This window comes from Pollicipes pollicipes, unplaced genomic scaffold (genome assembly GCF_011947565.3).
Source record: "Pollicipes pollicipes isolate AB1234 unplaced genomic scaffold, Ppol_2.1 Scaffold_7261;HRSCAF=8764_pilon_pilon_pilon, whole genome shotgun sequence".
NCBI classification, from domain to species: Eukaryota; Metazoa; Arthropoda; class Thecostraca; order Pollicipedomorpha; family Pollicipedidae; genus Pollicipes; species Pollicipes pollicipes.
In genome coordinates, this window is record NW_023597054.1 from 50,343,198 (window position 1) to 50,469,064 (window position 125,867).

The 125,867-nt window shown below is 48.5% G+C and overlaps 1 protein-coding gene and 1 long non-coding RNA gene across 2 annotated transcripts; both read left to right on the plus strand.

Annotated features, from left to right (window-relative positions):
- The first annotated feature begins 36,881 nt into the window (after positions 1 to 36,881).
- Positions 36,882 to 108,516, plus strand: LOC119111585 (hairy/enhancer-of-split related with YRPW motif protein 1). Its single transcript, XM_037235395.1, has 7 exons — positions 36,882 to 37,025; positions 85,540 to 85,729; positions 98,634 to 98,819; positions 98,982 to 99,152; positions 100,974 to 101,116; positions 108,011 to 108,169; positions 108,253 to 108,516. The coding sequence occupies exons 1-7, from the start codon at positions 36,963 to 36,965 to the stop codon at positions 108,514 to 108,516; spliced, it is 1,176 nt and encodes a 391-aa protein (XP_037091290.1). The 5' UTR covers positions 36,882 to 36,962.
- Positions 108,517 to 113,660: 5,144 nt separating this feature from the next.
- On the plus strand, positions 113,661 to 120,887 carry LOC119112782 (uncharacterized). Its single transcript, XR_005095781.1, has 3 exons — positions 113,661 to 113,749; positions 119,118 to 119,152; positions 120,791 to 120,887. It is a non-coding gene; the product is annotated as an uncharacterized LOC119112782 (long non-coding RNA).
- Positions 120,888 to 125,867: the final 4,980 nt, after the last annotated feature.

Genomic DNA, 125,867 nt, shown 5'->3' on the forward strand with positions numbered 1-125,867 from the left:
GAAATTTCCTATGACAAATAAGTGTGATCCGCAACTTTTGGGCAAAAGACCACCGATGTCACCTTGGAAAATGGCCATAGGTCATGAACTGTCGCGACCAGAAATTTCAACTTTTCACTTTTCTATAGACTAACGTCAACTGAGCGGCCAAGAATGCTAGCGCCATGCTCAAAACCTTTTCGAAGCCATTTCGAAACAGACATTAACGCCTCCCCCCCCCCCCCCTGATAGGGGGAGGGGTGTATGCGACGGCTCCTAAGGTTGTTTGAAAATACCTCTCCGGTATGCTGTGCAATCGCGCCCAAATTTTCAGCAGCCTATAAGACATTCATTGCACATGTTTTGACACTTAAATGTGTCCCCAGCGTTCCTGGTTTCGGAGTAGCAGCGGTTTTTGAGGAACACTGCATGGCGAACACGGCTTGGCGCGGCGGCGGGCGGAAACAGACGAATGGGCGGAACGCACGCGGTGGGCCGATCTTGTTACATTGAAGGCAGTGTTCCACATTTTTTACGGGGTTTTGAACTGAAATAGCCGTCTTGGAGATCATGTGGTGCAGTTTACTGCCCTGCCATTTTAAACCCGCGTCCGACCGGAGGGGAGTTAACTTTTCCCTACGGTTTTTCGAGTACAGGTCAAAAACGAACGCTTGCAGCGAGACGACATTTTCTGCACCTGTTCATCCATCAATTTCATATCCTTGGTGCCAATGTCAAGCCTTGATCTACCGAGATCCTTGACCTAGGTCAGGTCGAAAAGGTGGACCTCTAAAAACTTCGACCACGCATAACGCTTTTTGAGGGTCATTTGCCACTCCGTAAAGTTGTCATAATGATGAAACATGACAGTAACTAAAGGTTGTGTTTTCACATTTGTCGGAAAATACGAGATCAGTAACCTGAAGTCGGGACAAATGTTGCTATTTTCGTGCATAATGCAATTTTGTATCCACTTTTGTGCAGTCCTGGTCTTTCGCATCTGAGGAAATAAGTACTAACTTACATGCATAACCACAATATGACCATAGAGCACATGGCTTTGGCCCAGGTCATGACCTATTCCTATGGGTACTTTTCTGCAAAACACCTGCTAAGCTAAAAATAGGCAGGTGTATTTGATAATTTTACAAGCAGATTCCGAAAGCTCCGATGAAAGCATGTTTTTATGTTATTGTAACGCATGATCAGGTTATTAGGTCACAACAGGTCATATGAGATCGTCCAAAGTCAATGACCTATGTTGCCAATACCGGAGAGACTAGATGAACCGGAGGTGCAACGCATGTACCCCGTCGTTATCGTGTTTGTGAAGCTGATGACGTCTGATGTTATGAACCAACGTAACTGTTCTCGGCTTGTCACAAATACATTGCCAAGCGTCGAAAGGACCTTACGTAATGTAGACAACAGCTATGGGATCTTGAGTATCTGCATATGTACAATATCTTTTTTCTGACCACAGACAACCACTATGCCGGTTACATAGACCCGGTTAGCACTTCAGCTTTGTCATTTTGATAGCTTATAAACTTGACCTAAGCTGCCCCACATGACTTCCAGATCACATTGAAAAGGCATCTTGGTGTCTGGAGTACTTTTGGCCCACAGCTGCATCCCATGAAATAAACTTTCTCAGAGGCACATTGTGAAGAAAAGCATCTCTCTTGTAGGCTTCTAGTACAGCAATTGTGAACGGTGACCTGATCTGCCCTGATCGATGTGGGGGAACAGAAATAGTCGGAAGAGACGCCCACAACCTGAACGCCTATATACAGGCCCTAAATATCCATCTCGACATCTTAACCTAGGTTTTAAATGCATCTATCGGACCGTTTTTTATCTTTCGTGATCTCTGGTGACCTCACATTTAACCTAACGTCAAACATTTAGTGTCTATTCTTCATGTTTTGGCCAGACGTTCAAAACCGTATTTTTTCTCACACGGCGTCTTGAAGTTCGAGATCCCAGGTATACGGTGACATGATAATGCAATGATACAATAACACATTGCGGAACATACTTACTATAAAGAGAAACTGTGTTGTCTATAGCAATACTTCCCACCTAAAAGTATGCCTGGAAGTGCACCTATTTCGTCAAACTGATGCATGCCCCACTATCTTCAAACGTGGAGCATTCGCTTTAAAGGACAGGCTGACTATCCGACAACATCGACGTTTAGCAGTCAGCTCCGATCCGATGTGGGCAGCCGACAACGTTGCATTTCAAGGCCGAGAGGGAAATGCTGCTTCAGAAGCAACGCGATATCGCAGCCGTCCATGCAGCAGGCAAAGCAGTACTTCGATGTAAAATAACTACACTGTTTAAAAATATCAGATGCTTTCGCCGGTTCGTCTTCTTTTCAAGTGATGTAGCGCCGCAATATCTTAAGTAGGCTCGCTTATGCTATAAGTTGAATGGATTCAATTTGTCTGCATCCATGGGCCCTGCGGAAGTGGAAACATGGTCCGGTCCTGATTCTTTGTTTTGCCGCGGTTTTTTTAATCAAGCACGTTTCCTGATTGCAGTCGTAATCAACAACATTCCGAACTGCAGCGCACGGTAATGAAAATGGGGGCAATTTGATGTGTGAAATTATATCAATGCATCACTTTCAGCAAGTGTTTCCAACGCAACTGGCGATATCTTAAGATTAGCCGGAAGGAAGCGTTGATCCGATCACCGCGCGCACTTCCGGCCGATGTGCTACGCCCGCAGTTGTGTACGCAGCCCACCCGGCGATGGCCAACTCCGTGTTTGGCGTGTGGCGGCGGCGCGGCCGGCAGACACGTGCTCCGCGCGCGCCGTACACGTGAGCCGGCTCAAATCGATGTCACGTCACGTGTCGAACGGCGTGCCAGCAAGGAGCCACGCGTTGCTCGCCTGTACCGACCGCCGGACGTGAAGGGAGAGGCGCGGACGGCGGGCGGCTTCTGCAGGAGAACGAGGAAGAAAAGCCGGCGGTGGGCTACAGCACGACAGCACTGGCAGCGAGCCGAGCCTCGGGAGCGCGGCTGGCCGGCGTGGGGATCTGCTGACGTTCTCCCCGGTGCCGACTGGCACTGAGCAGCTCGAGCGGTCCCGCCCGGCCGACCGTCGGGCCTCCAATGCAGCAGTGGACGGACGGGCATGGCCAGCAGCGGCCGCCCAGGTGAGTTGTGACGAGCGAGCCGGACACGGCTGGGGGGCACCTTGTGCCGTGATATTGAGGTCCTCCAATCGGTCAGGATCAACTGTCTGGCGCGTTGTTGGGCACAAAACATTAAACGGAATCGCTGGAGGATTTTTAGATTCGGACCTTAGGTTGGCAACCACAGCACGTTTTCACGCTAGATTGTTCTGGTATACTAAGGTTTTCACATCACTGGGCTTTAATCTTTCTTTGTTGGGCTTTTGTATCATGCAATCCCAGCGGAACGATCGTAAGGGCGCAGCTGTAGGCATGTCGTGCACGTTGAGTGCCTGGTCCGAGCATTGAATCCAGCTCCGCCCACTTATTGATGGCCAGTTAAATTCAGAATACCTTGTCGTCATCACGTCATGACGTGATGTGATGTCATCACGTGTAGCGAAGTCATCGGTTGGTGGGCCACTTACCACACTGCAGGCGCCAAGGCAAGCCGCGGAACTTAAAGCGGGTGCGTCCAGTCTTATTTCTTTTTCCAAAACGATTGGACGTGTCTTTTGACGCAAGTTTTTGTTATCAAAATCGCTTATGAGGTTGGTGTATATTATGTTTTTCGTACGATATACTACCCACAACAAAAATGCCCTTTCCCCTGCGTTTTCGTGCGAGGAAGCTACACGCACGCGACTAAACAATCGAACGCAATGCCTATATTTTCATAAGCACAATGTACGTGTTCGCTTGGTTTATGTTAAGTGCTTATTCTGATGATAGGGTTTCGATTTTTTTAAAGCAGCGCTCCGGCTGCTGGGCCATTTCGCACGATGACAAGTTTTCTACAGTTGCTTACTAAGAGATTGTTCAGCTCCTGCAATACTTTACCGCTTTCCACCGGAGTGCAAGCATTAACCATGTTAGTGGAATGGGATGTTCTCTTTTGACTTCCACTGCAAAAGAACATGTGGAAGGATTGAGTGAAGTGAGATAAAGTGCATCAGGACCGGAGCCCGTCAAGTGAAGTGCATCAGAACGGGAGCCTGTCAAGTGAAGCTCTTCAGGACGGGAGCCGGTGATGCTTGCGGCATGATTTGCAAACCTACGTCGTATGTGTCTCTCCTATTTCATCTACTAATTTTTACGATTTAACAAGTTTCATACAAAGATTCAGTGCATATTGTGAGGTTGCCAGGTGAGGCCCGTTTCTGCCTCCTCCCGGTACTGGGCGTTGCCAGCCTGGTGCCCGGTTCAGTGCTGCCAGTGCACGTTGGAAAACTACGCTAACGTATCTATCAATGTATTCCCCCCCCCCCCCCCCCCCCCCCCACCCATCTAATCAGAAGGCGGCAGACAGCTGTGTGGCTGTTGCCACATCTGAGCCAAGTATTGCATGAACGGGGAGTATGCCACCTTTTGTACTTTTCACACATTGTGACGTCAGACGGGTGATTGCATGACGTCAGATTGCATCTGCAGCGCTCGTTTTCTAGAATTTCTTTCAAATAGCTCAGAATTCATTCTCGGAGCAGTTGCTCCGACGGGAGAAATGACTCCGCTCACCACCATGCAAGTAATTTTCATTGGCTTTGCTTTTGCACGATATATCAATAGGTGTGTTTTGCATGAAATGCTAATGTGTATGTTTGCAATACACGCATTGGTCAAAACGTCTGTGTGATAAATGCTACGAAAACTTAAAAATAGCTTTCCATATTTTAGGCGGTTTTGAACCGAAATAGCCATCTTAAAAACCATCTGGTGCCGGTCACAGCCCTGATCTTCTTAAGACCTAAACCTCTAGCTTCTGAGCCACACACATGCGAATATGTGCTATTTCGGGCAGACTATTTCAAGGTCACCCATGCGTCTATGACGTCATAAAAACGTAATTTAGATCTTGTCATTCCATTAGTCATGCAGCGATCAAGCCCGATACAAATACCATTGCCAGGTTGTTCAAATCTGGCGTCCGTGAACACTTTTTCTAAACATGACGGTCATTGGTTGGATCTAAAACCATGGTTTTTCATGGTACAATGGCGTGATCAAATAATGGCATATTGAGGAGCATATTTGCTAAATTGAAAAATTGTGTTGTCTAAGACAGCCTTTTCCCTTTCAAAGTATACCAATAGATAGAGAGCTTATTTAAGCATAGATGATAAGTACTTTAGTTTATCCAAATGTGGAACATACTTTATCATGCAAGGAATGTTGATCCGGTGGCCGAGGCCATCGGATCAACGCCAGCACTCGGTAAACCTTAAAATATCGCTGGCGGCCTTGCAGACACTTGCTGTAAGTGATGCATCGATATAATTCAACACATTAAATTGTTCCCATTCTCATTACAATGTGCAGCAGCTTACCATGTTGTTGAATATGATTACAATCAGAACATCTGCTGGATTATAAAACTGCAAATTTACGAATCAGGACTGGATCATATGCAGACAAATCGACGCCCCTCAACCTATACCATAAGAGAGCCTGACAAAAATATTTTGGTACTACATCTCTTGAAAAGAAAACGACTTAGCTGTGTCCCTGTTAAGAGCCACAGCATGCAAATATGAGGCAACTATAACGCAAATTAAACCAAGCGTCTTAGTTTGCCTTTGGTTCCTCTCCCATGCAGGGCGTCTCTTTTCGATGCAAACGTTGGTTTTTGGAAGCAGGCATATCAAATGGTCTAGTGACCTTTTGGTTAATAGCTTACGCCACCGGTAGTGCCAGTCACAAACATTCATTTCCACTGACGCCACTCCCGTTAATATGCCAATTTTAAGCCCCCACGTCCGCAGTGCCTGCGGACAAATGTTAAAACAACTCAAAAGTGGTACTTTAAAGTGAATGTTCCATATCTGAAGATACTGAGATAAGCATCAGTTATTTTGGAAAAAGCTTACACGTGACTATCGGTAAGCTATCAAGGGTTAGAAACGACCCTAAGTAGCAAAATTTCGAAGTTGGTAAAAATGCGCCCCATCACGTCATTGTTTGATGGCCTCATGGAATCGTTTGGTGACGACAGCAATACCTGGCAGCATCTGGCAGCCAGACCTAAAGGATACCTCGAAAAGAACGAAAGCTGACGTCAACCGGCCATTCACGTCGCGGGCGCTGTGTTAGGTGGCGGATTAGTGAATGGCTTGTTCGTGCATTTTTTGTCTTGGACTGGTCGTAACAGAAGCTGCTGTGGGCTTTTTGACATACGCAGCGTGGCGATCGCCAGCTTTCAGGGCAGATTAGTACTATCAAAGCACGACATGCTGTCAAGACTGGCATATAGCGTCATGAAACCTGCCGAAACCTGCCAAGGACAGTTCAAGACGTTCAATACTGTATTGTCGACTTATCCATGCCAGTAGTGCTGTATCCCTGACATTGTTATCATGTGATGTGCACAGCAGTTATTTTCTTCATAAATTGTGGCAGGAAATAAAGTGGCATGCAGAAAGTAATAAATGGGTAACATTGCTATGAAATAGTTGCCACAGCATTGTTATTTGTATGGCAAAGATGACAACGGTGGATGGTAAAGACGGTGTCTCTAGCTCTCATAGTTCTTGAGATCTCAGAGGGAGTCAAATTACCTCCCCCCCCCCTCCCCCACCCGAGCGAGGGTTATGCAGCCTGCCACCCGTGCGTGTGTTAATAGTCAACCCTGATATAACCGCTAATTTCATGATCAATTTCATCACGAAAATATGGGTCGCGCGTTCATTTTTGTATTAACTCCGCATCTGACATATGACTGACCAAAACACATGGAACCACATACAAATCACTTTCAGCAAAACACACAACCAATAAGTGACATCACTTGCTCAACCTGTTTTGGGAATCCACAAAACACAGGTGACAGATGCAAACACGTCTTCTGCTTCCACAGCCATGCAACATGCTGCAGCCATCAGGCCGCTTCACTCAAAAATATTGTTCACACAAGTAATAGCACACGTATAATAAAAGAAAATATTGCATGCAGTAAAATGACACTGCAAACCTGCTGACCTTGCACAACGCTGGAGACGTGGCAAGTGCATATAGGTATGGTTAGATGGGCGAAATGCAAGGATGTGATGAAGCTACCGGTACACACAAGGCTTATGATAAAAATATTATGAAGTGCCATCCAGGAAACCAACAGCAATACTTCTCCACCTTTCCCCGCACCCATCATCTCATACAAGTTGCGGTGACCATGACAATGATGACTCACAATATCAATATTTCCCAACTGCGTAGCATTCCCTTTAAAACAAATAGTCCCGACAGGAGTGACGAGTCCTAGGCAGACGAGATCACAGGGAATATGCGTAGGCTAATGAAGAGAACCACTGAGCATCAAGTGCCTCAGTGCGTCAACTGATGCGGGCCCCAGTAACAGCGCAGGGCCATCCGAGCAAGAGGAAAGAGCCCGAAACCATTGAGAAGGGCGCCTGAGCAACCGACAGTGCCGCAGCGGGTTAACATATGGATAACATGCATAACCCGGCTATAACGTTTGGGCTCTTTTGGGCGAATATAAATAATCTGTGGAGGGCCCCCGATCGACAAGTGTCCCAGCATGCTGGTAGACAGGGTTCTGAAAGCAGAGTAGGGCCCTCAGAGAAAATGCAAAGAGATCAAGGGCAATGCGGAAGGCTCCTTAGTATCAGATTGACCCGACAAGCGGACATGTATAGCCCTCGGCAACAGCGAAGGTTGAAGCTGGCAATTGCTGGCAAATTGAAACTTCTACCCCTTTTAAAATGATGAAATCTGCATTTCAAGCAAGACGTGAGCAGAGTGGTAGCTTTTTATGCAGCAGGTTCAAAATAAATTTCCTTAACCTGCCCATGGCTAATGAATGCCCTTCAAATGTCAGAGTAAGTTGTAACAAACAACAGGTTTTGATCCCTTCTTGCCCTGAGATGACCCGATGCAAGATTAAAAGTGATTTTTTTGATTTCTGTGGGATAAACAATCCGGTAACATGCATGACACGGCTAGCATACTGCGTGTCATGTTGGCCTCGCATGACCTCATCTTTACATCCTACCTTCATCTTGACTACGTAATGACCAGCAAAAAAAATTGTAGTTGACGGTTAAGCTGTTTAATGCGATCCAACTGCTCCTGAAAATACTTTGAATCACGCGTCACATAAATACAGCAAATTATCACGCTAACCTATTGAATGACCTCGACCTGACCCCATTGTGGCATCTACATGTTCGCGACACAGCATTCTCATTTAGCCAAAGAGCATACACTTTTCGAGGAAATGGAACGCCTCAATTAACCCAGCCCCTGCAAACATGTAATGGAGTTCTGTAGTCAATTGCCCTGACCTTGACCTGCCATGTCAGCATAATTTATAATTGTTGTTTCTTTAGGATGCGCCCATTGGCTCTTTCCGTTTGCATATATATTTCCAACTCAGGCAATGAATTTCCGAAAAAAACTTTGTGAGAGCTTTGTCTCCCGGCTTTCCGGTCCGAGGCACTCGGCTGGGACGCCAGCCAATTAATGATTGATAAACCTTGTAGCTGATATTGTAGGCTATTTGGAGAAGAAATAGACTTGTTATGATCCAACCAAAGATATTTAACGGCGCCCAGTCTTAGAACCGTTTCAAAAAGCCAAATAACCTGCGGTAGGCATGTATCTGCCGTTGACCGTTGCATCCCCATAACACTTGTGACGTCATCAGTCGAAGCAGCGGAATTTGGCCGGACGGCTAAACCCAATGTCCTAGAATTGCTGACTTTGGGTTTAAAGCAACACCCTATGAGGAGGAATTTTTTACTCCTTTCTCCCATATTTTATGTGAATTTTTTCACTCCCGCCTGACATTGTCTAATCATACATGCCAAACCCCTATTTCCCTTCCTGAGGTTTTCAGATGTCATCCGAAACCGAGCTCATTTCAAACCACCAAGCATAAACGAGGCTCCACAGAACCTGGACACCTATGGCTATGTCCTGCCTCACCTGCACCTGAATCGGGTCTATGTATGCACAGAGCAAGAGCGCCAGGTACCTCCAAGCCCAAGAACTCCAGCGACTCCAGACGCTTGCACGCATTAAGTTTAGTTTGTTTACAAAATGCATTACAATCGGCAGCTGTGTGCCAAATGCAAGGTTTTCACGCATCCCCTATTTTTGGTCTCACTACCACACCACGAAAGCAGAGCCTGGTGCAAACACCAGCAAGGCCTGGTAGATAATTGTACTCCACGCATTTATTTTTCCCCGAGGAAACTTGACCACTAAATTGCATCACTTCCGAAATGCAGGGGTAAAGGATTCAAGAAATGTTTTCCAAATTAAAGTTACAAGATGAATATCACCATTTGAGCACTTATTTTAACGGATTTTAAGTCAGATCAGCTGATTACAAAATTTTGCCAGAAAAGTATCAGTCTTTATATTTTTTTAACTACTTTTATTTTTCTTGGTATCATACGAGTGTGATACCACTTTGTCCTTCCTTTCCCTTGGATTGCCTTAAGAGGTACCATCTGTTGCTTAAAATGTTGATTGTTGGTGAAATGCACGGTTTGCTGGCTGGTACACGACTGTACTGTATGTATGCACTATATTCTTAACACGGGGTTACTCTAAGCTGCATAGCAATTATAATATGAGTTAAATATTAGTATGTGACAAATATTCAGGCCATTCCATTTAAAATGTGAAGCCAACATGTCAAACTTTGTGATTAAATAGGAAAAGACAAGCCTAAATAGATGCCTTTGCTGCAGCTGAAAAGGCAAGGAGTAATACTGGCATGGCCATCTAAAGGTTATGTTACTTTTGGAGAAGAGAGATTATTTTGTGGAGCATACCCATTATTGGCCTTGAGATAGGTTAACCCTGGCAATCAAATAAGTTGTTCAAAGTGATTTCAAGTATTTTGATTTGGGTGTTGTCAGCTTTGTCTGATGTCAACAAGCATACACAAATGAACTGAATAAAAATGCAAGTTGAAACCAGCCAAAAATTAGCTATACCATGTTTTTATCACAAGTACTGATGTCAACAGATAGGTGAGTTGAGATGATGTACGACATATGGGCTACTCTAAGTTAGGTTGAGTTGGTTAAGTGCATGGCAAGTGGCAATAGGAATTGCGCAAGAATCAGTAACTCACAACTGCTGCTGTGATACAAACAGGCTAGACAGGATGAGATGAAGTAAGGCCTTTTTACGTTAGGCATGGTTAGGCTACTTTCATGGAATAAGCATTGACATTTTGTAAGAAACAGTGACAAAATGTTTGCTTTCCCTGACCCTATCCTAACAAAAGCCAGAGGTATGTCTATTGCATTTGACTTAGTGATGGGCTGATGTGTAGAAGTCCAAGGATTTTTTTTTTTTGGTTTGACTGTTTTATGCTTGTTGAATTTTATGTTACTTTGTTATTGAATTCTCCTGCTTTTTTGTGATAAAGTGCTGTGGAAGGGAAGTGCAAAGTACAGCATCAAATTATTGGTGTTACTAATTGCTTATGCTTATTACACTGTCATGAAATTACTATGCTTCGATGTATTCCGTTTCACTTTAACGGCTTAAGATGTTAAAAGCCGAGAAGTTTTGTCAGGTTTATGATATTGCGTCCATGCTAACTTGAAATAGATGTCTTTGTTTGCTGAAGCATCAGTCACGAGCTCATAAATTCCATCTTTTGTGATTATTTTTTTAACTCCCGCACGGTCTTTTTGCAATGGAATTTTTCCTCCCTCCCATCCTAGTTCAAAAGCAGTTCTAGCTCCCTGGTTAAACCTTCTGTTCTAGGGCTTTGGGCGGGCGGGTAGTCCGCAGGAACGATCTCGGATCAGGCATGGCGATCGGTGGTGCGTTGTGCGTTGCGGTCGCCTTGCGCGTACAAGCGCGGATTTTGTTTCCCAACGTTCGCAATTGACGTGGGTACACTTTCAGTTGCATCGTGAGTTTGTGCAACGCATCGCTGCGCTGCATATTGCAGGACAAATTGCAAGATGCTAAGTTTTAATAATTGAAATGGTACGGTGACACGTGGACAGGGGATCACGGATGGATTTTGCTCTCTCCCACAGATTTGCACCTTTTGTGCCACATTTCGGCACATATGGCACTAAAACACGTGGAATTGGCGTGCTTCAGTGATGAATGGTATGAGTGAGATGATAATGTTTGGTGACCAGCGCCACATGTCATGGCGCCCAAGTGTTCAGCTATGGATTTACACGATTTTGCTCTTTTGTGGAGCTTAAAGTTTTCGTGATATCTCCAGAAACCAGGGTATAAAGTACGTAGAGATTGGCATGCTTCGATGGGCGATCTAACGGGCAATCACCCAAACGTGTACGATGTCATGCTGCACGTGTCATGTGACACGTATAGATTAGCTACGTAGCTCTATTTTTCCGATTTCGTTTATGTTCACGATGTACGCGGGATTTCAGCTCGTATGGCACATATGAACACGAGACTGGCCAGCTGCGATAGGCTATTGGACGGGAAATTCCATGGTGTCACAAATGCGGGGTGGCACGATACACGTGTCGGGCACACACCAGCCAGGAAGTTGGCTTTTGCTCCGTTCCACGGGTTTACACGCTTTGCGCCACATCTCGGTGCCCAGTTCACGGAACCACCGGGTACTGGCATGCATTGATGAGAAATTGAGCAGACAATAACGTCGCATGAATTGTCGTGTCGCACGCGCTGTGTGTAGGGCGTGGACGAGCCAGCAATATAGATTTGGCCGCTACCGGCCGGCTTTCACGCTTCCATACAATACAATGCCGTCTAATACGACGGCGGTGCGTACCGCCATCATTCACAGGCCGACAGCAAAAATCACCAGTCACGTCCCGCGATCAATCGTCAATCGTATGGAATAGGTTTGCCTGTGTTGCAGAGAGCGCAGGCGAAATGCGCGCGCTCCCGCCGGCGGCCGCCAGAGACCGCCAGTACCCCGCGCGGCCCGCGGCCGAGTGTTTTTAACACTTAACGCGACATCTCAGCAACTAGGGCACCTAGAACCGTTATTCCAACTGCAAAAGATAATAATGAAAGTACAAATTTTACATCAGCGCAGCGGAGCAAGCGCGCAAGCGCTTGCATTTACTATTTATCTCAAGATTTAATGACCGGAATGCAAGGATATTTTTTGGAGGGGCCCCAAACTCTCGGGGCCCCACAACGTTGCGTGCCCTCTACCCCCTTGATGTAATCCTGGGTCGGGCCACCATGACGTAAGCCCCGAATTTTCGAGTCCCTGTTGGCGGCCCGACGCCACCTACTGTATCGAGGGTAAACGAAAGCTGATTGCTACAGCACGAGACGGCGTTGTCCGCTGCGGCGTGGCTCTGCGTCGCACGTGTCACATTTGGGACAGCATGGAGACAATGTGAGCATAAGCGTAATAGTAATGATGCAGATACGTTTTTTCCGGCCAGCGACACAAACCTTCGAGTTATTTGCAATGTTTATGCAATTATTCCAGTCTAACCGGCTTCACCGATATGATTGGAGGGCTGAAATGATCATCCTTACCAATGGTATCCGACGTTTCATGCGGAGTTTCCACGCCTGTACAAACTTCATCTAGAAGTGTTTTGAGACCTATTAAACGCGTTGGTCGGCATGGACTGTCTCCATGCTAGTTGCTTTCAACGTCATAACAGACCAATTCGCGGGGCGGCACGGCTTGACAGCTGTACGGGCCGACAGGTGATCTTAAGTGAACATGCTGTCCTTGACTGAGTAAGCCGGGAACCGAGTACAAATCATTTAACACGCGCTCGGGTGACCGGTTGAATAGCCTTCGCTCGGGTGGGGGGCGTCAATTTGGCCCACCGAGGTCTCAGAAACTAAGAGCTAGAGACACCAAATTCGCAGGGTGTCTTGACCTGTACGTGAACTCACTTAGATCAAATTTTGAGTATCCTAGGTGATGACCTTCGGGTCAAATAAGGTCAAACAACGTCATACTACTATTTGGTCTTCAAAGTGTCGCTAGAGCTTAGATACCTGCTCCAAGCAAAAGGTCACATGTTCATTTAAGGTCGGTGACCTTGTTTGACATTTGAAGGCCATGGTGACAAAGATTACCATAGGCTGCATAGTCCTAAAAGCCAAATGTTCACCTGGGTCATTTGAGGTCAGTGACCTTTTTTGACCATTAGGAAGTCCATGGAAGATGTTTTGTCCGGTTCCTGTCATCAATAGATTCGAAATGAGCACCAGAAGCTACCCCATACAGTAAACCCTAGAATAATAAAAAGAGGTTGGTTTTGACCTTGGTCTGACCTTTAAGCCTGATCCTATGTCAATTGAGTTTCGTTACTCAATTGTTGTGTTTTCTAAGAAAGTGTCTCAGAAATGTATGGCCTTGCCTAACACTCCTTCGTTGTACGAGACTAAACGATTCCCTGGAAATTTACTTCTTTGAATCCATGGCCTGTCTTTGACTTGCCGTAGGTCAGAGACCTTACAAGGTGCGCCTAAGTTTTTGATACCACACGATCCGCTATTAAATTGTCTACAGCTATGCAACATTTCGCGCGGGTACGCCGCGCCGTTCGGAAACAAATTTGGAAAACTCTCGGGGCTCAATCTGACCCCCACCCGAGCGCGTGTCAAACGATGGTATCGGCTCTGTTGCAAGTGGAGAGGGGACAAGAAAACACGACCTTCCAGTCACGATGATCAAACTTTCAAGTTCTATTCAAGCGCCATGTTTGTCGTGGATAACCCGCGGTTTTGTCGAGTGTGGCTCACTACGCCGCGGACCTGTGTGTATACTACTGATCTGTCTGGCGCGTGACGCTTCACCCCATTGACTTCCGACCTGGCTGCCGCCCCACGCCAGGCCTCCGACTGGGTGGAGAGGGATTGCCTGTCCCCGTCTCGGGGCGCGCACCCTCGAACAAAGCGAAAGACTGGCTGAACCTCCGATCGGCAAGCAGATGGTTGGCCCGGACGCAGCGGGTCCCAGCCTTCCAGCCACGACGTCATTTCGGGCTGTGCGGGCTAGCGGTGCCTGCAACGGAGGTGCGGAGACCTGGCGCTGCAGTGGCATTAGTATATTTTCAGAACGTCTTTTTTGCACTACACTGCTTCCCGCTTAAGATTGCGGCAATTTGAGAGTGCATGTTCACCTATCAATCTGGTTCAGTCAGATACTCTGCACCTTCGTAAATGAGCGTCGAGAGACGAGGGCACGTGCATACTTCATCAGTCTAGCAGCGGTTGCAAGCCACGGAAGTGCTTGCAGTTATCTATATATTAAACCAATGGGTCTGACAACCAACACACGAATGCTGTTTGTTGATAATTTCAAGAAAACGTTTCATATTTTATGCTATTGAAGCAAGCATCAGATATGATGAAACAAGCTCACTTACAACTATTCGTATGCTTCTTAAGGCTACTGCTATATACAGCACAATTCTCGGTTTAGTAAATACGCTCCTTGATGCGTCGTGGTTTGATCACGTCATTGTACCTTGCGTAGGATTGATCTGAGAGCCAATTGACGGCCGTTATATCTGGAAATCGCGCTACAAACGCCAGATGTGAACCATCAACAGAGGTTTATATATTCAAAGGCTACATCGACGGAGCCTTGCATCATAAATATATGCTCAAAACACAATGACTTCCGACAATAACATGCTGGATATGATATCTCTAGTAGCATCTCTACATCACTGCTTCGTCGCTGGTACGGATGTGCCCTCAACCATCAGAGGTAGTTTCGGTTACTGGATCTAAGGTTATAACCTAGTAACCAGTGACGTACTCGTGGGGAACAGATTTTATATATACTGGATACGGCGTCTTAGTCAGCTAGATCGCTGGGCGCTGCATGACCTATAGCAGTCGATGCGCCCTGAAACCCCAAATCATCATCATCATCATCATCATCAGCTAGATCGCTGGGCTAACGTAGTTTCTCTCAATAGTATGGGGCCCCTATATGTATGGAAAATTGAACCTATGTGTATGAATAATGATATAGGCCCCCTGTATGTATGAATGACAGCGTGGAAAATTGATCCAATACAATCCCAAAAACTTGGTGTATGCTGTAAAATCTTGATGACTTTTCCTGTCTTGAATATATAGGAAGGTTGACTGGAACAATTTAATAGACATTTCTGATGCATGCCAAACATTTCTGGAGTGCTAAACTTGATGCCGCTACAAAATCCATTGTTGTTGCTGTCGTTGTCATGGTTACGGGCACAGGTTCCACAATCTTACAGCACGGCATAAGTTCGCGGCATAACGTTTAACGCGTAAAGTGTTGTTTTTGTGCACAGTGCACAGGTCATCTTTAGCTGATTCACATCGCTAAAGATGACCTGTGCAGAATTGTGTTGCGGTGCACCGTGAACCGAGAATGCGGCGGTCACCGCCCCATTATTAATTTTTAATGAAATCAGGACAAGGTGCACAGTACGGCATGGTTTCCTGCTTGCCGACATAAAGTGCCTGCTCAAGATTTTAGGAGCCAGGGTTTTGCTCGAAGCATTTTATTGCAAGAGGGTTCTGAACGCGATTTGAGGTTTCAACTACTCGTTCAAGCGAAGGACCCCGCGCACAAGCGCAACGAAAACAACGCAAAAGAAAGCAATTCCAGTGGCGGTGCCAGCCCTTTAGGCGTTAAAGCGGGAGCTGGCAATCCAGGAAGGTGCATAGGTACAGCTTACGCATGCTTTTCTTTTCACGTGCTCTGAAAATAATTAAGCCTCTCCTGATACGAAGGTCTATAAGGTGGTGAATACCGTCGAGGCGCCATCGCGCTCTGTAAGGTTTTTCGGGGATATCTTTCCGGCACGTTGTGCAATCGTGCTCAAGTTTTTGTGTCATTTGAGTGGGACATTCATTACGCGTGCTTTGACATAGAAATGTGTCCATAACATCTAGCTTCTGAAAAGTGACTTTTTAGGGACAGTGCATGATAATATTGGGCCGGCGCGGGCGGCGGCGGCGATCAACAAGACCGCCGTCCGCGGTGGTGGGGACGTCAACCGTTACAGTAGTAGAGCCATACATTATGAATGTGGGCTCAAAACACAAAACTGGATGTCATGTGCTAAGAATGAAACCGTTGACACGTTTGTGTAGTTTTTATGGCGGAGTGAGTTGAGTTGACTCCCCCCCCCCCCCCCTCCTCCGTCATTTTGGGTTATGAAAGCTAAGTTGGACGTGTACGCGAGATATTATATGCCCAAACTCAACGTTTTGAAAAGCTTGGGCACTGGGTCGCCGAGTACACATTTTGAGTTTCATCAAAACAGCTCGTTCGGATTAACCTTGAGCTTCAACCTAAAATGTTTCAGGCAGTTGTGAATACCTAACCCGCATTTCCGAGTTTTGAAAAGCGTAAGCTCAAGCAATATTAGCTTGCTATTTTTTAGCCAGATTGAAAAGTCCTGAATAACGATGTACAGCTTGATATAAAACTGCTGCCAGTTTAACAGGCGTCCCAAATCTCGGGTTAGGCTGGGTCTGGCACGCCATAGTGTCAAAGTTCCTAGTGCTCTGCCAGATCATGCTTCTAATGGGGTAGATCAGAGTAAAATGCTACCCAACTGTTATTGTGGATATGCACGCTATCATCAGAAACTCAGCGCAAATTTCCACGGCTACATGGTTGAGTATTGGTCTAAATAAGTGCAGGCTATTACATCCGTTGAAAATGTATGGTGTGAAACGACTTTTGATCGCCATCTGAATTTTTTTGTTGAAAGGATGCTGCATTGGGGTCTAAAATATGGTAAGATGGTGTTTAAAATGCCTTCAAAGAAGCGCCGCCACTGATTTATTAATGTGTACACATTTGGCTAGCAGTGGCGGTCTCGGGCCAACCAAACTAACTCCTCACTGTTCCGCTGGTTGGATGGAGGCGGGGGGGGGGGGGGGCAGATTCCACATCCGGCACGTTTCCTGGAGCTAATGAGAGCGTTTCTGGGACGCGCAGTTCTGATGCGTAGAAAGCAGGCGACGCCTCCCCGACTTCATCGTGCTCTTAGTTGGTCTGGACGCAAAGGCTCCAGTGCATCTCTGTCCGTCTCGATGCGGACAGCTTGCCGCCTTGCTTGTACACTGCTATGACCCTTTTGGTATTATTGCTGCTTTCCTCGCCTCCGGCATTCTGAAAATATGCCATTATCTGGTATCGAGCTGTATATGTGTGTTGCACGTCTTTTTTCATATGCTTTACAACCTGTACATCGCAACATATGCACTGAAATTACCAGTTTGCTCAGGCTTTTAATCTTTCTGCATATGGCCTGCATCTCAGACATGGGAGAATTGTCGTTTTTCGGGGATGAGTTATTCTGCCGCCAACGTATTCACCTAATGTTGATGGTGAGTTCGGAATGTCGCATGTCGATGTCATGTGTCCAATATTTAGCCAATTTAGGAGGGTTAAAGGCTTAAATCATGCCGAGGCAACTCAAGTTTTTAATTCAACACCAAACTTCGCAGGTTGATACATGCAAGTCACCGAAGAGTGACCGAACATCATGTGACGTTTAGACTAGAATGGCAGGCAGTTGAGCCAAGAACATGCCTTGGTGACTGAACAAAATAAAAGAAAGGCATTTTGCATGCAAGGTGTTGAGCACAGCTTGCATTCAAACACGCAGAACGCTTCGACAAGCAGAATGTAAGCATCTAGGAAAACTGAACGAGTATCATCAGCCCACGAGCAACACTGACGCCATCTAAAAGCCAGGTGTTGGTACCAGTGGCGTCACCTAGGTTGGCGTTGCAACGCCTGTATAAAATGAGTTGCAATTCAAAGCTAAAGCACTCAGTTTCAAAAGTACACCTAACGTACGAAAAAAAAACACACGTTTAACCTAATGCTGAAAGCGTTTCTGCCGTTTCCACCCTTTTAATCTGCTCGAAGGCTGCCTCCAAAAAAGGCTCAATCCTACCGGCTTGCAATGCTGTGGCCTGTCTGGGCGCTCCGCGATGACGTCACGGCGGGGTTGCCAGGTTTAAAGGGACTCTTTGTGATATACTAGGCGGAAAATTTTGGCACGTTTCCGATTCACTTGGTATCTCCTTTTTGCGGAGTTTGCTGTGTTTCAGTAATCCGCCAGCTCTGATCTCGACACTGGCCAAATGAGAGGTGAGTGCCACATCGCGGTACATTCGTTGTGCAACCTTTTTGGAAAAGATGATACGCATAATTCGACATGTCATGAGTACACGATTTATTGTGGTTCAAAAACACCCATTGCATGCATCTCACAAGAAAAGCTGTTAACAGGCCCAGACCTAGCTTTCTTCAACTCCCTGTCACGTATTTGCTGTAAAAATTAAGTGCCTGCAATGTCTGCTGACTGTCGACGTACCGAGTATACTTGGGTACCCGTAGGCTGAGAGAAGTTCCTAACAATCACTCGGCATCTAAGATTTATTTTCTACCAATTCAGATAACACAAGCAGGGCTTACCATTATCTGTGTGCCCCTCACACTATGAAAAAGTGTTGTCTTCAGTGGACAGTGGATGCTGAAGAATTATGGAATTAGGAGCTAGTTGTATTTTGACAGAATACCATACCAGCGGGACGGTGATCAGGGCCGGAAAAAGAGGAAGGAATAGAGAACGTTTCCTGATCAGTCAAAGGTGATATGCTCCGACCCATTTTCTGTGACGTTGAACATGTCGGCAATGATATAATGCTTTGGCCTCCCCGCAAAGAGTGACATCACTCCTTCGCCCAAGTGGAAAGCAATTTCAGGACATTGAACGGCTCCAGCTTGGCTTTGATGAGTTAACGTCGATGTCGCAGAACAAATGAGACAGAATGGTACCAACGCGAATGAGTGCTTCGAAGTCTTGAAATAAAAAACTAGACTTTTTAATTGAACAGCGGTTTTGAATACGACCTGGCACATTGTGCACTCCTCCAACAGGCCCACACTGCAAAATACAAAATCGGGCCGGCGCCGAATCGCTCAATCGCCGAGTAAATGCAGGGGATTGAACACATGATCTAGATCGAAAGGTACACGCTCTGTCATAGTCATTAATGGAGGTGATATTGGTAAGATTCAGTTACCTGCATTTCGTTTATAAAAGGAATATTCGCAAGAATATGAATAGATCTGGGTGGCATTGAGGATGGCTTATTGAGCCACATGTATGCCTTTTTTGTAATGCAGTCTCTTTGTTTTTTCGTTGTTTCTCATAGCCAGCATTCAATAACAATTTTTTAAGGATTATTTTACCGGTTCCTGCGTGATTAATTTCGAACCAATGTACCAGACAGCGCAGCGTAAGCTGAGTCGAACGTGGGCGGCGTATATGCGTACACTGCAGTTGTTTCAAGTCTCTATCTGATTTACCGGCACAAATCTGACCTCAACCTCAACCCGCGCCTGACCGGGGGTCTGAGATAATCGCGCTCGTCGAGGTATAGTTCAGTCCACCTGGGATCTCCAATTTCTAGGCTCCTTATGAGAAAAACAAAGGTACCGTTCTGAAGGTCTCTTCAAATCATGAAGAATGTGCATAAAATGTTTTAACTTAGGTCAATTGTGAAGACACCATTGATCACGAAAACTAAAAAGTGGTCGTTCTGATGACTTCAGTTAAGCGGCAAGACCTTGGGAAGTTTATTCCGACCATTTCTGGTCCCTTACGTAAGTCAGGTGAGATCAGGTCACCATTCAAAATTGGTCTACCAGTAGCTTACAAGGACGATGATTTGCTTCACATTATGCTGCTGTCGACGTTTATTTTATTAAGTGCAGCTGTGGGACTAAAGTATTTTAGTAACAAAAATACCATTTTAGGGTGACGTAGGTGTAATCTGAGGTCAACTTAGGTCAAAGTTACAGACCATACCAATGAAAAAATGAAGTGCTATCCGGGTCTATGTGACCAAAGCAATTTGGTCACAATGACCTTTCTGTGGTCAGAAATAGTGTCGTACATCTATAGGCGCTCACCACTGCATAGTTGTTGTGTACATTACTAATTGTCCCTTCGATGCTTGGCAATACATCTGTAACAAACTGAGAACATGTACCTCGGTGCATGACAATAGGCGTCATCGGCTTCGCAAACACGGTGAAAAGGTTGCATTCATTGTTTTAGCCTTTCCGCTACTGGCAAAATCGGTCACTGATTTTGGTCTACGCTGCATGACATTGCATGTCCTCCCATGAGCTATTGTGACCTCATTGTGCATTTTCATTTTACCACATGTTTCCAGTGGAGTATGTCAATTAAACGTCCCAAATTACCTAATAAGACCGCCTATTTTAGCTTAGTTTGTGCTTTGCAGAAGATACCCACGGAAATTGGTCATGACCTGAGGGAAAGTCATGTGCTTTGTAGCCATGTATGTTTGTGCATGTATGCGAACACTCTTTTACTCATATACAGACGACACAATTACACAAAATGCTTAACAATTTGCATGGTTTAAGAACAAAAGGCAAAAATGGACTTGACTTCATGTCAGTGACCTCGCATTTCTCAAAGAAATGTAAGATACCAACTGTAGGCACTGTCATGCCTCGTTATTATTACAAGTTTGAAAATGACAAATGACCTACAATAAGGTTACGTGTGGCCAATTTTTTATACCTTGACCTCTTTGATCTGATATAGATCACTGTCCTTGGTAGGCCAAAACTTTACATTTTCACAAAGGATTTTAAATTGATGGGTAAACAAGTTCCGGCAGTTTTATGTTCCTCCGAGAATTCGTCTTTAACCTTTGTTTGAAAACCGTATTGCAAGTCAACTCCCTCCCACCTGCACGGGCGCGGGTTAAAACGCCCAAGAACTAATGATGTACGGGTTGCGCTGGATTCCGTGTGACGCTGCAAACTGTGTAGCGACCGTGTAACAGTGGAAAACACATGTGACAGCACGCAGTGATACATATTCGTGCAAGTATGACGTCTTGTCTCGTCTGGTTAAAACTGTCGTATTCCTGTGTCGCTGTAGCTCTTGGGTTTTAGGATCCGGTGCAGGTCTCACCCTTGTCTTGGTTTAGATATTTTGCTTTGCTTTCATATTGGTAGATATTTTGTTACCGGCAAATTTTAACCTTTTTATATTTATTTAACGGGAATGTGAATTTTCGTGACAATGCGCGGATACGGGAAAATCGCGCCCCTCCGAAAAGCTGGCATTGGAATACCTGGAGAATACTGCAGCACCGTTCGAAAATAACTGATGCCTGTTTCTTGAGCAGCGATTTATGGCGCCACGATCACTGGCTGCAAATAGAAGGTTGTCGTCGTGACTGAGAGTGTCAGGCCGGGCTAGTCCACTCAGACTGAACCTTTGATCCGTTGACGCTGAGACATGCTCAGTCTGTGGATGCGGCCACCGGGGGCCAGGAGGACATGTCCTCACCTCGATTTTCACAACATGGAGTTTTTCCACCAATAGTCCTCGTGGAGTGTGTAATGCACGTTTTTTCATGTTTTTTTCAAGCATATGATTTTTATGTCAGGTGGTCCACCCGGATTCCAGTTTGACCAGCCAATGCTGATTTGTCTCCACGACATCATAGATGTAGGCACATACATGGTTTGGGCAATGTCTGTGCAATGTCTATATATATATATATATATATATATATATATATATATATATATATATATATATATATGTATGTATATATGTACATGTATACATATGGAAGTTTTGTTAGACGCAAGGATAAATGTAGATTTAATCAGTTTCTTCTGAGTTTGCTCGATTGCTCGAATTAAATCCTTCGTTGTTTTCGGTAAACCATAAATCAGCTCGGCTATTTCTACCACATATAAACATACATACAAACATACCTACTACACACAATACGACTCGGCTAGCTAACGTTTCAAGGACATTCATTCGTCATTCTTGAAACAATGTAAGACGGTTGGACGGAAAATATTTGAATATGGCAAAATACGAGGCTTGCTCTACGAGACGTAATCAGTGGTCAACCATCAGTTAACAGCTTATGCATCCGGAGATGTAGGCAACTTACAACACAGATACAGACCCCTATCACTTTTTCAGTCAGTTGAACACCATAGAAAGGTGAAGGCATCGAATCACCCTTCTGTCCAAAGTAGTGCATGACTTAAGATTTCTGTTAAGTCAGGCATCCTTTCTCTGACGAGGTTGGCTTCCAGAGCTTGTAGACGACGTTTGTTGAGACATGATTTTTGAATCAGCGTGTTTTCAGTCAGGTCAGAGCGTAGGAGCTTGTAGTCGTGGGTCTTGCGCTTATGTTGGTCTGACGCTCCCTCCCGCAAGGGCATAGTCATGCGTCGTGATAGGAATGTTGTGATCATACCAATGTAGGTAGAGTTGCGGAGCCGGCAGCCTCGGTAAGGGGATTCAAGCTCGTACACTGTATTGGTGCGTTGTAGTTGGTTTTGGTCCGTTGCCAGGCTGTTTTTCATTATAAGGCTTCTAGTTGTTATGCTCTCGTGATATGTGGTGAGTCTTATTTCAGTGTTTTCTTCAGTCGGGTTGATATTTGTCTTGACCGTGTTTCGCAAAATTTTACATCCAACTTTTGACATTTGGACATTTGATTTGATTTCGACATTTGATTTCGATGACAAAAAGTTGATGGGGCTGTTTCAGGTCGAGTGGTTTCTGTTTTCGTCGACTGAAGGTGGACTTAATTTTTTCGTCAATGGCTCTGTTCAAATAGCCGTTATAAACGACTAGTTGCTTACATCGTCCAAGTTCGTGGTGCGGGGTGGACCAGCTGGAGCAATGTTTCAGGGTACGTCGCACAAACGAACGAATGACGACCATGCGGTAACGCCCTGGGCATTCGGTGGCCGCATTCATTCATTTGCCAGCACCAGTGGGTTTACGGTGCACTTTTGTGACGAAAGATCCGTCGCTCGTATCCACGTTGATGTCAAAAAGTTAAATAGTTGTCGACATTCAGGTTTAACAGGCCGACACTTAGGTTATGAATCGTAACGACGATTGCCGATGCGTGGCAGTCTGAGGCTGGTGGAGGTGGGCCTCGTCTCTGACAGCAACAAACGTGTGATTGACTTATCTGCAGCACATGTGCGGTTTAAGGTTAAGGTTTTTGAGGCACGGTTCTCCAGCCAGCACACGCACATATTTACAAACAGGCATCCGAGCGGTGACCCCATTGTGACACCATCTACTTGGTGGTAGAGTTTCCCGTTTGGACAGAGGAAGGATGACTCTGTTGTGGAACATCAGGCATTTTGGGGGGATGAATCGCGCCAGTTTCAATGGTGGCAAGGTTGGTTGGCTGTAGACGCAGTCAAGTATAATTGGAATTGGGTCATCAATAGGCACGTTGGTGAACATACTGTCTACGTAAAACGAAGCAAATAAACCACTGGGATCGCAAGACTAGATGATGTCAAGGAACTCTTGTGTTGATTTCAGGCTATACTCTGCTGTGGTGTATGACTCAAACATACCATTTAAAGTTTTTGCCAGCTGATAGGTGGGCGTGGAGACTTGAAATATGATTGGTCTCGCGGGTGTTGTCCGTTTTGTGAGTTTTTCGTTGCCGTAAGCATAACCAGCTCAACATTCACCTGTGACCTTTGTGAAGTGCTACCCGCCCACTACGGCGTTTGCCGCAGTGATAAGACCGTTGACTTTCGTTGTCAGCCTTTTGGTTGAATCCTTCGTAACGCGGGTGAACTTGGAGATGTCAAAGAGGAGATGGTCCAGTTTACTCAGATAACAAGTTTTGTCCATAATGACGAATATACTGGATCTATCTGCCCTTCTTACGACGACCTGTTCGTTATTTCTCAGTTCTTGAGCTGCTAAACGCAGGTCCGCATTCAACAACTTGCTCTTGCGATAGTTCCTGGTTGTTTGTTCTTTTAACGACTAGCTGGTCCTTCAGGTTTTAACTAACAGTTATCTTGTCTTCGTTTTTAAGCTTCAGGATATCTTAATATAATCGTTTTAACTCGGCTTTCTTGTCAACATGATCGATGATTTGCCCTTGTGTATAACGGCATTTGCATTTATGAAAGCATACTGCCTAAGCACACGAATATATATATATATATATATATATATATATACATATATATCCACTGGGCTCTCACATCGGCCGAAGATCACCCCATTGCCTTACTTTCGGATCGCCGGGGCGATCACCCTCGCCTGCCCCTCACCCTCTCTGCGCCGCGAGCTGCTGACGCGCTGCGCTGGCGCCGCCTGCCGTCGGCTGCGGACCGCGCGCCATCTGTCACCGACTCGCCGGGGTCTCGGATGGAGCCCGCCGTCTTTTTTGTCGGCTCCGTCGCGCCGTGCGCGATAGAAATGCCGAAACGTTTTGTTGACCCGTACCGATTGTTAAGGCAGAAGGAAACCTGCCGTAGGGTGTCCATTTCAAGGAATATATCATTATTTCTAGGCATAAAGTACCCACACAACGTTGTTAAAACCATGTCACCAGGCGACATGTGTAGCTAAGAACGGAGACAAATGTGCAACATTCGCAACACCAGCACGTTTTATCAAGCTGCTGCTTAAATTTCCATAAAGTTATGGTTGGTTGATTTGGTGCGCTGTGCTCCACAGTTGAAAATAAGAGCACCATACGCTGCCCCAGCGGTGTACACGTCCGCTCTCCGCAAACTTTTGTCTGCTGCATGTTCATGAAATCTCTCTAAACCCCTTCATTTTATTTCTCCTACATAAAGTACTATGGGATACGAGCCACACTTAATTTTATATGCTACTTTTCCCCCATCAATTTTCCTTTCAGCGGATTAACCCATGTCTGGCAAATGCTACCCCCAGCTGGTGTCCCTGGAGTTTCCAGGCCTAACCAAACTAACATGCATCTTAAACTAGGGCCTCTGGCCTGCGCTACCCTAAGGTAGTCCTTTGGCACAGCTCGAAATATTGAGAACCGTCAATGTGATCGTTGTTTGGCACTATATCGTAGTTTAACTAGTTTAACCGGTACCTCTTGGTATATCGAAGGTCGTTAATTCAACATAAAAACTGAAACTCAAAGTCGTCAAAGTTAGACCGGCTTCTGGTATCATTCTTTAGATACTCAAAGCATCTGGGCACCGAGCAGAGGCTTAACTCAAAAATACCCAGTGATTTGAATTTGGCACTGAATGTTCAACTTTATATATAAATGCATTTAACATTTACCTCAAACATGCATCCCACACCTTCCCGTTCAACACATCTCCACGCTCTTTCTGCCATGGCTACAGCCGGTGAACCCGCAACGAAATTGCCTGTGGATGACATTACCTGTTGGTTTCCATTCACGTCAGTGAAGCCTGAGCTGGCGCACAGTGGCATTGGTCACATTGGTGATTGGTCACCCTCTGCTGCCGAAAGCAGAGGGTGACCAGAGATGACCATGTATCATGGATTAGTTCTCGGCTCAATTCTTTTCATTATGTACGTAAGTCACTTGCCTAAATTAGGCAGTAACACGATTTGCCTCTCTTACGCTGATAATGCTGCGATTATTTTCGAAAATAAAGGTATTGGAGAAATTCAAAACAGTGTCAATGCACTTTTCCTTCTTAGGACTTTCTGGTTTGATGCCAGCTTTCTTTCACTCAACGTATCAAACGAATTTGGATAAAATTATGCCTCCCTTTCTTTGCATTTCCAACTATATGTACAAATCAACAATTCACCTATTGAAGAGAAAAATAAATTGAATACCTTGGTGTGTTGATAGAAATATCTGTCAAACTTGCGGTTCGCATTAATTTCGTTGCAAGAATATTAAGTAGAAAATTGGAATTATAAGTGGGATTAGGGGCATAATTCACACAACAACGTCAAATCTACCCTATACCACTTTACTTATTTCTTAGTTAAATTACTGCTGTTCGATTTGGGGTGTTATTATGATTCTCAACTAGTCCGGTCAGCAGTTTTGCAGAAAAGGCTGTGCGTCTGATAGAGAACGTGTACTCTCCACAAAGCTCCGAGCCAATCTTTAAACTGTACAAAGATTTAAAATTATTGGATATCGTTAAATTCCTAATGTTAATTGTGATGCAAAAATTTATAACTTCACAGCTTCCTGCATCATTCGATTAAATATACAAGGTCTACAAAGCAAACGGAATGGGTATGAGACGAGTAAAACATTTAGGCCACTCTTTGTCTAATCGTAGTTATAGACTATTTACAGCATCTTGCCTTGGCATGATTTCATTTTTTCCAAGAATTACTGAGGTCTCTAGATCAAAAGCCATCGTTAATATCATCATCCACAAGCATTTCGTGAATGCATATTAACGTAACCAGCAAACTTGAAAACACTGTATTTTTTGCCCTGCAAGTATGTAACTCAGTCCATGCTTAACTTCTCTCATGCTTGATAATCACGTTCTGGTACAGCTATATTCATACACCTGTACCCAAATGCATGGCGCTGGTTCCGGGAGTTCTTACCGGCAACAAGCTTCGCTTAGCTGGGCGAACTTTCTGGACATCCGGCTCAAAACCCAGCACAAAAATGACCAGTTAATTGTCCCTCGACTTGCGTGACTGCAAACCTTACTAACACTGCGTGAGTGGTAGTAGCTTATTGGGTGGCTCCAGCGGGCTGTCATTGGCTGACTTTGGCTATGGCTGCTTTAGGCCTTCTCATGAATAAATTGTTATTGCCTTTTGCATAACACAATTCCTGTCGGGTCTGCACCACCTCTTCGCCTGCTTCTTTATGTTTGTTTCCTCTTCCTTGCTGAGAGTGCCGGGACTTGAACTTATCTTTTCTGGTGTTAACGTGCGGTTCATTGCGTTGCTGGTATAAAGAGGGGGGGGGGGGGGGCTCCTGGCTACCTGTTCTTAGGTAACGGTATGGAAAAACGCAATTTGTCCCAGAGTGGATGAACACACCATGAACAGTATACGCGCTGCCACCACCCAACGCCACGCAACAGCTGACCACGTGACGGAGAGCCAGACCGACTCTGATGATGATATGCCCCAAGAGAAGTCCTTTTGGAGAGTTCCCTCGGAATGCATCTGGGGGAATGTCACCGTTCGTCTGTGGCGCCGGAGACGCGAGTTCAAACGCACACATTGGCTTTAATGTGCTCATGTGTTTTGCTGTTGCAGGTGCGTGTACTTTGAAGACGATTACAACATGGAGTTTGCTGATTACTCGTTGTGTCCTAAACGAAACGTCGAAGAGAGCGACAACCACGCCAGCTACGGTGACATTTCACGCGCGGCATCTCGGGTAAGCAGGGGACCGGTGTTACATCTAGACGCTAACGTACTGTGTCGCAGCGTGTTAAGATGGCTAGTGCTGGTGGTATCGAGGTTGCGGATCCTCCTGGATTCTGAACACATCGCATCCGCCCTCTTACTCGTCTTGGATATTAGGCCCCAAGTAGTCGTGAGCCCTTCTCCCTTCGAGGTACATTTGCAGCCGAACAGTGTTCTTATGGGCATTTTCAGGCCTATGCATGATGGAGATAGGTGTGTAAGGCGTCGGTCCAAAGACGTAACGTTTGCTCCAAATTTCCTTTCTCCTCGGTTCTCTCATACTGTATTTTGGTATAATAGAAATGGACTTCGTAGATTCTTACATGCGTGAGCTCAAGTTCCCTCAATAGCTGGTGGAGTAGTGTAACCATTCCACAGGGGTTTCAGACGTTCAATGCTGATTGTGGGAGACGGAATGTAGGAAGATGCTAACAACGAACATCATATCTACGCATAACACATTCACTTTTAGATGATGCTTAACTGACATTCATTAGGGGCGTTTCTTGCTATTCGTGTCCCATATGTATATATGTGTACAGCTGCGTGCATATATGTATATATGTGTGTATATATAGACATCTAGGTGCATATATTTGTATACATTTGTATGCATATAGTTCCCTCAAAAGCTGGTAGAGTAGTGTAACCATTCCACAGGGGTTTCAGACGTTCAATGCTGATTGTGGGAGACGGAATGTAGGAAGATGCTAACAACGAACATGATATCTACGCATAACACATTCACTTTTAGATGATGCTTAACTGACATTCATTAGCAGCCCCTGGACGTTTCTTGCTATTCGTGTCCCATATGTATATATGTGTACAGCTGCGTGCATATATGTATATATGTGTGTATATATAGACATCTAGGTGCATATATTTGTATACATACATATATATATATATATATATATATATATATATATATATATATATCGGCATTTCCAACCATGTGTTGGCACGCACAGACCAATCCGACGAAGTAAATATTCAATGTGAAAACCACGTGATGTCATCAAATGTGATAATGTTATCAAGACAAAACAAAACGCTTGGACTGCCAATCATTATGGCTGGTTCTCCTCATTCTCATCGTTATCATAACTTCAGAGGAATGGTACAATGCAGCAAGACCTGAACAACGACAGGGTTGTTATCTAGAAGAGGCAGGGCAAATGTGAAGAAAAGCTTATACAAATCCAACGCGGGAAACTGACATTGTTCACTACATACAATGTGCAAACACGTTGAGAGCGGTAATGAACAGGCAATATCATGGACCATGCATAGTAAAGATCGATAAGTACATATATGTACAGATATGTGGGGTTTGCACTAAAATGTACTAAATAGTTTTTCATGGCATTGGTAATTATAACCTACACTTTTCTAAGGCTTGATGAGTGCAGAGGACCTCAAGTCAGCACCATGAACACCAAATCACCGCCAGCGCAGTGTAGTGCGGTTGTGGTAACGTTTAATGTGTGGACGCCATAAATGAAGCGTCGCCCACTCTCACCGAATACGACGGTGCTCGGCGCATTCTCAGCATTTCGACGCTGTTCTGGTGCTGGATCAAATGAGAGCCGCGGACTCGTCGTCTTCGGCTGTACATGGCCCATAATGTGGTCGGTTGGGCCCATGGTGTGGTTGGTTGGACCGCACTTTAACAGGCCAGGTCCATACAGTATCGTGTTCGGTCTGTGCTGACATGACAGGCTTGATGACGTCGGCGGCCAGAAAGTTCGGCTTTTGGTGTTACACGCTGTTACAAGGCCGTCGGGGCCAGCAGAGTCAGCTGGACGCGTTGCTCCGGCCCCGGAGCTCATAGCAGTGCGCGTACCCCCGCGAGGAAATGCCGCAGACCCGGATCTATGACGTCACAAAGTGCGTTACAGCATCTCCTACGGCCTGGAGTACCTTCACTTGTGTGCGACGTAGACATTTGTGGCATCATGAATAGCACATCGGCACTTTGTCACTGGTCTCCAACGCAAACGAGGCAGCGGCCCAGCTCGACGCCCGACCCAGCTCGTCGCCGGCTGACAGCAGGCGTACAGCGCGCCACAGACGCGGCCGCCCCCCCCCCCCCCCACCCCCCCCCCCCCCCCCCACCCAACCGCGCTCGTCGGGGACGCAACCAGCCGGGGTCAGCAGACAGTCAAACGAATGGCACTGTAGTCCACAGGGTCAGATTACAATCCTCGTAACCATTTTCTTGTCGGCTGGCAGATCACTTTTTTCTACGGGGTTTTCGACATATGTGACATTTCAGACCCTTGACCTGGACAATAATCGATCTTTGTGCTGATACCAAATGTAGACTGATCCCATGCAGTACGATTGAATGGAGCGTGCCACATTGTTTGTATTCCTCACCTATGGTTAGATCAGACGCATTTAATTTGATCAGTAATACCAGATTTCTCGAAATATTTTTCAAAAGCTTAGAATTTCAAGTCGAACTAGCCGCCCCTGCGAAAGACATCTTATTAGACTCCCTGCTCACCACTATGAAAGTGACACATTTTGATTGTCTTGCTTTTCCAACGTGTGTGTTCTGTGACGTTTCAGCACATTTATTGTTCCAAATGTTCGACTGAGAATGCTACGAAAACTTGAAGCGCTGCTCAGACAAAAAGATGTATGAGCATGAAGCTTATTTATTTACTTTAATTTATTTTCTATTATTTGTCATAAAATTATATTTTCATTGATGTCTTCATTATTTTTTAAAATAATCATACTATAATTATATTTTTATTTCTTTATTTTTTGCTACAATTATAACTATAATATTATATATATATATATATATATATATATATATATATATATATATATGTATATATATACATCTTTATATCTATTATATTCATATGAATGTTTGTATTTTTTTATTTTATGTACTCACTTAGTTATGTATTATTATTTGATTTATTTCATTTTTTATAATTTATTGATTTATGTATATATTTATTGTTCTATTTATTTCTTTGACGATTTAATGTAACTATATATATTTTCATTTATTTTTATTATTAAGTTAATTCATCCCGCGTATTTAACTCAACGCTATAACATAGCTTTGATTTCTCCTCTATCGCGTTTACCACAGTAGCTATTTTCGAGGCGCACTTTGGCTTTGGAAACGGGAGCATCGCATCGTGTATACATTTACACTTACATTTATTCTATTGAACGCGTACCCACGTGGTCGTTGTTCTGCTCCTAGACACACAAGAAGTGGAACCACACAAACAGTGCTCATAGACACACATAAGCGCTCAGATAAAGCAGTTTCGATCAATGAGTCAGCGATTTAAGCGGTCAAGAATGCCAGGGACGAAGTGGGCGCGGACGGCCGTCGCAGGCAGCCGGTTCCACGCGGCGGCGGCGCAGTGTGGAAAATGTCGCTGGGTGGCATTCGGTCGGACGCGCGGCAGATGTCGCCTGCCGACACCTTCCGAGACAGCCCGAGTTTGACGTTGGGAAGACTCGGCACGAACACAAGAATCAGAATGCATGCATATTGTTTATTTATAACGCATGTCACGAACAAAGCACATGGTACACGGGGGGGGGGGGGGAGGTCGGGGACGCACAGCGCTGTGTGCATATTCAGGCAGTCCCGATGGTGCACAAGATTCGCGACGCTTCGCCAGCCGAGTGTTTCCAAAACGGGTGAACTGTGGTCGCTTCGGCGGACACCACTCACCAGCCTGGCTGTGAAGTGCATCACCCTTGCACGCTGTCTAAGTGACTATCAGTCGCTGCACCCCAGATGGACAGGCTGAACAGGATGTGGGGAAGCATGAATTTGGACAAGAAGCTTCAGAGCCTCAGGAGTGAAGTGTTGTCGGATTTTGAACAGGCATATGAGGAGTTCATTTCAGCGCCGAACGGATGAGAAGATCTGGGGTTCCCAGGTGAGGTAGTGGCCGAGGATTACACCCAGAACCTTCTCCCAGGTCTGGAGGGCGCAGTCGCTCTCCTCCGCGACTGTAAAGACTTCGATACCTCCACACAGCCACGGACAGCCGGGCCGGCGTGACGCCACGGTGATGGTCGGGCAGTCCGAGACGAGCATGGCGACTCCACCTCAGCGCGGCTGGGTCTGCTGGGCTGCTGGCATATTCCTTTTTCCTACATGCATTTCCAAGCAACCAACGTAAACAACGTGCGCAATAGTGCTGACGGATTTCGGTTGATTCGTCATGTTTCACCACATTTGCGGCGCACAAGCGACGCATTAAAAAACACGTTTCTGTACCTTTGGTTTGGCTTGGGCATCACGGCATTACTATGGGGTCTCGGTGTTGTCCGCTTCAGACGTGGGTCCTCCCTTGGTGATGGTTGTGTTCGTATTGACTTATCATCTCTGCGTCGGGCAAGCATTGCGGTCTGGTCATGCTGGCGGAGGTAAGTTTTGGTGTTGGCTAGATTGGGTCTGTTTTGTACATGATTATTGTGTTTAATTACACCTTTGTAAAAGCAATGTGTATAGCCATAACGAAACTATAAGCTCATATGCTGTCGTTTATTTATATTCGAAAACAAAGCCAGGGGACTGTAAGGGCAATGATGAATGGATCGCCTAACGCGCTGAAATATTTTTCGTATGCCAAATAGCATTGCAGGGTATGATGGAATATGCTGGCATTTGGGTGAATAGGTGATTGTTTTGATTTATGTGGTACTGAGTTTAGTAATGAAGTGGACAAAGATCAGCGATGGAAGATGATGCATAGGTCTATTGTCTTAGGCCGTTATAACTCAAAATGTTTACACTCAGGCTGCAAAAAACATTCAATGCACTGAACACCTACAAGATATCTGTTTGCTGGTCCCCACGCTCATGTGTGTGAAACTCTGGCTAGGCGGAATTACGCTAAATTTTTAAAGCATTCGTGGAAAAAGACATGTTGTGGGCGTATGTTTGCCTGAAATATCTCGGTGACATCATAATTCCTTGGAATATTGGTCCCCTAAGCACTGAAATTTGTGGCACTTGTGTGCCAAGCTATCAGCTCTTGGATTTACAAACCACGTGCTGAAATTGTTCCCATGAGATGACTGCTACGCCATACATATTCTACCCCTATTCTAGTCATATTGACAGAAGCGTGCACTTTGTCTGGCAATCTGGGTCTGCATTAATGACATTGTCTGTTCCATTTAAAATAGTTTGCTCTCACAAAACAATTTTAATACATGTGCAATAAGATAGAACATGTTAGGATTATTTTCCATCATCTATATTTTTAAAGAGCACGATACATTAAATTTCTGCCTATCATATTTCTGAGCACAAGCAATGATGACATTACAATTTCACAATAACGACATGTGTGCTCGGAATACCAAATATATTTCAATGCTAGGATGTAGTTTGCTGTGTCTTGGCTTCCAAAAAGTCAGTTTTTAACACGGTCTAACATGCTTTTAACGTATTTTCCAAGGAGCTATTGTCATCTCACATGCCTGTTTATGATTAAAACCTAGCCACGCACTGGTAGACAGAAAAATATAAAAGATTTAAAAGTTGTGCAGACCCTGGCAATGGGGTGATACCAAAATAAACAATTAGTCCAGCTCATACACTCTAGCACCCGATACCTGATGCGAAAAGCTCATGGTTACGTGGGATACCGACGGCTATGCCTAAATGTCTCGATGACCATAACCGAGCATGTGGTTAGAAGTACACGTCCCAAGAGCCTCAGTGTAGTCTATCGGGCTCCTACATTCCAACACCCGATACCCGGTGCGTGCAAAAGGCTGCCATAGTTGATTAAGCACAAGTCAGTGGTCTCCGTAGATTGCACAGAATTTCGAGAGTACGCACATTACCTTCTTGCAATGAAATCTGCGATTTTCAATTGATAATTGGGGCGTTTTTTTCTTGGCAGGACGACGTGATACGTCATCTAGATGAATTGTGACCCTGAGAGCGGAGGCCAGCGCCGTGATTGCGCCGACACCAGGGCCGTCCGGGGAGGCCACCGAGACGTCAGCTCTTCAGTCCGTCACAGAGAAGGCACGAGACCGAGTCGACGACGACCGTGATGACGATGACTTCGTGGATCTCCTGTTGCGTCAGGCCGTCAGACCTGTCGGCTCCCGCGGTGGTCTACAGCCCCCCCCCCCCCCCCCCGCCTGTGGCTGCCCCAACGCCCGGTGCATGCAATATCCTGTTGGATCTCCTGAGTACGATTCAGGAGTCCGTCCTTCAGGATCTGGACGATCACACCGAGCAAGACCCGACATGAGACAAGACGCTGTCGGCATTCATGATGGACTGGTACGCCGCCACGTCGCCTGTCGTCTGCCAAAGCCAGCTCTACGCGCAGCATCAACTAAGCCGGCGAAAAATGTGGCCGCCATCCCTCTACTCCGACCGGAGAGGTGGAAGAGCTGTCCACGTCGTGGACGGTGGCGAGAGTTCGCCGGTCCTTCTCCGAAGGCCGGAAGGGTGACCACCCGTGCCAGCGCGATCTGGGGCAGCGTCGTGCCGTAGCGCTGCACGGCCTGCAGGACTGCACCGAGCAAAACTGAGCGCTGGGTCGCTGAACATGCCATGTCAAGTTTATATCAAACGGCAAGTTTGGTAGTTACTACGTGCCCGGGTGCCGTTTGGATACCCTTCGCCCGAGTGGGAGGTCATTCAGACCCCCTCTGAAATCTCAGGAACTAAGAAAGCTGGAGACACAAAATTCACAGAGTTTGTTGACCTGTACGTGAAATTCCTTAGGCCAAAGTTTCAGGTTACTAGGTCATCACCTTCAGGTTAAATAAGGTCAAACAAGGTCAAATTCCAGGTTGCTGTCCAAAGTGTCCCCAGAATCTATAAATGTTATCTGATCAAAAGGTCACATACTAGTGAAATGTAAGTGACCTTGTTTGGCCTTTTGAAGGTCATTGTGACCAAATTCATGCTGGACTGTGTTGGGTTGTGCCTTTGAGTAAGCAACAAAGATTACGCTAGGCAGTTTGCTCCTAAAACCGGAATGTTGACCTGGATCATTTTGGGTCATTGACCTTTTCTGACCTTTCAGAGGTCCATGGAAGATGTATAGTGTGGTTCCTGTTGCCAAAAATTGGAAGTGATCGCTAGAAATTATCCATACAGCAAGCCCTAGAGCAATAAAGCAGTTTGGCTTGACCTTGTTCTGACCTTTACACCTGAACCTAGGTCAATGAAATTTGTTAATGCAATTGTTGTGTTGCCTAAGAAAGCATTTCAGAGATGCATGACTCTGTCTAACCCTCCGTTGTTTTGTCAGATTGAACGATTCCCTAGAAATTGACTTGGGGGAATATATGGCCCGACTTTGACCTGTCAAATGTAAGCGACCTTACAAGTTGCAAATGCAATTTTCATACCAAATGTTCCACTATTCAATTGTCTACAGCTATGCAAAATTTGGCGCGGCTACGCCGCGCCATTCCGAAACCATTCCGGAGAAAACCTTCGGGTGGGTCAAATTGGCCCCCCGAGTGCGTGTTAAACAAACAAGCAACGCGAAGTGGAAATGTTCTTATTCAGATCGTTTTTTTCTCATTTCAGTAGTTTGATCATTGCACCTACATCGGGTGACTTCTTGTGGAATTATTCGGGTCTTTCTGTTATAGGTCTGGCCACAGGCTAATGGGCTTCGCCGTGTGAGGCATTTCTAGCTGTTCCAAGTACAGCGTCTGAGATGATGGCATGCATTTAATGTCCATTTGGTTTTGTGGGGAAGTGTGCAAGATATCTGGTGTCTGCATGGTATTGAAGACTAGAGGTGGTGCATACAAAAAGGCTTGTCTTGGAGGACTCAGTCGCTCGCTAAATGCCGCTGCCGGACGCCGGCTCGGCTCCGGCTGCTGCTGTGCTGGGGAGAAGTTCGGTTTGACGTTGCGCAGTCTTTGTCTTGTTTAGAGCCGCGGAGGCGGGGAAGGCCTGGTGCAATGATGTGTGATGATGGTGTTCGATGATGTATTTGATGGTTTGATGATTATGCATTTGCCTGAGGACGGGAAGCTGTACGCCGTGCTTGGTGCAGTCTCCCGTGTCGCTGCATGAATCACTTGTACAACATTGACATGTTGTCTTATTGTCTTTGTGAGAAGTGCTTTGGACGAGATGAATATGTTTGATCTGGACGGAATGTGCTGTGCCTGGTAAGGTATGTTCTGCCGCTCTGAATATACATGCATGACATGTTAAAGCCGATGATCTCGCTCATATCACCGTCCACGATCTGCACGTCTTCGAATGTTTAGTTCACGCGCGCCACTGGACCATCGCAATGAAAAAGAACGTCCGGTAGTGCTCCATCTCATTTAACGGCGAGGTCTAAAATAGTACAGCCGACGGGGTTCCAAGAAATGGGAAGCTATCAGCTGACATAGCGAGGCCTATCTACTCGAGTCCGGATCCCGTGCAGTAGGTATACCTGTGGAATCACGTCGGTCTTTACGCTAGTACCAGCATGAAGTATGTCGGGCATAAAGGGAGTTTGTACAATAAACATGGTTCAGATTCGGTTCCTATGAGAACGGCCATCTAGGCAGGTGTGCAATGGCTAGTAGCTTTTAGAGGGCATAGATTCTCATCAAATAGGTAGTTTTACGAAATCTGTTTGGGGAAGTAGTGAGCGGAATTGATCGACCTGGTGTACCGCGAACATTAATGAAGTAGATGTGCCAAGTGAATGTCCTTGGGCCTAAATCTAAATGTGAAAGTAAAAACGTCAATTTTCGCCTTATGCGGGCCTTGTCGACCTGCCATGTCAAAAAGTAGGGTACTTTTAGGTTACTATGCCTTCATGTTTTCCTTTCGTATCCGAGTGCTGTGCGGCTAAAGGGAGCCAGCAATTTGAAATAAGTCTTAAGATAATGTGGTGCCGTAGCGGTCGTTACGGTGACGGCGATCGCGATGCATATATATATATATATATATATATATATATATATATATATATATATATATATATAACACCCCAGTCATTACTTGGCACCCGGAGGCCAAACTGGCGCTCGAGGGGCAGGGAAGGAGTACAAGCTGATGATCAGCTGACCAACTAGTGGCCCATTATGAATTGGTAATGATATATCATTATATATAGATAATAAAAACATGAATCAGTAAGATAGTGCTGCCACCAGATGGGATGCGCGCGAGGTTCCGCACCGCATACCCCTTCCCCCTCTCCTCCCTCTATTGGAGGCATCCCCGTCCACGAGGCAAAGCATCACCGGAGCGACTCGATCCGACTCGACCCACCACGACTCGACGCATTCCCCCGAGCGCTGCGTAAGTGCCGAGCAGACTGGCGGCGGCGGCGGCACGTGCGCCGACACGTGCGGCGCGGCCCACGTGACCGTCCCGACACGTGAGCGGCCGGCCTCGAGCGGCCGTCGGCGGTGCGCAGCCGCGCGGTCGGCGGCGCTGAGTGGCACCGGGTCGGCTGCGGATCCGGGCGCTGGCGGCCGGCACGGCATTCACTCACCGGTAACCGGCGGCGATCGAGGTAGTGCGCCCATGACCTGGTGGTGTGGTCGACCCGTGCTCGAGACGGGACATGAACTGCGACAGTGGCCACAGCATGGAGCAGGCCGGCCAGGACTCGCCAGCTGCTAGCGTCGTGAGTAGAGCACCGAGTGGCTGGGCACCCACGCATCGCCTGTCGTCTTTGGCTGCCCCTCCCCCCCCCCCCCCCGCCCTGGCCGTAAGACGGGTACCGGCTGGGCATCGACGCGCCGCCTGTCGTCTGTGGCTGCCCCTCCCACCCCTGGCCGTCAGACGGGGGACCGGTTGGGCATAGACGCACCGCCTCTCGTCTGTGGCTGCCCCTCCCACCCCTGGCCCTCAGAGGGGGGACCGGTTGGGCAGAGACGCACTGCCTGTCGTCTGTGGCTGCCCCTCCCACCCCTGGCCCTCAGAGGGGGGACCGGTTGGGCAGAGACGCACTGCCTGTCGTCTGTGGCTGCCCCTCCCACCCCTGGCCGTCAGACGGGGGACCGGTTGGGCATAGACGCACTGCCTGTCGTCTGTGGCTGCCCCTCCCACCCCTGGCCCTCAGACGGGGGACCGGCTGGGCGGCCAGCTGGCGTTCTCAGGTCCTTGACGAGCAGCACCTCCCGGCAGCTGGCTCTCTGCTGTTTGGGGTCCAATTTTCCGGCGTTCGGTGCACGTGGCTGCGTTCTGGAAACCTTAGGTCCGCATTTTTAATGTTTGATACATGTCTTCCGACAGAAGATTAAACCCAGTATCATGCATGGTCACCGAGCTCTGCCCTCCTCATTGAAAAATCATTGCTGCTTCCTTGCCTGCGGAAGATGTAGACCTCGATCTGTATGGTGTACATTGCTTGTGATAAAGACACAACTATTTCCAAGACGACAGCCTGCAAACCGCAGCCTGCCGCGGCCAGCTGAGGATCTAGGTCGCACAAGTCCGCTGTTGCAATGTTGTGTAAATTAAGACTTAGCATGAAATCTGCATCAAGTATTCTTCGGTATCGTCTTATGCACACTTATGCTTGATTCATACAAGCGGTTGGGTTCAGGCACCAGGGATAAGGCACCTGGGCAAGGGAATTTCTTGACACGCGCTCGGGTGAGGGTCAATTTGACTACTCCGCCCCTCCGGGATGTTTTTCCAAAGCTGTTTCCGAACGGCGCGGCATAGCCGCGGCCAAAGCCGGCATAGCTGTAGACAACTGAATCGCAGATCGTTTGGTACATCAAAAATTTTGGTGTACCTCGGTCGCTGACCTACGGCAGGCCAAGGTCAGGCCATGTATTCAGCGGAGACCATTTGAAGGGAATCGGTCAATCTGATGTAGCAGCGGACTGTTAAACTAAGCCATACGTTCCTGAGATACTTTCTTAGGTAACACAGCAATTTAATAAACAAATTCCATTGACCTAAGGTCAGGTACAAATGTCAGACCAAGGTCAAAACCAGCTTTTTTATTTCTCCAGCGCTTGTAGCATGGGCTAGATTCTGGTGGTCATTTCGAATTTATTGACGACAGGAACCGCATTTTACATCTTCCATGGACTTCTTAAAGCTCAGAATAGGCCACTGACATAAAATAGTCCAGGTTAATATCTTGTGTTCAGGAGCATACTGCTCAGCGTAATCTTTGTCGCACATTCAAGTGTAAAACTCAAAGCAGTCTTCTATGATTTTGGTCACTATGACCTTTGAAAGGTCAAGCAAGGTAACTGACTTGAATGCTCATTTAACCTTTTGCTCTGAGCAGGTATGTAGGTTCTGGAGGCACTTCGAAGACCATCATGAAGTGACCTTATTTGACACGACAGTCATGACCTAGTAATCTCAAATGTTGATTTATGTGAGTTGACGTACAGGCAAACACACCCTGTAAATTTGAGGCCTCTAGCTCTCTTAATTCCTGAGATCTCAGTTGGTTCATAATGGCCCCCACCCGAGCGAAGGGTATCCAGCCGGCCACCCGGCCGCGTCTTAACTACCAAATTACATCTTAAACGATGTAATATCGCTTGCCAATTGAATGTGAGAAGAAAGGGGGTAGAATCCCAATCAGACCCCTCAACGCCATGTGTCAAAAATTTCAACCCCGCCTTGCCATATGTCAGCAAACGATAGGTTAGGTCTGCTACTTGCATTGATTGCTGGCTTAATATTAACAAAGAGATAAGAGATGCTGGATGTTTCAAATGGCAGGAAGCCTCCTCAGTTTATTGCACTTCACACGACCACAAATCATACACATAACTGTGAAAGTGGAGGCATTTTTAAGCGACGCTGCCGCTGATATTGAACACCCTCAGTCTGCCTTTTTCACAGAGGGCAAATGCGTCTGACAACGACCACAATGTGACTCAATACCTGAATTTAAGAAAGAGATTCAAACTCTCGCATGCTGTTTGCCTTCCATAAAAACCTGAAGGCCTTTAGGGCTTAGGGTTAATGGATCTTAGGGCTAGGGCTTAGATTAAGGGTGTGCTGTCCTTGAGGACCACTACGCGACAAAAAGAAAGGGTGCCTCAATTCATTTAAGGAAGAAGCGTATTGCAAGTCCCCTCCGCTTAACTGGAACGGACCTGTTGACCTGCTTTGGCTCCGTCCTGGGCGCCACCCTGGCTACGCTACTTCACACTGTTATTGGAATAAACTGTGCTTGTGTATGCACTTCATGCCACGATGCATCCAAACACTGGACATGCGCAGGGTGTCAATGAATCCATTGATCGAAGACGATCGCAACGCCACTAGCTGCGCGCGGTCAATGAGCACGTGAGCCCGACCGGGTTCACGTGCTCATTGACTGCGCGCGATCGACGAATCATGATAAAGGCCGACAGCACTAGGGAAACAAGTGCAGGTCAATACAGCCATGCCTTGTTTGTTTGATGAATTTCGCTGCCTGGCTGTCAGCAGCTTCTGACAGCTGGGAAATGTGTCCCGTGGCAAGGGAAATACTAACTCGAACGCACTAAGGTACGAATGGCCCTGCATGCTTTATTGAAATGTTGTTAAGTACTAGCAGACACTTTATCCAATCACGCTCTGTAAAAACTACTAATAATTCAGCTTTGCAATTCAATTTTGCCAACCAATTGCATTGTGTACCGGTGAGTTGCCATGAGATAGTGATTAAGCTATGCTCAAGAAAGTACCTTGTATTCGTGAAAGAGCTGTCATATTTGATGCTCAAAACAGGCCAGTGTAGTCTATCACAGGCACGCCATAATAAGGTGCGGATAAATCATATAGAAGATTGAGGTCCACTAACTTAATCAGCACCTAAGGACTGACAGCAAGTTGCATTCAGTTGTATACTGATGCCCCATTCCATCGGAAATATGGATGATCTTACACAAGAGATTCCATTATTGATTTACAACACGTATTTATCATTCGTTACAAGTCTTACTTCCGTAATAACAACTAGGTAAAGTAACCGGGCCCAACTTCTTATCCTATGTAGCACAAAACGTGCTTCATCCGACCCTTTTATCCTCTTCTTTGCTTCATCTTGCATCCTCGCGATGCCCCGCTTGTCTGGGGCAGGCTGCAAGCACCAGCCGCAAGTGGGCCGGGAGGCTCCATGGAGGGAGACCCATCCGGGCGCCCAGCGCATGCTCCGGAGTGTCCCTGCTCGAGCTAAGGCATGATGGATGGTTCCTCATGTGCATGTACTCCTGCCGCACCGTTGTTCATGCTCTTTTATCCCATAGCCCCGTAATGATCATTTCTGGTCGAAAGGGCTTCAATCCATTTAACCATACCCATGTTAACATGTTCATGATTGAAGTTTGCACAGCTTGCTCAACATGGAGTAAAAGCCAACTGACTACATTATGCTGAGAAGTCACGCTCTCAGGTGCCAGATCCGAACGGCTGGCCGATAATATTCTTCCTGGCCTTGAACACCGCATGACACATGGGCCCATGGAATGACATGATTTGAATTACATTGAATTACAATTGAATGATTAGTTCCATGCATCGAACGAACGCCTTGCACTGACAAATGCCGGATGTTTCCAGTCATGGTAGGTCTCCTCAGTTCATTGCTCTGTGCATAAGCACAAACACCATTCCAGTGAGTCACGATCGCAACAGTGCCATAACTCGCATTTAAAGACCATAGGCAGCCTTTTATATGGTATTTACTGCCCTAAAGCGGACACATCATGGAACAACGCCAAATAGCACATAGTAGCTTTGAAGTTACCCACGTTTTCCTCTTACCACTATCCATGTCACAACCCGCAACCATTTGCGCGTTGTTTACGTAATCCTGCATGACGAAATGATAACAATAATATGCCGTCCACAAATATCTGCCCTTCCAGTGGCTTTATTGATGCTGAGCAATGCCGCACCGTTGTTGTGGCGTTGCTCACATTGACTTTGTGTGACAGACTGCGGCAAATAGTTATGACAACAACAAAAAAGCAAACGAAGATGATGTTTAGAAATTATTTCTGTATTGGACATAGCCTGGGACCGCAATTGTCTATCCATATCGAATGTTTTGTTGACGTCTGTGTTGAGATGATTTTTTCACACGGAGCTGCACACAGATTCAGGTGTTGGAGGAAATGGACAAATCAGACAAAAGAAAATCATTAATCGGACATATGTCTATAAACAATAATAATGACACCAAGAGCGAACCGTATTATAGGCAAGACCTTGTGGTCGTGGTCACAAACCGCATGTTTTTCAGACTTAAATGGACAAACTCTGTGTCATAACTATTTTTCGTTTCTGCCACTTTTGCGCATTTGATACACCAGAAACTTCGGGCTCTATTATTGACAAGTGAGTGAGGCGAAGGCAAAAAAAAAACTCAATGTTTCCCATGCGTTTCATTGAGCATTGATACTGAATGCGATTTGTGAGGCCTGGTTTGGTGTAAACCAGGAAGTTTGGGTGTACAATAACAATACACCCTAATAACACCCTAACAATAACATCTCAGTTCACTGCGTACCTGTGTTTATATCAAGGGCCCACGTGACTTCCGCTTAATGAAAATGGGCCGTAACTTTGAACAGTTGTGTTGTTGTTCCTCAGTTTCAGTACCATGTCTGCTTAAAACTGTTCAATTTGTGCAACCTTGTTTACTGATGCGTCATTTCTGTCGTGGGTTTTCTGTACCTGGTGTTGTTGTAAAAATAAACTTGATTTTGTAATAATTACTTTGTGTTTGACGTTGCACTTTGGACTTGGTTGGTTTTAAAACTTAAGGAATAGTGCAAAAATATATTATTTTGCTTGTTTATAGTATTGACCCGCATAGGCCCACCAAGTCTAGCCCACAACCTAGCCAAAATCCCGCGGGTTCCTGCAAGCTAGATATTGGCGGCTTGGCGGGCTGAAAAGTTGAATCTACTCCAAACCCAATGTAGGTTCGTGTTCTATGGTCAGTGACCTGTCGTGATAAAAGTCGCGTTTGGGTGAGAGAATGTCACTATCTAGCCCGGAGATGTACAAAAATACTTAACTTGCCCTGTTCTCGCGAACTTGATAAAATTCACGATAAAGCCAACTTGGGTCGACGACCTATGGCGATCTACTTAACTCAATATCAATCACGCCAAAAGGCGGCGCTGTCAAGCTTACAAACAACACTATGCATTAAGGGAGAGCAAAGTGGGCAACTGTGGATCGGAAGTGAAGGCGAACTGGGGTCAGTTTTATGTCGACACAAGGGTGCAATTTAGAGATCAGGAATTGAAAGGGTTATGTAGAGAAGTGAACCAAAATAGAACGCCACCGCACTAGAACGCATTACTAACGGATGTGATATCCAACAACGGTTTGATCCAGCAAAGCCTCGATTAAATTGTCGAGGTCGTCACCCTGAAATTATCAGCAGCTTTTGACGCATGTGAAATTAATTCTTGGATTACACAATGGAATCATCAGGGAGATATTACGACCCTCTGGAGTTAATCTGAAGATTTTAAAAGTAGCGGGGTTAGCAGCTGCATTACTGTGAGAATCTCTGCCTTGACCACCCAGAAACATCAGTTTGGAAACTCAAGCAAAGATGACCACTCTTCCATGCAAAGATGGTCAGTCTTTTGTTTCCTTACCGTGTATCATAGAGGCTGGGGCGTGGGATGCAAGAGGCACACAGTTTCTCCTATTTGGGACGTTCGTAACCGCACGATACCACACATGATATGACTATGTCGTTCTGGTGATGGTGGACTGGAGAGTCTTAGCATGCCTTCTTGCCTGGCCATTTGCTAGCTTACTTGTCACTTGGCATTGACTGGGGTGAAGGCTATGAAATGACCACCAAAGTTCAACCTCCTGGATCTATGCGTTCCGGAGTTGTTTCAAAAGTAATAGTGGGGCATTGAACGCCCCCCCCCCCCCTCCTCCTTTCCTCAGATCATTACGGGTCAAGGAACAGATCCATTCCAAGCTAAGAGATATCGCAGTGAACGGTATGCCAAAACAAAGTGTATCCAGTGACTGTTTACAGCATTCACATCTCGTTCCGAACGCAGCGATGCCGGCCAGTAGGAAGCTGACCCTGCTGCCATAAGCAGACTGTGGAGCCATATCCGGCGGACCCGCCCTGACTCGCCCCAATAACCTGACGGTCACAGGAGTTCACGAATTGGCTGGTGGGCTGCTTTCGTTGTCGCGAAAGTCTGGAAATCTCAGCTGTTTTTGGTTTGGCGCCTTCAGATGCTTCTTCTGGCAACTACCTTGCTGAAGGGGTTGTGACAAGAAAATGATGGGGCGTCGCTGATGGGAAGAAGAGAGTGGAGTCCATGATCCCTGAGACCTTGTGTGGTCCCCGCAGCATCGACCACCCTACTGTTTCAATGCTTTGGCCTGGCAGTCAATCATTTCGGTCCAAATGTAACGTGGAAATTGTTTATATTTTGTGTATTAGAGGACGTTTATTGTCAGAATAGGATATGTCAACTCTCAATCCAAAAACCATAAGTTTTCACGATTCCCGCTCCCGCATGTCAAGAATCAGCTTAAACTTTATATTGATAAATCGCATCGCTTGCATGAAAATCTTATTCGTTTCACCAGCGCTGCTGCAGACGCGTGCTCCAGCTGGCGGCTTTCCCGTGCCGGCACGCTACCGCGGTGCGAGCGTACCTGGCCTCGCTGGCGGCCCGGGCCTGCCGCCCGGTCGGCCGCCCGGCCGCGTGCAGTGGTTCACTCCTGGCCGCTTACGTAACAACCTGCCACTGCAGGTGGCTTGCACGGACGTGGCGATGCCTGCGACGCACCTGTGCATGAGAAGCGCCGGCAACTGTTATATAACTGCCATCTTGCTGCGGAGGCCGCGGTGGTTCGCTGTGGGCCGGCGGTTCTCTGCTTTTTCCGAAAGGGAGAGACAGATCCACGCGCGGTCCCATCCGGCGACGTTCTCGAGTTACGTACCAGGCACGTGCACTGTCCGCGCCAGCCCGATGCCGGCAGACCGCGATCGTTGTCGCCGTCGGCTAAAGCGGCGTCAATCTCGGCAATTCATAGGGGGTAAACTACCTGGGATAGCGATCGCGTTGTCATGGTAATATGGGAAGACACGTGACACAGATGAGTACATTGTGCCATTTCAGCGCGCTGCACCATTTGACGTGAGATCGTAGTGATCTTCCCATCACGACTGCCGCAGCTCCGTACCTCAGTCGCCATGCGTTTCGTTGAGCAGCTTCGTGTTTTGAACTGCTGCATTCCACAACTCATGGCGCATCAATTACGGATCGGTGGGAAAGAAGGATCTAGTTTGTCACGGAGCACTTTTTATTCGGTTGATGAGATCTGTCAAGTCGTTTTGCGACGGCTGTGGGGCAATGTTTTACTTGAAGTGCGGCGCAGTGAGAGCTCGATGTGCCTATTCAGCTGATCATTATCAAAACAGGCGTCGAGGAGGCCTCGGGCAACAGTGGTGCCCGAGATTACAACAATGCCTGTAGACTACAATTAGATTCAGATTTAGATGTTTTCCTTTTCGTCAAGGATCCACCAAGTATCCAATCCAAGATCCAAGGAACCAATGGGGAGGTAAATATAGCTATGTTGACTCTTCACCTGACATGTCACTGCAAGTAAAAAGTTCGACATACAAATACGAACACAAAAACAAATACGACGCAAATGTACTGAAGAAGTAAAAGGCGTCTTAAATAACAGGCGAACCTTGGCCGACTGCGCTGATGTTCATCAAGTGTGCTGCGATGTGAGCGGATTGTTGGAGACGACATGCCAGGTTCTGCCTCGCCCGGGGTCAGCAACGTCAGTCCTATTATAATGCACCTGGAAGTGACTGTTGTGATTGCTGCAGCGGGAGATCCAAAGACTGTGGGGCCCATCTACGCACAGATTCTCGAAGCAGAACAGCTAGTTACCTGTACCTGACGCGTAACACACGTCACCTTCCTGCTCTCGTCTGTCCCGAGCGCGGCGCTGCTACGTGCCCGGCTCTCGCGTGTTGTCAGGATCAATCTCCCTGGTCTCGCTTGCGCGTAACGCATATTGACATGCGCATATAACGCATATTGGCGGTTATTAATATTTCGAGCGTACTCGAGAACTCATCTCCTGAGGATGAGCAAGGGACAGCAGATGGACATTTGTATTCTAGTAATGTTTCCTCATAGACGTCTCGCAGCTTCCGAAAATGCACTCAAACACTCAATTCCAGGGGACACCACAATGGGTCCCAAAATCTTCGTTTTCAAGAAAGAGATAAATCATTTTAGGTGCACGACAATGTCGGTACCTCCCCATGAAAGAAATCCGGAAGCTGCCCATCCGGCAATGGATCAACAAAACTTGTAGTTTAAGGCACCATAACCCATTTTAACAGGCACCAAATCCAAACGGGTCATTCAAAAGACCCCATCATCTCGATTTTCAAAGGGCACCAAAATTAGGGGCAATACAACTTCCGTGCCTTCTATCCTGACAAAATCCTAATTCGGGCTGCTCGTCGAAGAGCTACCCGATGCCTTCATTTCGGACAATACGATTCGTATTTTGAAGAAGCATTCCACTTTTAGGGAGACACCACGAAGGCCTCTAAGTCATTTGATTTCAAGTGGCGTCACACACGGTGTTTGACACCGAGTTCGTCTGCTTGACACATCAAACTCGTCGTCAAACAAGCGATGTTTTTAGGTCCCGGAGAGTCCACGGGAGTCTTCTGGGCCCAAGGGAACGACGACCAAGGGTCCAAGGGCAGGCCAAGTCGGGGCAAGGCCGAGCCTGCAAATGTGAATCCGCAAGATTGTGCATTGGTCGAGGCCATGTGCTGTTCAGGGGCTGAGTGCCAAACAAAGGGCCCCGTGTCGGCTATAAGCCCAAAGATGGCCGCAGGCACATTTGCTGAACGGGGACGGGAGCGGGAACTGGAATACCAACAAGGCTCATGCGTTGGTCAGGACCCTCTTGACAATGACAGAATACATAAGAAATGATGATGCAACGGTTTGGAGTCACGATCAGGCAGTGATCTGTGCCATTCAGAGACCGTGGGACCGAACGAGGGGCCCTCCACGCTGTTTCAACGGGGAGGCAGGGGTCAATAAACCGAACTGGTGTTCCGGCGCCAGTTACGCATTGAACTCTGTTTCGGTAAGAGTCCCTGTTGCGTCAATGACGTGTCCCTGCGTCGATCCTGTGTCAGATGTCAAGTCCGAGGGCCTGCCACATCAGGGATGGGACCGGTGCATAACGTATCCCTCTGTGGGCTTCCGGATCGACCAGGGCACCCCGGTCCCCGTGTCGCCAGAATAGCAGTTGCTAGGTAACCCGAGCTGAGACGAAAGGGCCCTTCAGTTGCTGACCAGAAGACTCAGCTGTGCGATTCCTGGGTAAATTTTCGGGGCGTTATTATGCGTCATGAGTCTGTGGTATTATACATGTTAAAACATTGTGAAAATACATAGCCATTGCGTATTTACTACGTGCATATTAGATACTGCGTATCATGTTTATTACGTGTTACAAGATTTGCTTCATTTGCAAGCAACTTCCTATGTTATAAAACAGCTATCTTATAGTTCGAATGCAAGATGACTTTACGTGCCGGATGTGCAGTATGTCTAATATCTTTATTTTTGATGTCTACAACCAGTGGCGGGTCCAGAGTTACGTCAAAAGGGAGGGCACGCAACATTGTGGCCCCCTGGAGTTTTCTGGCCCCCTCTCCTAAAAATCCTCGCATTACAGCTATTCAATTTTAGATTCTTGTCTATCTTATTTTCTTAACGGGAATCCATTCGGATATGCGCAGACCTAGAAAACCAGGCGTGCCGTCTGAGCAAATACATGATGTTTGTTGCTTTTTCTCCAGATCATGATTGATTCTGTCGTTTTGAAGAAGTGTTTCAGAGAAAAATGGTAAAATGCTCTAAAGTTGACCGCTAAATCACATCGAAATCAAACACGAACTTGATTCCTAGCGTACTTACTGTCAGCCGTGTCATCGATCACCATCATCGGCGATCAGCTGATGGCTGATCACTAATACAGAAGTTTTGCTTTGACAATTATGAATGACAAAGCATGAGAGATTTCAAAATAGATTAAGAACGTAATGCACCAGTTAAGTAAGTGTCAAAAATTCAATAACTCCAAGAAATGGCATGCATGACATCGGCGGCACGTAAAATTATGTTCGCCAATTATGCGTAAGAACTCATCTGCGCATATCCGACTGCTGCTTTAGAGCCGGTTAGCATCCTGAGCTGAGAGGTGATCGTAAAGTTGTTTTTACGAGATTCATGGAGATGTCGCACAGATGAAGATGCATCAGATATAGTGGAACAAGCTCAGTTAAAACTACTTGGTATTTTTGAAGTAGAGGAGACTGCTCTCGACAACAGTTTCGCTATTTGATTAATATGCTCCTCAATAGGTTGATGTTCTACTACGTCACCGTATCTTGCGCAACATTGCTTGAAAGCAAATTGACCGCAGGTGTATTTGGAGATATTGCTCACAAACGCCAGATATGAAAGGCTCGTCAATTGTATTATTGGCCTGGGTTACGGTATAGCCAATGAACTGGCAAGATTTTAATGATGTTTTTATAGGTTCATGGATGCCTGAATGGGCTTGAGGTAATCCGCACGAAAAAGACATATTTGCGCGTATAAGGCTAAGACACCCAGGGAAGTCGTCATTCTTTAGTCTCGGACTAGTATAAATGAAGTAATTTAGTCAGGCCTATACACACGAGTAGGCGAAACGCCCTCGCATCGCAACCACACGCGGGCTTTCGGCAACAGAATAGATCTTTCTGACTTCATCGGAAAACCCACGACCAACGTAGGGGCAGGAGCGACAAAGGGCGCTTCGGCCGATCAAGATGTAGGCCTGGGCGGTGGTGGTATAATAGTTCGGGCGCTCGATTCTGGACCTGTCGGTGTGGGATTCGGGCCACCGCACCCCACATGATGTCTAAACAAGGCATGCGGCTCAAGATGTCGCTGGCAGTTGGTGAGACACAGAAAGCTCCGATATGCATTATTACGATTTAGGTTCCCGTCGACATAGGCCCTACTTTGCGGTCCTTGGTGCGCAGGCCCTACTTTGTTATGGGAAAACCCAAGACCAATAGGGGCGGTACCTTAGCAATCAATGGTGCCGCGGCAGGTCAACAAAGGGGCTCCTGTCAACAGTGCAAGGTCCTTCAAACAAGACAGAAGAATCTAAGACCAGTATGGTGGGGTCCCTGGGCGATGAGGAGTTCCCCGATAGGCTAATATATAGGACCAGGCCAGAGCACAGTAGTATCTGAGCAAAAGATAATAACCCAAGACCAGTGTACATGAGTTAATGCGCCTTTGCGATCAAGAGTGCCCGGGCAGGTTAACAGAAATGGCTCTGACCTAAGTCAAGGGTCGTCCGCAAATGACGCCAAAGGTAAATAGCCCTAGATCAATGAAAAGGGTTACTGAGCATCGAGTTCCCCGGTGCATTACCCAAAATGGGCCCCGACAACAGTACAGTTCCCCTCGAGCAGGTGATAAAACCTGACGCCAATATCAAGGGTCTGTGCAACCGAGCGTTCCCCAGCACATGGAGCCCCGGCACATGGTGCCCGGCATACGAGACGCCGGCGGTAGCGCGTAGAGCCTTTCGGACGAATACGAAGAATCCGTCGAGGATCCTTGATCGATTAAGAGTGCTCAGGCATTTTAGCAGATGTAGGACCGTGCTATGGTAGGACCGAACATTCAAATGTGAAGTACTCAAGACCCAAAGTGGAGGGCCCCCGATCGATGGAATGCGCCCGAGCGGGTTGACAGATGAGGTCCCGTCAAAAGCGTGGGCCCTCAAAAGCCAAAAGGAAGTACGCAAGACCGAGTGTGATGGCCCCTGAAGGATCGGGTGTGGCCGGAAAGCTTAACAGGTGGACCCTCGACGAGAGCGTAGAGCCCTCCATTGAAATAAGAGGTGCCCGAGACCCAATACGGAGGGCCCCAAGCAATCCCGTTTGCCCGAGGTGAGGTGAACAGATGAAGCCCCGACAAGAGCATAGACCCCTCCGCGAGTGACAGGGAACTAGAATGGTCCTAGGCCGATGTAGGGTGCCCATGAGCATATCGCAAGTGTGTCGGTAGGTCAACCACAACCAACGCGAAGGGCCCCAGAACAACCTTGATCCTTTCGGGCGAATGAAACAAATCCATGGAAGGCCCCTGATCAGTAAGATTGCCTCCCGGCATGCCAGAAGAATGGGCGCCGACAACAGCGTGGGACCCTCCGAACAAATGTAAAGAAATGAAGGACGACGTGGAGGGCTCCTTAAACATCGGACTTATCCTGCAATTGGACATATGGGGCTCAAAAAACAGGTTAGGGGCTCCGGACGGGGCAATGAGCCTTAAAAGCTCTCAATTACCGCCATCTTATCGGCAGACTCTTCTAGGTTGATCACTTTTGCTTGTGACTGTTTTTGGTGGTCTGGGAGCCCCAAGGCATCCAATGTTGTTTCATTTTGTTTTAAAAAAAAACTGCGTCTGCTCGGCCGGCTACGGGCCTCTTCGGAGTCTATGAGCCTCTTTGTGGCACGAGGGGCCGGCCATGTCCCTTCTGGATCCTCGCCTGTCTAGAACTCATATTGTTCTTGCATCGTTCGTGTCATATTTATCAATAAGAAGGTAAGACATTTTCGTACTTCTTCATGATACTCAAAACACGTAGCACAAACACACAATGTAGCACTATCTGAACAAGCCACATAGTCCAGAGAGCTGGCCGCGTGTTGCTGCGTCAGGAAAGAATATCGCGTCAAAAGTCTGCGGATCTGCATAGTTTCGCCGCTTTTGCTACCACCAACAACATTTCAATGTTCGAGTCATGACATGTTACTCTAGTGGCATTACGAATTAGACAATGCGTACAAGTGACTGCTCTTGAGTTGGACCATTTCCTGTCGAGTTTAACTGCCCGCGGTGCCCGCCCTTTCTACTATGATGAGAGACAGCCGTGGGTATAATGTCTCAGAGGCGTCGTAAAGTCCCAATGGCGCGCAAACATCCATTGTGAGGTTAGCGACTTAAAAATGCAAGTTTTTGCCTGTTTCGTTTTTCTTAAGGCATGGGTCTTGTGTTATAGTGTTTTTCTTTATTACCAAATTATGAGTCCCCAAAAATCTCACACTGGCTTCGCTTTCAAAAACTGGTAGAGCATCGTGACCCAGGTTCTACATTGTAAAGAGTGAGCCAATGTAGCGGGGGCCCAGCCCAATATTGGAGAGGGGGAGGGCCCAGTCCACCACTGGGAAGGGACAGCCCAACATTGGGGGGAGACAGCTCAACGTTGCGGAATGGTCCTCAAAGAGATGTAAAGTTCCAACCCCGGGGGCTACTCGGCGTCTTCAGCGGCAGGCGTCCCCCCTCCCCCTCCCCGGCGGGGTCAATCGCAGCGTCACACTATGCCTTAGTGTCAATGACGCTCACCCTCAGCAATCCATGCGGGGAACAATGGTGCCAGGAATGTTTCATGTATACATGTAATTAACCGATTTCCAACTCATGTGCCGGTCTGTCTGTTCGTCTAGCTATCTGCCTTTCTTGACAGACACCGAGGATAGACTGTGTTTCTGACAAACACGCAGCCCAGACATTGGCACGGATTTCAGAAAAAGTTACGCGTACCGTGCCCATTCCTTGTGACGATTTATGACATAAATTCACGCCCGCCCGGTACGTACGCTCATTTTCGCGTGCCCGTGGATGTCGCCGCGCTCGCGAGAGTGGGTGTATTTTGGCGTATATCAGCTAGACATTTTCATACGCATAGAAGAAAGCGTTGCGTAAAGACCAAGCCGCCCAAAACACGTCGCAAAGCTCGAGCAACGGTGAATGCAGCGTCCCCATATGTGACAGGCTGTCAGTTGCCGCAGCACTGAAAGATTGGAAAACACACCTACCCGGGTTTCATATTTGTATGGAGCTTTGAATTCACCATAAGTCACCATGTTTTTCATCTTTCCTTCAATTCACCGTCATGTCCTTTTTCAGAATTAACCTCCCTTGTTTCTGAGCTTGTGGGGAATGCTTCACATTTGAAGATATTGAAGCAAGCATCAGAAATGACGAAACGACCTCACTTATACCTATTGGTGTGGTTTCTAAGTGGAAAAGACTGCTCTAGACAGCATGATTCTCTGTTTAGTAAATGTGCCCTTCAACGCGTCATGGCTTAATTATGACATCGTGCCTTGCACAACATTGATTGAGAGCCAATTGACGACCCTTATATCCGGAAAATCGCGCTCACGAACGCCTGATAAGGAACACCTCGACAAATGTATATATATATATATATATATATATATATATATATATATATATATATATATATATGTATATATGTCTTGGCCTGCCCTTGGTGGCCGCGTGGTGTGTGGAATGGCAGGATTTCAATGGTGTTATTATGACGCCATGAATGCTAAGGCGACCTTAAAATAGTCTCCCTAAATACTCTCCCCATTTTGGCGGGTATGTAGCTTAGAAACTAGAGAGGCTTATATTTCAAGAGGGGCAGGATTGTGAGCAGCACTGAAATGTCTTCAAGATGGTTATTTCAGTCCAAACCCCCATTTAGGGTTGGTATGTAACTTTTGGGAATGAGCTCAGCATGTGAAGGCAAGGTGCTTGATGTCCAGTGGAATTTCTAAGTTTAAACTATACTTGCCTGACAGGCAGCGTCACCAATAAAGCAAGACAGTGCTGTTTTTGGAGAAAGATGCATTCCATGGCTCATATATACGTCTGGCATATACATTCCATCGCCATTTTCACCATGTTAAGTCACTTTAAAAAACTGATGTCAGACACTTAGAGCTATTTTGAATTATAATGCATTCTATGGTATGTTTGATATCTGCTAGTGTGCATATTTGAAGGTGACCTTGAAAAATAACCTGACACGAACACTGAGGATGCTGATTTCAGGAGCGTCTTCCCGTTTGAGCTTTGTTAAGTTTTGTGGGCGTGTGCCAAGTGGTGTAAATTTGGTGATAGGGCATATGTTGGAGCATGCATGGAGCAACGGCGTTGACACCTACCCCTTTGGTGCAAGATTCAGGAAACCTTCAGGCTTAACATATTGCTGACATACCTGTCATAGTTTGAAGGCTGGCTGATTACCTCAGGAAACAATTTCCAATACGAGGATTGGATTGGTATCCCACGAAAAGCACGCCATATGGTGTGCGGCAACATGGTGTTTTGATTCATACAAGTAATGCATTACTGGCGAGAGTTGTTTTTGTGCAATATGGATACCTAGATTATATATCACTAAAGTATTGGAGCATTGTGTATGTGGGGCAAGGGGGTCTGCCACACCAAATTTTTCAGTGGTATACATAAAAGGAAATCCTTTAAACAATGTCTCCTCTTGATATTAATATGGGTTGTCGGTGGAAAGGAACGGAGTACGGTTAAATTTCCCAAAAAGGTCATAGCAGGTAGACTGTTTTTGAGTGCAAACCAACGAGCTGCGCATTTTAGATCTTACTGCAAATCACGTTAAGGAGATGGCTCAGAACATTTATATTTTGTACGAGACAGGCATACTGTACCGGCAAAAGGGCTTGAAGAAAATAGGAAAATAATGTTATTTATCCGATCCGGAGACCATTTGCGGTATGCGATAATGGCAAGATCATATCATAATGATGTTTCGAATTCTTACACTCATGTTGCAGACTGTTGGCTGTGCTCATGATTTCAGGCGAACCTCTACAGTTTTCACTTGCAGAGTTCGACAAAAAACGAAGGGCAGAAACATGAAGCATGTTATGGGCTAGAATAACGCATAGGTATGCCACAACAAAATGTATCCATTAACTGGCTACAGGTAATAAATGGCTGATTATGACAAGCTATTTTGAAGTTATTTACACTTCTTTACAAGTCTTTCAAGCTGCTTTCAAGTTTTCAACAAGCTATTTGATCGTGAGGTACAGGTGTTGTTCTGTAACTATCATACAATATTCTGGGGAAAAGGCGGCCATTGCATGCTGAGTGGGACGCTTCAAACTTATTTATGAATATTTACACACTTTCCAGTCTCCAGTCATGCGGCTTAATTACAATTAGTGATCCAGTACAATTGCTTATACAATGAGCCATCCTGGCATTGTGCACTGACAAACAAAATGGACAATAGCAAAATGAGCACATTTTCTCAATAATGTAACCATTTTTAGAATTACCATGAGTGCATGAGTAGGTTAATGATGTGCTGATAACGATGATCGGGGTTGAGTTGATGATGGAGTGGGTATCAAACACGTTAATGTGAGGCAATGCTGATAAATTCAGAATGGAATTATTTTGTGGCAAATGCTCATTATTATTACGTGATGCTTCCTTTCCCCATAATTGCAGTAGCGGATATGTATTACATTTGTTTGTTGATTTGGTATGGATTTTGTCAGTAGGTGTGAAAGTTTGTTATTATCACAGTACGCGACGTGAGCATTGGACGAATCGTGCAGTGGTGAAACGTTATTTAGTTGTGAAACGTTAAACTCATTTTTCAGCGTCGTGACATTATAATTGGCACGTCTGCGCGGGTCCTTGTTGAGCTAGATTCAATTTTAAATTAACTCTCAGGCTAATCTGGGATCAGTTTGGCACCGACGCACTACAGGGCCGGTATCCGGTTTACTAAAGCTGGACGGCGACTCGTTTCCTCGCCTGACCTCCAGGCTGTCAGCTCCCCATTTGGACGACGCTCCTTCGCGTCCCGTTGGCGATGGATGGGGTGGCCCACCGTTCCCCCGGCCATACCCACCGTTCGCAGCTTGCCGCTGCTGCGCAAGCGCCTTCAGGCAGCCCCCCCCCCCCCGTCCAGTACGGAGACTTCCTCTCCGGCGCTTCTGCGCCCTCGCCTCCCGCCTACGGGAGTGAGCTTCGCAAGGCGCCATACCACGGCGCGTCCCTCGGAGGTCTGGGGGTAGACAGCGCGTCCGACAGGACGACGGAGCCCCTCTGCATACAACGAGCGCCCAGCATGACTTGCGTTTACGCCGTACGGTGTCCTCGGCCCGCGCGCTCTATAGAGACTCGGCCTAACTGGCCTGTCTGATGACTGAGTCCCTTGCCACCTTTCCTTTAACCGTCGGTGGCGGTATCTCTGACCGTACCGGACATCTCGCCATCGAGAGTTTATGAGGTCCGGCGTACACCACGTCAGAAGAAAGCGGGCTATGTCAAAAAAGAGCAAAACAGTGCCTCCGGGTCGCGCCACCGATCGAACATTTATCGCGTGAGAGCAGGACTGTGGTCGTCTGGCTCCTCCCTAATCCTCACCATATCCAAGCCGTACCCAGGCGATTCCAACGCTGATCTTATTTGCGGCCATTTCGGTCACTGCAAGACCCGTCCCTCGTTAAAAGAGCAGCTGGACGCAGATCGACAAAGGAATCTGTCAGTCTGGCTGAGGCCTCGCGAGCTAGATCAAGCAAGAATCAAAAAGGGAAAAAATTGCATCGTAAGCAAAACCCGTACATGTGAACTGGACGAGGCTTAGGCTGGGAGTTCTGTCGCCCCTGGAAAAATTAAGAAAACGAGAAACGGGCAAGCCGACGAGCTGAAAAATAGACCGGCGTTCTGGCCAAAGAAAGCTGTCTTGGATGTGCGATCGCGGCTCGTGCGCCTCGCCGGCCTCGTCGCATGACCGGTCAGAGTCATAAGGAAACAGCCTGGATCCTTATGGTCGCCGTCCAACGGCTAGACTAATAAAGCCCGGCACAGGCAAATGAACGAGCCGCCGCGGTCTATTAAGCGCGTCACCGACGTCGGTCACCATGTCCACGCGCTCCGGGCACGAGTGCCCTCTAGCCTTGCTTCGACGCTCAATAATTAAAACGCAGCTAATCACGGGTATTTGCAGTGAATCACACATATTCACATCATAGCTTACTACAAGGCCCCACGCGGGCCACATCGAGCACCCCCCCCCCCCCCCTCCCCCGCCCTTCCGTCTTTCTTTATGGAATCAGAGGGTCGCCTCGCATCTCGCGGTGAGGCTCAGTGTCAGGCTGGGAGGGCTGCATGGTCGGCTTCCCCTCCTCCTTCCCAATGGCACGGGAGGGAAGAAGTCGCCGTGGTCGCGCTCACCCGTTGAGGAGAGGACATGGGACGCCTTTGAAGCGTACGGCCGTTCATGGTCCGGCTGGGATGAAGGACGACAGCTATGTAGACTCACGTCGTAGACTCACACAACATTGTTTACAAGCGTTGTCGCCGGCGTCCCGTTGCCACTGGAGCTAGGGGTCATCGCTAGGTGATCAGCATCGGTGCCGCGCTGTCCGCGATGCCCGCGACCCCTGATGCACTGCACTCTCTTCCTCTGTTCTAGAGACTCCTTGACTCTCACTCTCCAAGGTCCAGATGAAACCTCCTCTGGAGGATTCGTACTGCACCTCTCAGACCCTTTGCATCTTGCTATATTTTGTCTTAATTCCTCCTAACTGGACCGACCTGCTCTCGTTTTTCGCATGGTCAAATAGCTTGGCATTGACAGCCATCTACCCTCCTTCCAATGTATTGCCGGGCCGGTCAGCCTTACTTCCAGTCCTCGGTGCCCAACGTGCCACGGGAGCCGGAACTGGGGCGTGGGTTCGCCGTCGGCGGCGCAAGGACCCGCCCGCCCTTGCTGCGGGCGGGTTTTATGGGTCGCCCTCCGACCCAGGGCCCCCCGTCGTCGCCGCGGCGGATATGTGGGGGATGAGGCAGCTGTGGTGTTCCAAGTCTTACACCGCCCATCGGGTGCCGCGCGTCCATCCATCTTGTCTGGCCGGTCGGCGGCAGACTGTCGTGAAGTGGCGGTCAGAAACAAAAAACAAAACAAAAAACAAAAACGCCGCTTCCGTGTGAAGTTCTGCCCGAATGGCCGATTGCCGCGCCGAGTCGGCTTTCAGAAGCCACCCTCCCTCTGCCACACGATCCTGAGCCGGCGTTCAGCAAGCGGAAATCGGGGAATGAGGACATGTGAGAATGCATGCCTATAGCTACATATCTCAACAAAAGGAAGGGTTCCGTCCAATCGTCGATAAACCCTTATATCTTAAAGGGAATTTTAAAAATTGAAAGGTATCGAAGCGAGCATGAAACATGATGAAGCAAGCCCACTAATTACTGTTCGTATACTCTTAAGCGGGAAAGACTGCTAAGGACCACAACAATTCTCTGTTTAGTAAATTCGTTCCTTGATACATCATTGATTACGTCATCGTACCTTGCACAGCACTTAGTGAGGGCCAATTGGCGGCCGTTATATCTGGTAGACGTGCTCATGGACGCCAGATACAACGGACTCTACTATGATATTTTCATTTGGCATTGATCGCCGAATGGCTAATGGAGGGTTTGAATGGCAGGGTTTGAATGGCATTATTAAGACGTCATGGATGCCAAGGTGACTTTGAAATATTTTCGCCGATAAGATCTCCAGCGACCAGGGCTGAGAAAAATTGCATGGTCTAGTTGCTCATATCTTGCGTTCGTAATTACGATTTCCAGATACAGCGGCCATCAATTGGCTCTCATTCAATGTTGTGCCAGATACGATGATGTAATCAAACAATGACGTATCGAGGAGCATGTGTATGAAACGGAGAAATTGTGGTGTCTAGAGCAGCCTTTTCTGCGCAAAGCATACCAGTTGTGTAAGTTGGGTTGTTGTATCATATCTGATGCTCGCTTCAATATCCTCGAATGTGAAACATTCCTTCTAAGCACAGGGCCTCCACGGAACGAAGCTGGGAAAGAACCCTGCACCACAGCGGATGCACAGGCACCCACTGCACGCGGCTGGCTACGGACCTGTGTACCAAACAGCCTCATTCCCGGATCAGAGATCCTTGTTTTGGGATAACGATGCCCTTTGATGGATTTGGTGGCCTACTTTCTGAATCGAAAAGGAGCTGTTCTAACCAGGAGTCTTCTCTATGCATTAGAAAGCCCTTTTCTGGCAAAGAAAGCTTTGTTGTCGGATTGAAAGGCCCGTCGCTGGTTCAAGAAGACGCCTGTATTGGTCAGAATACCTTCCTTCTGAATCTTTAATCGACGATGTTACCTTACATCCATATTGATGCATGAAACAATTCGATTAGGGAGCACGTGGCCCCGCGGCCCCTCCCCGTAAACACAACACTTCCCAGGAGGCCGTCACTGTGAGAAGGCTCCATTTTTTTCCGTTAGGACCCGTGGAAAACCCTGCTACCTCCCAACTGAAAATCCGTGGCGCCACTTCTGCCAGTGCATAGCTTTTGCTGCTGTTCTGTTCCGTTTTACGTTTATCATACAATTGGCCAGGTCGTGGTCAATGCACTGGCTGGGCGCAACATCCGTGTGTTGGATCTGGTTCAGAGAGTTCCAAGATGATGCGTCCATGTCCATGATAACACGGTGAGTTCCATTCGTTGACTTAGTGGAACGTGGGTGCAGACACAGTTTTGGTACCCGAAGAATGGTTTAACACCTGACGCAGTCAACGCACGTCGTGCATGGTTTGTCATCGTGCAGCAAGTTGCAGGTGCAGTCAAACACGATCGGCGCCGAGTCTACACTACATTATACACTATGTGCATTGTACATAATGGAGGTTTCATTTTCGGCACTCTCGCGGAACTGTCTTGGTCACGTGCTTGCTAACAGAACGCTCGCCGTTGCACGCTGGCATACAGAGACCTTTACCGATTTCTCGGACCTGGAGGTTACACAACTGCTCCGACGACTCAGAGCTAAGCCGTGTTTTCGCGGTGGGCAACCGGACCTCGGAATCTATCTAAAGGTAGCCCATGCCCGTGACTGCACCGCGGCGGACGCCAATTGATCTAGCGTCAGTCTAGAGACATGGTGATCCGTGGCGTCGCCGATTGCCATCGGTCAGCATACGAGTCACATAATGATAAGCGCACGACTCGGCACTATGGACTCTGGTGCACCCGACATCAACAAACGCGTGTGAGCCACAGAGCTCGGATGAAGCGGCTGACCGGCATCTTGATGGGATGGTAGGTTCGGTCAGGCACCATGAACGGCTGGCTCCTCATACGTGGTTGTGCGCCCTAAACAAAAATGTTCCATATTTGAAGATACATGCAGCAAACATCAGATGCGATGTAATAAGCTCGCTTATCATATCAAGCCCCCAGCAGGTCAGATTTCCCGCGCTGTTCTATCGTGAAGATCAATTTACCAGCCGGCGCCCACTGCTGGCGCGGGACTGTCTGGCGCATGCTCTTGGTGGATCTGCATTGATTCCTCAGGATCCTTTTGTCCTTATGGTCCAGTTTTTTTCGAAGGGGGTTCCTGGCCACGGCCGGTTGCCTTGCTGTCCCACGTCTTGTTGGGAAGCTCCATCGGTCCTGGACGGGCGTTGCGGAAAATGCAAAGCATCGAAATATTTGCCCACGGTAATGAAACTCCCTTAAGTTCACGTACGTCCCCATGAAAAGTAAAGACGCCTCCTCAGCCGGAGCCACTTTCCTGCTTTTCCCATACGCAATCGCACATACGCAATCCCTATGCACACGACGCATGTGCGTTCACCCTTCCCATGTACACCACAGACAATTGCAAGCCGTCACTATATATACTACGTTGTACCCACATGGACACCCACTTAAGATACAGACGGCATGCTCACCGCGGACAAGCGGCGCGATAAACGTATGCGGGTCGGATCGACAGCCAACGCGCTTCGCCGGCGGAGACGCAGGGCGCTTGCGGCGCTATGCACACGGTTATTCGCCGCCTTACATCGCGACTGAACCCGACCGGCCCGGTCACACCGCTCGGCCGCCAGTGTCAGAGGGCCGGCGCCGACCACCAGTCGGCCGCGTCGCAGTCTCAGCCGCCGCACCTGCCGCCGCTTCGCATCCAGCGGCTCGGTGGCTGCCGCCGCCGCAGCAATCGACCGAAGCGGGCCAGCAGCGCCGGTTCGACGGTGCTCATCAGGAGCGCCGCACATTGTTTGATGTGCGGCACGGCGGCCACTTAAGCTGCTGGAGCTCTCGATTAGGCCGCGTCGTCCCGAGAACTTCCCGCCTCCGTCCACTCGCTAGCTCGGAGGTGCTTCCGTTTGTCACTGCTACGCGGTGGTCGGTCATGTTCATTCCATTGTTTCCATCTTTTCTCTTCTGTTCTGAGATACATCGTTCCAACTTCCGTCGTAGAAATAGCCCCTGATTTTGCTTTGTCACGTGACTTGTTTACTTGTCCCAGCGGGGTTTTCCCGTCACCCTAACCTGCTACCGACAGGCTTGTTCAAAGGTGGCAACTATCCATGCACTGTGGGTTCAGCGACCTGGGTGGTCGCGAGCTATTTGACTTCGTAATGCTGCCGATTAGCGTAAGTCGACCACGCTTGACCACGTTCGGGCGCCAGGTCTCTGCGGGAGTTTCGGCGGCCGGGTACGCGCGTCGCGCAGCTGTCCGACTGCCGCTGGTGCTTTGCGTCGCCGGCCGCAGTTATCACACCTCCTCACACGGGCAAATTATCCTGAGGAGGCCATTGGTCAGCATATGAACAAGATCATGTAAAATGCACGGCTTGGCTGGTGTAAACTTCGGTATACCCGACATCAACATACACGCGTCAGCCACAGGGCTAGGATGTAGCGGGTGAACGGCATCGTCGAGATGATAGTCAGGCACCATGCATGTCATGTCTCCCGTACAATGATTGTGTGCCCTTAACAACGGCATCCCCCTGTGCCCTTAACAATGGTATCCCTCTCTACCGTTTAGCTAATGATAATATTGAAACGGACCAGAAGCGGAACAATATGCGTTAAATAACATTCGCCGTCCTGAACTGCATGGTACGTCCATATTTGGTTAGTGTCCAGGCTACTGGTGAACTACATTGTCAACGGTTAGCTGGATAACAACCCTGGGAGCCCCTCTCGTCTTTAACTAGTCCACACATAATTCGTGCATTCGGCACCCTACCACGTTCAGTCCAAACACACATACCTGCTGGCGTCAACGTCATTCCACCCATTCCTTGCTCGCGCACGGGTAGGCCCATTCCCCCTTTGTCCTCTCCCGTTTCTAGCGCCTTGACATCATAATTGCCACGTCTGCGGGAATCCTCGTTTAGCTAAACAAGACATCATTTAACGCATTTGAGGTGTCTAATAAAGCCACATATATAACCTGCGTAAAATAATCAGATGAAGTGCTATCAGCTTAGAGCTGACGCAGCTACTGGGCCGGTGCATCAGGTGTACCAAAGCTAAACGACTCGCTCCCTAGCCTGACCTCCAGGGTAACGGCTCCTATGTGGACGACGCCCCCTCGCATCTCGCCCACGATGGGGCGGCCCACCACTCCTACGGCCACGTCCACCGCTCGCAGCTTCCCACCTGTCACGCACATGCCCCCGGCCGCGGCTCGTCCAGCACGGAGGCGTCGTCTCCGGCGCCTCTGCGCCCGCCGGCTGTAACGCGCTTGATTAAATTTAACGACTTCGTCCTGGACATCTCACAGCTCACCTGTTCCTCCTGGGGGCGGTCACCATGCTGCAGCGGTGCCATCTTCGCCCTCGGCCGCCGCCCCGGACGCCCCCCCCCCCCCCCTGGCCCCAGCACCACGGGTGCCGCCTTTGTCACCGGCTGCCGCCGGCCCACTCCGGACGGCACCTCCCCAGCGCCGGCACGGCACGACACGGCGTTCACACCACGCCGTTCCCGGCCTGTCGGAGTGAGCTTTGCAAGGCACCGCCCAACAGTCGTCTCACAGATGCCTGAAGGTAGATAGCGAACGTGATAGGACGGTAGAACCCATCGGCAGACAGTGAGCGCCCGGCAAGACCTGCGCTTGCCGCTCACGGTCTCCACGCCAGCGCACGCTGAAAACGCCCTGACCGGCCTGTCTGATGACTTGATTCGTTGTTGTCTTCCCTGTAAGCGTCGATGGCGGATCTCTATCCGTACCGAACATCCCGTCACCAAGGGCTTATAAAGGACCTGGCGTACACCACGTCGGAAGGGAACGAGCTGTGTCCTGATCTCTCTCGTGGCGTTGTACACGGACGGATAGATCCAGTCATTACCGTACCCTGCATCCAGTCACATAGCCCTGCATCCCGGGCGGTCTGAACTGGTCCTTGGCCTCAGCAGATGATCTACGTCACCTCATGCCGTCACGCCTGAGGCCAAGTGAGCGACAAACGGAACGAGTCGGCCGCCTTCTAGCCCTCCAACAAAGAACAAAGCCGTGCCCTCGAGTCGCGCCACCCATCAAACCACTGTCTGCCTAAGCGCAGGACTGCGGTCGTCTGGCTGCTCCTTAACCAATATGGTGGCCGAGCCGCAATGCTCGGTCGCGTTCCGCGCTTATCATACTTCGCGGTCACTACCCTTTTTGTGCCACTCCCCACTTCTGCGCCACTTCGCGGTCATTACCTCGTTACGCATCGCGTTACAAGATCCTGCTACCCCCCCCCCCCCCCCCCACCGCCCCTTCCTTTTCCCCAGCCCTGTTTACGCAGCAAATTCTTGATGTGGCAGATTGGCATCAACTCGCGCTTATCTAAGTGTCTCCGGTCTCACCTGATGACAACTGTGACACTCCTGCTGGCCTCCTTTACCGGCGTTTCGTGGGTCAAACAAAAGCCCTTACTCGTTGGATGGCGGATAACTGCATTTCGCTCTCCCGTGTGTGAGCGCGACGGCCGAACCGCCCACTCCCAGCCTCGAACGCCGCCCGCACGCAACACCCGGAACTACGAGGGTACTTCAAAAGACGCGTGAAAAGACGCCGCACGATGCGCGCGTAAAGCGGCCCACGTTCCAGGGCGCCAGTAAACGCGCATATGTGGCAGCTTGACCATCTTCGCTATGACCACGTTCGATCTGTCCTCCGCGCGTTTGACAGCAGCAATCACGGCCCAGTATTCGCCGTACGTCACGCCACGTGACCTCAAAGTCACGTTACTTCTGACATCACGCGACGGCTGACGATAATGCCAGGATTTTTTGTCAGCCCGTCAGCACGAAGAGAGAGCACCACCAGATTGATAAACCCTCTGACAAAGAAGCGGGAGTTGGATTCGGTAGCTGATTGCCGTTGGCGAGCACGTTAGGTGAAGTGGAGCACTTATATATAATTTGGGGGGAATTCAACTTAGGATAGATAAGAAAGGAATTGAGCCGCCAACAGCATCCATCAAAAGGTGGGTGACTGTGATCGGTGTGATGTGCTGTTGGGTCCCCAATTTATTAATAGCATTGAAGTTATTGTAAGAGATGGAGAACAGAAGCGTAACGCCACGGGCCTCGAATATGAGCTTTGTCAGTTCAAGTGAGAGTTTAATGAAAAACGGGCCTCATGCCAGCACAAGTACCAGTGCACGACCGATAGGCCTTTTTCACACAAAAATGAGTGAACACTTAAAATGAGAAGGAAAGAAACTGAAGAGGTATGGAAATGAAAAGAAGCACTCAACTTACGGACGGGTTAGATGGTGGTAAAATCAGACAGGATTCACACTCCCAACCACCATTTTATAGGTATGTGCCATGGACGGCGGTAAGCCAGAGTTAGTGTATAGTCTGAAGTAGCTAAAAGGTAAAGGGAAAAAGAAGGTAAAGGGAAAAAAATCTCCCGTCAGCTCACACATCGACCTGTCCGTCAGCACGCATGACGTCACGTATTCCAGCGGACAGTCGTGCGGACGACAAATCGAACGGGGCCCAGCACGACTAAGCGGCCTTACCTGGAACGATAAGGTGCGTATTGAAAGAACCCTTTATTTGGGAAATGTGTATCGAGCTTCTAAAGCCATTCAAGTGAGTTGCAAGGCGCGCTTTTGAACACATACCGCTTGGCATCAATTATGCTTTTTGGTATGGTCTAAAAACAATTTTCATCCAGCATCTTAGCGAATTCCATTTTTGGAAAGTTTCTGATATCTGGTAACCGCATATTTGCCCATGTAAACAAGGCTCCCGTTGCAGAAGAGGGACGGAGCTATGCTGCTCACGCCCGCCCGTTGGGGATCATGGGACGGTTTCGAGCATACAGAGGTTCATGGCCTAGTCGGGACGGGGCCACGAGCCCGGGCACTCATATTGTGCGTGTTTCTGCCAGCGTCCCGTGGCCTGTGGAGCCAACGATCGTGGGTAAATGATGCCCGTCGGAGCCGTCGGGTTCTCAATGCACGAGGGTCGACTGCAGATGCATGTCCCGTTTGTCTCGGCCGGAACGTCTCTTTCTCCCAAGCCCTTGCCGGGCCGGCTCGCCGTATTCCTGGGATTGGCCCGCGACGTGCTCTGGGGCCAGGACTTGCGCGTTACAGTGGCCCATGGCGGTGCAAGGTCCGCCCTCTCTCTTCCCGTCTTGCCGCGGGCGGATCCCGCGCGCCTTTGACCCAATTCCCGCTCGGGCGGACGCCGGAGGGATCTGGGAGGGGGAGGGGGGAGGGGATGATGCAGCTATGCTGTTTCCTCTCCCACCGCCGATCGGGTGCCGCGCGTCCATCAATCTTGTCCTGCCGGCCGGTGGCAGATGTCCCTCCCTTTCAATTGGCGGTCTTAAACGGAAGAGCGCCGCTGCCCTGTAAGGTTCCGCAGGGATGGTCGATTACCGTGCCCGGTCAGCTTTCGAGTGCCGTCCTTATCCCGCAGATCGGCTCACGAGCAGACACCCTCCTTCTGTTGCCAGGCGACCAGGCGCAGGTTTGTGGCGGGTCTGCATCGATTTCTCAGGCTCCTTTCGTCCTACCGATTTTTGGAGTTGCTGGCCACGGCCGGCTTGTTTGCTGTCCCGTGCCCTGCCGGGTGGCTCCACCGATTATGAACGGATGGTTTGGGAAATGCAAGGCAGCGAAATTTATGCCTACATCAACCTACACATATTTCCACAATAGATGTTGTCTTTATCATTCTTTGCCCCGTGTGCATGCAGATTTGAATTGATGCCAAATTGTTTTTTTTAACTTCGTAGCATTCATTTTACCCGCGTTATGTGATAACAAGCAAGGCGCTCATGCGTCAAAATAGGCCTTAAGAACGTTGATTGGTACAGTTGTTTCTTTTTCTTTTCTTTTTGCTGATCGGCCGATTTTTGCTCCGAAGATCGAGGAGAACTATTATTTCGATCACGACTGCGCTGATCATACAAATGTCAATAAGCTGTGTGAGTTGGAATGTTCTTGCTACAGCCGTTGGCAAAGTTCTATAACGAGGCAGTAGGGTAGATAAGACGTCGAAGCAGAATAATGGAAACTATTGCGGGCTGTAGAAGTTAAAATATCATTGAATAATGTCAAACAGCAGAACTAGACCAAACTCGGTAGGACAGGAGTTTTGCAATAGATGTCATGTAGCATGCAACGAAAAGAAAAATACAGCATTCACCATTACTGACCACGCTTTTCACATGAGGCCCGAGACCTGGATGTTTGCCGGACACACAAGACCGTCAGTGGCGCATGAACCGTTGCTATGCGTCGCTATGCTAGCACCGACGACTTACTTGTAAACAAACGCACTTACCTCGCCTCCCTGCCGAGTAGGAATGGGCTTGGGTGTGGACGTCATAGGTAAGGGATGGGGTTACTCCGAGGTACGGAATGGACTTCCATTGACATAATAAACAGTTCTCAGGAGTCAGCAAACACCTGGCTTACGAACGCTGGCCCCAAAAACATCAGCAAGATATGTGAGACGGAATGTTCTCTCTACAGCCGCGCCCGCTGTCCGAGGCGCCCGCGCCTGCTGCGATGCTTGGTTTCAGCAGGTCCTGGCTTTTCTAGTAGCGGAGCTCCGCGGCATTTGAGTGAAATCTATGTAATCGGGTATCGGTCTTGTAGTGAATTTCATCTTCAATCTTTTGCCGTAAAGATATTGCTCACCCTCGGCCATGTGTAAATGTCTTAATGTTTGAAGGGGATGCTCCTCATTTATGTGGGGTTTTTAACTTAAATGGCCATCTTGAAGACCCTTCGGTGCCATTCACAACCTTGCCCCATATTGAAGACCCAAGCCCCTTTAGTTTCTGAGCTACACGCCCGCAAAAATGGGGAGATATATCAGGGAGAGTATTTCAAAGCCACCTTGGTATTCATGACGTCATAATAACGTCATTCAGATATTGACATTCCATAAGCCATGCGGTGTTCAAGGTAAATAAAAATGTAATTGTCGGGGCGTTGATGTCTGGCGTTCGTGAGTGCTGTTTCCACATGTACGGCCGTCAATTGGCCCGCAGTCAGTGTTGTGCAAGGCACGACATGTCTGGAAAACTGGGCAAGCTAAAGCAACGGGAAGAACAAGATCTAAAAGCTCTTGTGAAACTGCATGAGGTAGATAGGACTGAGCAATGGTGAATGTATCCCTTGGCTACGCAAGTCAGGTCATGGGGGCCAAAACATGTCATCCAAATATAGATCGTTATTGTTATCTCAATGACTAAGCGTGTTACGACAACCATGGTAAACGACAAACAAGATGTCACTCATCGTCCAAGTCAAAGTTTACAGATCCAGACAAGTGTCCAGACATCCTTGCCAATGAGAATGTGAAAATACTTAGTAGTCTTAAAGTCAGCCCCTTGAAGATCCACTGAACATTTGACGACGTAATTAAACCAGCAATTTTAAAGTTAGGTTCCTTGTTAAGAAGCAATTATGCATGGTTAAGTGTTTAGCTGCTCAGATGTGCCATAGAGCACTCAGGCCGCTGTTCGAATACTAATACCCATTGCATGGTTTTTGGCATCATACGGTCATCTGTTCTACAGAGTTAGACATCGGGATGTCCTAATTATGAGTTTAAAATACTCACGCTGACTAATTAATTTTCCCGGGGGTACCGGGTAAGCAACGGTTTTAGACAAACATTGTGTGTATGCCAAAACTGGACGATTCAAACTGTGCTCATGGTCACGAGTTGCCTAGGTCAAGAATAAATGTATTTTAAAACTATGGCACGCGCGAGAGGACAATGATTCAAAGTTGCTCACCTGTCATCACAAAAAAATCAATTATTCTTGCATACACATCCAAAAATCCGACGTACGGTATTATGCTTAAGGGTGCACATAATAGAAGCGGCCAAGCCAAACATTTACCATGACTCAATTTGATCAAAAGGTTGGTAAATTACTTACGGCGAACACCAGGTCCCACAAACACTGCACGAACATCGCGCACATCCGCCAATCAGCCTCTCATGCCCTAAGACCCAATACTCCGCGCTGTGCTGAGGGCTAAGCAAAACGCGGATGGTTAAATTACGATTTAAATTAATATCGCCAATCATCAATCACTACCTGTCGAATTTTAATAATATAACCAATGTGTGCTTAGTGACGTCTCTCAGCCAGTAACTTCTGAGGTTATAAAAGTCCATTATTGTCAGTACACGCACATATTTCGATAATTTGCACTTTGTGCACCCACCACCAGCCGTCAAGGATCGCAGGAGCTTTCTGGCGGGGCATTGGACGGCAAGCAAGCCACCCGTGGCCCAAAGTAAAGTTGGCAATGCATGTTTACAGTGATCTGTAATATTGTATCCGTTGCTTCGTGTCAACGCGCTAAGAGAACTGCCATGAACACTTGATAGATGGTGCAACGTCGTAGTCAAGGCGTGTAACGTCCCACATGCGCCGAAAGTGTCTCAGGCACAAATGTAGAAGTATCCCATATTCACAAAACTTAGTGTGAGAGTTATATACTTGTTGCCCTTTATCCGACACCTGTCACGACAGCTGGTGTTTTGACGTCTCATATACATACTAGCCATTTGTCAAAGGCTTGGGTGATCGCATAAGCTACTCCAAATTTTATCAAAACTCCATTGAGGTATGAAAGTGGGTAAAATAACAATTGTGAGGATGCAACAATGTTTGCTCTGGCACACACCTGGAAATCGAGTCAGTGTGGCTGGTTGATAAGATGAAAGAAACTATAATGGAGCTAACCTTTCTCATTTTCCGCAGGCAGAAACGTGTATTTCAAAACTCTGTAGTTCACCAACAAAACATGCTCATGCCATGTTTTTCAACCCTAAAATGCAGTTTCACCTTGGATTAAATGGCATTGCTGACAAGGTCAGTAGGAATGTTAGCTATGTTATGAAAAAGAGCTCTAATTTTTATTGCAGCATATCTGAGTGTCGCTCATTCATCCGGAAAAACTATCGGATCAGGCAGAAAATGAGCGCGGGCCGACCCAGTTAGAAGAAGTCACGAAAAGTAAAGCATTTGCGGGGGGAAGCCTAAGGAGAGAGAGCTCCAACGCCGGGGGACGGAGTGAGACTGCCATATTAGAGCAGGACAGTGGCTGCTGGAGTACTCCGATGCCGGGCTTCGCAGTCATCAGTCCAGGCACGGAGTCTCGCATCACGCCCGATGTCAGTCTACAGGTTGTCGTCCACCATCTTAACCGGACCATGGGCAGCTGTACGCTCCGAGGATGTCCATTGACCCCTTCCCACCGGGCGGGCGTAGACCACAACCTTTTCCCCCTTGTGAAGTCGGGGAAGGGGGGAGCACGTGTCATGCGATACTCCCGGCCTGGCGCTGCGTGCAGAGGTGAGAGGTGTGATCCCATAATAAAGGATGTGGCGGGCCAGCGGCTGTAAACTTATGAGGACGTAGGGCGGAAGTCCGGCCAGTATGCTGGTACGTGACTATGCGCGAATGCCTTTAAGTAGAGGTGATGAGCTGCGTTTAAAGCGTTAGGCGTTGACGCGAAGCTGCAGGTGATTTAATCCGGCGGCGACACGGCACTCGCGCCCGGCGTGGGCAGACATGGTGACCGAGGCCGGCGACGCGCGCTTCGGCGCGTTGGCTCGTTCATTAACTTACGCCGAGGCTATTTTGGCTTAGCCGTTGGAGGCGGCCATAGGATCCAGGCGTTTCATCATGGCCCTCAACAGTGTTACGTCGCGGCCCTCACCAGTTTTGCGTCGCGGCCGGGCGCGGCGTACGGGCCTCGTCCGCCTGCGATATGGCCCGTTGCCATGATATTTAGTTCGTCTATTAAGGGGACCTCCACGTGGTGGCTTTGCTGCACCCAGTCGGTTTTATACAAGAAGGTTGAACATAAAAGTATGCGAGAAACACATTTCTAAGGTCGGCACTAGCACACACGCACACACACAGTCACACTACTCAGTCACAAAATCAGAGCCTTAAAACAGACCAGAAGGCGATGGAGCGAGGGCGGCCGTGGGGGCAAGCAGTCCCATGCGGTAGCCACCGGGTGCGGAAACCGCCGCTGAGTTGCAGTTGATGTGACGTGCTCCAGGTGCAGTGCACCGTTACCACGGGCCGCGGCGGATCGGGTAAAACGCTGGGAGGCCTCCGCGCGCGTGCGGAAAAACGAACACCGGGCGGCGGGCGCCCCGCTGACCTGCAATGTACGGTACACATCGGCACGGTCACGTCGGCGTACGATGACCGCCACGCTGCACCATCCCAGCGCTTCTAACTCAGGCGTAAGGTGGTCGCAGCGGCGGATGGCGGTCACCATCGTAGCGGCAGAGTGGACTATCTGTTAGGCCCGGCGCAATCGGCAGTGCCTCCCCACACGGCCAAACAATACTGTACGTATGGGAAAACGTACGCACGAACGAGAATCGTCAAAACATGGGGGTTGAGGTAATGCCAGGTGCCTTGAACAGCGACACGAGTATGGCGTTGCAACGTCGAATGACCGCTGCGACGTGGGTCTTCCAGGTCAGGTGCTGGTCGAAGAGTGCCAGTACTAGTACTTGTTGAGCGGTGGATATTTGGGTCAGGAATGTTGATGTAAAAGTTGTCGGTCTTTTGAATGCTAGATTGTGTAATGGTGAGGATTGAATTCGGTCTTTTCGGGTTCATTTTTAGATTGTTTGATTAAACCAAATATGGAAGCACTGTATGGACTCCCTGACGCGGGATTTGAGGTGGGACAGGCCGATGACATCGGGTGCGTAACTATCGAGGAGCTGAGTGTCATCGGCGTAGGAAAGTAGGCGATCATGGAGGAGGAAGCTGGAAAAGTCGTTGCTTAAGATGAGGAACAGGTCTGGCCCGACCAGGAATCCCTAAATCACGCCGTGTGACAGCGGTAACGGCTCGGAGTCGTCCACCTGCATCCGATCGTGCAAATAGCTCCGGGACCATCCGGAGGCCACACCACACCACTCGTTCGTTTGTCTCTCACCTGACCTGGGGTGTGAGCGTATGAAGAGGTGTAGGTCATGGTATAGCCAGGGATAAGTTCGGACTACGGGGGATGCTGGGTATGCACGGCGGTAGCTGGATCTATCCGTGAGTGTACAATGTCTCGGAAGAGACCAGGACACCAGGACAGGACCATATAAGTACCGAATGGTGCGCTGAAGATCATCTGGCTCGTATGCTAACCAGTGGGATCCTGAGTATAAATTTGCTTTTGTGGGGATGCGTGATTGCGGCAGCCGTCGGTGCAGAACACCGGCGACCAGCGGCAGCAGCGTAGCGCATGCATCAAACCCACAGCCCTCCCCCTCCCCCTCCACTCACACACACAAACATAAAACTCCTTGCTCATAATGGCCAAAAACAAGGACCCTAAAGGGAGCGTCCTATGTTTTGTTTTTTCCAATGAAATAGCCATATTGAAGATTCATTGATGCGGCTCACGACCATGCCCATCTAAAACCCTGAAGTCTTCTGGTTCCTGAGCTTAAAGGCCGCTGACATGCGGGAGAGTAATTTGGGAGGATATTTGAAAGCCACATTAGCATTCATGACGCCATAAAAGCGTCATTTAAGTCATTTTGCAAGCCATGCGATGATGAAGGCCAAGGAAAATGTAATGGTCGAATCACTAATATTTGGGGTTTCTAATTACGATTTTCAGATATAACTGCCGTCAACTGGCTCTGAGTGAATGTTGAGCAAGGTACGGAGCAATGTACGATCAAAAAATGACGTATGTAGCAGCACATAGACTAAACAGAGAAATTGTGCTGTCTAGAGCAGTTTTCTCTGCTTGGAAGTATAACAACAGTCATTGGTGAGTTTGTTTTACCAGGTGCTTACTTCAATATTTGTAAATTTGAAAAGGTTGCCGGCTCCTGCTTAGGCTCAGGAGCGACGGAAGCTCTCCGGGGAGGGGGGGGGGGGGGAGGCGGACGATAGAAACTGTGGTTACCTCTCCCCAGTTATTATGGGGTCAAGGCCCCATTTTAAGAAAGTTGTGAGCTCATCCCACCGCCGGTACCCACGCGCCTCTGCGTAAGCGTATTCACTTCCCATGCTGATTGAATTTTAACGTCCTGGGCTGAATGTGATCCAAAACGCATGCTCATACTTGTCATTTAATTCTACCCGGTCGGTTTTCCGGAAATACGCCCCTACCAGTTATCACCTGCGTGTTGCTGCTTGCTGGAGCGCGTTGAAGATAGCCTGGTGCTCAGGGTGCATCTCTGGCAATCTGCGCGCGCATGTATCCGCTTTACATGCTGATTGGATGTGAGCCGCTAGTCATTTTAACTTGTGAGTAGTACACCGTGAAACTTCCCGTTAAATGTGACGCCTTCGACTCCCTGTGTACATGGTTTCCCCCCCCCCCCCCCCCCACAGGTTGTTTGTTATGGTTGCGAGGCGAGTCCGATGTTCCAGCTGCCTTATCTCGTATTATTACCGTGTGTGCGTCTTTTCACTTCTCACGCCATTGCATTTCAAGGAAAGGTTAACGGCATGGGCTTGTAAATAATTGTCATTTAATTATATGCAGTCGGCTTGTGGTCATACGCACATCCCGCGAACAGTTTGTTCATATCTGTACGAGGATTCCGATGTTTCTGCTGCCGCGCAGCGTTACGCCCCCGGCTAGCGGCCGTGACGCCATGAAGTTTCGGCACCAGTGACGTCACCGTCCTGTTGAAAGCCTTGGAAAACCCGACTTAAGGCAAAGCCTATGCACGGTATCTCTTCGCTTTGTCCTCCCCCTTGGCTTCCGGTGACCTCTCTCGTTCGCATGGCTGTAGGTCGAGAGCAGGTGCGAGCGTTATTCCGACGATGGGGCGTTTTGGACTTGTACATCCACTGATGATCGTGTCACGGGCCGCCTTCAGGCGCGCACCACGCGATTATATGAACTGGACACTGGAGGACCCGGCTTGCCGGGAGGTGCGGCAGGAGTTTCAGTGTCTGACAGGTTGATTGTATGTCGACGGCCCGGCATCTTGAGACCGGTCGTTTGACAACGTTTCCCTGATTGCAATCTGTCATTAAGCTGCAATCCAAGGGAGAAAATGTTGGAGGGACGCAAGAGGCAAAATGAATACGCACACGTATATATATATATATATATATATATATATATATATATATATATATATATATATATATATATATATATATATATATATATATATATATATATATATATATATAATGACACTGGATTTCATACGAAATGTAAGCAGCATCTTACACTTTTAATCTGCCATTTGCAATAAGGTGATGAATTGCAGTTCATGGTACACGTGTAGTTATTACGCGCCCGATGAAACTGCATTAAGCCGTCACCGCCAACACAGCGGCACTTTGGTCCGCCAGGTTTTTTCGTGGCAGAGCTGTCTGCGCTCACCGCGTTAGCATTATCCAAGGAAACGTCCTGTCCCCTGGTCACGATTCGTTGGAATTGCAGCCAATTTGAGCCCGCCGTCTGCCAGTTTTTTCCATGGCAAACCTGTCCGCGCTCACCGTGTTAGCGCTATTCAAGGCAGCGTCCTGCTCCGTGGTCACGATTCGTTGGCAGTGCAGTCGACATGAGCACGCCGTCCGAAAGCTTAGCTTTCGGTGGGGCGAAGTGTGCGTTGTATTGGCTACTTCGCCTGGGGTCTTTGAAATTGTTTTGCATCCTTCCTTAAGTGCTCCATTTCCTAGTCCCTGCTGTATTGGTGTTGCAAAGTTCATCATCATGTTCCATGTTCTTATTACCTAGCATCCTGGATATCATCCGCTTCTTAGAATAGCTGAGTTCGGTCAACAGGAGAGCAATTGAGTTCTAACCACTCTCGCCGCAGAACGTTTATATATATATATATATATATATATATATATATATATATATATTGAATGTGCTACCGGTGTAAAATTGCCCGCCTTCCACAAGGCGCAAGGACATATTTCTCCGAAAAGGTGGCGAATGACGACTCCTTAAAATGATACAAATTGCCAGCGCATTTAGTCTAGCTATAGAAGACACGACTATAATTGATCATTTATCATTCTGCAACGTGCATTTTTCACCTCTTTCATCCAATTAACTCTATCTAACTTCCATTCGTGGATGAACACAACATTGCATCACTTTATTCGACAAACCATGGATAGAGCATAAAAACTGCGAGCTCCAACGAAGAACAATAAATTAAGCGCAAATTGCATCCAGGTTAAACTTTCCAGAACTCGCAAATGAACTTCTTAGATAAGAGAGACCCGATATGATTTGGTCTCTGTTAATAAATTGTTCAAAACGATGTTGCAAATGTTCAGTACGTAGGTCAGGGAGATAACGATCCTTTTTACGTGGACAAGACGTTAGGGCCGAATCCATAGGCGTTAGCCTTTCGATTGAAACCTTAAGGAAGACGGCTGACAACAGGGGACTGCTGTCAGCAGGGATCTTGTGACCACCAGGCTCAGAACATGTTCAACGTACGCAGCACTTCATGACGATTTTTTATTGATAACAGTAAACACAATTGAAGCTCCTCCACGCAGACAAATCTTGTACCTAGAAACGCAAACACAAGAGGCCTTCACTACACCAGATAGCGCTAGCAACTCGCACTCAAGTAACAAACCGTTACGAATCACCCAAGGCGGCGAATTTCCATGTAACCAATGTTGTCACGACTGCGCTACCAACCAAAAGACTTGAACGTTTCGCCTGCCATTGTCGGAGGAAACCCCGGAAAGTTTTAGTATGGCCCATTAAAGGTAACACGCACCTGAGTGGTCAGTTCAGTGCGACACGCTCACTTGGGAACGACTGGTCAGTTTGCCCCGGTTAAATATCAAAAGTATGAGATAGAGACATAAATTCACGGGGTTGGTGGCAAGCATGTAAACTCTTGTCAAGTCTCTAGGTCGTACCATTCGGACCAAATAAGGTCGCACTAGGTCGAACTAAGATCAGTGTCCGAAGTGCCCTTGCACTGCATCTAAACGCAACCAGTTCTTACCTAGGTATATTTTCATATTGAAATGTCAGACGGGGTTATATCGGGTCAGTAACCTTATCTGAACTTAATAAGGTTAAACTGATACAAATATCAGCATCAAGAACTATCCTACGCCGTAAGTGCTTTAAGCAATGGGCTGTTAGAGGTCACCCTATATCAGTGGCCTCCCATGACCTTCGCGAAGTCAAAATAAGGAATGTGTTGACGACCCAGTGATCAAGAAAACTGAATGAACGTTTACAGCCCCCCACCCCCAAGCAAGGTTTTCAGCAAAAAGTATTTTGCTGTGATTTTGCTTTCACTTTCATACCTGATCCTAGGTGAAGTGAATTAGCTGTAATACTACTTTCGATTGTCCAATTGTGTAAGAAACTACCTTTAAGTTGTTAGACTTCGTCTCCCACTCCGCTGTCGCACCAGCTTGAAGCGTCTAAAAATTGCGTATGCTGTTGTAGATAGCCTAGCATTGACGTGCTACAGGTCAGCAACTTCAAATTGCATACGTTATATTTTCTGTCAAAAATCGGCCATTCAGCTTTTGTAGCTGTACAGAATCTGGCGTGGTTTTGCCATACCGTCTTGGAGTTATTCTAGAAAAATCCCGAGGAGAATAAATTGACCCCTGCCGCCACCCGAGTGTGCTTAAACCCACTAGCACTGTTTGCAGCAGGTATGCGCTGTTTCTGGATAACGCGTCCTGTTGCCTAGGATCCAGGTAATAATGGATGTAAGCAGACAATGAAATTGGCAATGTCATTGCAGCAAAGACCACTGAAGGAAACACGTCAGAAAGTGACGCAAAACCCGTCTGTTCAAACTGACCAAACCGTCTTGTCAACATTAAAACTCTGTTCAAACGCGTTTCAAGAAATGTTTAAAGCGCCCTTTGCTTCCCAAGCTAGAAAGTTCCGACTGACACGCTGACGCAACAGGCACTCCGGATCACAACAATACCGCTCAGCATCGCGGCGCAGATCCACACTGTTTTTCTCTACCAACTGCTGACTTAAAGTGTGAAACAGTTCCTAGGTGTTCACCAAAAGCTCACCCATGTTCATGTACGGTGTGAAATCCCTGTCGTGACAGACGCTGTGAACATTGTCCTACAACGAGTCGCACAAGCTGATAGCTTATATTTGACCTTTGACCTGGCAGAATGGGTTTCATTACTGACCACAAGCATGCAGTCCAATGCAAAGCATAATCAAATGCAAAGCGCAAGCATACGAACCAATCGCGGACTCCCGTCAGGACCTGGTGTTCCGCTGGTATGCACTTGTGTTTTCTGCGAGCGTCTATCTGTTTTAGTTTGGAAAAGGCAGGGGGAGGGGTCGCATCCCCCGCTATCAGTCCGTATCATGGAAAAGAGCTAATCAGGGTGGAGTTCATAACGCTTTACCTGAATGTACCACGGAAAACCGTTGTTTTTGATTGATCAAAAGTATGCACACTATGCGATCTTCCCCTCATGTAATCGTGCCTAAGTTAATTTCCGTTGTGGCATTTATAAAAACTACCACGCGTTTGTGTTTTAATAACATTGCTGGAGACAGAGCTGGTGAAATCGAGACGATAATATAGCAATTCGATGTGATTTTTGCTTCGAAGAATATCATGCTAGAGCTTGTCAGCAGTAAGTGCGTTGGCCATTTAAAACTGAAAGAATCGGCAACGTTCCCTTGTCGTTTCACATACGGTCGTTGTATACTCACCTCCACATTGGCATCGTTAATGCAGAGATAGGCATCGTTTATGGTGAGCATTGCAAATATCAGTGCTGTGTCATTACTGAACAAGGCAAATGATGCGCTAAATCTGGTATACATCTCGACCTTAGACGTTTTAGTCCTGTTATGGGTTAGATTGAAGCTCTGATATAAGGCAAGGTTGTCTTTCCAAACAGAGAAACCACGTCTGAATTCCTTAAAAGTTCTTCTTGGTCAACAGGCGCTCAAAAATTGCGGCACATCATTTCGATAACTGATAAGGTTGCGCTAACATGCGCCAAGATTCATCTACTGCCATCTAGCAGAAGGCAAAATTTTAGACATCTTTTGGTGTAACTTTGTAATACTCCAAAGTAGCTGGTTCGTCGAATGACACCCCGAGGAACAACAATTATTTGTGCTGTCCGTTTTTGATAGATTGGTCAACAAACCTTGAGCACTTTCGAGAACCATGACAAACCCATGACATAATGGATCCAGTCACCAAAGGAAGCAACATTGTTATGCTACTCGGAACAGCAAACATAAACACCATAAACATCATAATGGGCCGACCGATCTTGCTGTGCGCTGATCTTGACTCGATCCGCTTGGCGTAATGCTTGCGTCTGTAATGCTTATTCTCTAAGGCTCGAAAGTTCCATGGTTTAAACGTATTATGGCTTCCTTTCCCTGCTGACATTTTGCGTGCTGAATGACTCCAAAGTGGCCAGTGTTCGGAAAGTGGGTAAAACAGTTTATCTCACGTGTCCAGATGCCTTGTCACGAATGTTAACGTAACGTTTCTTCTGAGAAGGGCCGAGGCTGTCGATTACTGTTGGCTTTACTCCGGCTCCGAGCAGCGAGTGAAAAGCAAACGTGGGAGGGTCATCGTTGTTGCAATACGCCAGGCCGTGCAAAGTGAAGCTATTTCATGCCACACGCCGAGTGAAAACGTGCTCACGAATTCGGCATCGGATCCGAGGGTGCACAATCAAATTATAAGTACGGGGCTGAAGTTAAAAATGTTTAACGCTTTGACTTCCGAGTATTTTTTTATTTTTGTGCTGAAAATGACGGGTCCTTCAGTCTACCGGAGTACCAGCCAACGTAAGATTTTAGCCAAACACTGAAATATATGTGCTTTCAATATCTGGCGTTTCCAATGGTATCTATGGTCACGAATTCGTCGAGACATATGGAGCATTTCATGACAGATTGGCCTAGGCCCGGCACTGACATACTCCAGATTTTTCGATAGCTCGTTCTTAAGGTTGCCTCATAACCTGCCTGCAGCTGCGCAATTTTCGATTAAGCCAACACCATGGTGAGCAAGATAATGGTTGCAGCACTTTAAGGAGAATGCTCCATATTTATATGGGGGTTCGGATAACAAATAGCGATCTTGAAGGTCATCGGTACAGTTCACAGGCCTGTCCTCCCTAAGGCCTAAGCCCCTCTAGTTTCTGAGCTGCATGCCAGCGAAGATGTGACGACTTTTTCGGGGAGACTGTTTCAAGTCACCCTGGAATCCATGACGCCATGTCATAAGGCTCCTGCGATTTCATTGACCATGCGGTGATCAAGTAAAAAAAGAATGACAAGTCATTCATACCTGGCGTTCGTGAACACAATTTCTAGCTATAACGAGCGTCAATTGACTTTCAATCAATGTTACGCGAGATGCGATGACGTAATTGAACAGTGACGAATTATAGAGCAAAAGGCTAGTTCTACTAAACAGACAATCGTGTTGTCCAGAACGGTCTGTCCACGTGAAAGTATACCAATAGTTATAAGTGAGCTTATTTCATCATATCTGATGTTTGCTTCGATATCTTTTAATGTAAAACAATCCATTCAACATCTATACCACTGCATATTTGCACTTCGTGTTCTATATCTGGCACGCAGTCTGTCTAGTCATAAAAGGCTCGTGCTGTTGAGCTCAGAGGCAAGGTCCCTCAGATGATCGGCCAGTTTTGTCTCTGGCATTTTGGCGCTATGCCTTTGAAGGTTGAGCTGTGTGATTTTGCATGGCTTGAAAGTAGAAAAAATGTGATATCCTTTTTATCCCTTTATAGAAATCAAACCCTGCTGTGAGCTAGATTTGGAAAGCTCCACAGCACGTCTAGCAAGGTAATGGCAAATACATGTTTCCGCCCCGCTGAACTTGATAGGAATCCGTTGGTAGCAAGATCGGATCATTTGTGACCTAATGTGTTGTTTTTTGGGTAGGGGGGGGAGTATGACAGAAACAGTGTGGAACAAACTATACTCATGGGAATCAAAATGGCACACTGTTATTTTTTATTCCTTGATTCGCATTATTCAACAGATAAATCGCATATAACCTTCACAGCTGAGTTCTTAAGGCATTCTACGGAAACACATGTAAGGTATTACATCCTCATGTCATCACAAAATAGGAGAGTGGAAATTAAAGGGAATTGTTCACATTTGAAGATAATGAATCAAGCATCAGACATGATGAAACAACCTCACTTACAATGATTGGTATACTTTTTAAGTGGAAAAGGCTGCTCTAGACATCACAATTCTCTGTTTAGTAAAGATGCTCTTGTATGCGTCATGGTTTGGTTAGGCCATCGCACCTTCCACAATATTGATTGAGAGCCAATTGACGGTCGCTATATTTGGAAATCGCACTCTCGAACACCAGATAGGACGGCTTTGACAATTATATTTTGGCCTTGATCGCCGTCTGGTTTATGGAATGGCAGGATTTGAATAACGTTATCATGACGTCATGAATGCCTAGGTGACTTTGAAATTCTTCCGCAGGTATATACCTGCCCCCATTTTTGCGGTCGTGTAGCTCAGAAACTAGAGTGGTTTATGTCTTTAAAGCGGCAGTGTCGTGAACAGCGCCGATAGGTCTTCAAGATGGTTATTTCAGTTCAAAACCATAGATAAATGTGAAACACTTCCTGTAAAAATGTCGTCAGACTGTAACGACGCCTGTGCGAATCCTGAACCTCTCCGAAAAGCCGTCACCAAGTGAGAGCTTCAGACATTTTCGAAGGGTTACGCTGCAGGTTTATATGTGGGGTTCATACATTATAGCCAAATCCTTTTAGTCGATAAGGCCTACATATCGTTCAACTTACCATAATGCATGGAAGTTTTTGTAAGCCATATTTTTTTACAATCTGACCTTGAGATCTTGCGATCTCGAAGGGAATGTTCCACAGTTGAAGATGTTGAGGCAAGCATGATATATGGCGAAGTAGTCACTTGGAATATGTATATGGAATATGAATATGTATCTTTTAAGTGTGAAAGACTGCTCAAGAGATCACAACTTCACTATGAAGTAAATAGGCTCTACAATAAGTCATCATTTGATTACGTTATGGAATGATTGTATGACGTAAGAGTCACTGCCAGATGGCCGTACCAGAATTTCCACCTGAACGGACGGGCTCATTCATTTGTAGTGTTTAAATCTGCCGAGAGATGGCTGGCGTGCTGGCGCATGTTCGCGAAACTCCAGTATCGTTATCTGTGCGTATTTTGGCCCTTTCTTGTGGTGTTGCTGTATATTTGTCCCTGCGTTTTATCTTGTTTACTTGCATTCACATTTTCAGCTATGGTGCTTTTTCAAACGTTTCTATTACCAGGCTTACTTCCGTCATAACTTTAGTGTTCGAAGCTTGCACTCGACGCATCAAGATGTTCAAAAGACAGCTGATGGCCGCTGATGCCACAAATCGTGCTAAAGTACGTCAGACACGAATAATTCGATGATCATATTTGTGATGGCCATGAGCATACGTGGGTTTTTTCTGATTGGTGTTATGACTGACGCCGGTGTTCATCGCCGGCTGCCGCCATCACGCCTCATCGCTAGATGAACATTTGTAATGGAAAGCGCGTTGGTCAGCATGTGAGATGGATGTTGTTAAGTGCACGACTCGGCACTTGATGAGTCGGGTACACCCGACATTAACTAACACACGTGAGCCACAGAGCTAGGATCCAGCGGGTGCCCGGGTTACTGACGGGTTGGGTCCGGTCAGCCATTATGAACGGCTGTCTCCCCGTAGATTGCGTTACGCCCTTAACCACAGAACCACACTGTTCAGCTGGTAATGAACTTTAAATGGGACATAATACGGATGCGGCTGTATTTACCAAAATTAAAAGTCTTTCCCATCCTATCGACGCACGCCCAAATTGGCGAGGATCGTACACTGTTGGAGAATGACACTGGCAAGGGTCGCTGAATATCAACCTTGGATATCAACCCTATCAACTTTCCTCGTCCTGAGCCAATCCACACAGGTTGCATGCATTCGGTGCCCCGTCACATTTGTCTCAAACATACACATCCACTGGCGCCCATTATCTCTCACATGCTGGGTCCTTCTCCCCCCCCCCCCCTTCCAGCGCATTGGCATTTAGTAGTTGTGTCTGCACGAATCCACCTTGAGTTACGACGCGCTCGGGTGGGGGTGAGACTGACCCCCCAAAGGTTTTCCCAGAATAGTTTCCGACTCGACTCAGGCGTTTCTGCGCCCTCGCGTCCCGTCTGCCGGAGTGAGCTTTGCATGGCACCGCCCAACCGCGCGTCCCTCGGAGGCCGGAGGGCAGACAGCGCACCTGGTGGGACGGTGGATCCCATCGGCAGACGGTGAGCACCCGGCATGACCTGCGTTTACGCCTTACGGTCTCCAACGGCCGGCGTGCTCTGGAGGTTCGGCCTGGCAGGCCTGTCCGACGACTTTGTTCTTTGCCACCCTCTCTGTAAGCGACGATGGCGGGATCTCTATCCTTGCCGAACGTTCCGCCACCAGGGTCACGTGAGGTCTGGTGTACAACACGCCGGAAAGAGAACGGGCATTGTCCTGATTTCCACTGTCCTGATCTCCACCCAGGATCTCCCGAGGATCTCCCGCTGCACACAACAGACAGGAAGGATAGATCCAGTGACCGACGTGCATATCCCAGTACGGTCCGAACTGGTCTCTGGTCATGCCATGAACTTCGCCTCTTCATGCTGTCACGCCTGATGTCTAGTGAGGGACGAACGAACGACTCTGCCATCTCTTAGTGCAAAAGAACTATATCGTGCCTCCGTGTCGCGCTGCCCGTCAAAAATTAACCTGCATAAGAGCAAGCAGACTGCGGTCGCCTGGCTCCTCCTGAACCGTGACCAAAGCCGAGCCGCACTGCTCGGGCGTGTCCCGCGCATATCAGCATTTCGTGACCGCCAATACCAGTCCTGTGTGACTCGGCCCTCGTAAGAAGTGCAGCTGGGTCCGAATCGACGAAAAGTGTGCCAGGCTGGCAAGAGGTTTGCGAGCTGGATCAAACAGCAAATAAAAGAAAGGAAAAAGACGCGTGATCTTAAACAAAAGCCGCGCACGTGCGCTGGACGGGATTCAGTTGAGAGTTACACCGTTTCTAATCACCGGAAAATCTAAGAAGCCAAGAATCACATGAACCGAAAAACTGACAAATCGACTGAGGTTCTACCCGAAGGACGCCTTCATGAATATGCGGACAGGGCTGTGCGTCGCTATGCGCCGGTCAGGAACAGTGGGGGCCATAGTGAACTGACATCAATCCTTATGGTCGCTTTCGAAGGATAATTCAAGATTGCCTCGGCCGGAGCGCCGGCGCGCACGTGACCGGTCTTGGTCGCCAAGACCAGCCATGCGGAGCTCGGACGCTCGTATGCTGCTAGCGCCGCATGCTGCCGCTCGTATGCTGCTAGCACCGTATGCTGTCGCTCGTATGCTGCTAGCGCCGTATGCTGTCGCTCGTATGCTGCTAGCACCGCATGCTGTCGCTCGTATGCTGCTAGCACCGCATGCTGCCGCTCGTATGCTGCTAGCACCGTATGCTGTCGCTCGTATGCTGCTAGCGCCGCATGCTGTCGCTCGTATGCTGCTAGCGCCGCATGCTGCCGCTCGTATGCTGCTAGCACCGTATGCTGTCGCTCGTATGTTGCTAGCGCCGTATGCTGTCGCTCGTATGTTGCTGGTGCCGTATGTTGTCGCTCGTATGCTGCTAGCGCCGTATGCTGTCGCTCGTATGTTGCTGGCGCCGTTCAAGCCCTGTGCTCCCCTTCTCTGACATAGTGCCCAAGCTTACACATTAAAACGCAGTCGTCGCCTGTCTTTATAGAATCTTCACGCTTGTAGTTACCACACCCGTGATACATATCCAGACAGATGGTTCCATCTTGATACTTCTGCAACGACACGCGCGCATGACGTCATATGTCATATGGCACATCCCCTGCCCACCCATCCATAACCGCGGAATCACAGGATCCTCTTTCCCCTGCCACACACGATGGAAGGGGTTATCATGGCTCACGGCCGCCTGTGGGGAGGAGTCATGGGACGATTTCAAAGCACACAGTCGTTCATGGCCCGGTTAGGATGGGGGGCGACAGCTTGTGGACTCACATTGTGCGTGACACCAGACGTCGTGGCTGGGCAGATGACTGCCGAGCCGGCGTCGGAGTCTTCCAGCCGTGACAGCCCTGCTTCACTGAGAGCCTGTGTCTAGGTCGGCCCCTGCCCTCGGAGGCCCTCCTCGGAGAATTCTCCCGGGCACTTCCTTCCCAGAGACTTCTTTTTTGAAAATTTGCATCATGTTTCATTTCCTCTTCATTTCTTGGAACCGGGTCGGCCCGCCCTCGTCTCCCGCAGGATCAAATCGTGTGGCCGGGATGTCCCGTTCACACGCCGCGCTGTCGGGCCGGCAATCGTCCTAGTTCCTGGGATCGGCCTCCGACGTGCCCTGGGGCCCTGGGGGCAGAACTCGGGCGTCGCGTCGACTGCGGTGCTGCAAGGCCCGATCGGCCACCTCCTGTCCCGCCCCGGGCGGTTCCTGCGTGTTCGTGCCTTGACCTAGTCCCGCGTGGCGCCGACACCGCGGGGATCTAAGAGGGGGAAGGGTGAAGGGTGACACAGCTATGCTGTTTTCTCCCACAGATGGTCGGGCATCGCGCATCCATCAATATTTTCCCCCGGCCAGTAATAGATGCCCCCCTTGGAAGCGGCGGTCCGAAACGAAAAACTGGGCCGCTGTCTTTTAAAGTTCTGAAGGGATAGCTGTTTACCGCGCTCGGTCATCTTTCGCGTGTCGCTCTATCCTGCTGATCAGTTCAGCAGCTCCTCCACCACTTCTGCCGTTGCGGGGCGGCCGGGCACAGGTTTTAGTGGATATGCATCAACTTCCCAGGCTCCTTTAGGCCTAACGGTCGCGTTTGCTCGGAGGGGGAGTTCCTGGCCATGGCCGGCCTGCCTGCTATCCCCAGCTCGCCGGAAAATTTTACTGATACTGAACGGACAGTATGGAACAGTACAGCGTGTCGAAATGTATGCCCAGACATTACACGCCCAATGAGGCGGCGGTCTTTTCGGTACGTTAGATAGCGTCATGAATGTGTGGATGACCTTAAAGAAGTCAGCACGGAATGGTCCGAAAAAATTAATGATATACACATGTATATATATATATATATATATATATATATATATATATATATATATGTGTGTGTGTATGTATACGATGGATGTTACGAAAAATAAATGAGATGAAATAGAGAGATCGAGGGAAAGGGAGAGAGAAAGAAAGAGAAAGAGAGAGAGAAAAAAACAGGAAGAGAGAGAGAGAGAGAGAGAGAGAGAGAGAGAGAGAGAGAGAGAGAGAGAGAGAGAGAGAGAGAGAGAGAGAGGAGAGAGAGAGAGAGAGAGAGAGAGAGAGAGAGAGCGAGAGACGCAATAGGAACCCCAAACACGTATTTCTATACACTATTTCATAATCATCGATGCGTTCTGACACGTACAGTGTGGAAGTACTGCAGCATCTTAACACGCGCTCGGGTGGGGGTCAAATTGAACCCCTAAAGGTTTTACTAGAATGGTTTCGGAACGGCGCGGCATAGCCGCGCCATAGTTTGCACAGCTGTCGACAATTGAATAGTGGATCGTTTGATGTCAAAAATTTAGATGTACCTTGTAACATCGATGACCTACGGTATGTTATAGTCAGGCCGTGGTTTCAGCGAAGTCGATTTTTAGGGAATCGTTCAATCCGATGCAACAACGGAGTGTTAGACGAGGCCATACATCTCTGAGATGCTTTCTTAGGCAACACAACAATTGAATGAATAAATAACATTGCCCTATGGTCAGGCATAATGGTCATACCAAGGTCAAAATCAACTGGTCTTATTACCCTAGGGCTTGCTGTATGGGATAGTTTCTGGTGCTCATTTCGAATTTTTGGTTACAGGAACCGCATTATACGTCTTCCATGGACTTCTTAGAGGTCAGAATAGGCCATTGACCTGAATTGACCCAGGTCAACATGTTGTTCTCAGGAACATACTGCCCAGTGTAGTGTTTGTAGCTTATACAAACACAAAACTCAGAGCAGTCTTGTATGATTTAGGTCACCATGACCCTCAAAAGGTCAAACAAGGTCATTGAACTTAAATGGGAATGTGAAATTTTGCTTAGAAACAGTTATCTAGGATCTGGGGGTACTTTGAAGACAAACCTGGAACTCGACCTTGTTTGACCTTATTTGGCCCAAAAGCCATGACTTAGGAACCTGAAATGTCCACATTGAAATTGCCAAAGGTGCGAACATGAGGGGAATCGAACTCATGAGATATTACCTAATCTTGCCAAATGAAAACACAACATTATCAAATTGTGTTCGAATTGTATAGCAAATACACATCTAACAGCAACATAGTTGTGATGTTGCCAAAGTTACATTCTAACCCAATTATTCTGTCATCACAGTGGGTGATAAGCTTCACTTTTGAAGCTTGATATCTTATCCACATCACAGCAACTCCACCATACGGCCGTTTCATTACTAAACTCTCAGAAATATGCATTGAAGAAATACCAAAAAGACATGAATTTCGAATGCAGGGTATTCAACTCGGGTCGTCTCGAGCCGGGTCCCACTGCATCGGCCCTGACGTCTGCGAGTTTCGCATGCAACACGGCCTCAACTATCCGGGATGTTTACACGTTTGCTGTCTGGTTGTCATCAGCCACCTTCTTAACCTGACTTATTTTCATCTCCATCAGCTGCTGCTTGCGTATTAAGGCACTGACATTGATGCGGCTTTGCGAGAAAATAGATATCGCGAGAAACAGATATTGTTTGCAGCTTTGCGAGGTTTAGGGCTTCAAATCTCGGTGAGGTTCCACTGTCACACTTGATGATTATCTTGACGGCATCATGAATGTTCAGAAACCTTTTATTCTGGCCATGCCTGTTTCCAGCTTTCACGGAGTCACCCCTATGACTGCAAGGCAGTGCCCGTCCCAATTTCCTCCTCGTCGAAGTTTTAAGTTATCAGACTAGCGTTTCTTGGGATATTAAAATATCAACACAACTACCAAGAAAATTCGTTCAAAAAGACAGCTTAGTTAAGGAACATCATACCTATAATTGTTGTAAGGTCATTCTATTTCAGCTTGTTACTTACGAATGCCTTACATCTCGCAAGCACTGTACCATCATAGACTTTTTCTTGGGATAAACTGTCGATCTTGTTTAGTATATAGCATAGCAGCTCGCTAGTTAATAATGATAGCTATGCTGTTCATTTCAGCGGCTGCCATAACATGTTTCACAGCAAAAGGTCACGCTCTTAATCCCAAAAAATTGTGCGCACCTAGCAGGCACGTCGAGAATGGGAATGAAAACGAAATTAACTAAAGGCTGGAAAATGAATTAGCTTTAAACGACAATATGTTCGTGTAAAAAAAGCATTCACATGCCATACGGTACACAACATTATCACTGATAGTCAACTAGTCTTTGACGAGCTTCGTTAGCCTCCAACGGGCACATACACGTCACAATTAACACTAACTGGGGTGTAAAAACACACGTCCGACCAATTCAACAGCTTATTTCCTGAGTACAACAGCCGGACTCAGCCGATGCATGTGACACAAATATATATATATATATATATATATATATATATATATATATATATATATATATATTCTGCTCAGAATTCCGGTGCCGTTGCTGCCCCGACCACACTTGCACTGACATACTGAAAAGTATTTTGAATTGTGATGACTAGAGCCCCTGTGACATGGCAAGGCATACAAATGCTAGAACTCAAAGCAACACATTGTGCAGCCGATGGCTTGGGCGGATTTGTGAGCGCTGGGCAACGTGTGACGCGCCGCTCCTGACGCCGCCAGGACCCCACATCTCACCGGATCATCGAGAAACGTCGCCGGGACCGCATGAACAACTGCTTGGCGGATCTTTCGCGGCTCGTGCCGTCTTGTCACCAGCGCAAGGGCCGCGGACGCATCGAGAAGACGGAGATCATTGAGCTGGCAACGAAACACATTCGCCACCTGCAGGCGCACAGATGCCCGCGGCCAGGTAAAATGTTCCATTGGGCTGAACAGAGCGTTGCCTGAGCTCGTCCCCTCCCCCGTCGATGGTGCCGCCCTTGTCGCGCTACCAACGGTTCACGCGCTTTGATGCTGCGCTGAATTATAAATCAGCTGTAGCCTTTACTAGCTGCAGCCTTTACCAGCTGCAGTTTTTACCAGCTGCAGCCCAACAGCCTAAATCGGCTACAGTCTTTCGGGTCCTGCCCCCTCCCCGCTCTTACAAAGCAACGCTCTGTTTAGACGGCAACCGAGCGAGCGCGGCTGGCCGGCGCCAGGCAGCCGCCCTCCGCCAGCTGGCCGCGTCCTGCCTGCTGTCTACCTGATATCTCAGTCTTTGCCGTCTGCCTGATCTCTCTCTGTCTGCCGTGTGGCGATCTCTCAGTGTCTGCCATCTGTCTGATCTGTCCCTGTCCACAGTCTCTGTGTGCCGTGGGCCGATCTCTCGGTGTCTGCCATCTGTCCGATCTGTCCCAGTCCGCCGTCTTTGTCTGCCGTGCGCCGATCTCTCAGTGTGTGCCATCTGTCCGATCTGTCCCAGTCCGCCGTCTTTGTCTGCCGTGCGCCGATCTCTCAGTGTCTGCCATCTGTCCGATCTGTCCCAGTCCGCCGTCTTTGTCTGCCGTGGGCCGATCTCTCAGTGTCTGCCACCTGTCCGATCTGTCCCAGTCCGCCGTCTTTGTCTGCCGTGCGCCGATCTTTCAGTGTCTGCCATCTGTCTGATCTGTCCCAGTCCGCCGTCTTTGTCTGCCGTGCGCCGATCTCTCAGTGTGTGCCATCTGTCCGATCTGTCCCAGTCCGCCGTCTTTGTCTGCCGTGTGCCGATCTCTCAGTGTCTGCCACTGTCCGATCTGTCCCAGTCCGCCGTCTTCGTCTGCCGTGTGCCGGTCTCTCAGTGTCTGCCATCTGTCTGATCTGTCCCAGTCCGCCGTCTTTGTCTGCCGTGTGCCGATCTCTCAGTGACTGCCATCTGTCTGATCTGTCCCAGTCCGCCGTCTTTTCTACCGTGGGCCGATCTCTGTCTGTCATCTGTCCGATCTGTCCCAGTCCGCCGTCTTTGTCTGCCGTGTGCCGATCTCTCAGTGTCTGCCATCTGTCCGACTTGTCCCAGTCCGCTGTCTGCCCGATCCCTTCCAATCCGCCGCCTGTCTAACGTCGCCCCTGTCCGCCGTCTACCCAGCGGAGTGTAACGGTCGTGATTGGTGGCTAGTGACAGTTGCAGCCACCGGTGGCTCTGCGACGCGTGGTTGAACTGGGACCCTTTTTCGTCTCTACCGGTTTCGGTGATTGAGGGTTGTTCCGAGTGCCACGGTGCCTGCGCTCAGCTGCTTACAATTGCTACCGAAGTACCGTATTACGCCGCCATCTACTACCTGCAAATGAAATTGCATCAACGATGGTAACGTGACTATGTAGAATAATATTACTACCCTGACCATTTCGAGGGATTAGGTCGGAGCAAGAGTTATCTTGGTCCATGATTCCGTATCGTAATAGTTTCAGCTGAAAAATAATGTGGCATTGAATCCCCGCAGAATGCCGTATTTCGATAAAGCGATTATCTTTCTGCAGAAGGGTATGTAACTGATAGCTACCACTTCACCGAAACAGGTGACTGTCCTTAATATAGAATGGCTGTTCTTTAGAGTAATGTTTTTATTATTTTATGTTTAAGCATGCAAAATACATGAAAGGCGGACGCATCAAAGGACAACTGATGGACCGCTTCCACACGAGATTCCAATCAACTATTTGCTGAGAGAGTTCTGAGAATGGGCTACGTTATTAATGACTGCTAGGCAAACTTCTTTGCTCTTTTATCTGCTCATTATACATGTAAGCTGTCACCATCGTATTCCACCAGATAAACCAGAAGTCAGCAGCACGTTTTTACCAAATGCACATCTTTTGACTGAATTCATCTTTCAGGTTTTTCCATCGAGTGTTTCCGATTTTTTCTTATCCGTTCTAAGCGGAACACTGGTGCGTATTTACCGTCATCGCTTTTCGTAACGCTGCGTGATCGAAACAAACTGCATCTGAAGTAAATTTCACCGTGTTTTCGTCTGCGCCCGCTAAATCTTTCCAGTTTCACCGATTTACCGGATTTGTAGTTGCATGGCACTGAATGTGGAGGGCAAAATTGAATAATTTCTTATTCATATTTTTAAGGGGTCCTGATTTGCAACGTACGCAGTTTTTTTTGCTTTGTAAAATAATTTTTGGCTGTTTTGTATGGAATGCCTGACCATTAGGTGTATCTGTGCACGGTTACGTGGAAATTCGTTTCTATATTACAGTCCAGATATCATTCCTTGGCTCGCACGGATGATTTTAGAGCTAGTCGTGAACGCCGCATCGTAAAGGATGAAATTTCACCTAAATCTGAGAATGATGGACGCTCGCTTGTGGTCAATGTCCGTTGAATATTCCAGGAGCAGAGGGCAGGAATAAAAGTTCAAATCGTTGTCATCTTGGTTGAGGTCATCCCGTGCATAGGGGCTGTGATTTACCTTCTCTTTGTGGAGGATGGAAAGGATCATCCTGCTTATCCTTCTGACAGCGGCTGCACGTGTTCCAAAAAGCCTTCTGATGTAGCCCTCGCTCACATAGGTGGTAATCCTCGCTAGCACGCCCAGTAAGACATGGCATACTGTTTGGCATCAGCTTCCCATTTTGTCCCAGAGCTAGTTACCAGCGCACAGCTGGTGCATGCTGTGGAATCTGAGGTCCGTTAATGCCATCGAATCAGGTCAGTTACTCTTTTAGTCAGATAATGCCGTTCTAGGTCAAATGAATCTGAATGTTTAAGCATGATTATGTTCGTATGCTGCGAATTCCCTTGATTCCAACCGAAACTTTGAAAGCGGTGTAGGTACAATGGCGTATTCTGCATCGGATACAGTGATTATGCAAATTACGTCACCGATCTAAAGCACCAGATTGGGGGTAGGGAGAGCTGCTGTTGGCTTGCACTCGTTGGCCCTCGGTTGTAATTCCGCTTGCGCAACGGCCCCGGGCCGTAATATTACCTCGCAGTCGACTGGTGCTGCATAAACGAGTGCGTGATGACGTGCGCTGCTCTCCATTTTTAAATGCAGATACATCACCAGGTCTTCCAAACACCAGACTTTCTCGACTTATGCTGTTAATCCTCGCCTTACGAGTGTTTTCTCACCTTCATCCTCAAAGGAGCGTCAGGCAAAAGGCTTCATTTAATATCTTAAACACGAACGAAACTGGAGTCCTACATCAATTGGCTTTGGAAAACTCTTGTTAAACTGTATGAATTCAGTCTGACTGATCAATGGTGAAAATGACCTTTCACAAGTCAAATCAGGCCACAAGGTTCAAAGAAGCATTTGATAGCCCTCTCTTGTCATGTCAGGTCATGTCAGCCTGCTACGACAATGCGGAAAACGGCGTGGAATAGGAAAACTATCGCTGGGAAGAGCGCAGGGATGTTTGCATCAGAAAGGCATTAACGGACAGTAGATATCCACACGCGTGGCCTGTGATATGTCATGTGGGGTTTAAGGAGGCCGGCTGTCGGTGCCTCGGCCCTCCGATTTGACCGAGAACTAAATAAGTCATATCAACGTGAACAACAGCGTTCCAGAGCTGCATGATTGGGCCACTAAAGTTTAAATGACGTGTGTTTCAAAGGCTTAGCTCTGGTCGCAGAGATTAAAGTCTAGCCTGGCTTGAGTTTGAATGACTCACATTCGATGAACAGTCAGAACATAAGTGTTGTAGCTAAGAATGATCAAGTTTTTGTGCAGTTGGGATTACGTGCTTTACACATGTTGTGAAGCTTCGAAGTTTTGGGCCACACGGTGTATTATCTGCAACATTGCATCGATGTCACTTTTGTGACATTGGCAGTGTGACCGGAAGTGGCAACAACGCTTTTTTTTCGCAGGAAATGGTCTCTTGTGAAGGTTTGCTAGCCTGATTTTCTTAATGTATCCCTCTGAACGGTATTACAATAGTTTTTTGTAGCTCCAACCTGGTCAGATCATCCAAATTTAAGCTATTGCAAATGTTCACAGTTATGGTCAGATTCGGCATGAACAAGGTTTTATTATATTACATCTTTGTCACAGGTTTGAGAGGCCTTTATTAAACTATTTTTCCCCACTGACGTGATTTTTTTAGTCATGATGTAGCCTTACAGCCAATGGAACCACAGCCTTCATTTTTCTGACCTCTGACCTCTGAGATGTATGTCATGTCACAGCTGTCGACATCCACTAGTGTGCATCCGATATATGCTGGCCGGAGCTATGTAACGTGGTTTTCCACGTTGGCGTAGCTGGCTTAATGCATGAGATAACAGGAGCGGGGTCTTAATATTGAGCTAATTTGACCCCTATGATGAAATTAGAGATCGCACGCATTAGTTCTCCGTTTAGGAAAAAAACGCTCGTAGAACGATGATGAAGTATTACTCACAGACCAGGCAATACTGCAGGGAATGTGTGTTAACCCATAGGCCTTGCCTAGCGAGGGCACCACAGGCGAACATAAGCCCAGTGTCCAACCCTGCATCATATTGCAACCCACGATCGTCGTATACCCGACTGTGCCTCTAAAGGACACACCCAGCGTGTAGTAGGCACAACAGACGCACGCTTCCAGCGTGTCTCCCGAGTGCGGGCGGCATACGGTCCTGCCGGCATCCTATGAGCGGCATCATGCGCCAATGCCCTCCGGGTCCGGGCGGCCGCCATTCAGCGCCGTCCGCCGGCGGCCGGCCGTCTTCCGTATTGATTGTCAGTGTGGCCGCGATGCCAAGACGCACCGACACGTCGGTGTGTTGGGACGGACGCGCTCGGCGTTGCACGCCGCGCCGCACGTGACGAGGGGCACTCTCTCGCCATGCCAGTTAGCGGCCGTTGGGCCGTGTCACGTGCGGCCCGCTTCGTCTGCTGTACCGACACGCGACCAGGGGCACTTTCGCCTCGCCTCACGTGCGCGGCGCCCCGGCTGCTGCGCCGACACGTGACGGAGGAAGGGGCGGGGCACTCTTGCCTGGCTAGTCCTAGGCGGGCGCGGTGCGTCACGTGCGCCCCGCTCCTCCGCTACTCAGAGGAGTCTACCGGCGTCCAAGAGCCCGGCCCAGGGTTAGGTGTGGTCCCAGCACCTTGCCTTTCGGCCCAGGTCATGCGCGCCTCGCTCTGGGAGCCAGATCGTAGGCGTTGATCGTTAACGCCAGTCCGAAACTGAACAGCATCTTTTACCCGCAAGGTTGGCTGGACTGAGACTTGTTCCGTAACTTCAGCTGGGGCAGATTATGACAGCCGTCGGTCACGTTATTCTGCACAATTCCGGGGCGTTGCTTTGACATTAGGGACTAAGGTCTTATGTTGAAAGGCTAAAACAGTGTGTGGACTAGGACCATAGGAGACATGGATTGCCAAATCGAAGTTAACTCAAACGCTCAAGCTGGAGCATCTTATATTTATTTATGTTTCCCGATTGGCATATGCATGTGCCTCCTCCCCCTGTCTCACATTCCTTTCCCGGAAGTCCTCACAGGGTTACTTATCTTGGCAGGTCATGTGACTGAAATAACCGGTCGGTATTTCATTAACTCCGGCATATATTTTATATTTTTGGCATATATTCGGCATATATTTTTGCAAATCGAATCCATGTTCGGCATCAATTACTCTCAGTAATCAAATCCCGTATGGATAGCGTCTAAAATGTGAACGGTCGGGCTGTGCGAAGCAAAGCATGCGACAGCAAACGAGAAATATGTTTTGTTTCACATGCTCGTGGCGTCCGAATTCCCCTAATCGTGTAAAGTGGCCTGTGGTAGATCATTAAAGCTACCTTCAACAGTTTGTAGGGTTTCAACGCATCATTAGTGCGTAAACAAGATAATTGTTTTGCACGTCTGCATCGCAGCGGCTTTCGATATTTTTCTGCAGTGGGCTGTGACTACTAAGAACTTTTGCGATGCATTAGAATAGGCACCATGTTGTCCTAATTAATTCAGCATCTCTTCTACGCCAGCACTTTTCAGGGAGCGGGTGCCACCTGTAGCCAATTTCTCAAAGCAAAAGCACAACGTTGCGCCAAGCACTAGTGTTTACCTTCAATTGTACAACCTACACATTAAGCCAATTTTTCGGAGCCGTCGTGATACCCTTGTTGTGCCTAGTTCAGTTTGGTGTGGCGCAGATTTGTATGCCTCGTTGGCATGACGACGACTACTAAACTATAAATCATACTAACAGCCATAAACATCCGTCTCACGTTCTGAGTACGTGTTACCTCAACCTGACGTTGCACCAATTGAAATAAAAATTGTACGGATTTTAACTTTTCTCAATCAAACTAAATCCAGCCACATTAGGTTACCATTCGAGATAATTATTGCCAGCTACAGTTATGACACTTTGAGTGAAAAAACAATGCTGATCAGGTTATGTAAACAAGGGGAGAGGGCGGTCAAGAGTGTTCGCGAAAACAAGAGAGAGTGGAGAGAGCACGCCGTCCGTAAAAATTTGAATGGTGTCATTTCCTGCCGTCTTGCCCGCCCATGGTGGCATGCACCAACTGTTTGACAACACCGCTCAGCTGCGTCGACTGCTGCGCGGTTTTGTCATCGCCGCGCTGCTTGTAAGTCTACGTGCTACGTTATAAACAAAACGCCACCGTCCACGTGTTGTAGCTGTGCGTGGCTTTGTGCAGGTTCGTGAAGAACTAGGAGCATGATTGGACGGCAGTGTTGTCCAAGATTAAGAAGTTGGCTGGAGCTAGTTTTCTCCCATTCATCAGTTTCTTCAGCGTTCAGCCCCAGTCTAAGATGCTAAGGGATCCTCTGTTAGTCCCCACGAGGAAGATGTAAAGTCATTTGTGTAGGACAGGGATATTGAAGATGCCCTTAGCAGGCAGTTTTCTTCAGCTTTTTCAAAGGAAGCTGTGTATGATCTCCCTGGTAATACCCAAAATCTGACTGAAGGCAGTCTTGTAGATTTGACAGTGACCGAGGATATGGTAAGGGATAACTGGCAGGAAATCAAGGTTAATCAGGCGGCCGGACTTGACCAGATATATGGTAGAGTGCTGAATGAACGTGCCAGTGATTTGGCTATCTTTTATGTTTATATTTAATCGGTCATCGGGTTTTTCAGAAGTACCCAAGGACTGGCGCAATGTCGATGAAATACCGATCATTTAAGGGAGTGCTCCACATTTACACGGAGTTTTGAATTGAAATAGCCATATTGAAGACCTTTCGGTGTTGCTCACAATCCTGTCCTTAAGACTTGAACTTTTCTAGTTTCTGAGCTACACGGCCGGGAAAATGAGGAAAGGTTTAAAGGAGAGAGTATATCAAAGCCAACCTGGTATTCAAAACGTCATTATCACGTCATTCAAATTCTGCCATTCCATAACTCGTGCGGCGAACAAGGCCAAGGAAGACATAATTGTCGAGACGGTCATGTCTGGCGTTCGTGAGTGCGATCTTTCGACAAAACGATCATCAAGTGGCTCTCAATTAATGTTGTGCAAGGTACCATGAGGGAATTAAACGATGACGCACTGAGTAGCATGCTAATTGAACAGAGAATGGTGCTATCTGAGGCTCGTTTCAATATCTTTCAATGTAAAACATTTGCTTTAAAAGGGGGACTAAAAAAGTGTCACTAGCTAAAGGCTTGCTAGTTTCACCGCACTAGTTTCTGAGATCGTAGAGAAGATCATTAAGGCTAGCATGTAGTCTCACTTACTTAGGCATCAGTTGGTAAATAGTAGTAGCATGGTTTTCTTTCTGTTAGGTCTTGCTTGACCAACTTTCTGGAGTTCATGGAGTATGTTGCTAGTCAGAAAGACTAAGGCAATAGTTCAGATGTTGTTTATCTAGAATTTGGTGAGGTCTTTGATAGGGTAGCATACCAGCGTATCAGTTAAAAATTGCATGGCTTTGGGGAAAACATTCTTGACTGGGTAAGAGCTGGGCTGCAAGACAGGAAATAAAAGTAGTGTTCAATGGTATTAAATGTCAGTGTGACCTAGCATAGAGCTGGGTTTCACAGGGGTTGGTGTTGGGTCCGTTGTTCTTTGTAATCTTTCTGAATAATATTTCGAAGGGATTAGAAAGCAAGGTGCTTAAATTTGCTGACGATATTAATTTGATAGGGGCGTCGAAAAATGCCGACTAGGTAAAGCCTAAAACGACTGAAACCTGACTTGGAGATGCTAATGAACTTGGTTTCTCTGTGGCATGTGTCATTCAACTATGATCAACGTGAGGTGATGCATTTGGGTAGTTCTGGCAGTGAGGGCATTAGCTACAAAATGGGAGGCCGGGAGTTCGCCAGATCAAGAAGGAAAAGACTTGAGGGTTATGATTTCGAGGGATTTAAAGGCTGAAAAGCAATGTGTGGCTTCAAGGAGCAAGACATTTCGGATGCTGGAACTTATTAACAGGAATTTCCATTGCAAGAGTAGGATGATTGTCAAAAGTTTTACTAAGCCTATGTCAGACCACATCCATGTTAGTGTGTACAGGCTCGGTCCCCATGCTTCCAAAAACTATATAAATAGTTTGGAAAGAGCACAGCGAAAAAAAAAACTAGGATAGCAATGTGTCAAGGCAATGTTGCCGTATTTCTTCGTAGCGGTTCACCACAATTATGCTCGTTATTTGAGCTGACATATGAGACAGACGAAGCACTTTTCCCAGCATGCCAGGGATGAGCTACTGGCAGCTTGTACGCCTGGTGCCACTCGGATAGCGAGACCGCGTTGCCAGCAGATCAGATGGTGGATGGTCTCTGTCAGCTGCTGTACCGCGTCGTCTGGCCAGTTCCTGGGGCCGCAAAAGGCCTGGCTGAAAGTTAAGAGACTCGACTGGCCCACCACATTCCTAACCCCGCGAAGAAGCTTTCCGTGCCCCCCCCCCCCTCCCCCCCCCGAAGACGAGAAAGTAGAGATATTTCCAGCTTCGGTTGGAGCATGGGAGCCCCCACCACGCCAGCCGTCTTGACAGCAGCAGTTACTCCCAAAACGCTCTCGGGTGTTATGACCTTCAACCGCATCACTGAAAGCAACGCATACAGCACTGCACGCTGCAGCTGCAACAGGCACAGCACAGGCCTTTGGCGCACAGACTACTGCAATTGTTACGGAGAAATCGCCCGCTATAGTCGTTGCACCAGCAAACAGATGGACATCGCAGAAAACGAAGGGGGCTAGGTGTACATAATGATGATAACTATGAAAAGCATGCTGGCTGGTAGTAAAACGCTCAATGCCACTTAAGATTTCGTGACACTGTAGGTCAGAGGTCTGCTCTGAGTTTGATACTCGACCTGTGATTTGCCGTTGAATTAGACATCGTGGCCCAGAAAAGTCCAGAAATGGACTCAGCCACCCACGACAACCCCTATTAAGAGATATTACACGACCATCTAGGTCATCCGGATCAAAATAAGAAAGTTGGTAAGCATTCAAGATGGCGGCGGCTGCCATGTTGAATTCCGAGAAATGCTGAAGGCTACACGGCAACCAAGCTAGTATAGCTTTCGTTATTACATAGAACATACTTCCGTGAAAAAGTGTGCGGTAATTCGTATTGCTGGGTCAACATGCTGGCAACTTGACTATCACAGGATTTCGGAAGTGTTGATGCTTAAGAGTTTCTTTGTCAGTGCAACCTCCATTATTGTTGAGTGCATTCAGTGCCGGTCCAATAGGGGAAGGGGAAGGTGGGGAGGGGGAAGGGAGACATAACGATCAGATGGGCCTCTTAGGGCTATTTACATTGATACTAAACGTCATAACTGAAAATGTAAATTGGCTGTCCTAATTTTTAGCTATAACACGATAATTTTTTTAGATGACCTATGTGCCGGAACTGAGCATGTTCTTATAAGTGTGTGATTTGAGGTTTGTTTAATTGCAATTCCCCGTCAAGAAGTGCTGTATGACGTCGCGACCGACTTCCGCCACACCCACGTCAGGATCACGTCCCCCTTCCGCCAGTCACTGAGGATGTATTCACGGCGCAGCAAGAATATCTTATTTTACGTGACGCCACGTATAATTTTTCCCATGCGCATTAGCAGCGTTGTTCGTTTTTACATCGTTGGAGTTTTCGTGACAGTACCTGCACATGCAAGGACAAAGTTTTTTGTTTGCAGGTTCGATGAGCAGGCTTAAAAATGGATAGTGCAATTTATGATCATTGCAGCGTATAAAACACATTTTCACTATTCCTGGTCGGTCCTGGGCCGCAAAGTAAGCTATTATAACCTATTATCTGTAAATTGACCTCATTGCAACTGAACCTGTTGCGCCGTTCCTGCCCCACTCCAGTCGAGTTGTGGAAAAGATTCTGCGCGTCCAGTAGAGATTCTACTCATCGTCACGTACAATTTTTGTCGCCCGGGTCGGTGCGAACCCTAAACGGTACAGAACTCATGGGTTACTTGTCTCGGGCGAATACACCGTGGATCAAAACGCGCCAGTGCCGCATCGGCCAGGCCGCGGTGTGCGGACCGAACAGCGCGTCAAAGCAGGAGCTTCACCGCATGGACGTCCACGTGCTCCACGCCGAGCGCGCGCCAAATCTGTCGACGCACGCGTCGGACGGCGTCCGCACGCGACCCGGCCGCTCCTCGGCGGCCGTGGCGCCGCTCGTTAGCGTGGCCCCGCGTCGTCGGCACTGTGAACAGACGCCGCTGCCGACGGCCGGAGCTGCGCGGTCACATGGCGGCCACGTGACTCGGGCACTGGGTGGGCACGCGTCACAGCCGACGCGCGCGCCTCCCAGCCGCCGGCGCCGGCCGGATCACGCCACGTCGAACGTGACACGGCGGCCAGCGTGGCGCGCGCGCCGGGGCCGCCGCCAGGGCCGGCCGGCAGCCATGGCCATGGCCATGGTCCCGTTGACATTTCACAAGAGGGAAGTGATGCGGTCTTCCAGCGATGCGTGCTATGAATCAGCTGGAAAGCGTGCGAATGGAAGGCTCCAATCAATACACATCGTCCTGTGCGCTTTTCAGTCTCCATGTGGTTGCCCCACTGGAAAAACTAATAGGTACTGGTTTTAGTCTAATTTGCTCTCTGTAAACACGCAAACAGGAAAATATAACCTGTGATATACAGATGGCTGCTGGCGTCGCTGGTGGTTCCATCGAGGAGGTGTGGGGGGGGGGGGGGGGGAGGGATGAAAGGCCGGGACGATAGCCGCAAGAGAAATGAAATCAATGTTTTCGAAAAACATGCCAACATACCGAGCGAAACGAACGAATTGTTTGTCACATTGAGCATTTCCATTGAACAATGTATGCACTCAAGCGTTTAAGTTGCCTGATATAACCCTTCTGAGACCAGGCCACGATGCAACAAGATTGTGATTCTTATAATTTTACTTCTGGTCCGCACATGCCCTAAGATTATTTGACGTTTTCTTCCCAGCCGTAAAACTATCGCGGTACCAATAAGCAGATTAAGGTCACATAGAAACTTGGGGGCATTTACAACACCCAGCGTTTGTATACCCAGGGAGGCTTTGCAAGTACCCACAGTATGCAATCATGATCATCGTATCGAGATAGAAAATCATAACGTCATAACTATGAATCACAATACTAACGACGTACGTTACGCTTCACATCAAATATTGTTCGGCCCCATTCGGCATTATCACGGTAATTAAACACAGCATAAAGAGTAACAGTGTGCCACGCCCCTTTGTCACAAAACTTCACCACCTCTGCCTCGTCACACACCGAACCGCGCACCATATGTTGACTCTTGTGTCTTCTGGTATTCTCGTTGTCCATTTGCTCTTGGTGCGTTGAAGGTCGGCCATTTCAGCATGAAAACTGACGATGTCGGAAACGAGAACGTAATATGTGGCATGGTCTACTTATCAAGTGCACACGATCTTCACAAATGGCCGCCATCATGACGATCACGCGGGTGTCTCCCACACTCTGATGACAAGCTCGGCTAGTCGGTGGATTTCAGGGGTGCCAACGATAGTAGCCTTGCTTGGCCTCGAGTATCTGAGTTTTTTAGTAATGACGTTGGTGGGCCGCCGGTCGCCATGTTCGGTTTGAGTTAGCGTTCGCTTCTAACCGGAAACAGCTATCTCGGAAACAAATATTTGCACTGCTGCTGAAAGTGAGCTATCAACACCTTTCAATAACGGCATGCGTGATGTCCTGGGGCCCTTGTGCGCCTTCATTGCTTCCTGGCTCTCCTCAGTATTTCCTGGTGTATCCGCCCTTCTTTCTCCACTCTTTAGTTATCCTGCATTCTCGTAACGCCTCATTTGCCTGGGGCAAGACGGGTGGTACAGCCACGAGTGCGCTGAAGTGCCCCTGGTGGAGGTACTGTCCGAGCGCCAAGTACCTACACCGTGTAAGGGTGTATATACGGATCAAGTCTGGGTGGATGGACCCCTAGGCGCATATAGTTTTGCCGCACCATTATCCTTTCTCTTTCATCCCATTGCCCTGAAATAGCCTTCACTGGTAGGAATGGCTCTAATTAAAACCAAATCTAATCTCTCGGTGGGGAGAGACGTGACTGACTCGGTACTCGATCTTACCTGGATATTTATGTGCAGTTATGGACGAGGGTACGGAGGATCTGGGTACAGCGATCTTAATTCCTGATCGCGTGCTTTCGGGTGTTGAGCAGGCAGACATTATTTGTGCACGTCAGAACGGGCTCAGTGCAGCGATGTCCCTTTTTCCTGACATCCTTCTGGAGGTGTCTGGCGATTGTTTCATGGCCAACATTTGTGCCGGTCTGCCGGTTTTCAGTGTGACACCTAAGAGCGGGGGAGGGCATGTCGTTGGTGGCGCGCGCTCTGCTCTCGACAGCTCGCTGGTCATTGTCACCTTGTTTTTCAACAGATGGCGTTGATACCGACACGGCTAGCCGGCGCGCAACCATCTCCAACCGCTATGAGGAAGGCTACCGCGAATGTCTGCGCGAGACGATGCAGTGGATGGTGGAGCACGAGGGCTTCATACCCGGCGACCCCCTCTGCGCCCGTCTCATGAACCACCTCCACGAGCACATCGCACTCGTGCTCAGAGGTCAGCGAGGGCACATCGAAAACCAGCCGGCCTTGGACGGGCCTGGTGCCTAAGTTGGCACAATAACACATTGTCTATTGCGGACGCCTTTTGTGGAACTCGCAGCTTGGCTGTCTGAGATCGGTTGGGCGAGCTAACCATGGCTTCGGCGCCTGCGCGCAGGCGGCTTTCCACCGCGGCCGCACCACGGCTCTCGCGTCGGCTCGCTCAGTGGCAGCACGAGCGGCTACAACGGGAACGCCAGCAGCAACGGCTCGTCCAGCGACGGTAACAGCGGCAGCACGCAGTGGCCCAGCTCGTCGGCGCCGCGGGAGATGCGCTACGCGCCACCAGGTCAGGGTCTCAGTCTGCGACGCTGCGCACCGGTCACGGCATCGACCCGAGCGTCGGGGCTTCGCGCGCTGACCGCGCCAGCGGCCTCGCATTGGGGCGCTTTCGCTGTGGCGCTGGGGCTCAGATTGCGGTCGCTCTTCACGCCCGCCGTCTGCGCTGATCTTCCCCACACTACCAGGCCACAGGGGCAGCGGCAGTGTCACGGCTACTGCCTTATTGTCTCTCAGAAGCATATTGAGCTCGAGACGGTTCAGTCTCACCGTCAAAAATTGGACCGGATATGATAGGCATGTTCTGGAAGGGTTGCTGGTCCAAAGATTAGTGTTCTTCGGCTTGATTCAACACTCAAAAACACAGCTACAGACAGGTTGATGATAACTGTGGCCACTGTATTACGCAGTCCCAGTGACATGGCGGTACCACAACGGTCTTATCTCATCCGTTGGTCAACGGACATGGCTCGAGAGACATGGTCCGGTGGGTTCGATTCCCGTCAAAGGCATCGTTTTTTCCGTGAAAAGGACGGGAATTTTTTATTATGGCCGGCCACATCACGAGCTTGCATCTCACGTTGAACCCTGGCAACATTACTTAATTGGCAGGCTGTACAAAGTATTCCGCATTTCGGCCCACTTAAACATCGGGCAATGGGACATCGCCACTTCGGTGGTAATGTTAGCTGTCATGCATTAAAGGGAGTATTCCGCCTTTTGATACTTTTCGCTACATCGGATGAGTAAGATTTTATCATAAATGTCAGTTGTCTCGTAAGCGTCCTGAATAGCTCAGAATGTCGATTTCCAGTAGCCGGCCCTGCGTGAGAAATCTCCCTTGTCCGCCTGCTCACCGCTATGAAAACGATACATTTCACTTGACCTGCTTTTTCCGACGTGTGTGCTCTGTAATGTTTGCAACGCATTAATCTGTTTTCGAAATGTGTGTGCATTGGATGCTACAAGGCCTTGCAACACTGTTGAGACAAAAAGACATGTGCGCATTAAGCTGCTATTCCGTGTATGTAACGAAATGCTATTCGGTGGCTTCGATTTCTACCCTATGATGCTAACCAGAGTGGTTCTTTTCGAGGTGCACTTTGGCTTTCGGGAATGGGAGTAGCACATGGTCCATGGCGACGCACTGGTTCGAATCTTAACCAGTGCACTTCTAGGTAACAGGCTCTTGCCCCCCGCTGGGCCAAACACAAAGATATTCTTATTCGCACCAGTGGAGGTTCGCGCGGCGGTTGGCATGACAACAGTGGTCACGAATGCGGGGAAGAAGCGTAGTGCTCTTACAAAGCGTTCGCAGCGCGATCTGGACTCGAAAGTAATTAACGTTGATATTCTCATTATGTACTGACGGGCTGCAGAAGCACTTCTCAGTTCTATCATAAGGCGCAACTGGTCCTGAGGTTTCATTAGGGCATTTTTGTATTATGCCCCAGAAGCGGGACAGTCCCTTTAAGCTGCACTTAGCGAAGGCTCTGACATCAAAGCCACCTGAACACATAATTCATGCGACCTAGTGTTTTGGAAATGTTAATACAAAACCCGCAACTGAGGCTCGGTGAGAAGGCTGATGTTTGATATGACCGTTCACCATCATGCAAATTGCGCACGGCCGGCTCACAGATGTGGGCTGCGTCCATGCTAGCAGTGATAAAAAAGGCAGGTGCATACTCACACCTTCACTAGGATAACGGCTAACACCCGCTGTGGTGATGGGTGGAGGGACGCGAACGCATGTTCCAAGGCTAGGCGGCCTGCAGTGTCGGCGGTCGGGGGGACCGGTCAACTGGCCGCGATTTTGTCGTCTCTTCAGACCTGAACCAGCAGGCGCTGGTTCGGCTCCCGCTAGAGCGCGGCGACCCGGAGCCAAGCGCCGGTCCCGGCGTGATGTCACGGTACCCTGCCGACGACGCCGACGCTGACTTCGATGAGCCGCACCTGTACAAACTTCTGCACGTGAGTGATCACAGAACACTTCGTCGGCAGGTGACGGACACTCTGTTCGTATTCTCAACATGGTCTGGCGTAATGGGTTTTTGCATGCTTACGTCTCCCGTGTCCATTTAAGCCGTGTGTTGTCTCGCTCACAGCCCAGGGTGCGACCAGTGTCTGCCCGAACTCTTCATGGCGACACTTGGTCGTATTCTTACTCTTGTCTTGTTCCTTCTCCAGACCGCAATCGGTGTGTGGGTCATTTAAAGAGCGCTATGGATGAGTGATGTCATTCTTTGAACGTGCCAGATTCTGGACTGCTACGTGAGTGCTGCACCTGGATGCAGAGGTCGGGTGTATGTAATTCAGTAAAGCTGAAAATTTCTGCAAAGTGGTCGCCACCTACTCCTGAATGAGTCACAATCACACTGGTACAAAAACGTGGCACCAATCAAATCAATGCCGTCAGTTATAAGGGCACTTAACTAAGCTTTGTTCCTCTCAGTACATGGAGAACGTAAAGAGATGGCAGTGTATCAACAGTTTCCGGTCAGGAGCCTCGTCAAAACAGCATGGCGAAATGGATTTACTGGAATAGATTTGAAAGGTAACTCTGGCTCCGACTTTACATTTGAATTTGAAAGAAATATTTTAGAATTTGTCGCGTCAACATTGAGACGAACATTTTCATGTACTTTTGACCCGTCAAAAGAGGCCCTTTGCGGCCTCATTGAACGTTTCCGGGGTAGCGTTTTTCCGTATGCAAATTACCAATATTGGCAGATAGTGAGGGGGAATCAAAAACCTATGTGTGCCTCCTTTCTTGAAAATGCTTTTAGACCGGTTTAAAACGGAGGGTCTGCTTGCCCACCCGTCCAAACCAGTTTTCCAAGTGGGGTAATTCGATGATTCCCTAGTAACACACGGAGGTTGATAAGTGATTAGAGCGTAGGGGTTGATAAGTGTTTAGAGTTTATCAACCGACAGAACCCAAACGTAGCTTTCATTGTGGGTCATATTGGGGGATGAAAAGGGGCATCACACCATTTGGCCACACCGGTGATGGGAGAAGTGATGAACAATTACAATTTCACAAAAATTGCACAGTGACTTATTTGCTATTGCATTATTTACAATTTACTACCTATGTGCAATTACATATAACAACGGTACAACGTTTGGAACGGAGCTCTTTACCAAGTACATCAAATACGTAATCCTCCAAATTTGCACTGTAGATATGAGATCTCCATCTTTACTAAGCACGACACTATTGTAAATATGTTACATAGGGTTTTGAACAACTATCCAGTCATAGTAAAAAATTCGAGAGCGTGACCAAAAGAGGGGCTTTGCTATGTTGAAATGGTTACTCTCCACAACATTTCGGGAGATCGTTGGAAGAGCTACGGAAATCTAGTGGAGGTGGGGGAAGAGGCAGCTGAAACCGAAAAAAATATCGGATGACATGTCACGTCATGTATTTATTGCGAATCGTTCGATACGCATGATTTAATGCTTTATTCGAGGCAATGGGTTACAAGTAACACGATAGAAACTCAGACACGGTGGTGATAAAAACACGTCGAGAGCTTGAAAAAGGCCCAAAAAGTCAAACAAAACCCTCTTTTCACATTGGTCAAGTTTAGATCTGAGCGCAGCACGCCTCCGGGAGACCACAACGGCCGGCGGCAGCTGGTTCCAGGACGATGCCGCACGATATGAGAACACCCTGCGCGATACAGGCAGTCGGAAGGCGGCAGTTCAGGGGCGCCGGCCACCGCCGACCACGTGATGCGCATCGGGACACGGAGATCAATTAGGGCCCTGAAGACGCCAATGTGGTCGTGGCGCGCGACAAGATTACTGATTCTGCGCCACATCAGCGATCCTACCACCGATTAAATATGATCTTGACCCCGCGTCCCAAAGACGATCCTGACCGCGACATTCACGATTTTTGGCACCCGGCCGAGATAGCAGGCGGCGACCCCGCCCCAGACTGAGAGGCAGTCCAGGATGTGGGGGGAAAACATGGGCCTGGAAGAGGAGCTTGCGAGCTTCGGGTCTGAGATGATGACAAATTTTATATTGATAAAACGGGATGGAGTTCCACTTTTTAACTAATTTGCTTATGTGCTCTTCCCAGGAAAGGGTGCGATCTATAGTCACTCGCAGCATCTTCACGCACGACGAGGGGTTAACATTAAGTGGGAGATGTTAACATGGAAGGATGATTTATGATGACCTGGGGCGTGCGAACAAGGAAAGAGTGGACTTGGTATGGTTCATCTTCGGGGCATTGGCAGTGAAGCAGGATTGGAGGGCAAGGATGGTTTCCTTCTGACGCGATTTTAGGGTGGACAAGTGGTCTGGGTGGGCGGAGTCGAGGAGATGGATATCGTCGACGTAGGAAACCAGACGCCTGTAAGGCAGGCAGGATGGAAGGTCGTTCGCAAAGATGCTGAAGAGGACTGGGCCCACCAGGAACTCCTGAGGGACACCGTGGGATAAGGGAATGGATAGTGAACCACCTATCACCACCTGCCGTGGTCCATCAAAATAATTTGTAAACCATCGCGAATCGATGCTGTAGGCTTGCAGCTTGGTCGGGAGGACGCAGTGGTCAACGCTGTCGAAAACTCGACTTAAGTTTGTGGAGGTGACGGCGACGACATGTCCGACATTATATATATATATATATATATATATATATATATATATATATATATATGTATATATATGCATATATATATATATATATGTATGTATGTATATATATGCATATATATGAAGCTGTGAAGGGGTTAAGATGCCGTGGGCATCAAGACATGCGGACAACTGCTGACAGACAATCTTCTCTCATATTTTTGACGATACTGATCAAAATGATTTAGGTCTAAAATTGCTTGCAGCGTCACAAACACCGGACTTTTGGATGGGAAGAACTGAATCTAACTTCCACGCACAGGGTAAGACGCGGATGACGATGGAAGTATTGACTAGATGAGGCACTTGAGGCCCCATGACAGCGAAAAGTTCTTAGCGCAAGCAGCGGCACACCATCGGCTCCAACCGGCCCTAGATGAAGACACTGCACGCATAGATTTCGCAAGCTCGGGTAGGTCACAGGGTGTAAAGCTAGCCTTGTTATGGTTACGCACGGTGGTCTTGGAGGGGAGAGGTGGACGCCCCGACTGCTCGCCGCTAGCTCAACCGCGATTTTTGAGCCAGCTGAGATGAAGTGACGATTGAAATCGTCGGCTATGCCAGCGGGCATTGCCTCCTCGGCGCACCTCCTCCCCCCTTCCCCTAGAGGGTCTATGTCTAGATTTATGGGTAGTCCGCCAGAAATTAGGCCCGGTCTTAGGCCCGTCGGTTCACATGCTGGCGCATGGAAAGTCACGCTTGGTCTGAGTGCAGCAAACTTTAACCCGGTTTCACAGACGCCGATATTCAATGCGGTCGGTCTGTATAGCGGACCTGCGTCATGACCGGCAAGCGTGGTAGCAATCCCGCATCACACACAGCAGAATGGGATTGTCTCAGTCCAGGAGCAGCGTGGACGGCCGGGTGTCACTGTTTTCAGGGTACGGTGCATATCAATGGCACCTGGCCATACGCACATGAACTCCTCCAGCTTTCCCGCCGCACCCACGGCCCGGTACAACGGGTCCCAGTCCACCTGCAGTAAATGCAGACTGAGCTCGTCCCAGCAGACTTCGCGCCAGGAGTAGAATAAGAAAAGAAACAGGACGTAAATGCTGCCGCCTGAACGGGGCACGAATGATGGTGGTGAGATGGTCCGTAATCAGCGGCAGCGACACCAGAGCTGTGTCCTCTAGTTTGGGCATGTTGGTAATTCGTGGTCTAGGAGAGTCGCGGTCGGCTTAGAATGGGTTGGTGTGTTAATAAGCTGCACAAGGCTCAGATCGTTTAAAATGGACATGCAACGACGCACAGACGGCTTGTCGGGGCGCGTTATGTTAAATCGCCGAGACAACAAAAAACACGTTTGCCAATGGTGACAGCCGTTCTTAGTTGATCATGTATCTCGTCAAGGCCGCTTGATGTCGGCTGAGGCGGAGGACTGTAGACAACGCCGGCGGTGGCCGAGAGCTGCCCACCGCCACTCATCGACATCCACGGCGACTCGTATACTGCGCCGGCGCCGGAGATTGGTAACGCTGCAGCTCAAGTGCTCCCGGCACAAGATTACCACACCACCACCACGGCCCGCGGCCACAGGGCGATCCCGGCAGCGCCGGGTCGGTCGGTCCCTGCGCACCAGCCCGTAGCCGGAAAACACCAAGATTCCGTCCTTGACGGGATCACGGGGCCAGTGAGCCACGTCTCGGTAATGCACATGGCGCCCAGGTCATGGTCGCGTACGGTCCGAAGAACGCAGTCGATCTTCGGGACTAACGACTGGACGTTGGCGTGGCCGACCGTCAGTGTGCCGGCTGGCCTGGCAGAACTGGCGCGGGAGGTGTGGCTGACTGCAGGCTCTGACCGATCGCCCGGTGGGCCGGCCGGCTTGGCAGAACTGGCGCGGGAGGTGCGGCTGACTGCAGGCTCTGACCGATCGCCCGGTGGGCCGGCCGGCCTGGCAGAGCTGGCGCGGGGTGTGTGGCTGACTGCAGGCTCTGACCGATCGCCCGGCGGGCCGGCTGACCTGGCAGAACTGGCGCGGGAGGTGCGGCTGACTGCAGGCTCTGACTGATCGCCCGGCGGGCCGGTTGGCCTGGCAGAACTGGTGCGGGAGGTGCGGCTGACTGCAGGCTCTGACCGATCGCCCGGCGGGGCCGGCCGGCCTGGCAGAACTGGCGCGGGAGGTGCGGCTGACTGCAGGCTCTGACTGATCGCCCGGCGGGCCGGTTGGACTGGCAGAACTGGTGCGGGAGGTGCGGCTGACTGCAGGCCTGACCGATCGCCAGGTGGGCCGGCACTCAGAGGGTCCGGGGCCGAGGCGCGACACAGCGCGGCGGCACCCGAGAAGCCGGTGATGGCCTAAGGGCGGCGGGCAACGGGCGACAGTCGGTGTCCCTCTCCGAGCGGGAGCACCGCAGCCGTTGTGGCCGTGCGGGCCCGACATCCCCTCGTTCTCCGATGACGCACGCGCGCCGTGCAGCTCCAGCGCGGCTCCGGTCGAAGTCGGCTCCGTCGCGACGCCGGCAGACACGGGCCACTGGCGGCACAGCCGCCCCAGGTTACTGCGCAGCTTCTTAACAGTACCTCACTGGGACAAACGATTAGTTTGGGAGGCTAAACATACCATTGAAAACTGAAAATGTGCTCAGGCGTGGTATGGAAGAATGACATCGAGCTCAAAACGGCTTTGGTGAAATATCCCTTATCGAAGCGTCAAGATCAATGATCAATGACGGGAGACATGAACGTCACTCTTGCAAATCGGGATTTCAAATGGACTATTTATCGCAAACTGTGGGTCATAAAAATGTAGCGTGAACTGTGCGACCAAAATGGAAGCAACGTCAGCTGTGTCGAAGAGTTCATGACTCCCATTTGCCCGAGATTTAATGAGAGTGTGATGGTAACAACCAGACAAGGAAGGCCCATTCGGAGACGACTCTGATTTTGACCGAACGTGCCGCCCGGAGCCCAGGCAGTCATGTGTCTCTCTGACTAGAATAATATGCGAGGCACTAGTCATCGCGACGGACGGTCGTCGGTATGTTTCTGGTGATCAGATGATGACTAGACTTAAATGTGTCGAGCTCCGCACTGACTGATTATGCAGGCGTGGATGAGTGACGAGGCGTGGCGTGTGGTGAAAAAGGCGCATGTGCGCGTATTTCCAGTAGTTGTATTCGTATCGTGTGAATCCGTGTATATGTATCGGTAGGTTCTGTACCACAGGGCCAGCATTTAAAATCCTCGCTGGTGATCGTTGTCTAACGCTCCAAAATGAATGGCGATGAAATTGGCTCACTGTTGTTTTTAATGGCACAGGTCTGAAGGCAAGTTTCACATCAATTCTCGTCAGGTCGTGGAACGATGAAGGTTTTGGGGAAGGCATGCGGCCGAAACATCAATCAACAGCGATTTTATAACTTCTAAGCTACCAAAGTCGTAACAAATCTTGGTTGATTCTGTACTATTTCTCGATGCTGCGCTGTAGAACTGTCAATGTCATTTACTCTGCTGTTACTCCGTCCTTTCTTACGTGGCTGGTTGTCCCGATTTTGCTTGACCATGAGACTGGCGTCTTGCTCCTAATCCGTGACGGGTTGATATCCGGCATCAACCCGTTATGATGATCCAGTCTGAAACGCAGGAAATACTTGTCGCAAAATGATGATGCCATGCAATTTTGATCTTGATAGAAGTTTTGGCTTTGTCTCAAAAGCAATAAACTGATGCCACGGCAATTAAACGGAAGTCGACTTCGATGCATGCACATTGCGCTCGGTAATTTCAGCAAAGTGTATTGTCTTACGCTCGCATACCAGAATCAGCGTGCCAATGCCATTCCGTGCATGCAAGATTATGGGTTCACATGCGCGTCTAGGAAGCGAGAGGGTTCGGTTTTGTTCTGCTGACGGTCGGGTTTGGGTTCGGTAACCTGCAGTGTCCGCCCTTCCTAGCATGGTAAGACGCAAGTAACGCCTGACAGAATTAGCTGCTGAGTGCACCTTAAAACGCCAATGGCAACAACATCATCAGTGTATCTTAAGCCGCATCCCTTGGTGCAATCGAGCTATGCAATAATGAAACGAGTCAAGGTTCGAACCAAGTTCGTGCAAATCATGCACATCGTACGCGACACTAAGCCAGGAGCATCGCACTGTTGTAGGTAGCGCATGCATAGCTGTTTTGGCTGGGCTTAAACGCGTCGCGCCGTCCGCCTCCGCGAGGTCGAATGTCGTGCACAAGCTTGTGTTTACCTGCCGCCAGGTGGCAGGCGAGGTGAAGCGGGCTCACCCGCCTAGCAGCAGCAGCAGCCGCAGTTCGGAGGAGTGCGGCGGCTTCATGTACAAGTTCAAGACCAACATGAAGAAGCGCTTTTCGGCCGACATGGCCGACGGCTTTGGCTCGAAGCGCTGCCGCCAGAGCGTGCCGCGGCCGCCGTCGAAGCAGACAAGTGGAAGCCGACGTTGCTGGGCAGCGGCGCCGAGCGGACGCGCCGCCGCTCACAGCCCTCGCAGCTGGTGCCCGTGTTCGCACTGCACAGCAAGGGCTCGCTGTACCTGCCGATGACGGTGGAGCTGGCGGCGCTGGGGCCGCAGGCTGAGCTGCTCTCCGCCGAGCCGCTCTCCCTTCTGCACCCTATCAATATATCGGTGTGCTTCTGCGAGCGGCGAGCGCTGGCCGACGCGGCCAGCGAGCAGCCGTCCACCTCTGGCGTGTCGTCGCTGCCACCGGAGACGGTGATCTCCGAGGAGCTTACTTCAGCCGGGTAGGGCGCTGCCGAGCCGCCCGGGCCGCGCTCGTTACCGAGCCGGAGGTGAACCGTGCTGAACTTGACACGGGCTGCCCTGCTGTCCGCCGACCAAAAGGGTGGCGCCATGCTGTTACAAAATGCGGCACATCTATTCGATGTTACAGTTGACTGTCGGTTTGTTCTGTCGCCGTGTGCGAAACCGTCGAATCAATGGCATAGGAAGACGGTCTATGTGCTTTATATTCATTCTTGGCGTGTTCGCATACGCCATATTTTTGCTCCCGTGTTGCTATGTTCCTGACGCCCGAACTGCTGTTTGCCCGCTGCCGTGTGGCTTTGCTTTTATCTGAGTGAGCACCAAGTTACATTATCGCCGACATAATTGTAATGGTCATGTATGGTCAGCTGGTCAATGGCATGATGGTCATGCATGGTCAACTGGTCCATGGCATGATGGCCACTTCGCCAATACTTCATTTCGCAGCTTCTGTTCAGTTCAGGCTGTCTGATTTCTTCTGTGTTTCGAGGAAAATCGGCCGTCAGGCGCTCTGACGGACCCATATGACGGTTGTATTACTTACTTGTGTCACTTCCTTTGATAACGTCAATTCTCCCGCAACGATATCCCTACCATCAAGCTAATAATGCGAGCAAGTCGTGGTCATTTTGTCTACGGGCCTAATCGTGGGCAGAATTTCGGGAAATGCTGTTTGTTAGCCGTGTGAAAAGGCGCTCATCATATCAGGAGTCCCCGCGAAAAGACAAGCTAAGGCAGGCCAGGGTGTGTGTAAAACTGCTCATCGTTTAATGGATGTGTTGTGCAGAAGTGGATGGTTCAACATTCTAGTCGACTTGCGATGGGATATTCGTGCATCCTACTCCGTTCTCAGCCTCCAAGCCAATGAAAAGAACGCAAATACGTTTTCCGCCAGACTGAGCTGCCCTTGCCTAGCGAGTTGGGTCGCAGGTTGTTGTGAATGCATCAGGCGAGACTTCCGTGGCGACATGGACTAGGCCGAATTCCGCCCAATCCTGCGATGTAACACTTGATGTCACCGACACGCGAGTATTCCGGCAGTTGCCGAAACTTGTGAATGGGTATATCTAATCTTCGCTGACGGCACTTGCTCACTTGGCGGTTGGGACAGGGCTGCCCGGGTCCACATATGTAACGAATTCCACTGCACTCTGTTCATCGATCGCGCTGTTGCGAAACGCTCCGGCTAGAGGAGAGATCGCCGGGCTTTTATTAGCTGGGCTCACAATATTGCAGCAAGCCGGCCAGCTCCAAAATAGGCACCATTTATCAGCGAGACTGTCTGCCGTTTGACAGGCCGACACGCCACGTGAAAATCGCCTGTACATCAAGCCAACACGCGCTTCGTTACTGTTGTTGGCCGCGCGCTGTGATGCCCTCTGCATTGTTCGTTGGGGTGAATACCACAAAGTACTGATTGCATGTCGCATGTCGCTCCGCGCGTTGAATGAACTCTGGACGCGCACGAGTACACCCAGTTGGCAGTGGCCAGTGGCATGTAAAATGGGATACCCTGACGTCACGGCTGGATGTGTGTGATTCACAATAGTTTCAAGGTGTAGCACGAGGCTGTGTTTAGGGCTGAACCTTTCAGCCAGTCAAGATGTTGAAGTACTATCCGTGTGCCAATATACTGGAATGTCGGAGGAGCGCATTTTGAATTGGATCTAAGGCCGGATACGTGATGCATAAGCGCTCGATCCTATCGATCTTCACAGTGAAATTCTGTCGATCGTGTGACGGCAGACAGAAGTCGTCACGTGCGACCGAAGTAATTGCATTTTCACTAAGGATGTCATCGACGGCGGCGCATCTCATCACGTCTGCAGCCACGTGGGCCGTTAAAGTGGCTGGAGGTCATTCAGGCCGTCCGTACTTTTCCTCTGGAGGTGGTGTGCGCCGCGCAATGGTATTGAGTTCGGACGCCGCCTTGAAACCGCGCGCGCGTGAGAAATGGGAGGCGACGGTGAGGTGGGGGGTGGGAAAAAAGTGGCGCCAGCAAGCGGAGGCAAATGTTGCAGCCAAGCAAGTTTAAGAGAAATGAACGATATCACTGAAGGTAAACGAGGACTTATGAAGTCTAAAATACAGTCAAAGAGTAGGCGTGGAGCGAAGCTGTGTGAAGGATTCAATAGTGTCAGGTGTGCTGAACTCATATCTTGAGTTTCTAAGCAAATTCAAATCCCGGTTGAGTCATGGCCCCTGCGCGCCAATATGGCCAACGCAGTCGCCTGGCGTTTCATAAAAGGGACGCGACGCACGTTGTCACGTGCCTTTGGAAAACAAGATTTGAAGGAGACACCGGGGACATCTAAGTCGGCTGGAAGGGAGTGGAGCAGTAAAATGTAGAGGAGATGAAAACGCACCCGGCCTTCTTGGAACCAGCTTGGAATGCTTGCTACTTGGAATGCAACCAGCGCCAGGCCTTTAAAAAACCGACTTCGGCCATGAGAGCCGCCTTGTAGCGGTTCTGCTTGGGTCGAAGTTTGAACACTGATCGCGGATGTCTCGATGAGTCACGCCCTGAATATCTGCAGTCTGCAAAATTCAAGCGTATCTTTGGGGCATTTACAACGCACTCAGTTACTGAGGCTATGTGGCGCCAGCCTGCCTCTCACCCCTGGCAGGACGAACAACGTACCTCCGTTTGCCAGACATGCAGCTTAACCACTACACGGCCGACATCCCTGGACGGCTGCACCTGCCGCAGACAGTGGGTGGCCGGTCTGCTACACAACGCCATCGTCCGCTCTACTGACGGCGCCACGTGAAGGCCTTCGCCTGGAGTGACCTTCACACCGGTCATTGCCGAGGCAGCGCCGCGGCGCGAGCGTCTGCACCCAGCGGCAGGGACCGCCCTGTCCACCAAGAGCTTCGTACCGGCTGCGCTGTCGGCTGCGGTTGACACGCCCCTTGGTGGACGGGACCGCCGTGCACGGGTTGGACGAAGGGGCTAACAAATGGGTAGCTTGATGTTCAATTTGGGTCGTCCGCCCTTGACGAACATACGCTGCTACTAAAGTGTAGCTCATGCAGAGCCCATAATTTTGGCTAAACTGGAAAGCTAACTGCACTTTTCGGTGAGACTGCGTCACGTGACGCGTGCTTAGCATGACTCCGACCCATGTACCGGGACCCGCCAAGCTCATGTTACCGAACGGAATGATGTAAACAGCAAAGGAGAATTGAGTTATTCAACCTTCTTTTTCATTAAGGGCCTCATCCTGCACCCCGCGGACAACCATTTATAGGGGTGCTCGAGCCTTGAGCGATGGCCCTGGTCGTCTGGTGGGGCCCCATGCCGCAATATGTCGTCGTTGAGGGCTCGTGGACATAGGTGGCGTGGAGCAAGGACGGACTTGAGGACGTGAGTGGCGTGGATCAAGAACATCCTCGTGGACATGGTGACTTGGAGCATGACCAGGCTCGCGGGCATAGTTGGCGTGGAGCAAGGACAGGCTCGTGTACATGCGCACGAGGAATCACTATCAGCATGCCGCGATGAAATTATCCCCACTTGTTCAAAGTGTACGCCTTCATCGCATCCGATGTTTCCCGATGTGAATAAAAATCCCAACCGTGGTCCTCGTCGTGCGATTTGGGCGTGAAACCAACTGTGGTAACTATCGCCCAGTGTCAATCCCCCCTATTGTCACAAACCAACCGTGGTAACTATCGCCCAGTGTCCATCCTTCCTTTTGGTCACGAGAGCTGCTGCGACGGCGTCCTGGGCCCCCAGCTGGTGCAGTATTTGATGGTTCATGGAATCCTGGGTAAAGTTGCCATTGACCCTCATCGTCAACGTGGGCCGTCCTAAATTCCGTCCGTCTTTCCAAACCTGGAAGAAAATTAGGCATTAGTACATCAAACCGATATGTCTTGAAGCCTACTTCTGCATTATTTAGGACAGGTCACCGTAACTTTAACGGTAGCAAATAAATTCCTAATTTACATATTTTGAACTGTGTGCAACATGACTGTAAGGAAAGTTATTTGTTATCGATGAAATGATGACGGTGAATATGGTTCAGCCCCTGACACGCTTTCGCATACCACTGCTGTTCTGTCAGTGAGTGTGGACCAAGACAAGTAAACTTATTTTATACATTTCAAGCCTTTTTTCTTCGACAAACCTTTGTTATCTCAAAAACTAACCCAGAATATGACAAAAAAAAACACATGACGTTGGGTATCACTTGCCTCAGTAGATAGAATATCACATAATGTGATCAGAGACATGTCAATCTTAATCGCAAAAAGGAAAAGAACATTCCCGCAAGATTCCTTCGTTCGCCGCATTTGACCTCGTATCACGTTCGATGACCCAATTCGTCTGCATTGTATGGAAACTCCTTCTAATCAAACATACGAGAAAACGGTTACATGCCAGAAATCTTAGGAATGCGTTTTGTGCCACAGGTGTACGTTGTCTGATGTCTGAACGGCCAAAATGCAACCAACAGGACTTTTACAAGACGTCAACACTTGAGATATGTCTTGCAAGATCTTCAAATTTGAAATGCATCGACTTTAAGAGGGTTGCAGATTCAGTCACAAAGCATTGCAGCATGGTGGATTGGACGGTCAAAGGTCGTACCTATTAGTCCTCAATGGGGCTCTGAGCCTCTGGTCCGGCGGTGGCTGGCGAAGCAAGCTTGAAATGTACCAGATGCAAAAATTCTCACAACATTTCGAGCTTTGAAGAATGCCTTTCTGCGAAAGAATGACTCTCCAGGAAATGGGATTGCAAACAGATTTTGCATTGAGGCTATCCTAATTGACTCCTAAGTCTTCGGCACATGGTGTTATACCGTTCTCTGAGCAAGTAAGGGACTTCGTGCCGAATAAATGACCAATATCACCCTGAGTTTAGCGGCCTAAATCACAGATCACGCACCTACCAACACGAGTCGCAAGCAAACCAGCTCTCCTCCTCATGTACTCAGCGCCGTGGCTCTAAAAAGCCGCCTTCGACCGTGGGAATCGTCAGGTGGCGGACAGGTCGCCGTGGGAGCCGTCACTGATCGCTGTACCTGAATAAGTCATCACATGCCGTTGCCAGCGGCGCCCGGACAACATGGACAGTGTGGACACGTCGCCGACACTGTCAGCTCCGACTGGGCACAGGCGAGTCACACAGAGGGCGCCGCCATGTCACCGCTCACCAGGCCCGTTGGCCTGCTGGCCGTCGTCGTCTGTCTCTTCTGCTGCTTCGGTAAGCTCAAAGGACATGATCGTTGGTGGCATGCCGCACACTGGGACAGTGTAAAAGGATAGAAATGCATCGCACGGCGACAATGTAACATGTTCGAAATCTGCCGGTGTTGGGAGCAATGGTCGCATTTTGTCATTTAGTTTAGACCCCTCAGATTAGATTTGATGACTCAGAGACGTGGTCGGGCCTTTCAGCTAAAGCATTTGTGTATCTCACGTAAGCCAGCGGCAACAAAGGTTTGAATATCTCACGTAGGCCGAATTGAAACAAAGGTTTAGATATCCCACGTTTGCCGAAGTGCAACAAAGTTTTGGACACCTCACGCAACCCAAAGCGCAATAACGGTTTGAACATCTCAAGTAGGCCGAAGTGCGGCAAAAGTTTGAACATCTCAAGTAAGCCGAATTGCGAGGAATGTATGTGTACCTCACTTAAGCTTAAGTGCAACAAATGGTTTGATGTCACACTAAACCGAAGTGCGACAAACGTTTGAATACGTTATGTAAGCCGAACTGCAACAAAGGTGCCGCTAAGTTATGCGTTTGAGCCGGTTGCTAAAGATGAGATTAAAGCTAGAAGTAATCCTTGCTTAACTGACATTTCTACGCCACCAAGTGCCTGCTCGGAACATAAAACATGACTCAAACTCAACTAAAAACTTTCGGAGCGAAGTCTGCAATTTAATTTTCATGGTTTGAGGTGAACCAGTTTGGTATTACTACGAACTTGTTCGGGGTACTTCACCATCAGCAACTGACTTGGGAGCTGGTCTAGTTCGTTATGACATCTCAGTATCGAATCTCACGATGGCAAATATGCGAGCATTACGCAGCCAGAAATCCTTAAGTTAAATTTGTGAAGTCACCGGACGGCAATCATCGCTCAACACACATTAAACAATGCGTAAAAGTTTAACTGCAGAATACTGCAAAAATACATGAACGCCAAAATTGAGGACCAGGTTCAATCATTTTCAGCACCAACAATAGTGGTCCAATGGCTTTATATTCATAAAAACAAAAAAAAATTCACACTAGCGCTTCAGACTCTTAACGTGTTGTTTTTTAAATTGTAGAAGCCATTGGTTTCGAATTTTTTGGGTAAAACTGAGGTGTTTCTCACAAATGGGCGTTATAAATAACTTAGGCATGACGAATTATTAGCTGGCCTGACCTGATTTGTGTTGGTATGTTTATGTGACATCGTACAGCCTGATTGGCATTGGCTGGTGACCAAAATATGCAGTCGATGACTTACACTGACATAATCCACAGCAGGAAAGGAAAATTGCGGATGATAACATGTCGGGTAAAAACGACCTTGCAGATATTTACTTGTTACGTCATAATTCAATGTGGACACAAACACAAATTGCTTACCTTGCAGTGCGCGTCAAAGTGATTGATTGTGAAAGATGGAAGTTTGGCGGGCATGACTGGAGTGGTTCGGACAGTGTCTCCGGAAAACGGAAATAATAATTTAGCTCCCTCTCTCCGCACGGCGGTTGCAGTTTACCGTCGAATAATCTTACGCTTATAATATCTATCTATAAAACTCGTGATGTTTGCCTCTGCGCTGTCCTGCTGGAAAGTGTTTGTGATGTTTACCATCCGCGCTGTCCTGCTGGAAAGTGCTTCACCCTGAAGGTACTACTGGCATCATTTTGAGTTTATTTTTAGCGTTCGGTTAGCAGGTGCTTTGCTCTGAATAACCGTGAAGTCACTGATGACACATGCCATTAATCAAACAAAGAAAAGTGCGGTTTGGTGGTCCCGTGGTGTAACTTGATAAACTTTTGACCTGTTTCTACGCACCTTACCTTGAATTCTAAAGACGCCTGCCATGTAACAACTTACCGTTCAGAACCGGTAGGCAAGGCGATCACGTTAACACATGCCACGAACACGTCGCTGATCTCCCCATTTTCAACTCCCCGACCTTTCAGAATGTTGTAATCGAACGCTTCACGTGGCAAGAAATTAGGGCATTGGATTACACTAGTGCTAGCAGGCTTGTTTTGCTAAGGCGACGGAGCTTCCATGGGACGAGTTGTGTTTGCATGATTTGGGGATGCATTTCCATTCATGATGTTCCCTGGTTGACCCGATCTCAGGCTGCCGGATGCCTGGGAGGAAACGGTTGTGGTGTGCTGACCACCAAAGACATAGGAGGGTGGTGTTTTTTTTTCTTCAAAATGCCGACATCTCCGGGTTTCTCGCGGATTTTCAGTGCCTTCGTACTACGTCCCAAACTCGTGTTGGTCACATAAAATTGCAGACGGTACGTTCGTCAACGCTCTGAATTGGATTCGCGTCTCTCTTCCCGCTCTGGCTGATGGGCTGTGATATAAAACGTGAAAACTTACAAAACTGCACATCTATCCTTGACGCCTCTGTGTACGTGACAAGTGGCACGTGCTTCTCGGCATCTGGCACCACATGATTCCCCGTTCAATTGTTCGAAACAAGAACTTGACACCCAAGCGTGTCAAGTCCTTGTTGCTCCGGCCTCTGGTTGCCGATATGTGGCCGCGGCTTCGAACGGCTCCTCGTCGGCTTTGTCGTCGGTCACATTTTTGGGCCGCCCGTGCAAAACTGATGGGCCCAAAACAACCCTTTTGTCGCGTGTCCGAACCCTGGACTGTAGCGGCTCGCGGTTTACCCGTTGAAAGCCGCCTCCTGCACGCTCGCGTCGTGTTCAAATTCCAGCGTTCAGCCACCCGCTGATCCGCCTGTACGTGACGCTGGACAGGCGGTGACAATATTATGATTCACCGGCTATGATCGGTGACAAAAGTGAACACTTTCGCGGGCTTATCGGTGAAAAGTTATTGCAAAACTGGAACAAATTACAACAGACCATCCTAGTCGGACCAAACTCAAAGCTTAGTGTTTGTCTGTGTCCGCTAATGCTTACAGCGTGAGCTAGTGCAGAGCGTCTGCCGAATCATTGACGTTTTGTGTATGAGCAAGAATTTGCTCATACTCTTGCTCTTGCCCTGGCGAAACTGAGCCACACATCACTTTGAAACATAATATCTTTAGTCAGGATAGCTTTTAACAGGTGACAGAAAGCACCACACTATACTACATATTTGTTGACTTTACAGATCATAGTGTCACAGTGTCTTTCCAATGCTCTCCAGAGGTGTGTTTTTCGCAATTTTGTTCGGCTAAGATTCGCTTCACGCACCAAAAAGCATACGTGACAACTAACTTGGTAAATAAATAAGGGGCCAGGTATAATAAATAACAAATAGCTACCCCTTTGCTAGTCAGGAAGTCAGTAGTTTCGTTCCCATGACTTCAACTGGTACCAACCAGTCTCCGGTGCGGAGCCAGGCTGTTAATTTGCCATATCATGGTTGCATCAGCCCCTGCATTTTAGGAGAATCGGTAGGGATCTGACCGGGAGGCGCGTCTGCAGCAGCTGCTGACCTGATTTTGAGTTCACAAGGGTCTCGTGGATACGCTTGAGGTCCGAGGCCGGCAGACCGCGCGCAACACCCAGCGCTTCCAGACAACGATCGGTTTGGCACACGGCCCCACTAAGGTTTTCAGTATGCCTCTCCGGCATGTCGTACAATTGCACGCAACTTTCGGCATCTTTCGGGGCATTAATTATGCATGCTTTGCTATCGTCTCTCTATGGGGCATGATTTCATACATAAGGGTGTTTTAAGTTAAAAAATAAGGTTATGTTCAAAAATTGTTATTTTGAAGAGCATTTAAGCCCTGGTCTTTCTGTGAAGGGTCGATATGGACTTGGCAGCATGTTGCTTATTGATAATTGTAAGATTTTTTGGACATATTCAGTGTTGCTTTTCCACAAGGCCCTGCCTTTCTTAGCTTGGAAACGGCAGGGAAGGGGTCGCATTGACTTCCTCCTTCCTGCCATCATCGTTTTTACGACGTTTCTGTCGCATTCTGTTGCAACTCCGAATTGGATTGTATGAAATATTTATAAACATTTCGCCACCCATTAAGAAGTCGATGTGCGCAGTTTTTCTCGCAGAGAAATGCATTTTTGTTCTCACTATGTGACACCTGTTTTGCCTACACTAATGAATGAAAAAAGCTGAATAGACTACCTCTGGACGCCGGCTCACACACAGCACGTCCGATTTCCGACGCTCTACTTAAAAAGTTATGCAGTGGGACAGAGCTAGTTGAACCATACCCATCATGCCCATCATACCCATCGAGTTGTACCATAAAATGTAAAAAACTGTCGCAAACGTTCAAATCTGTCTTGATGGTTTTCGTGTACGTAACACCTGACTTGTGCTATCACACGTGTGACGCAACACGATACCTCGCTCAGCTATCTTTCGAACGGTGCCAATTTTGAGTCGCTCCGACCGTTGTTGTCGCGATGTGGCCACGATGCCGATCGGCTGCGCTCCCGTTTCCCGCAAGTCACATTTCCAGACGTTCACAATGCAAATCTAACGGGCCTAAAAACGGCTTTTTCGGCACGTGCCACGCCGAAACGTTGGACAACACCGGCTCACGAGTCAAACGTAGAATGCTGTATTGTGGGCACGTGCATCGCGTGCAACTTTCAGCCCAGTATCTATTCGTTTGACCTGCAGACGGGCTCACCGAAAAAGACGAAAAACAGAGACACCTTGCGCGAATGGTAGGTGAGATGAAACAGTTGAGCGCAGAGAAAGCTAAGATTGATTTGTGAATCACTCAACCACTGGTGACCTGTCATCCGAAAACCCGATGATCACTTGCAACCTGAAAGGAGCTCAAACGTCTCCAGCAGACTCAAAGATTAAATCGTTCATTATTGAACTACTCTCGGTTTTCTAGAACATACCACTTCGGCATATCTCTCATTGCTTCTAAACAAGCACGCTGAAAGTCCAAAGGCATCAGTTTATGCCTTGGGGTGCTGAAATAAAGAACATTCACAAAATCATCCCAAAAGCTGTCACCAGTACATCTAGCAGAGCTTGGTGGATACAGTGCCGTCTTGCGGGTCCTCACAAATCACGGCATGACATGTCAGGACATGAATAGCTTACTGTCGTGTTGATAGTTCACCCCACAGAACAGAGATCACTGGCCGGCGGCGTTCATGTCGGAGCGTTGCGACGAGCGATCCGGAACGTTTGCACACATGTGCCAACTGGTCTCAAAACAGAGCTTTTCAAACTTTCGTTGCATACTTCCACAACACACATGCATTTGGCGGGTCTGCCACTAAGCGCTCGATGGCTGGATGCTTTCAATGTGATGACGTCAGCGTGTGTGTCACAAACACGGAGCGGATATCAGTGGGAATCATCCTTGACATGACACCTATGCAAGCATTATCAGTCGAGTGTAGGAGTTACAGCACACATTCCCCTTTTCAGGCGGAGCGCTGTCTTCCCACGAGACGGAGACGGAGGTGAGTGGTGCACAATTACTCGACGGAGGGCGGAAGCTCCGGGCTTCCCCGACCCCGGGATCCAGCGCCGACTTGTTTCATTTGCTGCTCCTCTTCACGGAGATGCCGTGCTAATAGCAAAGCCGAATTTGAACAACCACGATACTCTGGCAAAGGTTCGGCTGTTTTGCATAGGTGATGACAGAGGAAGATAGATATGTCACACAACTCCTTGGCCTTAATGGGAATGTTCCGCAGTTGAAGATATTGAAGTAAGCATCAGATATGATGAAATAAGCTAACTTATAACTATTGGCATACCTTTGGGTGGAAGAGGCTGCCCAAGACAACATAGTTCCTCTGCTTAGCAAATATGCTGCTCGATGCATAGGGACATAAAGGGCATAAATATACCTTTCCAACAAAGGGCCACAAGGGCCCCATCGAGGTTAGCCTGTCTCAGACTCCGTTCACATTCTCCTTACCACCTGGCCTGCATGAATCTAGTTATAAATGAGATCTTTGGACCGAAAGAACTTATCCAAACGGTTAATGTTGCCAGAATGTTGGTAGAGAGGGCCTTCCTTCAACTTCGTATGTCGACTCATTCGGATGGTTCACTAATACAAGCAGTCGACAATGATACATTATTTGCATTTATAATTAATATATGCTACTAACACAATAGTCGACTATGATATTTTCATTGGCCTTGATCGCTGCATTGCCAATGGAGTGGCATGACTTGAATTACGCTAATTTAGCGTAATGGATGTTTGGGTGAACTTGAAATAGTCTCCCGAATAGTCTGCACATCTTTGCAGCCGTCTAGCCCAGAAACTAGAACGTTTCAGGCTTTCAGAAGAACGGGGTGTGAACTGCACCGAATGGTCTTCAACATGACAGTTTCAGTTAAAAGCTCTGTACAACTGTGGAACATTCCGTTTAACATCGGTCTGTTAGCTTATGATTTTCCCTTTTACCCTCCAGGACATAGGCGGATATGGCCAATGCACACAGACAGACATCATGCAGACGAGTAATCTCGAAATACCGAAATACTAATACGATGGTGTTTGTTCATACCATTATGGTGCTTGTTAGGCGTTTAGAATGTGAGCGTTTCTTCCATTAATATACAAGTTCAGAAGCAACAGCAGTGTATATATATATATACATATATATATAATATATATAGATATATATATATATATGTATATATATATATACACATATATATATATACATATATATATAGGTATGCACATAACAATATACATGTATGCATATATACATATATTCATGTATGTATACCATGAAGCAGTCTCCCAATACAGACCAGTATATTTTCTGAAACCGTGACAACCTTGGAGCAGTGTACGGTTCTATTCGCATGGCCATGGTTTTAGAGCGATCTGTGCTGTGATGATCGAGTATGGCAGGCATGCTGTGCGCTGGATTTCTCTCGCCTTGCTAAGAGATAACTAATTCTCTGTCAAAAGTATGAGCTCTTCCCATCCAGTGATAATTAATGAGTCCGAAAGTAAAGTCGGGAGCAGAGTAATGAGCTTTCGCCCTGCCTGCGTTAGTCATTGGGCCATGTGAGAAAGAATGTTTTGCTACTACTTAACTTCAGCACAATGGTCTTCTCTGTTGCAGCCGGCGCCCGACCCAGAAGAGATTTACGCCAAGATATATTTCGAGCTGACAAAGGATCCGCCGGACACCACCGTGTACCCGGGGGTGCCCTTCCTGCTGAAGCTAAAAATGAGTTTACCAAATTCAAATCCGTCGCTCCTACTGACTTCCAGGTGCGGGTCGTGTTGGGCGGATCGGTACAGGGATGGGTCTAGCCACACTGCAACTCTACCACAATGGTGAAAAGAGCGGTAGCTCTGCTCTCTGTGGCAGGACAACCGTGTAATGCACCAGAAAGACGAGACTGATTACTGAAGAGCAGGGATACTTGCTCAATACGTATGAGTGCATTCATTGCCGTTGCAGCCTTCAGTTGCAGCCCATCTGCGCATGTAACGGTGCCCCGCCGATGCCCAGCGTGACGCCACCCGGACACGCGCGCCGCCTCTCCAAACGGATCACGCCATCTGCATTGCATATTCTGTCATCTGTATTGTATTGCAGACATCCCGGGACTCGAATCCGGCCCAAATGTTGTGAAAGGATCTTCTGAGGTCATTGGCCCGTCTTTTCTTTTGGCGAATGACATTGTTAGGTTTTAGATGCCTCTGGTGATACAGATGCTTTCATAGAATCATGAATTCACTTCAATTTGGTTTTCATTCACTAATGGTCATCTTGCTGCCGGTCTTGCTACTGGCTCAAAATCCCCTGAATATGGAAAAGAGTCACACCAGCAACACAAGTCTATGAAATATGTTCATTATGAGCGTCGCGAAGTGACGTCTGTATTGTCGGAGACGCTCAGTTATTTCTGTAACAATTCCCCGACTGTTACTTCATATGTGTGTATATGTGATGTGTGTGTATGTGTGTGTGTGGTGTGTTGTGTGTGTGTGTGTGTGTGTGTGTGTGTGTGGTGTGTGTGTGGTGTGTGTGTGTGTGGTGTGTGTGGTGTGTGTGGTGTGTTGTGATGGTGTGTGTGTGTTGTGTGTGTGTGTGTGTGTGTGTGTGTGTGTGTGTGTGTGTGTGTGTGTGTGTGGTGTGTGTGTGTGTGTGTGTGTGTGTGTGTGTGGTGTTGTGTGTGTGTGTGTGTGTGTGTGTGTGTGGTGTGTGTGGGTGTGTGTGTGTGTGTGTGCATCTCCGCACGCCAACCTTTCAAGTGAACTGTCCAATTCAAACGTTCTCGGGCTACTCGTGTAACAGCAATGCCAAGGACCCGTTCTAAGCGAATGAAGGCACCGACTCTGGTAACGAGAACACAGCAATCGTTGTGCCAAGACGATTGACACGAGGTCTTATTATCACGGTTGGACTAACCGTTGGGGACTTATCGTCCTGGTCTGGTACCAACGCACCAGACCATGCAACAAGCCAGAGCAACTACACCATCCATGGCCTCAGTTCGTCCTGCTGATGTAACTCTAGCATTGTATGAGGAGCCAAGCGTGAGAAATACAGGCCGTATGGTGAAATATGCTGTGCTGCCATCCTCCGGACGGGATGAGGCTGAGAGTCTGGGACCCAGCAACACGTCGAGGCCGATGCGTCGAATTTCCGATCCGTGGCGCGACTGCACGTGCTTTTTCGAGCTGCCGCTGCTTGCGATACTTCTGACGGCGTGTGGCGCGCGCCTCGTCCTCAGGTCGACGTGTTCGGGTACGACGTGCGCGGTACGCCTCGGACGCGCTATGCGCTGTATGGTCCTCGCCTGCTATGGGGCGACAGTGTGAGCGTCTCTCAGGTCACCGAACAGCTGAACCGCAGCGTCGAGTTTGAACGCGAACATAGTGAGTGCGGTGGCAGGCAGTGCGGGCGCGACGGCGAGCCCGGCAGTGGGCATGGCTCTGGCTCAGCTCAGGCGCAAAAACCAGACTCTCGATCTTGCTTCCGACTGGCTCTGTCGTCACCTCCATATCCTGGGTCTTAGATTCCGACTGTTCTTTGCAGACACTGAGCCGTTGTTTCTGGTTTCTCCACTGGTTTCTTTTGCAAACATTAGACCCGGTTCTGTTTGGTGAATATTTTCGATTGTAGATATTCGTGGCTTGAATAAAAAGATGCTTCAAGTCAGTTCTGTTGTACAAATGTATTGAACCCCATAAAGGCAAACGTACTGTCTGTAGTTTTACAGGCATATGCTTAAATATTTTATTTACCAGAGGCTCTCGGAAACGAGAACTGGACTTGAAATGGCCTTACCACTGGTGAAGTCATTGGTAATGCGATATACGCAATGCGCCCTCCCTTCCTCTGAATATTTATCACTGACATGAGTTCATTGGCAATGCATTGATGGCATACTTTTGACTCCTCATGTTATTCCATACAACCTACCTATTCATATCGAGGATTCCTGCTAAATTCCAAACATGCCTGGCGTAAAGCAATAGCTTGTGAATACTTTGCTAAAACATATGCGCCGTGTTAAAGTTTGCAAGACGGTACTGACCATGCCGCTGCTGCTGTTTTAGTACAACTCTGCGAGCTTCCGTCTTGAAGGCGCAACTGCAACCCAAAGAAGGGCGATAACATTGGAACTGAACGCCGTCCTGCTCAGGTGAGCCGGGGCATTGTATTCCCTTGTCTTCCCTGTGTTACTAAAAGTGCAGGTGTGTGTGTGTGTGTGTGTGTGTGTGTGTGTGTGTGTGTGTGTGTGTGGTGTGTGTGTGTGTGTGGGTGTGTGTGTGGTGTGTGTGTGTGGGTGTGTGTGGTGTGTGTGGTGTGTGTGTGTGTGTTGTGTGTGTGTGTGTGTGGTGTGTGTGTCTGTGTGTCTGCATGTGTGTGTGAGTGTTTGCACGCCACCGATTTTTTGGGGTCACGTGCGGATTAAATGTTCGGGAATTTTTAGCCGAAATTTTCACACGACCGATGTGTGCTGCATGGAAACTACAGTGAGAGCTGTGGCAAAATTTATGGCACCGCGTGCACCGATTCATTGCCTGCATTTTCCGCCCATTTATATGTAATTATGTGCACTGTTCTGTCCATACATAAACTTAACTTAAACGGTAGCAGCTCCACATTTTTGCGTCGCCAAAATGCGCCGGGTGGTCGCCCAATCGCCGGCGGCAAGCATTCCAAGTAAAACGACGAAACGCGCACGCGCCGTCTGCTGCGGGCGTCCGGCAGCCGTCATGCATTCAATCATTCTTTGTAGCGAGAAAGGTGAGTCATGGTAACGGTCCATTGCATTTCCCGAACTCCTCGCTTTGAGAAGTGTCAGAGAAACCACACGAATCGAGTGACGAATAATTCGCAATGATTGCAATGAGAGGACCCAAGAAATGCAGTTTTGAGCGACGTTCAGTGCTATGGTAAAATGGCACTCTCATTGGCTTTGCTGGCCTAGTGTGACAACACATAAACATTGCAGTAGCGTTGACAAGTGGCAGAAGTGAAATTAGGGAGATCTTGCAGTGATCGCAAGTGCGGTTTTCAAGTGCGGTTCCCTTGTGCCTCATCACAATCGACGCGTGACTAGGTGGCGCCAAATCGGTGAGCGGTTGGGGAACGTTTATCTCAGGTTCGAATTAATGCACTCCCCCGGGCTTACGATTGATCTTTTAAAAAAAGCGGACCAAGTGGAGCTCTTTATGCACTTGGTTAGGTACATGTATGAAGAAGGCGAGGGAAGACTGGACTGCTACCCACCGACTTCCGTGATGCTTGCAATCGATTTAACCCATGATGCTGCACGAAACACCGGCCTGCCGATGGTCGGTTTGCTAATGGCCCGCCTACGTACCTGATAGTTAGCATATCCCGCCCAGTTCCCGCTAGGCACCCTGGCAGTGAGAGGTCGGGTGGGTCAGGGAATCCCATGAAGGGTATTGAATGCATCCCGAAATAATGCAAACACAAACTGTTCGTGGAACCTGCGTTGCACAGCGAGGCAAGCCTGCAAGCACTTGCTTACACCAATTTCGTAACGACAAACGGCGTGTTTCTGAACACGTTTTGCCCCAGTGACGGCTTACATCCATCTGAGCTTTGCGCTGGACGTTATGGAGTTCATGGATGCGTTTCCACCACCACCACCAGTCACAATCAGCACGGATGTGACCTCCGACCGGCAGGTCGAGCTATACCTCTTCGGGCAGCACCTACCCGCTGTCAGTGGCCGTGACCTACGGTGGAAACCTCTTCGGCTGGGCTGGCCAAGGGAACTACGTCTGCATGCAAGACGACGTAAGTACACAATTCTGGCGGTCTGCGTCAATCGTTTGCAGCCCTCATACCGTGTATGCGTATGCAACAGATGTACATGCACATGTGCAGCGTATGTTGCATTGTACTGCACGGGGTACGGTGTGCGTTACATAGCGCAGTTCACTTTACGCGGACGGCAGTTCCACGTCCGCTTCATTGCCGTGAAGGCGCAGGTCATGCAAAGTATCGATTGGCGTCGATTGGTGACACCGGGCAGTTCTGAGCTATCACATCTGGTTCGGGTTGCGCCAGCCGATCCTTCACATGCAGTAAGCAGGTATTCGCATTACTGTTCCGAACGTGTATCTTTGTGTCGCGCTGATGCCGACGCTCCCCGGCGTGCCCCTGACCAGACGCCAAGCGCGTGACTGGTGCTGCACCACTGCTCGTCGGCAGGGGTGCCCGGCGTGCCCCTGACCAGACGCCAAACGCGTGACTGGTGCTGCACCACAGCTCGTCGGCAGGGGTGCCCCCGGCGTGCCCCTGACTAGACACCAAGCACGTGACTGGTGCTGCACCACTGCTCGTCGGCAGGGGTGCCCCCGGCGTGCCCCTGACCAGACGCCAAGCACGTGACTGGTGCTGCACCCTGCTCGTCGGCAGGGGTGCTCCCCGCCGTGCCTCTGACCAGACGCCAAGCACGTGACTGGTGCTGCACCACAGCTGTCGGCAGGGGTTGCCCCCGGCATGCCCCTGACTAGAACCAAGCACTGGACTGGTGCTGCACCACAGCTCGTCGGCAGGGGTGCCCCGGCGTGCCCCTGACTAGACACCAGCACGTGACTGGTGCTGCACCACTGCTCGTCGGCGGGTGCCCCCGGCGTGTCCCTGACCAGACACCAAGCACGTGACTGGTTGCTGCACCACTGTCGTCGGCAGGGGGCCC

What these genes read in the sequence shown, in the direction of transcription:
- LOC119111585 (XM_037235395.1), top strand. Translation starts at nt 36,963, where the DNA reads ATGAACTGCGACAGTGGCCACAGCATGGAGCAGGCCGGCCAGGACTCG. An exon ending in GCACAGATGCCCGCGGCCAG is followed by an intron (nt 85,730 to 98,633) that starts GTAAAATGTTCC and finishes GTTTTTCAACAG; the next exon opens with ATGGCGTTGATACCGACACG. An exon ending in GATGCGCTACGCGCCACCAG is followed by an intron (nt 99,153 to 100,973) that starts GTCAGGGTCTCA and finishes TCGTCTCTTCAG; the next exon opens with ACCTGAACCAGCAGGCGCTG.